This window comes from Equus caballus, chromosome 21 (assembly GCF_041296265.1).
Source record: "Equus caballus isolate H_3958 breed thoroughbred chromosome 21, TB-T2T, whole genome shotgun sequence".
NCBI lineage: Eukaryota > Metazoa > Chordata > Mammalia > Perissodactyla > Equidae > Equus > Equus caballus.
This window is the reverse complement of record NC_091704.1, coordinates 14,273,192-14,398,878: the sequence shown is the minus strand read 5'-3', so window position 1 is coordinate 14,398,878 and position 125,687 is coordinate 14,273,192. Positions and strand designations below refer to the sequence as shown.

Genomic DNA, 125,687 nt, shown 5'->3' with positions numbered 1-125,687 from the left:
TGATTCCAGAGCTTGACCCTCTTGTCCCCACAGGTCACTGAGGGCTGTCTTGAGACAGAATTTCTGCTCTATGTGATGGAGATTTTTGTCAGGTAGTGACCTCCTTGTCATTAGAGGCATGCAAGGAGAGTCTGGATAATTGCAGCAGAAGAGACTCTTACAGTGAGTGTATATTGAGGAGGTTTCCTTTCCAATCTCCCCCTTTAAGATGCCCAAGAAGGGCTGACTTATTCCTGGAGGAAGCTTGTGTTCATACATGAGGGGCCCTTTCTCCACACGACGACTAACAGTTGTTACTCAATCAGCCTGGTTGGGACTTCTCCCTCTAAAAAGCGTTCTCTCACTCTGGAAAATTCCTCTGACTTGCTTAGGTCCCCACACATGGCTTCCTAGGATCGTCCTAAAAAGCCCCCCTCACGGCCTGTCAGGGAGCCGTGTCACCACCTGTCCGCAGTTTTTACAAGACATTTGCCATTCGGGTCATAGATTGAAAATGTTCCTCACAAGTGGTGTCGGCGTACTGTGCGTTCGGACAGGAACCTCTTCATCTCCACCCTTAGCTCCCTCTGTCCAACCAGACTTACTAAACCTCATTAAGAACAATAAAATAATTTACTAAGAGAAAAATAATCCCTCTAAGAAATTTTATTTATTCTACTTATAAAAATTCCCTCTCGATGTAGAAAAATTGGGACATACCAAAAAGAATAGAGAACATATGCGTATGCAGCAACTCAGTTAGAATCTTATTGTCTTGTTTCCCACAGAATACATACATGAGATTTCTTGCGTCATCAATGGTTCTTGAGACATGACTGAAACAATGGCTCCTATTGTTTTTACCCTTCATCTTCATTTCTATCAGTCTTAGGGTTTTTTCCCCTTAATGGTTTGTAATGGCATTCTATTGAACACTTAGGCTGTTTCCTTTCCTTTTAAACTTTAAATAATGTTACTATGAACATCCTTGTATGTGTAGTCAGATAATTTCTTTAGGAGAAAAACCTAGAAGCAGAATTATAGATGCAGAGTAGGACATCAGATAGATACGGACACACTGTGTGCTCCTCCAACCAGTGATGCAGAGAGGGTAGCAGAGAGCTCAGCTCAGCTCATGCTCACAGCACACAGCGTTCATTTTCCTCTTTTTTTTTTTTTTTTAATACTTTTTGTGGGGAAGATTGGCCCTGAGCTAACATCTGTTGCCAATCCTCCATTTTTCTTTCTGTTTTTTCCTCTCCCAAACCCCAGTACACAGTTGTACGTTCTAGTTCTTCCACGTGGGGCGTGGCCTCAGCAGAGCTTGACGAGCAGTGCTGGGTCCATGCTTGGGATCTGAACTGGCGAACCCCAGGCCGCCGAAGTGGAATGCGTGAACTTAACCACTATGCAACCAGGTCAGCCCACATTTTCCTTTTTGATCTTTGTCAATTTGATATTTTTATAAACGCTATCTTTTTAAAAATTGGGGTAGAATTCACCTAACAGATAAATGACGCGCTTTAAGGTTCACAGTTCAGTGGCATTTAGTGCAGTCCATCACACTATTGGGCCATGCTGGTCACTCTGCGTTCCCTCGTCCAGCCCATGGCGACCGCCAGTCTGCTTTTTATCTGTGTGGATTCAGCGTTTTGGACGTTTCACATGAACGGAGTCACACAATGTGTGGCTTTGAGCCGCCTCCCTCACTCAGCACGATGTTTTCAACGTTCACCCACGTTGCAGCGTGTGTCCCGTCGTGTGGATGGACCACATTTTGCTCATCCCTCTTCTGTTGGTGGGCGTTTCGGGTGTCTCCCCTTTTGGGGGTTGTGAACATGCGTGGGCACAGCCGTGTTTGGATCCCTGTCTCCACGTTCTGGGTGTGCCCCTAGGAGTGGGAGTGCTGGGCCTGTGGTAACTCTATGGTTAATTTTGAGGAACTGACTGTCTTGTTTTAACGTGCGTTTCTTTAATTCCCACAGGATTAAAATGCCCTCCATATGGATATGGGACCGCTGCACTTTCCATCTGCTCGTATGTCTACTGGGGTGTTAGAGATCCACTGTTATCCCTGGGAAGACAATCTTCTACCCTGTATTGACACTTCTGAGGACTCTACTCTGACCCTCTTCTGTCCCACTCCATCCAAGGGGCGAACTGTCCACAAAGCCAAGAGAACATGTTGACCTTAAACTGATAGCCTCATTGCAGACAACGGTCTATGACATCCCAGAACCCCTGCCCAGGTGTCTCCAAGCCACTAGCAGGGCCTGAGAGTGTCCCCCTTCTCTGGACCCATCCCTGCCTGACGTGGACCTTGCTGCTGGGCTGCGTTCCCCTGGGTGTGGCCCAGGAGTAGCTGCGGGTGGGGGCGTGGGTGCAGCTTGCACTTGCTCAGTTGGGGCGTCCACACAGGTGCACATGAGGCCATGGAAGTGCTGGATGGAGCCTGGGTGGGAGAAGGGAAGAGTCCAGGGTCAGGGGCAGGGCCAGGCACTCCACATACCACATTCCAATGTGGAACTCTACAGGGCCCAGGAATTCTGAATCCAAACCTGGCTCCCTGCTTCCTGGTTTTTCTTTCCTCAGGAAAAAATGGGCATGCCTCCCTCATTGTCTCTTTGCTCCTGTTCAGTTCTTTGATGAGTCTGACTTGTCTTTTCTTCGTAACCAGAATATCTCTGGTTACTTCACCAAGCACATTTTTGTTTTTCTCTTCTTTATGTATTTTCAGAACTCAAATCTAAAATTTATTTTTCCCAGTTAATACTGCAGCAAACTTCTAAAACATTCGGATGGTCATTCTCAATTCCTCCCATCCTGCGGCTGTGGGTGAGTGCTTGCAGGGCACTGCTGTTTGTTTTTTCTCTTCCTGTAGGGTCACTGGCTTGCAAGTCACCCCAAGTGCCACCAGGCGGCACATGAGTCAGGACTCTCCTCCCCACCCACCCTGCCCTCCAGGTCTCTGAGTTAGTGTCTGAGGATCTCAGAGGCTGAACATGGCTTGTCTCTAAACCAGTTAACTCTTGATAAGCAGGGAAAGATTGCTTTAGGACCCTTTTCCTGAAAACAAAGCCCCGTGTTCCAAGTGAGAGCAAAATACTTCCAAAACATTCTGATAGAGGTATATCTTTTCTGAGACGGTAGGTTAATTGATTATAAAATGATAAAACCATGGTCAATCTAGGATTTCTACTGAAGCCTTATTGTTTGAATGAAAATGGTCAGTCATTTCAGAGTTAGTTTCCATTTAATTAACACAGATGTGTCCATTAGTCATGGCGACTGGGGCCCCCAAAAATACTGGGGGGGCCTATGAAGTGGTTTAAATTTCTTTCAAGATCAGAGGAAATAAATGAACTTTTAGGATTGAAGATTGTATTCTTCGTTACAAAAACACAGTCCTAAAATAGAAAATTTAAAAATTTTTAGAAAATTTAAATACATTTAAATCAAATTGAAATCAGATTTAATTTATTTCATAAATTTAAAAAAATTTTAGTGGTGACAACAAAAGTGCCTGTGGCCCTTGGGAGCCCTGATGGAGCCCGGGGTGTCAGGATTTCTAAAGGTGTCATTTTGCTCATTTCAGGAGTCAGTGTTACAGGCTTTGTCTTTCTCTGGTATTCGGACTGGGGCTGACGCTGTAAATTCCTGGACATCCCGCTGGCCTTCATTATTTCCTTTCTCACCAGCCAGACCTTGAATTCCCTGTGCATGTGGCCAGTCTGAGCTCCTGGAAGACCAATGGGCCCCGTGGGAACTCTCAAGCAACAACTAACGGGGATTGACAGACAAACACCCAGTCTCCTCACTGCCCCTCAGGGTTCCCCAGGTGGGGTTAAATTCCAGGTGTGCACAGAGGTGTGCACCTTGATGTTATCTGTCTTTCTTCCCTGCCTGCTTCCCCACTCCCCACCCCTGTGTGGGGATCTGGTCCCAGATAAACTGTTTGCTCTTGAATCCTTGCCTCAGGATCTGTTTCTGGGGAAACTCAAGGTAAGCCCCTGATGCTCTCACCGTCTCTCCCCACCTTAAATATGGTAGCTATTCCTTATACGGTGCCTCTGATTTTCTTTTCTTTTTTATTGAAATGCATTTGACATATAACATTGTGTGAGTTTAATGTGGACAACATCTGGATTTGACACATTTATATTTTGTAACATGATTGCCCTGGTAGGGACAGTTAGCACCTCTATCATGTCACGGAATTATTATTTGTTTTTTTTGTGGTGGGAATAATTAAGATCTAGTCTCTCAGCAAGTTTGACGATTACAACGATATTGTTGTCTGTATTCACTCCACTGTGCATTAGATACACAGAATTTGCTTATCCACTAGTTGCAAGTTTGTCCCCTTAAACAGCATCTCTCCTATTGCCCCACCTCCAGCCCCTGGGAACCACTGTTCCACACCCTGTTTTACGAGTTTGGCTCTTTTAGATTCCACCTATGAGTGAGGTCATTCAGTATTTGTCTTTCTCTGTCTGACTTAGCTCACTCAGCAGAATGCCCTCCAGGTCCATCCATGTTGTCACAAATTGCAGGGTGCCCTTATTTCTCATGGCTGAACAATATTCTGCTGTGTACATATACCACATCTTCTTTATTCGTTCATCCGTGGATGGGCACTTAGGTTGTTTCCTTACCTGTGATTTTCTTTCTTCTGTTTTCTTTTAAAGGTTGGCACCTGAGCTAACAACTGTTGCCAATCTTTTTTTTTTTTTTTAACTCTTCTCCCCAAAGCCCCCCAGTACATACTCATATATTCTAGTTGTGAGTGTCTCGGTTTGTCCTATGTGGGACACCGACTCAGCACGGCCTGATGAACAGTGCCATGTACGTGCCTGGGATCCGAACCGGCGAAACCCCGGGCCGCCAAAGTGGAGTGTGGGAACTCAACCACTAGGCCAGAGCTGGCCCCTGATTTTCTTGTCTATTGAAGAGATACTTGCTAGCTGGGTGATAGTCGGAAAACAGTGACTTCATTTCTGAGTTGCTCTTTCTTTTTTTGTAAAACAGGGATGACGGCCCTTCTCCACCAGTACCTGCTGCATGGCAGAGCCTTAGTAATTTTTCTGTTTCATTTACTGTCTCCTCTCTGCTCAGGCTCTTGAGAAGCAATGGGAAAATGCCACCTGGCTGGTGGTAGAGTTTGTGCTCGTGGGTTTCTCCAACCTCCCAGACCTGAGGACCACCCTCTTTGCCCTGTTCCTCCTCGCGTACCTGGTCACCCTCAGTGGCAACCTCACCATCATCACCGTCATCCCCGTGGATAGGACCCTGCACACTCCCATGTGCCGCTTCCTGCCGGTGCTGTCCCTCTCTGAGACCTGCTACACACTGGTCACCATCCCCAATATGCTGGCTCACCTGCTCGTGGAGAGCCAGGCCATCTCCATCGCTGGCTGTCGTGCTCAGATGTTCTTCTTCCTGGGCCTGGGGTGCAGTAACTGCTTCCTCCTCACCCTGATGGGTTACGACTGCTATGTGGCCATCTGCCACCCCCTGCGGTACTCCGTGATCATGAGACCCACCGTTTGCCTGTCCCTGGGAGCCCTGGTTTTCTGCTCCGGGGTCTCGGTGGCCTTGCTGGAGACCAGCATGATCTTCTCCGCGCCCTTCTGCCGCAGCGACCACATGGAGCACTTCTTCTGTGACATTGCCCCAGTCCTGAAGCTCAGCTGTGCACAGAGTGCCGGCATAGCGCTGGCCATCTTCTTCCTGAGCATCCTCGTCGTGCTGGCCTCCTTCCTCCTCATCCTCTCTCCTACGCCTTCATTGTGGCCGCCATCGTGAGGATCCCCTCGGCAGCCGGCCGGCACGAGGCCTTCTCCACCCGCGCGGCCCACCTCACCGTGGTCATTGTGCCTTTTGGCTGCATCTCCATCATCTACCTGCGGCCTGAGTCCAGAGGAAACCCCGACCAGGACCGCCTGGTGGCTGTGTTCTACATGGTGGTGACACCGCTGCTGAACCCCGTGGTGTACACCCTGCGGAACCAGGACCTGCGGGTGGCTCTGAGGAGGACCCTGGCACAAAGCCGCGGGGTTTTTAAGTAGATACTTGCTCTGCATTCCCCCTCCAGACTTTTCATGAATGTGCGCTCCGCCTGACGCTCCGATTCCTCACCTGGAAAACAGAGGCCACTCCCAGAACCTCACATGGACTAGCCCATTCCAGGAGGCAGTTATCAAACAGTGCTGAGACCTGGCTGACTCTGCAAAGGCTGCCTTTTCGCTTGGTCTAAAGTCCTTGACTTTGCTGGGATGCGCCGCTGTCTGCAGTGCAGGACGGTCCCCAGCGGAGGGCGCCGTGGACCCTGCCCCGGGCTGGCGGGCAGTGCTTAGCCAGCAGTGCTTAACCAGCAGAGAACAGGGATGGGCACCGGGTCCAGCATCCCTTTATTTGTCTCACTCACAAGTTTTTTCTCTCTTCTTTGGAAGGGGGGCTCTTCCCGTCACCAACCCGAGGCTGCCTTTGTTTATTTTTCCTGTCGGAATGGCACACTTGAACGCAGTTGTCTTCGTGATTATTCTGTAGCTGTCTGTCCTTGTTTGGTCCCTCATCTCTTTGGTGTATGATGGGACCAAAAGAAAGAAGGGGGAATTAAAAAAAGTTATTGTGGTAAAATATATATAACATAAGTTTTGCCGTTTTAACCATTTTTAAGTGTATCATTCAGTGGCACTAATTAGATTCACAATTTTGTGCAACCAACACCACCATCTATTTCTGTAACGTTTTCATCATCCCACATGGAAACTCTGTGCCCATTAGGCAGTGGCTCCCTGTTCTCCCCGCGCAGCCCCTGGTGAGCTCTAGTCTCCTTTCCGTCACTAGGAGTTTGCCTATTCTAGGAATTTCACATGAGAGGAATCATATAGTATTTGTTCTTTTGTGTCTGGCTTATTTCACTAGTATAATGTTGTGAAGGTTCATCCATGTTGTAGCACGTGTCACAACTTCACTCCTTTTTATGGCTGCACAATATTCCACTGTGTGGCTGGACCACATTTTGTTTATCCATTCATCTCTCGATGGACAGTTGGGCTGTTTCCACTTTTGGCTACTGTGACTAGTGCTGCTATGCACTTGTGTGTATAAGTGTCTGTTTGAGTCCCTGTTTCCAATCCCTTGGGTGTGCACATAGGGGTAGGATTGCTGGATCATACGGTGGCTCTATGTTTAACTATTTGAAGAATCCCCAAATTGTTTTCCATCGTGGCTGCACCATTTTGCATTCCCAGCGGCAATGTATGAGGGTTCCAATTTCTCCACAACCTTGCCAACACGTGTTATTTTCCATTTTTCAAAATCATAGCCATCCTAGTAGACATGAAGTGGTGTCTCAGTGTGTTTAGTAGTTCGCTTTCGTTTAACTGAACACTGACGATGGAGTGAAATCATTCAAAATATAGTAGTCCCTTCTTATCTGTGGGCAACACCTTCCAAGACCTCCAGTGGATGCCTGAAAACTCACGTGTGTGGAACCCTATATATACTGTGTTTTTTCCTGTACATACACACATATGGTAAAACTTAATTCATAGATTAGGCACAGTAAGAGAGCAACAACAATCACGAATAATATAACAGAACAATTATAAGAATATACTGTAATGAAAGTTACCATAGCTCTTAGTAACTTCAGCATATGATTTTTTTTCTCTTCTTATTAACTTGAGGACTTTCACCTTTTCACTTAAAGCAAGCACTTTATGGCTTCTGTTTACCATATCCAAATTGCCAGCATCATCATTCTTGCACTTTGGGGTTATTATTCAGTAAAATAACGGTTACTTGAACATAAGCACTGCGATACCATGACAGTCAATCTGATAAGGAAGATGGCGACTAAGTGACTAATGGGCGGGTAGAGTGTAGAGCGTGGATAAGCTGGACAAAGAGAGGATTCTCTTCCTGGGCAACATGGAGCAAGATAATGGCCAATAAAAGTGGAAGGGAAGTCAGTGGAGGGGGACTCTGTAGTTTCCTTGCATTTAAAAAAGTTGTGAGAAGAGTCATTTTGGTTTTTTCCTCTATCTGAGCCTGTGTGAGAAGGTGATCTCTGGAGCTTCTGCAACCATTTTGTGACACAACATCTGAGGATGGCAGAGTAGAAACGAAGGAAAAAAAAAATCTGTATTCTTGATGACACTTCTTGTCAAGTGAAATAATAAATTGTCCATATCATTTAAATCCACTTACCTTTGGGGTTTCTGGTACTTGCGGCCCAAAGCCTGTTCCTGAAACCAAAACTGACGTTTGAAGTGATGTTTTACTCTCCAACCACTCCCACTGCTACCACGCAGAGGCCAAGGACTGAGGGGCAAGACTCGAAAAGACATAGGAGTGAAGATGGCCTATTTCTTTCCGTATCTGGTTTTGTCCTCGGGAGGCTCCCACTGTCCTCTGTCCACAGGCACCAGTGAAGTTTCTCAGCTCATTTCCTGCTGGTACAACTTTGGGGTTTGGGGGCTTGTTCTAGAAACAAATTAGTCACAGATAGTACGTGAATGTCAGGTTGACAACGTGGATCGCAGTGTTTCTTCAGTGCGACTGGGCTGCCCTCAGCCCTCTCTGGGAAATCGGGGTTGGATGCGTGTGTTTGGGGCGGGATTTGGCTTCCATCCTGTCTCTTCTCTGAGGGAAGCGCTGGCAAAACGAAGAAAGAATGACTCTTGGCAAAATGATGAATGAAAAGGTATGCTATCACATCCGTTAGGACGGTTAGTATAGAAAACCCATAAAATGACAGGTGTTGGCAAGAACGTGGAGAAATTGGAATCCTGGAGCACTATTGGTGGGAGTGAAACGGGGTGGCTGCCGTGGAAAACACTGCGGAAGTTCCTCAAAAAATTAAAAGTAGAATTATCATATGATCTAGCAACTCAACTTCTGGGTATGTATCTAAAAGAACAGAAAGTAGGGCCTCAAAGAGATGTCTGTACACCCATCTTCATAGCAGCAATGATCACAGTGGCCAAAAGGTGGAAGCAACCCAACTGTCCATGACAGATGATGGATAAACAAAATTCGGTGTATGCAATATTATTCAGCCTTAAAAAGGAAGGGAACTCTGATGCGTGCTGCAAGGGATGAACCCTGAGGACATTATGTTACTTCTGATAAGCCAGTCACAAAAAGACGAACACCGCGTGATTCTACTCATATAAGGTATCTAGAGTGGTCAAATTTATAGAGACAAAAAGTAGACTGGTGGTTTCAAGGGCCTGGGGGGAGAGGGAATGGAGAGTGATTTTTTAAAGATTTTATTTTTTTCCTTTTTCTCCCCAAAGCCCCCCAGTACATAGTTGTATATTCTTAGTTGTGGGTCCTTCCAGTTGTGGCATGTGGGATGCTGCCTCAGTGTGGTTTGATGAGCAGTGCCATGTCTGCACCCAGGATTCGAACTGATGAAACACTGGGCCGCCTACAGCAGAGCACGTGAACTTAACCACTCGGCCACGGGGCCAGCCCCTGGAGAGTCATTTTTCAATGGGGACAGAGTTTCAGTTTTGCATGATGAAAAGTTCTGCAGGTGGATGGCACCTGTGACGGCTGTGCAGCAATGCGAATACACTTAACACTACTGAACTGTGCATTTAAAAATGGTTACGACGGTAAATTTCTTTCATGTTATGTGTATTTTACCGTGAGTAAAATTAAAAAAGTAATGCTATGAGAGGCAGTCAGTCTCAGCGCGAGAAGGGCTTCTTTGTCTTGCAGACATCTTGGCTCTGAAAGGTCTGAAGGCCCCTCCCAGACAAGCAGAACCAAAAGCGCTGGTGCGGCCGCACCCAGTTTCACACAGCGTCTTCCCCACCTCCTCTGGCCTACGGCAGCCTCTCCAAGAACCTGGCCCATGAGTCATCCTGTCACTGCATCCCGTCACAGTATAAGATCTGTTCCTCAAGTCCTGAGATGGCTTCTCATGGCCTGGTGACCTACAAACTTACAGGATTTTCTAATCTACATGCAAAATAAACGTTAGAATGAAACTTAGCAATTTTAAAGTTCTGTCCGGCAGGAATTGTGAAGCCTCCTGCCCGTCCCGTGGGTAAGTTCTCTGTCCGCTGTCCTTCGTGGTCCTTGGCTGTGCCTACTGGGGGCTCCTCACTGTCCTCTGTCCCCCATGGCTGCTACCAAACCGTCTCGTCTCATCTCCTGCTAGTGCAGCCTGGGGGCCTTGTGGTGCAGCCTGGGGGCCTTGTTTTAGGGCCAGTCACAGTCTTTTCCAGTTCAGGCTCATGTTTTTCTCTCTAAAATTTAGTAGGTGTTCCATCTTTTTGTCCCCAGGCAGCTCCTTGTGCAAGCAACTGCAGCCAAAGAGTCCCTCTGACACAATTCTTTTCTTTCCTATTTTTCTATTCTGGTAAAATACACCTGACATAAAATTGACCATCTTAACCCTTTTTAAGTGTACTGTTTCAGCGGCATTAAACTCATTCAGAATGTTGTCCAACTGTTACCACCGTGCATCTCCAGAACTTTTCTCATCTTCTAAAAGTGAGACCCTGTCCCCAGTAAACACTAACTCCCCGTCCCCCCCCACCCCCCGCCCCGGGCCCCGGCAAACACATCTGCTGTCTGTCTGCGTGACTTAAACGCTCTGAGTGCCTCATGCAGCCGGCCCTGGTGGTCTAGTGGTCAAGACTCGGGCTCTTGCTGCTGTGGCCTGGGCTCAGGGAAACAAACAGGCTTTGTCCTTATTTCACTTTGCATCACGTCCTCAAGCTTCATCCATCTATCTGACTTAGTTCTGAAACCTGAACGTGGCCCTCCTTTGTCTCCTGGCCTCCACTCTTGGACCTTGGCATTCTCTGGAGGCTGCTGAAAAAGGGCTGATCTCTTACTGTAATTGCCTCCTTGTGGCCACCTTGTATCACGCCTTCCCTGTGAGCCCTGAATCACCAGACCCAGGCAATTTGAATTAGAGCCTGCACGGAGAGAGCCTGCCTTAGTATCGTTATGGGTCCTTCCATTTCTGCTTGCCGCCCTTTTTATTAACAGTGGCAAGAAGTAGCAAACACGCACAAATAATCCGGCTTCTCCCAACCATTTTCCAGAGGGCTGCAGACTCAACAGGCACACAGTCTGTCATGCAAAACGTCACAGCTCTGCTGAATGGTCTGCCACAACATGGATCCCTGGCTTTCCACCGCGTATACGTGTCCTCGTGACCTACTGCCTGATTGTGGAGTTAATGCTTCACAGTTTAGATTTTTATTATAGCAGAACCTCACATCTGGCATTAACTTCTATGTAACTCATTGTACAGTATGAGCTGCTACAGCAAAGAGACCCCAAAAGACAGTAGTTGACCCTGGATAGAAGTTACGACTTGCTCACGTAACAATCTAGAGGTGGTGATTGATTCAGGGCTGTAAACTGATTCTGCTTTCCTTAAATCATGGCTTCCATCTCTGGGCCCAAAGTAACTTCTCTGGCTCCACCACTGCATCTAGATCCCAGGCTACAGGAAAGGGCATAAGGCTCCAAAGAGCACACAGCCCTTCCTTTTAAGGGCACACTGTGGATGTGGTGGTCATCACTCCCATTTAGATCCCATTGGCCAAAACTATGACACATGCTACAGCTGGCAGCAAGGGTGTCCGGACACATGGATTTAGGTGGATTACCATGTGTTGCATTTTTAAAGGAGGAAGGAGAGAGTGAATTCTGGTGGACAAGCAGCAACACATTACTTGCATCATCCCCATGAAGGAAGGTTGTCATCTCCATCTTATTGATGAGAAACACTGAGGCTAATAGAGTTTAAGAAACTTGCCCAATATCACACAGCTACTGAAAAGCTAAGCTGGGATTCAGTACGTGGTGCTCTGAGCTATTAGTCTTAACCAGTTCCCTGGGGGCAGGGACCCCGTGGGCAGAACCAAGAGACTTAAAACCGTCCAAAGGAAAATGGATGAGAAGAGGAAGGAAGATTAAAGTGAAGAAATTCCCGGATTTCTATCCCAGGTGAACTGACGGGAGACTTGAGAGAAAAATAAAGTCTGAACCAATTTCTAGATCCTGTGTATTCATGATTATTTAATGTTAAAACTTTCTGGGAATGGAACGTTCCATTATTCCCTTCAGCCACTGGGCATGACTAAAGAGACAGATATTTTGGGTAACCTGTGTTTTCCAGAACACTTTTCTCTTTGCCTTCCATTTTGTAATATATAATATAAGAGAAAATATCATTATATAATGTTATTATATTATGGTCGATGTGTAATATAATATATATTATGTAATAAATATATATCATATATAACAAATATATATGATGTAATAAATATGTAATATGTAATAAATTATAATAAACACTAAATAAATGTATAACATTATTATATATCATTTATATATATATTCTCTCCCTACAACGACTGCCTGCTCCGTTGGTGAGAGGGTTCCGTGGTGTGGATGGACCACAGTTTAACATTTACCTATTGAGGGGAATTCCGTTTTTTCCAATTTTTGAGTATTACAAATAAAGCTGATTGTAGGATGTTTGATTTCAATTCCTATTTTAAGGGTCATATTAAGCACATTAACATTTTTGTGGGCTGCCTCCATTTTTTTTTTTAAGTTCGGGGAATTAGGTGATATATAAATTACTAACAACTCCTTTAGTAATGTTTTAGTGGTTTCTGTGGACTTCTAATTTTTTCCGGTTGTCAGGACTGATGGGTTTTCATTTCTCTGGGGAGGCGGATGGGAATGTGGGCTCCGCCCTCGCTGTTGGGCGTCACCTCATGCAGGGGTGGGGCCAGGTGTGACGGGCACGTCCTCAGGGTGGTTGGGGGCCTGGGTGGTGTTGCCTTTCGATCAAGGAGAAGGAAGCAAGGATTCGGAGCTTCGTCCCAGGTGCCTGGGGCTCCATCGCGAAGGCTGTGTGAGCCCTCAGAAGCACAGGTCCCTTCACGCCCACTGCACCGGGGTCTGGAGAGCTGGGTGCCAGTGTAGCGCTGGACCGCTCGCCGAGAGCGGGAAGGCCCCTGCCTGTCTCCGTGTCTGAGGTCGCTAAACGGAGGACCTGGCACCGACGATCTCTTCCCTCCTTGACATTTGTGGATCCTAGGCTTTCTCTGAACATGAACATGAGGATTACTGAGGATATGAAGGTCTGATAAGTTTACTGTTTCCCTAAGTGTGAAGCACTGAAGAGTAGCGTTTTCTGCACGTGGCGTTAAAGGGACCTTCGAATTACACAGGCAGAACTTTATTCCATCTCCCAATTCTCTTTCAAGGCTACTGCTTACTTCAAGGAAAAATTTCATTTTGGTGCTAGTGTATCTTTAAAATACATATATTTATTTACATACTGTGTGTATAATATCTGTATAATTTTATTTTTCAAGTATTATACGGGAAAATGGTTTTTTTTAGTGTACAGTTCAATGAATTTTAACACATGCCACCACCACCATAATCTGGAGTTAGAATGGCTCCAGGACCCAAAAAACCCCCTTTATCCTTCCCTAACCCCCGACAGCCACTGATGTCCCCTCACTATGGTTTTGTCCTTTGGAAAACATCAGATCCAATGGAATCATATACTATGTAACCTTGTGAGATGGGGTTCTTCTGCTCAGCATAATCTTTTTTTCAGCTTGTGGGTAGAGAAGACTTTTTTCCAGTTTTATTGAGATATAATTGACATGTAACACTGTATAAGTTTAAGGCATTCAACATAATGATTCAATATGCATATATACCACAATAACTCTAGTTAGCATCCATCGCCTCACATAGTTATAATTTTCTTCTTGTGATGAGAACTTTTAAGATCTACTCTCTTAGCCACTTTCAAATAGACAATACAGTCTTGTAACTGCAGTCTCCACGGTGTACGTTACAGCCCCAGAGTAAATAACTGGAAGTTTGTCCCTTTTGGCCACCTCCACCCATTTCCCCTCCAGCAGCTGCCTCCTCCCAGCCTTGCCCAGCCTCTGGCAACCACCAATCTGTTCTCTGAGCAGTTGTTTTTAAAGCCTCTTTTAAAAAAAATTTATTTATTTTAATTTTTTTCCTGAGGAAGATTCACCCTGAGCTGACATGTGCGAATCTTCCTCTGTTTTGTATGTGGGTCACTCCCACAGTGTGGTGCCTGGGAACCCATTGGGACTGCAGAAGCAGAGTGGACGAACTCAACCACTAGGCCACCGGGCTGGTCCCCTGAGCGCAGCTACTTTGACATTCATGCAAGTTGTTGCATGTTTCAATAGTTTGTCCTATTTATCTCTGAGTAGTGTTCCATGGTATGGATGGGCCACAGTCTGTTTCACCATTCACCTATTGAGAAACACTTTGATTTTCCCGTTTTTGGCTATCACAAATAAAGTCCCTATGAACAACTGTGTGCAGGTTTTATGTGACTTCCCTTGTCCAAAATCCACTCTGGCTTCCCAACTCACTTAGAATAAAATCAGCGGTAAGCGCAGGTGGGGCTCTGGGTGGGCCCCAAAGGCCTCGCACTGCGATAGGCTTGAGGAAGCCACGTGGGTGAAGCTCAGTACCCATGCTCCGGGTGCTCCCAGGCTGGGAGCCCGGGCAGCACCGCCTGAGTTCACAATCTGCCTCTATCACTTACAAGCTGTGTGACCTTGGGAAAGTTCCTGAACCTCTCCGTGCTTCAGTTTCCTCATCCGTCAAATGGGATAATGATAACCACGAGCCTTACAGGGCTGTTGTGAGGATTAAATGAATTAATATATCAAAAGTGCATGGAACAGCCCCTTGCAGACAGTAAGTGCTTGACAAAAACTCACGATCACTATTTCATTCCTGGCTCTGGGAGTTTAATGGGCATGGGATGCCCTTCTAGGAGGTTTGCGTTTTATTCTCTTAATTATAGGCAGGGAGAGTGAGGTTGAACCAGTAGGTGAGAGTCACGAGGCAGCGGGCCCGGCTTGGAGACTATCGGAATAATCCAGCACAGCCCGCCCAGAGCGGCGGCGAAGAGCCTGTTCGGAGGCGGTAAAGAGGCAATAGGAGGAGGGCTCATAGAGTCAGCAAGGATAACCCATCGGAGGAATTTGCTAAAAAGAGGAGTAAAGGGACAGAGACAAGCGGAGATGAGGTTTCTTTTTTTAATGGGCGAAATTAAGACCCAGGAGTGATTCAACAGAAGATAAAATTAATGGTGGGCTGGAATCCTCAGAGGGAAATCCCAGCAGCTGACTGGGATGGGATGGGATGGGAGCCAAAGTTACAATGGCAGAGTCTGTCTTGGACAGACGCACGGCGCTTGGTAGCCGTATTACTCCCCTTCACTGATGGAGAGATCATTTCCCAGAGGCCGGATGGCCGGAGGGCTGGGGAGCGCGCGCTGGAACCAGGACCCAGCCTGCTTCGAGGCGTCTATCCCTCCGCGTTCGCAGCGGAGAAACCCCGAGACAGCCGGGAGGGGGCGCGGGTCTAGCGGGGAGGCAGGGCTACGGCCGAGGGGCCGGGCCTCTGCCTCGGCCGGGTCGCGGCGGGGTGGGAGGCGGGGCCGGGGCTCGTTGGGATGAGTGCCCGGATGGTGGCCTCCAGGGAGCGGGTCCGTGGCCGTCCGCGCCGGCCAACGTGGGGGTGGGGGGGCGCTCACGGTACGGCTGGTGTGGAACGCGGGCCGCGCCTGAAGGCCCGAACCTGCAAGCCTGCGGTGCGCCAGCAGAAGGCCGCGCAAGGCCGGCTCCCGAGCATCGGGCTCCGGGAAGACGCGGAGGGGCCTGACCCCTGGCAAGGCCGCGGGAGAGGGCCTGCAGTGCCAGCCAATGAAAGGCGAGGGGAGGCGGGGCCTGGCGCGGGCGGCCAGCGGGCACCGGCGCTGGAGGAGTCGCCGCGGCCGCAGCGCGGTGGTCGTGTGCTTGCGCATCTGGACGGCCGGGGCACCGCCCACCGCGGGTGGGAGGGGCGTGGCCGTGTGCCGGGCAAGTGACGCGAGGAGCTCGGCGTTCCTGAGTCGCCCTGCAGTGCGTGCAAGGTGAGAGGGTCTTGGGGATCGGAGGACCCTCCGGGTGTGCTGTGACCTCGACTCGCGGCCTGGGGTTGGGGGTCGGGCTTGGGCGCGGACGCTCGCTGGGGCAGGGGTCTGGCCGTGACGTCCGGATCCTGGCACTGCCTTTTCCCTCCTAGGCCGCCTCATGGAGGCCTCCGCGGGCGCCTTCTCCTCCGTCCTGCTGCTGGCCTTCGGCGCGCTCGTGATCGCCGTGCTGGGCGCGGCGCAGCGCCTGGGGCTCTTGTCTCGGCTGGTGCACACGGTGAGGCGCGCCCGTTCTGCCGGCGAGGAAAGTGGGACTAACCCAAGGCGCCCGAGAGGAACGGTCTGCTCACGGTCCTGTCCCCATTGCCCCGGGGCCTGCACTTTGCCACCACCAAGACATAATCCGGAAGCTGCGCTAGCTGGGCACGAACGCCCGCGCACACTCCTTCCCCGGGGCCCTTTCTACAGGCTCTCGAAACCCGGTGGGGTCAGAGCGCGTGAAAGGCAGGCGCGGGACGGGCGGCCGTGCAGGGACAGTTTTCATGTATCGCTCAATGCGTGCCTGAATAGGTGCTCTTGTTTCCTTTTCCACGAGAGGAAACAGGCTCAAGAGGTTGAGCGGTAGCTTACCGTAGGTTTGGGGAAGATCTGACCCCACGGGTGTCGCTCTGAACTACTTGGTCCTGTCTCAGAAATTTACCGCTTCCCCAGACCCTCTCCCGAGTCTTTCGTCTCCGAGCCTGGAGCAGCCCTTCCTCTCCTATCCAGAAGTAAGGCCACTAGCCTTGGGGACTTAGGGAGATCGACGCCAAAGGCCTCTGCTGTGTGGGGCTGTGTAGAAGCTGGGGCTGGGAGGCCCAGCACTTCCTGTGCCAGCAGGCCGGCTCCATGCCAGGCACCTGGTGGCTGGCAGCTTGTCAGCTGGACCTTGCCCAGGGCCTGGGAGGGAGTCTGGTAGGCTGCAGTCAGCGGTGAGGCTACCGGCCCTGACACTGCAGGGGATGTAGTTCTGGAGTCCCAACAGATGGTCCCTGCCCCGTGCCCTTGGCCAAACTCCCCTGGGTTCTGTAGATCCACCTTCCCTCCCCTCTCTCCTTGATTGTCCTCCCTTCCCGGAGCTGGAACAGAGTGGGGCGCTTAAGAGCGTGGATTCTATGGGACTTTGAATCTTGCTTGGTCTCCTTAGCTGTAAGAAGATTAATGACAAGAGGATCTGATAAGAGGACCTGTATATAGCACGATATGTGCCTAACCAACACCGAGGTTCCTGTGACCTCTGACGTGCTCCGCCCTCCTTCCTGGGGGAGGAGGATTGCCTCTCCTCACCTGGCCCAGCTCCTTGACCATCTTGTTCCTCCCCCTGCTTGGGTTCAGGTGGACACGGCAAGCATCCAGCATGGTGGGGAGAGTGTGGCGGCCGTGCTGAGGGCCCACGGTGTAAGGTTCCTCTTCACGCTGGTTGGTGGGCACATTTCCCCACTGCTGGTGGCCTGTGAGAAGCTGGGCATCCGTGTGGTGGACACGCGCCACGAAGTCACGGCCGTCTTTGCTGCCGATGCTGTGGCCCGCCTGACTGGTGAGGGCAGAGTAGAGAGGGCTGGGGGCTGCTGAGACTGGGATGGGGGTGTCTTTGAGGGGCAGGGGTTTTTCAGAAGTGGTCAAGAGAGTGGGCGCGGCTGTGACGAGGTCTGTGTTCCAGGGACGCTGGGTGTGGCGGCGGTGACGGCAGGCCCTGGCCTCACCAACACGGTGACTGCGGTGAAGAATGCCCAGATAGCTCAGTCCCCAGTCCTGCTTCTGGGGGGCGCTGCCGGCACCCTGCTGCAGGTGCCCTGTCCTTGGGGGGCGGTGGGGGCCCCAGGGAGGCTCAAAGGGCCTCACGTCTTGACTCCCCGGACTCCTGTCTCCACTAGAACCGGGGTGCCCTCCAAGCCATTGATCAGATGTCCCTGTTCCGGCCACTCTGCAAGTTCTGTGCTTCCGTGCAGAGGGTGCGGGACATCGTGCCCACCCTGAGGGCTGCGGCGGCTGCTGCTCAGTCAGGCACCCCGGGTAGGTGGGGTTGGCTGGGCAGCGGTCAGGCCTTAGGGCCTGGGGTCTAGGGAGGCTTGGCAAGCTCAGCGTCCTTCCTGCCCCTGCAGGCCCAGTATTTGTGGAGCTACCCATTGACGTGCTGTACCCCTACTTCATCGTCCGGAAGGAGGTGGTGCCAGCCATGCCACCCAAGGGCCTCATGGGTCGAGTGGTTTCCTGGTGAGTAGCCCCATGCCTGCCGTGCCCTCCCCCATGCTCTGCCCTCCCCTGTAACCTCCTGCCAGCATCTCTCATTCACTCATTCATTGATTTGCACATAATTTGAGAGGGGCCAGCCGCAGGTAGAGCATTCCAGGTAGAGGGAATAGCATATGCAGAGGTCCTGAGGCACGGACAGACTTGATGGGTTGGGAACAAAGGTGGCTCCTGTGGCAGCAGGTGAGCAAAGGGGTAAGGGGCAGGGCTGAGCTCAGAGCTGCCAGCAGGGGCCCCGGGGATGGCCTGGGCTTTTTTGTTTAATCTGAGATCCACTGAGAAGTACTGCAGGGCCTTGAGCAGAGGTGGGGGGCCCTGACTCAGTTTGTTATTACGTTCCCTCTGGCTGCTGCTGGAGAATGGACAGTGGGGTCGGGTGGAAGCCGGGGAGCCAGGGAGGAGGTGTGGCGGTCAGCAGGATGACAGGTGATGGTGGCCTCCATCTGGGTGGTGGCTGTGGGATGCGGAGGTGTGGATGGGTCACGTATCAGTGTCTGGACCTCCATCAGGCCAGAATAAGGGGACAGTGGGTTACAGGCCGGTGACATGGGCACAGCTCACTCTGGGGCCTCTGGAGGATTTTGAGTGGTTACTGGCAGGATCTTGGAGAGAGCAGGGCAGCAGGGCTGGCGTGGGACAAGCTTGAATGTTTTCCTGGAAAAGATGCAAGTTTGAGGGGGGCATCTTTCAGTTGAGAGGATAGAAGGGGCTCCAGGTAGGGACATAGCTCCAGGAGAGGTATGCGGAAGGCATCCGTTTTTCGTCACCACTGAGGTGGCCTGGCTGAAATGGCATAGGAGGGAGACTCGCTCTCCTCCTCGTCCTTCTCCTGTCCCTTCCCTGTGCCTGTTCTCGCCCCTCCACCTTCCACTCCTCCTCCAAATATTTTAGTGGTGCTGCTCTGTGCTAGAGTCCAGGATGGGCATGAACCACACAGGCCGGTCCCTGCATGAAGCTCAGGGAGTAGAGGTTTCGCTCACCTGTCTTCTGTAACAAGCCTTTCTTAAGACAGTGAGGTATTACGCCCTTTTCATATGTTAGGTAACTGACACCCAAGGAGGCCGAATGACTTGCATCCGTCCTGTTAATGGCTCACCTGGGGCGCCTTCAGTGCATCACCTGCAGAGCTACGTGATGTCTGTGATGAGTGAAATGGAAGTCCAGAGACATGGGTTCAAATCCCAGGACTGCCGCCAACTAGCTGTGTTAACCTAAGCAATGGATTAAACCTTTCTTTCCTTTTCTTTCTTTCCAGTTTTTTTGAGATATAATTGACATGTAGCACTGTCTAAATTTAAGGTATACAGCATAATGATTTGACTTACATATATTGTGATTAAACCTTTCTTGACTTCAGCTTCCTTATCTGTAAAATGGGTGAATGTTGCCTGCTTTTCTCTTTAGACCAAGATTTTATGAAATATAAAATTAGATCATTTGGAGAGTGCAAAATGCTGAAGTGCAAAAGAATTGACCATTACTGTCTTAAATAAGAACAGGGCTGAGTCCAGTCTCATATCAGATGCAAGGCAGGGTGTCTCCCATACTTCCTCCAACATGGGTAGGGAACCAGAAATAAAGAGGGGGATTCAGGGGTCCTGCACATACAGGAAGTGGTTGGTGACCGTGTCAGGTCGGCTGAATTTTTAAGCGGATCTGTTCTGTGGCTGTGACAGTCTCTTTGCTCCCTGGCCTGTTGGTTCCGCCCCACTCCATTCCCCACCTCACCCCTCTCTCGGCTGCCCCTCCTCAGCCCCCTGCAAGGGGACTTTTGTTTCTTTTCATGTTAGGCTTCCCCACGGTTCTATCCTTGGCCTGTTATCATTGTCTGCAACCTTGACAGAAGCTTTGGCTCCTACTGCTAGACACGCCCATGTGTCTGTATCTGACTGCATTAGATGCCCCTTGAGGGCGAGGCTGAGCAGAATTTACCCTTGTCTCTCCAGGGCCCTGCACAGGGCCTCATGGAATGTTGGGCCCTGTGACCCAATGAGTAAGGAGACAGAGAAGGAGATGTCTGAAGCTGGAGAAGAGGCAAGAATACTGACGATGTTAATAACTCCCATTGACTGATGGTTTGCAAAGTGCTTTATATCCTGAATGTATAGATCACTGAACCTGAGGAGGGATAGGTTCCTTTTACATTTTACAGAGGAGGAAGCTCAGAAAGGTTAAGTCACTTCCCAAAGTCACACAGCTGGGAAGAGGCACAGCTAGGACTTGAGCCCATGCCTCTGACCTGCAGCCATGGTCCTTGATCCTGGCACTCCATGCCTGTGTCACTTGTTTCTGAGGGTCTGTGTCCAGTTGGGGTGGTCATCAGAAGCTTCTGAGGGAAGCAGGCCGCTGGAGACCTGGCCATGGGCTTCGTCTGCCCCTGGGTGGTTGCTCATCTAGCCCTGCGCCTGTCCTGCTCCCCTACCTGCCTCTTTCCTGGTCCCTGTCCTCCTTCAGCTCCTAGAGCCCTGGGGATTCCTCCTGGTAACCGCCCCTTCCTCTCTCCTTTGCAGGTATTTAGAGAATCACCTGGCCAACCTCTTTGCAGGAGCCTGGGAGCCTCAGCCCGAGGGGCCTCTGCCTCTGGACATCCCCCAGGCATCCGCCCAGCAGGTGACTGTCTCTCCTCCCTGGCCAGGCACCCCCACCTGGCAGGATGGCCTCTCCCTGAGTCAGTACTGGGGCTGTAGTCTTAGGGGGCTGATGGTGACTCAGGGTTGGCCCTTTGAGCCCCATCTCTCGCCCTAGGTTCAGCGCTGTGTGGAGATCTTGAGTCGGGCCAAAAGGCCCCTTATTTTGCTGGGGAGCCAGGCCCTGCTGCCCCCGATACCTGCCGACAAGCTTCGGTGAGAAGCCTCAGCCTGCCCTTCTTATCATGTTCCTGGTCCCTGGTCCCCTGAGGCCCTGTGGGGACGTGCAGGCCTTTGGCCACACTTGCTTCTGTTCTTCCTGGACCCCCAGGGCTGCCGTGGAGACCCTGGGTGTCCCCTGCTTTCTTGGGGGGATGGCACGGGGGCTGCTGGGCCGCAACCACCCCCTCCACATCCGGCAGAACCGCAGCGCCGCCCTGAAGAAGGCAGACGTCGTCCTGCTGGCAGGTAGGCCTCAGCCTACCCTGCACCCCGCCCCCCTCCAGACACCCCTCACTCTGTGACCCTGCCTCTTCTAGTCAGTTACTCGCTGGCACTCCACCCTCATAATCACCCACCCTCTTACCTCTGGCCCCACATTCCCCTGTGAAGGGTTTTGAACACCCTGGACCTGAAATTCAGATGAACTCTCGCCAGGCTGCAGTTGTGTGCTGTGATCTGGCTCTACACAGAGGAGGGTGCACAGACAGCAGGCAGCTGCTGAGCTCATGTACAGCATTTCAACAGCGTGTCCACAGACAGCATTAACAGTTTCACATCAAGTGCTTTCAATCATTAGCTCTTGCTGTGTAATAACCATCCCCAAACTCAATGGCTTAAAATGCAATTATTATTTCTCAAGACCCACCTACAGGTTAGGTGGTAGTTCTTCTGGTTTTCACTGGGCTCGCTCCTCAGTCTGCAGTTGGGGAGGCTGGAAGGCAGCCATGCTGATCCAGGCTGGGCCGGCTCACACGCCTGGGGTTGGCCTCAGCTGCCATCACCGAGTTCTCCCCTCCACCCTCCTTCCTCAGTGTTTCACATCATCCAGCAGGCTGGCCTGGGCTTGTTCACTTGGTGGAGGACGAGAAACATGCAGGGCTCGGGGAGTGTGGTTATTTAAGAGACAGAGAGTGGAAGCTGCGAGGCTTCCTGAAGCCTGGTCTCCTGAAGGTTGTGCCATCACTTCTGCCACATTCTGTTTGCCAAAGCACATCCGAGGCCAGTCCAGATGCGCAGGGTGGGGAGCTGCAAAGTCTGCAGACGGTGCGAGTACAGGGAGAGGTCAAGAGCAGGCACCTCTTGGCATTGTCTACCACGGTGGGTTAAGTGAGGTAGCGGGTGCTCCCCAGGACGCTGGCCCTCCATCCACTGAGACCCTGTCCCCACCCCAGGAATCATCTGTGATTTCCGCCTCTCCTATGGCCGTGTCCTCAGCCGCAGCAGCAAGATCATCATTGTCAACCGTAACCGGAAAGACATGTTGATCAACTCAGACATCTTCTGGAAGCCCCAGGAGGCTGTGCAGGGTGAGCCCCCAGACGCCCCCACACATCCGTGCTCTTCCTCGTCCCTCTCTTCCTGGCCTCTCCTGCAGCTGGCTTGAGCTGGGTGCTGGTGATAAGGCCCGGACCCTGCCCCAGGGGCACCCAGTCAGCCAGAGACATGGATGAACAAATGGGGTGTGTGTCAGAGGGAAGGCCTTGGACTGTGCGTGTGATCCTGTCCCCTGCCTCCCATGCTGCCCACTGCCCTTAGGACACAGAGCTCACTTCTTGGCTGCTGAGGCCTCTCTTTTCTGTCATGCCCCTCCACCCTGTTCAGTCCCCTGTGACAGCCTTTCCATGCTGCTTTGCCTCTCATTCCAAGGATGCTAATTCCACGCTGCAGTGCAGCGACAGGGGACGCTCGTGTCAAACAGAGAGGTGGCACTGTTGCATTTGTAACAGCTGGTGGGCACTGAGTTGGAGGAGCCAGGCAGAGGCAAGGGGCTGTTAAACAGGCCTGGATAGAAATGAGGAGGCCTGGAGTGGGATGGCTGGGGACAAGAAACTCTACTTCTCTGAGCCTCTGCGTGGTCATTTCTCAAATGGGAATGGCAAGAAGGATGCCACTGGCTCGTCTGCTTGTTCACTCATACACGTGCTTGGCAGAGGCAGGGGTTTTCAGTGACGTGGTTCAGAGGCAGAATTTGCAGGATGGCGTGATCTGGGATGTGAGGGGCAGGCAGGTGACGAGGCTGGCTTGGGTTTCTAACCTTTGTGCTTCCTAAACCTCTTTCTCTGGCTTTGCTTTCCCTTTCACCGCTGGTTCTGGCAGGCTCTGGGGTGTGTTTGACCCATTTTGCCCCAGGAACACCCCTGGCCTGCCTCCTGGCCGCCTGCTCGAATGCCGCTGTCAGCTTCCTGCTGTCCTTGGGCCTCTGCTGCTGGCAGGGCAGGAGGCGGCCCCCTCCCTGCAGCCACACCCTCCTCTTTCTCCAGGAGATGTGGGCTCCTTCATGGTGAAGCTGGTGGAAGGCCTTGAGGGCCAGACGTGGGCCTCTGACTGGGCAGAGGAGCTTCGGGAAGCCGACCGGCAGAAGGAACAGACCTTTCGGTGGGGGCTGGCTGGAGTGGACGGGGGGGTGGGGTTGTGGGTTCCCGGCAGGCTCTGCCGCGGGCCCTGCTGACCTGTGCCGCTGCGCTGCAGGGAGAAGGCGTTGATGCCTGCAGCCCAGCACCTGAACCCGGTACGGGTGTTGCAGCTGGTGGAGGAAACTCTGCCTGACAACTCAATTCTGGTGGTCGACGGTGGGGACTTCGTGGGCACTGCTGCCCACCTGGTGCAGCCCCGTGGCCCCCTGCGCTGGCTCGATCCTGGTAAGGAAGGTCTTGTGCCTGGGGCAGCTTGCACTGTCCTGGCCCCTTCACACCCACCTGCTCTTGGTTCTCCTAGGGGCCTTCGGGACGCTGGGGGTTGGTGCAGGATTTGCACTTGGAGCCAAACTGTGCCGGCCAGATGCCGAGGTGAGTCAGGGTGCGGACGGCAGGGGGCTTGCTGCTTTCTGGGCTGTGAACCACCCCAGCCATCCTCGATCCCGCCCCAGGTCTGGTGCCTCTTTGGGGATGGAGCATTTGGCTACAGCCTCATCGAATTTGACACCTTCGTCAGACACAAGGTGACTGGGCTGCCCCAGGGGAAGCTCAGAGCTTGGGGTTCTGGGAGATGTCATCAGGGGTGGGGGGGGGCTGGGGAGGGAGCTGCTTCTGTCTGGCAGAGATCCTGGCCCTGTTTTTGTCCTCTGGCCAAGCCTTGGGACTGAAGGCTGTGGCATGTGCTCTCCCTGCAGATCCCAGTGATGGCCTTGATAGGGAATGATGCTGGTTGGACCCAGATTTCACGGGAGCAAGTGCCCTGTCTGGGCAGCAATGTGGCCTGTGGCTTGGCTTACACTGGTGAGTGGCCTGGGCAGGGTAGGGACGGGGGAAGCTGTTTCAGTCTGTGCTGGGCGTGTGTTTCTCTCTTGGACTGGCTGCATGGTGGGCTGGGCCCCTGCCACCATCTGACTTGACCTCCCCTTTTAGATTATCACAAGGCAGCCATGGGACTAGGGGCCCAGGGCTTGCTGCTCTCACGGCAGAATGAGGATCAGGTGGTCAAGGTGCTGCGTGATGCCCAGCAGCAGTGCCGAGATGGCCACCCAGTTGTGGTCAACATCCTCATCGGGAGGACGGACTTCCGAGACGGCTCCATTGCTGTGTAGGGCCTTGTGGGTCAGTACCCTTGGCTCCCTTCCCACCCTGGGACTGTGCCTAGCTGGTTTGGAGTCTCATCTTTGCCTGCCCTAGGCCTATTCCATGAGGCCCAGTGATGCTACAACCCTCTCTGAGGACAGCGAGGGGCTGGAGGGGTCAGAGCTAAAAGAGGCTCCCTGACAGCACAGGACAGCTCTTGGGCCTTTTTCTCTGTGGGCCCAACTCTGCACCTTTTCTCTCCCTCTCTTATGCACTGAATAAACCACCTTTGATCCACTTGGGCCCAAGTACTCATCCAGAACCTGTGCATATTGATTTATTGTCCACAAGATGGAAGTGAGGGAAAGAGGGGAGACAGGAGGGGACCCTACTCTCCCAATGGAACTCTGAGTGGCCACAACTGAGGCACCATTACTGGGGATTTCAGGGTGCCTGGACACTGAACTTTTTGCCCACCTCTGTGGTCCCTGAAAGAGCCCCATACACCTGCTCCAGACATGTCCATGCATACTAATCCTCACACAGACACACACGCACGGAGGAAATAAATATGTTCCGTACCAAAATGCCCCCAGCCTGACACTTCAAGTGGGGCCCCTCCAAAAGGGAGGTCTTATAAGTGCTCAATTTCTTCAGAAATGGGGAGCAAGAATAGGGGAGGGGAAGGGCCAGACTCTGCTATCTCCATTTGCTGGTTTGAGGCAATCATGGGGTTTTCCCTGGAAAAGAGGGTGGGGGAACCACCTGTTTTTCTATAACCCCAGGCTGCCCTTGTCCAGCTGGAGCCCAGGACAGGGGCTTCCCCCAACTCTGCCCCAAATGGCACCTCCTGATAGTCCTTGGGCTCTTAGAGGCAGGGAGAAGCAGAGTGCAATGCTCAAAGCTAATACTGATTTGGTTGGCAGCAGCAAGAGGACTGACTGGGGGGGTGTCTTACCATCCCAGGGTGATGCTCACAGTAACTGGTGTTTCCCCGGCCAAGGGGAGGCAAGAGGCCAGCCCAGCAAGCGGGAGAACTGCCTTGTGGCAGTCCGGGGGAGAAGCCCTTGGTACTCAGAAAAGACGGCCACAACAGCTGGTCCCGGAAATCCCCAGTCTCCGGCCTCCGCAACCAGCGTCCAAGTACTGAGCGCTGGAGAGAGGAGTGATGCTCAGCCGGGGGCTGGTTGGTCGCTAGGCAACGCCGGCAGCCAGAGCCCGGCCCCGAGCAGCAGGTGCGCTCCCCGCCGTTGTCGGGGCGCCCGACCGCCCGCTCAGAGGCACACGTTGATCTGCTTGGAGAGCTCTCGCTCCAGGTCCAGGATGAGTGCGTCAAAGTCTTTGAGGTTCAGGTGCGCGTTGAAAGGCGCCTCAAAGTCGTCCTCGAAGTCGGCGGGGCCCGCCCGCTCGCCGGCCTCCTCGTCCTCCTCCTCGCTGTCGCTCCCCGTCACCTGGTCGTAGTCCGGCCCGGACAGGAAGTCCCGCCCACAGGGCAGGAAGTCCCGCCCGCAAACGCTCCAGTCGCCGGCGTAGCGGTTGCTCGGAGGGCTCTCGGGGCCGCCTCGGCCGCGGGGCCGAGTCACTACTTCGGGGCCCGCCAAGGGCAAGTTCAGCGGCGGCTGGCGTTTGGGCCGCAGGTACGGGGCGAGGTCCGGAGCGTCTGGGGTCCTGCGGGGATCTACGGGAGGAGAGGGAGCATTCGTGATGGCGTCACGCACAGCGGCGGCAACCAGGCCTCTGATTGGCTGCTTAGGCAGCCAGGTCCCTGATTGGTCTGCCGAAAGGCAAGGCCTTCGACCGGATCAGGGTTTCACTGGCTGAGCTAGAACCGGTTGCCTAGGCAACCGGCCGTCTAATTGGCAGGTAAGAGGGAGGGCCTCTGACCGCGTCAAGCGTGGACTGGTGGAATCTGAAATAGTTGCTGAGGCAACCAGGTACCGGTTTACTCAGGCGAGGGGACGTGGCCGTCCTGAAGTCCGAGACTCTAATTGGCCGCCCGAGAAAGCGTCGCCGCGGCGGCCTGGCCCGGATTGGCCGCGCGGGCCGGGGGCGGGCTCACCTGGCCAGGCCTGCAGCAGGTAGTGCAGCACCTCGATGTGGCGCTTGAAGTCCACCGCGTTGGTGAGGCCCGGGCCGGAGCTGCGGATGCGGGGCCTGGCGGGTGCCTGGCGAGCCGGCAGCAGCACGGGACCGAAGCACACGGCCAGGTTCTGCGGGGTCATGCGGTTGTGGGCGTGGAAGGAGGAGACAAGGCGCAGGTGGTCCAGGAGAAGCGTCAGCGTGGCCTGAGAGGAGAGGGTTGGGCGGGCATGAGGGGAGCAAAACCGGTCCCCTCTCGCATCTGAGGGAGACTAAGGCGGCTCCGAATGGGGGAACTGAGGTTCAAGGTCTCATAGCTGGGAGATGACTGAGCAAAGACTTAACCATTAGGTATTGGTATTAGGATCCCATTTTGCTGGAAGGGAGACTGAGGCCAAAGGTAACTTAGCTTTGGAATGGCAGAGTGTGGACTTGAACCCACTCTTTTGTGTGTTAGGCAGATTCTGTGTGTTTAGGCTCATTTTATAGATGAGGATATTGAGGCACAGAGAGGGTCTGGGTTTGTCCAGGACCCCACAGCCAGGAACCTCCTTTGTAGTAGGTTGACAGACCTGTGTTCAGAATCTGTGTTTTTGATACATCCTGTCTGTGCAATCTTGGGTAGCTCACTCAACTGCTCTGGGCCTTGGTTTCCATATCTGTGAAGTGGGGATACTAACAGAACCTACTTTTTTAGGGTTGTGATGATGCAACAAGCTCACAGCTATCACCAGACCAGGCATGGGTGAAGTGCTCTACTGATGTCAGCCCATTCCCTGTCCCACCCGCTCCTGCCGGGCCCAACTCACCCTTTCCACATCTGGCAGGCAGCTGAGGAGCCCACGGGTGCCCTCAGTGCTGGGGGGAGTCCTGCTTGGAGGCCCCTGGGCCATGGCCTCCAGCACCACCTGATAGAGGGGCTGGGTGATGAGTGGGGTGGGCAGCTCCCGAAGATAATCCTTGAGGATGCCTGCAGACACAGGGCCCACTCTGGTCAGGGCACCCCTGGCTTTCGAGGCTGGAGGGGTCAGCTGGGGCTGGGATGGGGGAAGAGGAGGAGGACAGGTGCCGGAAAGTGAAAAGACAGAAGGGGTGAGGTCCCAGAGGGACCACAGGGACTGCTTTGAAGTGAGGGTTAGGTGGGGAGCAGGCAGGGGAGAGAAGGGGCATGCTGACCAGTGATAACATTGATATCGGGGTACAGGTCCTCAGAGAGGCAGACAGCTGCACTGTCCCGCTCAAAGGCATCCCGCAATTCTTTCTTCATGGCTGCCGAGCCGCACAGACGGTACAGCCCCACTACCTGGGGGTGGGAGCACAGACGGGATATCTTCTTGGCAGGGCCACACACTGATCAGGGCCCAGGGGGGTGGGAGCTGGAGGTCTGGGCCAGGGTGGCAGGGGGCTGATAGGTTGGGGGCTGGCTGTAGCCTCACTGGCTGCCTTCTGGCTCCTCTGACACCCCTTCACCCCATCCCAGCTGGCCCCCAGACCTCAGACCCACTCCCCAGGACACCCAGTGTACAGAGGCCAGACCTTCCTTCCCACCCCACTTGGGATATTCCTAGCTCCTATCTCAGTCCAGACAAAGGCAGGAGGCTCCCCCCAGATCATAGCACCCAGCCCAGAACCCATGGGTCATCCATCCATTTAGTAACACAGGATCCCAGCCCTTCTGAAGCTCGGAGTCTGATGGGGGAAAGACAGGACTCCAATAACTCACAAACCTAAAACTGTGGCTGGGATAAGAGGGAAGAAGCTGGGAGAACTTAAAGCAGGACCTGACCTACTCATTGGGGTAGTCAGGGAAGGCTTCCTGGAGGAGGTGACAAGTGAGCTGAGGAGGAGTCAGAGTTTCCTGAGTCCAAAGAGGTAGGTGCCTGAACAAGTGATCCACGAGGGGCTCACCCGCAGTCCTCGGCGTTCAATCTGCCCAACACACTTCTGGATGATGAGGGGCACTTGGCCTGGGGGCTGCTCCCGCTCCACCAGCAGCGGCAGGGGCAGCCCGAAGACACGAGGCTCAGCTGTGCCCGGTGCTTCCTGCTGCTCTGACAGGGTCAGCTTGGCATACAGCAGCCCCTGGGGCTCCAGGCGCACAGCCAGCTGCTGGGCTTGGCATCCTGACGACACAAGGGGACCTGAGTGGGATCTGTCCCCTAAGCTCCTGGGTCCTGGGCCCCTACTCCAAGCCACACCACCACCCTGGCTTAGTCCCCTGGGGCGCTCTGGGGACAAGGGCAGCCGTGAGCTGAGTCCCATGCCCTACGGTTTCTCCCCTGTAGTTGCGCGCGCATCCTACCTCGGAAGACCGTGGGCAGCAGCACAGTGCCCTGGGCGCAGGGCCGGTGCCGCCGTACGCCGGGGTCCCACGCCAGCACCAGGGCCCGCAGCAGCCGGGCAGCCTCGAGTTCCAGGTGGAAGGTGTGGTCCAGCCGCAGGAAGTCCGGCCCCGCGCGCAGGGGCCCTGTTCGGGCCCGGGCCACCCCATCCACCTGCAGCAGGCAGCAGAGGTCTCTCGGGGTGGCCCCGGGCGCCGGCCGCAGCCCCCCCAGCCCGTACAGGTGCAGGCTGAGGCGGCCCCAGAGCGCGGCCGGGGGCCCCCGGGCCAAGGGGCCCACCTCATAGGGACGGAAGGCAGTGGGCGACGGGGGCCCCACTGGGCGCTCCGGTGAGTCGCCATCACTGAGGTAACCAGCCCGTGGGCCCCGCAGGCCCCCGGCCACCGCCGCGCGCCCGGGGGTCCCCACGCTGCTGTCCAGGTGGTAGCGGCTGATGACGGAGCCCGCGGGGGCGGCCCTCTCGCGCTCCCGGCCGGCCCGGCTGCCCCGCAGGCTCAGGCGGCGCCGCAGCTCCGGCAGCTTCTTCATCTTCATGGAGAGGCGCCGGGCCGGGCCCGGGGACTTCGTGCGCGAGGCTTTGGTGGGGGGGCTGGCGGGGGCTGCGCCTGTGGGAACGGCAGACCTCAGGGTCCAGAAGCCTGCAACTGGGACGGGGGTGATGCCGCGGTCATCTGGGGGGCCGGGGCCTTGAGGCTTGAGCTCACCTTGGGAGGCCAGGCCCTCTGGCTCAGCCGAGCCTGGCTGTGGCCCCAGGGGCTCCGGTGCCGGGGCTCTGGGATCTTCCTCAGGGATAGGGTTGTACCAGATCTCTCCGGCGGGCTCCCCGCTGCCAGGTGCCCCGGGCCCCAAAGCAGCGTCCTCTGGTGGCTTGGCCCCGCCCAGCACCCATCGGCGGCTGCTGGGCTCCAGGCTCTGCAGGTAGGCTCCCCGCGCGGGGCTGCGAGGTGCCTCAGGGCTGGGGGGCCCCTCTGCTCCCGCCTGGGGCCCTTCAGCAGCCTGGGGCTCTGACTCTGGAGGGCTGGGCTCCGGGTGCTGGGCTGGGCGGCCTGGTAGAGCACACAGGTAATGAGACCCAGACCCTACCCTCTGGCTGCCCCCCGGAGCAGCCCCAGCCAGAGCTCTTCCCCAGCAGGGGCAGGGGCTGGGTGCTCTCAGCGCGGCCCTCACACCACTCGCTTATTTGGAAAGGGCGGCCTCAGGCCAGCAGTCTCATCGGTGGCTAGCTTAGAGCCCGCCCGATGTCAGTCCCTGGCTCCCGAATGGGACTGACCCTCTGCCATCCAGCCTCAGGGGTGCGGTGGGCCCTGCGTTCCTCTCTCTGCTTCCCCAGCCCCCTCACGCACCCTGGCGTGGAGCCCTGCCCCTGTGCCTTCTCACTGGGTGGCTTTGGGCAACTCGCTTCCCATCTCTGAGCTGAGTGTCCTCTCATGAAATGCAGGCTTTGATGGCCCCCTCCAGGGGAGCTTCAGGGAGTTGGGTGTGGGGGCTGCTTCCCCATCCCTGGCATCAGGGTAAAGCACACGGCCCACAGTGGACGCTGGCTTGCTTGCTTGGAAGACAGGAGCAGGCATGACAGCGAGCACCCGGTTCTCCCTTCCCTGCAGCATGTCACCCCCACCCCCTAAGCCTGTCTTCCAAACTCTGCCCCCATCCTGGAGTGGGCCCTGTCTCTCAGCCCAGGCCAGATCCTCCTGGTCAGCGCCTGGTGGCCACCCCTTTGCTCCATCCTCCCCTCTCTGACATCCGGGGCTGTTTCCTTTGTTTTTGTGCGTGGGCACCCCTGTCCCTTCTCTCTGCTCTGGGAACCTTGGGAATATTTGGGAAGGGCTGGGGGAGAGGTCAGATCCGTGGAGCCATCTGGCCTCCCTCCTTTAACTCCTTCCTTCTGGAGACTTCCTGTCCCATGCAGCTCCCATTTTTTAGGTCTTGTCTTGTTTGCCTGTTGACTCCCTCCTCTGGTCACCTCCGATTTCCACCCCCCAGTACTCTGTCTCAGCAGGTCTCTGTTAGTAGTATAGACCAAAGAGCTGTATAAGTCACTTCACTGGCTCTGGGCAAATTACTCAACTGCTCTGTGCCTCAGTTTCCCCATCTGTATAAAAGGGACACTTTCCTGGGGCTGCCTAAGGTGGAAGCAGCTACCCAGTCACTGGTTAATAGGGAGGAAGGGAATGGGGGTATCTACCATGATTGACATACCGCCTCTCTCCTTCCTCTGAAGGAGTAGCCCCTCATCTCCCATCCTGGGTCTCCAGGGCTCAGGGTGTCCTCTGCCTGGCTTGACCGGGCCCCAGTTTCCCGGCCTTCCAGCTCCTCCTCCCCTCTCTCCAGGCGCTCCGTCTCGGCCCCATTTCCTGCCAGGGGCGAGGCCCCCTCCCGGGCCTCCCAAGGAGCCCGCAGTGCTGGCATCCCAGGCCAGGCGCACATAACGGTCCGCGCCCCCTCTGCCCCCAGCCCCTTCCTTCCAGGACCCCTGCCCGCCCCCGGCCCCCCCGCCCCGGCCCGCAGGGGGCTCCGCAGGACTACCCCTATACCCCACGCCCTCCCTTCTTGGGGCCCCGGGACACCCTCCCAGGCCGGGAGGGGTTCGGTGCCCCCCGCCTCCGCCACCTCCCCGGCTCACCGCGCTCCTTCGCGTCCGACTTTTTCCGGGGAAGTTTCTCCCGGCCCCGCAGGCGGGAGAAGGTCTTCCTGAGCAGCGGCTCGGCCATGCTGGGGCCCGGGCCGGGCGAGTGCGCGCCCCGGGCTCCGGCCGCGCCGCCCCCGCCCTCCCCGCCCCGCCCGGGCCTCCGCGCCAGCCCCCCGCCCCGCGCCAGCAGGAAGAGCATTCCGGGAATACTTGGCCCAAACTTTTTTTTTTCCCCTTCCCGCGGCCTGAGCGAGTGATGCCGGGAGATGTAGTCGCCCGGGCCGGGAGGGGAGGGGAGGGGAGGGGGCTCCAGCTCTGAACATCGTGGCGCTCGCCGGGCCCTGGCTTCCCTCTTATCCACCCTCCCTTGGTGATCTGCATACAGCAAGTTCTCTTGGGTTTAACTCCAAAACGCATCCTGCACCTACGCTCTCTCTTTCCCGCGTCCTCTCCGGCCTGGTGCAGGCGCGGGCATCACTCTGTTCCATGAGCCCCCGACCCCTTCCCCCTTAGGGATGGTGGTTTAAGAAACCATTCCAAACCTTAGTGGTGTAAAACAACCATTTTATGGTGCTCACAGACGCTCTGAGTCAGGAATTTGGGCAGGGCAGAGCTGACATTGTTTCTACTCAGTTGGAAAGACTGAGGTTTAGGGGTGACTCAACAAATGGGGGGCTGGAATCATCTGGAGGCGTGTCCACTTGCAGGTCTTGTGGTTGATGCCAGCTGTGGGCTGGGTTTCGCAGGGGCTGTGGACAAGAGCCCCTGTACGGCCTCTGGGTGCAGCTTGGGCTTCCTCCCAGCAGGGCAGAAGTCAGGGTGCTGGGCTCCTTACACAGCCTCCCAGGGCTCCTTAGTGAACAAGGCAGAAGTGTGTTGCCTTCCCTGACCCAGCCTCGGGTGTCATGCCCTGTCACTTCTGGTGCTAGATTCAAGGGGAGGGACACAGACCCCACCTCTCTCAGCGGGTGGTGTGTCAAGGTGACCTTGTGCAAGAGGATGTGGAATGGGAGATACTATTGCTGCCGTCTTGGAAAACGTAACCCACCTCACTCCTGCGTTCCATTCTTTATGCAGGGCCTGGAGTAGACTAAAGCTGAAATCAGATCATTGCATGCCCCTGCTGAGCAGTCTTCCCATGACTGCTCACCCCACCTAGAATAAAATCCGAACTCCCATGAATAACATCCAGGCCTAACAAGACTTCTGACCTCATCTCCTTTGTTGTCCCCATTGCTCACGGTGGTCTCCTCTCTGGTCCTCCTTCACATCAAACTGTTACTGCTCTAGGCCCTTGGTACATGCAGTTCCTTCTGTTTGGGAAGCCCTGGTTCTTTGGAAGCTGCCTCTTTCTCATCCTTTCATTCCAACAGCGCCTCCCTGGGAGGCCTCCTTGAGCACACCGATGTCTGGTCATTGTTACATCACCGTGTTTGATTTCTTTGAACACTTGCCACAGCTTGAACTTAACAGCTCCAGTAGATTGTTCTAGTTTATCTGCTTCCTTGTCTAGACTGGGGCTCACCAGATGCCTGTCTGTCTTGTTCACTGCTGAATGGCCAGGTGCCAGGTGATGAGGCCTGGACAGGAGCAGCTGGCCAAGAGGCCTGCACAGAGGAGGTTGTGTGTGTTTGCTGTTAAAGCGTCTTCATGTAGATCTCTGTGTTTATCCTACTTTGAGTTCATTGAACTTCTTGGATGTAGATTCATTTCTTTCATCAACTCTGGGAAGTTTTTTGGCGATTATTTCTTCAACTATTCTTTCTGCCCCTTTTTTCTTCTTTCCTTCTGGGACTCCCATTACGTGTATGTTGGTATGCTTGACAGTGTCCACAAATCTCTTAGATTCTGTTCATTTTGCTTGGAAGTGTGTGTTTGGGAGGAGTCGGGCTGGAGAAGGGTGGGGTGCACCCCATTTAGATCCCCGCTGGATGTTTCTGAGGCAGCTTCTGGCAGTAGACAGAGAGGTCAGGGGCCAAGAAAACACCTCTTCACAAGTCCAAGGCAGGGAGTGCAGGACTAGGGTCCTACTGGGGTTCTCTAGAACCTCAGAGGAGCCGGAGGCTGACATAGGCGTGAGAGCGCTCCTTGGCCTCACCCATGTCACACCAAATGATTAAAAAACACTCACATGACACATCAGTATTTATTATTTTCTTGGCAAACCCTTTTGACAGGGTTTCTGTATTTTTCTTGTTGCATTTATTTGGCTACATATAGCTCATTTAATTCATAGTTTGCTATGATTCTTTCTCAGTAATCAGAAATTCTTGATAAGTGAGAACAAGTAATCTACAAACTGTATGTAATGAAATGGTTATGAATGGTAAATTTCACACTTGGTGAAGTTTGCACAATTATTCATCTGGATTTTGGTAGTTGCTCTTCAGATTTTGGAGCCTGTGTGTATGTGTATTTTCTTTCCCCAAATGTTGTCACTGGCTGCAGGCCTGATGTGCTGTGCTTATGGTGCCTGATAGATAAATCAGCCCCCAGCATATATGCGGATGTGTTGGAAGAAGAAATGCAGGTGGAGGGGGCTGGTTAGGTTTGAGCAGAGGTGCAGAGCCAACAGTGGGGGTTGGTGGATAAATAACCCAGCTCCCTCGCCCCTTGTGTGGAGTGACTGAGGGGTGTGCTCTGCACTGACCCCCTGAGATCCCCGTGGGATTGAGCTCCGGCTGCCCACAGTGGAAACTTGCACGTCAACGCGCTCTTACCAACTTCCTTCCTTTCCCTGTCTCACTTCTCCACCACCTTTGCAGCGTTTCCTGGGTCACTCCCAAATAAAACACTTGCACATGAATCCTTATCTCAGGGTTGGCTTCTGGAGGACTCCAAGCATAGACAGTCTCTCTATGCCTCAGTTTCCTCATTAATCCAAAGCAATCCCCCTGCTGTCAAGGCTGTAGGAGTGGGCCGTAATAGGGGAGGGACATGTGTCTGTGGGCTAGGTCCATTGTTTGCCACCTCCTTAGGGTCCTTAATTCCTGGGAAATGGAATATGGAAAAGGTTATGGGGAGCAGGCCCCCAGCTTCCTTTACTCCCTATTGTCATTCCCAGTTGTCCCTGCACCTGAGGCTCACCTGCATCTGGCATCTTCCAGGGTCCACTGGGGCAGCGTTGAGGAGCTGGAGGGAGTGAAGGCAGTCAAGTACTTGTGAGGCAGCTTCCTGAGACAGGATGTGGTGTCAGCTGGGAGGCAGTAAGCAGAGCAGCATATGTTGGCCAGAGCCTCCCACTGGCCCTTGGAAAAGCCCAGCCAGGCAGCTGTGGGGCTGAAGCTGAGGTGCAGCAGGGCCCCTGTCATCCTTGCAGTGCCCTCCTTTTATCAGCTGCAGGCCTGCTGGGCTCTCCTGCTGACCAGGCCCCAGGATACCTTCAGCCACTGGCCATCTGGGCGTGCCAAGCCCTGCCCTCGTGCCCAGCTTACAGGGCCTAAGGGGGCCAGCCTGGCCACCGAAGCCTCATAGATGCTGGTTGTCCCAGAGGAAGGGGAAGCAGCCTAGAGAGAGGTGGCTGGTCAGGTGGGGACAAGTGCCCTGGGGTGGGCAGGGCCAGGCAGAGACCCTAGGTCATTCCTTAGCTCCTCCTTCATGCCTCCCAGGTCTCTGAGTTCTTCTGCAGATTCCAAAGAAAGGTCTGGCCCTTGACCGGCTTCTGGGAGGTAGCCTCGAAGCCCTTGGAGTAGCCTACCTGATCAGAACCTCTGTACGCCTGGGGGCATGCCGGACAGTTTATGATGACAGTGTGATTTATGGGGAGGGCCTTGGGCCACACTCTGTCAGCCTGACCTCGGGAGGGGCTGGAGACTGAGTGACTAAGTTCAGCCACATGTGTGGTCAACCATGTCTATGTTGCTAATCTGGGCTGAATTATATCCCCCCAAATTTGCGTGTTGAAGTCCTAATCCGCTGCCTCCCAGGTACCTCAGAATGTGACTGTATTTGGAAATAGGGTCTTTAAACAGGTGATTAAATCAAAACGAAGTCATTAGGGTGGGCTCTAATCCAGTGTGACGGATGTCCTTATAAGATGGGGAAGTTTGGACACAGACCTCTGTGCCCATAGAGGGAAGACGATGTGAAGACACAGGGAGAAGACGGCATCTGCAAGCCAAGGAGAGAGGCCTCAGAGGGAGCCAAGCATGCTGACATCTTATCTCCAGATCTCCTCCAGAACTGGGGGAAAATAAATTTCTGTTGTTTAAGCCACTCAGTCTGTGGTGTTTTGTCATGGCGGCCCTGGGAAACTAATACAGTGTCTGACCTCCGATGAAAACCCTGGACACCAAGACTCGGTGAGCTGCTCTGGTTGGCAGCACACCATGTGTGTTGTCACACATCGTTGCTGGAGAATTAAGTGGTGTCCACATGACTTCACGGGAGGGACACCGGAAGCTTGCGCCTGGTCTCTTCTGGACCGTGCACCCTGTGCCTTTTGCCTCTGCTGGTTTCCGTCTGTGTCCTTTCCCTTTAATAAACCATGAGCATGGCAACTTTGCTGAGTTCTGTGAGTCCTTCTAGTCAATCGCTGAACCAGAGGGCGGTCTCAGGGACCTCCCACCACTCAGGTTCACAGAGACGGAAGCGACTCCCCAGATCCGTGGCAAATGTACATTTGAGAGTAGGAGCTCCCCGTCCAGGACGTCGGCCTCAAGCCTTCCCGAGTCCTTTGCACGCCTTGCTGGAAGCGGCTTGCCAGCCTCTCCCAGCAGCTCTCCACCTGCGGTCCCCACAGCCCCGCCTGGGGCAGGGCTTGAGCTGTTCCCAGCTGCAGCATGACCTTGGGCAAGCCACCCCCTGGGAGGACATCCAGCGTCATGGTGGAAGGAGCGGTCAGGTTTTGGGGTCACACTAGGCTGGATTGGAGTCCCCCCTCTGCCCTGCTCCAGCATGGGGCCTTAGGACAGTCACTTTCCCTCTCTGAGCCTGTGTCTGGGTCTCTAAAATTGCTTTGATTCATCCAGTAAAATCCTGTACAGAAAGAAGTGTTGCTGTGCTTTAGACCAGCTAGGGGCACTCTGCTCCTTCAGATCTGGATGAGGTGACTCAAACCCCTTCCAATGCCCTCGCCCGATTTTGGAGAATTCTTGCATGGTTATTTTTTCGTGGTCTCCTGCTATTGCTCACTTAAGGAGTGCCACTGAGCTCACAATTCCTGGTCTATGGGGCGGGGCTCCAGCTTCTGTCCTCAGTTTCCCTAAGGCTCCTGTGTGTGGGGTAGCTTTGCTGAAGGCTGAGGGAGTGGCGGGGGGCGGGGGGTGGACATCATGTACCGCAGCCACTTAACCTTGACTGTTAGACGGTTTGGTTTCAACCGAGCCAGCTCAGTTACCTCATCTGGCATCCTAGAGTCTTGCCATCACACTGCTTCCTATTCATTCATTCATTCATACATTCATTCATCCTGTCAACAAATACATTTGGAGTGGCTGATGAATTAATCATGTGGGTATGGAGTTGGGCAAGATAAACAAGAGAATGCAGTCTCAGCTCGCAGTCAAGTGGCAAAATGGACATTCATCAAAGAATCACACAAACGGGTATAAAATCCCTGGTAGGATGAGGGGAATGAGGAGGAAGAGAGTGTACTAGGGCCCCTGATGTGGCTGGCATGGTGGGGGGGGCGCTTCTCTGAGCAAGTGGGGTTTGTGTTGAAATCTCACAGCTGAAGAGACATGAGCTCTGGCAAGAGGTGGGGAGGAAGGAGTGAGTGGCACGTGCAGTGATCCTGTGGCACCATCCCCGTCCGTCTCTGCCTTTTCTGATGCTGGGATTCAGCCCGCCTCGCTTCTCATTTTTCAGTCCATTTTGGCCTCCCTGCCTTTGTCACTCCTGTTCATCTACACCAGGGTTGGCAAACTATGGACATGGGCCAACTGCGGTCCTCAAGCCACAAATGTTTTTAAATTTTTAAAACAGTTGGAAACAAATCAAAAGACTACATTTCATGAACCATATTTCATGCAACTTTTGATAACTGTGTTTGATAATTAAAAATTTCAAACCTAGTGTCCAAGAGGGCAGCCTCTGTGGTACCATAGGATTAATGTGTCCAGTAGTAGGTAGTTTGAGAAGGCCCACACTGGATGGCAGATTTTAGACAGGATTTTCTGGGTCCCAAATTAATTAGGGTTTTTCAGCAATCCTGTAGACTGGCCTTTGACGCGGAAGACGGAGCCTTCCTTCTGATGTCCTGTCTGTGGGTGACGGTGGAGGTATTTGGGGACCCCGGTGGCCAGGTAGCCAAATTAGAAGAGGCGAGCCCTGGTGGGGTTTCTGGGGGGAGGAAAGGACTGAACACATACCAGTCACTAACACTCAAACAGCCAGACCCGTTTTTGCAATACAGTTTACTTTCTTAAAAAAGAGAGCTGCAAGTTATATTTTATCCCGACAGTTTGGGGAAGAGGAGCACGCAGAAGGTGGGTATTAGTTGGGAATCTTTCTGAATCATTTTCATGACCTCAACACATCTTTTAGTGCTACAGTAAAAAAAGAAAGGCCATATTTCATGACATGTAAAATGACACGAAACTCAAGTTTCAGTGTCCATAAGAGAGGGCCACGGGTGCTCAGCCGCGCCGTTCTTGATGTCCCGTCTGTGGTGGCTTCCACGCTGTGACAGCAGGGTCGAGTCACGTGGCAGGCGCTGCGTGACCCATAAGGCCGGTAGTATTTACTCTCTGGCCCTTTACGGAAAGTTTTCTGCCCTAACGCAGTTCAGGCTCGCCCGTGGCTTCGCCCGCGCGCAGGCCCTCCTCCCGCCCCCGCTTGGCCCTCATCGCGGTCCCTGCACCCTGGGGACCGGCCGCGGCAGGCTCCCTCCTGCGGGCCGGGGACGCGGGGCCCGTCTTTTCCGAGCAGCCCCGCCTCGCCCCCCGCGGGGCCTCCGCACACGCCGCTCCCTCCCGGGGCGGGCGGTTCACGGCCGGCTAAGTGCCTCCAAAGAAAGCCGCTTTAGAACCGCCTTGGGGGGCGGCGCCGCCGGCCGGTGGCCGCTCCTCGGGCCCCGCCCAGCCCGCCCAGGACCGCGCCGCGCAGGCCCGAGGCGTCCCCGACCCGGCGGGCCTGCGTCTCTGCGCTGCAGGCCCGTTCGGTCCCAAATCTCGACACCCCGCCCCCTGCCCCCCACGGATCCCAGGGATCCTCAAACTTGAAGGCTCGCGTACACCCGCTGGGCTGTTGAAACTACACCTCGGTGGTCTGGAACGGCGTCTGCGTCTTCATTGCTGGTGGACCCCCCGTGATGGTGGGACTTCTGATTCAGGAGCCACTTTGAGTATCACGCTGTACTTTTTCCATAGTAAACAGGCAGCAAACTCCTTCTGTAAAGGGCCGGATAGCAAATATTTTAGACTCTGTCAAGACTACTCGACTCTGCTGTGCAGCTTGAAAGCAGCCGGAGATGATACACAAACCAGCGGGCTGGGCTGTGTTCCGGTCAAACGCTGTTTCTGGGCGCTGAAGTTAGCATTTTCTGTAATTTTAATCTGTCACACAATCGTCTTATTTTGCTTTTTTCTGACCATTTAAAAACGTAAACACTGTTCTTAGTTTGCGGGCTGTACCAAAGCAGGCCTCAGGCTGGATTTGGCCCACGGGCCACAGTTTGCAAACCCCACTCTAGACACCGAGTCCTACAAAGTATCATATGCCCTTCAGACCTGGGTCTCGGGGATGGGTCCTCTGCTTGAACCTCGGTGGCCACCATCAGCAGCTTCCCTTTTCAGGCTTCAGTTTCCTCATCTGTAAAATAAGGAATTCTACTACTCACCTCGTGAGGGTTGTTTAAAATTTAATGAGTAACGCATGGAAAGGGCTGAGCCCTGTGTGGACGCAGTAAATCTCAGCTGTTGGCGTCATTCGGTGTCACCCTAAGACCTAGAAGATGAAGCCATGCGGTTCAGACCCTTCATCTTCTTCTCCAGCTGGAGCACAGACTCCCTTAACCAGAACACACAGCAGGTCTTGGACTTGAGAGCATGCCTCAGGGCGTGGCCCTCACAGCGTATCAGCTCGTCCTAAACTGACTATATGAGTTTGCTGGGGCCGCCGTAACAGCACACAACAGAAATGTACTCTCTGCAGACTGGAGGCCAGAGTCCAAGGTCAGGGTGCTGGCAGGGTGGCTCCTTCTGGGCGCTCTGGGGGAGGACCTGCTCCATGCCGATTCCCAAGCTTCTGGCGGTTGCTGGCAACCTCTGGCATTCCTTGGCTTGTAGAAGCATCACTTCCATCTCCACCTTCATCTTCATGTGGCCTTCTCCCTGTGTGTGTGACTGTATCCAAATTCTCCCTTTTTATAAGGACACCAGTGATACTGGATTAGGACCCACCCTAATGACCTCATTTCAACTTGATTGCCTTTGTAAAGACCCTATTTTCAGAGAAGGTCACATTCTCTGGTATTGGGGGATAAACTTTGACGTATTGTTTTTGGAGGACACAGTTCAACCGCTAACACTAACTCTCCATGCATTCCAGGCCGCCCGACCTGCTTGTTGCCGATGGCACCTGTAGAATCATGTTCGGCTTGGGTCCAGGTGAGTGACATCAAAGGAAACGCATGGGCTCCGGAGCTAGTCCAGGGCCTGTGTCCTCAAAATGTGGTCTGTGGACTCCCCACATTAGCCACCTGGAAAGCTTGTAAAAGCAGATTCAGGGGTCCAGTGCCAGCCCATTGATTCACAGTCCCCATGAGCCCAGTGCCCGCAACTCCTGTGATCCAGTGTGGGGTAGGGGGTGGGGGTGGGGTGCTGATGACAACAATCCTCTCCTGAAGTCTTGGCCACAAGGTCCCCAGTGAGACAAAGGCTGGTGGGTGAAGCAAAGAGCAAGTGAGCTAATCTTAGCAGATGCTTCCAAACTCCTTCCCCAAGTCACTTAGGAAGCACAGTGACGTAGCTGGCTAATACGCATTGTCTTTATCAATATTAAAATAAGAGTAGCCAACCTTTTATTTGACTAGTATTATCCACATAGCAATCCTATAAACCTAATCCCCAGAGGGGCTAATTTAAGGCCACTTCCGAGCCTTCCCTGGTACTCTGATCTTCACTGGAAAGATAAATTGTGGAGAAAATGTGCACCTCCCGCTTTGGGTTCCTGTAGCACTTCATTCATCTGTTTGTGACACATTTACCACATTGCACTGTAGTGATTTATTTATACGCCTCTATCCCCCACTAGACTCTGAAAGCCTCGAGGGCAGGGATGGCATGCATCTCTGTGGCCTGGCACCCAGCAGTGGTCCTGCGACACTGTAGGTGCTCCACACTATTTGCCCTAGGACCGAGGAGGGGCTGCTTTGCCGACAAGCTTCCTCAAGGCCACTTTCATGTCCTTGTTCCTTAGGCTGTAGATAAAGGGGTTCAGCGTGGGGATGACCACCCCACACATCAGGGTGGCTGCCTTGTTCTTCTGGGAGGAGGCGGCAGATGTGGGCTGCAAGTACACAGCGAAGATGGTGCCATAGAACAGTGACACCACAGTGAGGTGCGAGCCACAAATGGAGAATGCTTTCCACTTGCCCTGAGCAGAAGGGATCTTGAAGACCGCTCGGAAAATGCAGGTGTAAGAGAAGAGGATGCACGAGAGCGGGCTGATGCCCATGATGATGCCAAAAGCAAAGATCACCAGCTCATTGGTGTGTGTGTCTGAGCAGGAGAGCTTCAGCAGGGGCATGAGGTCACAGAAGAAGTGAGGGATTTCAGAGCCGCCACAGAAGGTGAGTTGAGCCATGAGGCAGGTGTGCACAAGCGACTGGAAGTTGGTGATCAGCCACAGCCCTCCCACAAGCAGCACACAGACACGAGGGCTCATGATGACCGAGTAGCGCAGAGGGTGGACTATGGCTATGAATCGGTCAATGGCCATCACGGCCAGGAGAAAGCTGTCCATGGTCCCAAACAGGTGGAAGGCATACATCTGAGTGAGGCAGCCTGCAAAGGGGATGGCTCGACTCTGGGTCCAGAGGTTCACCAGCATCTTGGGGACGGTGGTAGAAGAGAAGAAGATGTCGACTAGGGACAAGTTGGAGAGGAAGAAGTACATGGGTGTGTGGAGATGGGAGTCTGTGATGATGGCCAGGATGATGAGCAGGTTTCCAAAGACGGTGACCAGGTACATGGACAGGAACAGCCCAAAGAGGAGAGTCTGATGCTCTGGCTTTTCTGTGAGTCCCAGGAGGAAGAATTCTGAGCCTACTGTTTGGTTTTCTGGTTCCATGGACAGCCTGTGTCTACTGCAAAAGAAAGAAGGGGAGAGGGAAGCAACATCGAGCTGGGAGTTGGAGACGGAGTTCTGGTCCCAGCTCCCCACTGAGGTCGGTAGGGGTCTGTGTAAATCCACGGGATCCTTACAGCAAATCTCTTTGTGTCACACTCTCTTCAGTAGATTTCTCTTTCTCTAAATGAAACCATCCTTGCCTGAGATACTCTGTGTGTCAAAGGCCTAACTTGGTTGTTTAGACGTAAGTTGAATATTATTAATAAACATCGTTATTTCTCTTTGGTGGCGATGCAAAGCTTCATAGAAACAAAATTGAGCGGAATCAAACCTAAGCCGAAACCTGGCATGATAAAACGAAACCTGACCATCCTCCTTTCTCCCTTTCCCATTATCTTTCTCTCTCGTCTCTCCTCCCTCCCTTTCATCCCTGCATCAACAAGATATAATTTTAGCGTCAATTTTGTGTTAAAGACTAGGGATGTGAAGACGAATAGCACTCCTTCTCTGCTTCCAGTGAACCCCAAATTTACTTGGGGGCACTTTATGACCTGCTACCACATGACCACTACAGTAGACACTCTCTTTTGTCATGATGAGGACCAGTGTTGGAAAAGCTTGCAAAGGGTGGGAACGTAAATGTGCACAAACTTGCCTTCCACGTCTTAACTTAAGTATGTAAATTTATTCAGTGGGCTTTGATGGGGAGCAAGGTCTCTTCTCTGAGCATGTGATGCATTGGTGGCGGATCTGTATCAACGTTCTTGCCTCAGCCTATCTTGGCTTCTATCTATGCTCCAGTTTGTTTCATTACGGTGGAACAAGAAACTAGGGATCCTTGCAAAACAATCTGTTGCAGAATCCTTTCAGAGTTTTACAAATTTACACCCAAATTGTGTTTGGTTATCTTGCTCACATCTAATTTGATGGCAATTTCTTTTTTAGTGATTCCTTTTTATTAAGCCTTTCCAAAACATTCAGTTTGGATTTCACAAAACCACATTTCCTCTTCCCTCTCTCTCCCCTTCTTCCTTCCTGCTTTCATTCTGTCCATCCTTCCTTCCTTCCCTCCTTCTTTCTCCTGTGGTTCTTTCATTTACCTAGCATTCAGTTGAGTGATACAATTGCAGCAGCAACTCTGTCAGGCTTGGGATGACTTCAAACAACTCAACTCAACTGATGAGAGCAGAAATGCTTCGGCGAGCAGGTGAGTAGCCGTCTGGCGATGAGCACTCAGCATGCCAGGACAGCAATCAGTATATCTTCAGGGGAGATAGAAGCCATGGATGAACCCAGAAAGCTGCTTAAGTGGAATTTTTAAAGAGAGTGTTCACAGTAATAAAAGGAAAACACGTGGAGCTTTAAAGCTAATGGTATTTTGGAGGTATTTTTTGCCATCAGCAGTAGCTTTGTGGGACAAAAAAATTTGTGTTTTCTTATGTTCTAGACAGACTGTCACTGCCAATTGAAACAGTTTTGCACCCTCAGTAAAACATACCTTGTTATATCACTTGAAACAGCTGTTAAAAAAGTTTATTCAAAATAAAACTTCCAGACGCATCCTGGACTGTTCAAAGATAAGCTGTTTTCATAAAAGCGACAAAAGTGTGCTCGAATGCCTCCTTGATGGAAAGATAGGTGTGCACTGTGCTTATTCCTGTGGTCACTATGATCCAAGAAAAGCGAGTTTATGAAATAACATTCTTATGTGAACAAATATTAAAATTGCAACTAAAGTGGTGAATACGTGAGAGCAAGATTTAAAGAAATGCAAACTCTTAGGCACGTTCCAATAATATTCTCATTCATCCATTTTAAATTGCTAATGAGTATGACCCTGGTTTTGTTTCCCCATCTATTTAGCAAGGAAGTTGGAGTTCATCTGAGGGCGTTTTAATGTGTAGAGTTACAGGCAAGTTTTGAACTCCTCTCTGCTTTGGCATCAGCAGTTTGGGACCTAGGAGCAGCTTCGTGTCAAAAGCAGACCTTTATCCCATCCATACAAGACCACCGAAGCCTGGCTGCATTTGCCTTTCTAAGTCTCCATTTCCCAGTGGGCGTATTTATCCTTTATTTCACTTAATGAACATTAATGAAGAATGTGTTGGGTGTCGGGCACTATCTGTTCCTCTTATAAGACATGGATGAAATAGAAAAAAACCCCAGCATGGCATGACTCACCAAGTCCTTGTAAAACCTCAATATTGTCTCTTTCCAGCAAAGAGAGAATTTTCCTTTGCTTAACTCATTTCTTCCCTGGTTAGGTCCCTGTGTCTTATAATCAATAGCCAGTAACAACACATCAGGGGAGTTTAGTGACAATATCTGTAAAGTATTGAGCCTTCTTAGGAATCACAAGTTCTTTACGTGTAGGTCTCACAACCCTGAGAAGGAGTTGGTGTTGGCCACAACTTATGATGAGAAGATGGGAGGTGCTGAGAGAGATGCTAGCTTGCAAGTGCTTGATCTCTCGTTTGAACTGAGATTTATTTTCACCCTCTCATGCCCCATTGCCTCTCCGAATGTGGCCACTCACACTTCATTATGGGTGGAGGTGTTTCAAGGCTAAACTCTGTGCTGTCAACACATGCTGGGGAAAACTATTCAATTGTAGGTGTTTTAAATTTTTGTCTTCCTGTCTCCCAAGGAACATTAGTCTCCAGAAAGAGTTAAGGTTTTCGGAGTGGGATCAAGATGTAAATGGGAAAACATAGCACATAGATGGGTCTGTGTAAGAAAGGCTATGGGTGACTCCAAGGTGTTGCAAGAACAAGGGAGAGATGCAAATACCTGCCAAGAGGAGTAGGACCCTTGGAGGTGGAAGAGGTGTCAAAAGGGAGCTTTTAGGAAGGTTAGAAGCATAATCTCCTCTGGTAACCTCAAGAGATCTCCAGCAAAGCCTTATATTACTTTTCAAGGTTTTTTAGAGTTGAGTTTGAGGTTTTTGCAAGGTGACGCTCAGCTTTCTCTTGGCTGCATATGCTACTGTGGGACCCCTCCCAGCAACGTCTTTGCAATAGTCCTCGGTTGTTGACATGAAGTCCTTGGTTGCACCAGAGCAGTGGTTCTCAACCCTTGAGTGTGCATCAGCATACCATAGGGAGAGGGCTGGATAAAATACAGGTAGCTGGGCCCACTCCTTGGAGTGTCCGGGGTGGAGCTCAAGAATTAGCACTTCTAGGAGATTCCCTGGGGATGCGGCTGCTGCTGGCCTGAGACCACACCTGGGGAACCACTGCATTGGAGAAAGCTGTTTTTTAGCATCTCACCCATTTGTGCAGGTGTCCCCCAACCACAGACCATAGATGCTTTTCCTCCACATGATCAGCCACGGAGGGTCTGCCCTCTGTACCTTTTGTCCATTCAGAGGGTATAGAGTTAGTCTCAGTCACTTCTCTCTCTTCTTTCTCTCTCTCTCCAGGAAGGAAGGAAAGAGATTTCTCTTCTCTGATCCCATCCAGCTCACTCTTCTTCTCCACCCCTCATTGACTTACCAGGATGGTTTCACCAAGAGGGTGGTCTTGGCAAACCTTCTTCTCCACTGATTGCCGTGGGATCCTGAGATCAGCACTAAGCCCCCAGGAAGGGTGTGGGGAGTCCAGTCAGCTATGATGGCTGGGACAAGTCTGGTATCTATGGGGGGAAATCATGTGTTTCCCCTGCCCAGCCTGGGGCAGATGAGCGGGGGGCCAGGGACACAATAGGATATTTACAGTTTGGGGGCTCTTGGGGACTCCATTCCCATGGCTCCTTGTTAAGGGGTAGATGCTAATTATTTTGTTTCTACTCTTGCCACTTGTGGCCTATTCTCTCGGGTCTGTGCACTTTGGGATGATGGAGTGTGTGAGGAGATGAAGAAGTCACTAGGCATTCACTCTCACAAGGACACCCCCCACATGGCAGTTCCCAGGCAGGGTGGTCTGGAGGTCCAAGTCCTTCACAGGGCACTCAGATGCCTGAATCAAAGATGTCCTTTCACTTATTCCATCATGATGGAAACTCCATGAGGGGAGGGAATTTATACTGTTGGGTTCACCAAGGAAAGTTCCTGGGAAGAAATAGTCAATAAATGTACATCAAATGGATGAATTTGTCAAACACTTACCGGTCACCTGCCATAGGTCAGGAGCTGTGCTTGGCACTGGGGTTTCAAAACACATGCTTGCTGAAGATGCCTCCCAACAGCCAGAGGAAGGGCTCAGTCTTCATTAACCTGTTTTAGTCCCTACCAAGCCCTCTCTGGATGAGGATTAGGGAATCTCTCTTCTACTCTTGCTCATCAACAATTTTGGTGGGCTTTGTTCTTTTCTGTTGGGGCGCCCACACCATGACCCCCATTTATGTTTCCCCAGGGAGCCGCTCTATCTCCCAGGACCCTTCTAATTTTACCTTCTCCCCCACTGGCTTTTTTATGATTTTAAAAAATTTATCTTTTTAAATGTGAAATATTAATTCGGTTAAGAAAGTAGTCATGCAATGAAATAATGAAGTGCCGTCCCCAAATCCAGGTCCCCATCCCTCCAATTCTTAACAAGCACCCTCAGTGGATAAGCTGTTAATGGTTTCTTGTATAACCTTCCAGAGTCTCTTTACACATACACACACACATATATTCTCCTTCCATTTTGTACATAAAAATAACATACTATAATTCTGTTCTGCACCTCGTATTTATCACTCCATTTATTTTTGTGATCTTTTCATATTCTTATTTTTTTTACAGCCCCTTATTTTCCATTGCACAGATGGTGCTGTAATCTGTATAACTAATTTTCTATTGATGGTGCCATAATTTATGTAACCAGTTTTCTATTGATGGATGTTTCCAGTCTTTGCTAAAATGAATACTTGATATACATCATCATTTCATAGTTTACCTTTGTCACTTCCAAAATGTTATATTAATGGAATCACACAGCATGTAGCCTTTAGACAAAGCCTGGCTTTTTACCCTCAGCATAACATTCTTAAGATCCATCCGAGTTGTGTGTATCTAGTTCATTCCTTTTTATGGCTGAGCAGTGTCCATGGTATGGATGAACCATAGTGTGTTTATCCAGTCATTCATTGAAGGTTGTTTCCAGTTCTGGCTACTACACATAAAGTTGCTGTGAACATTCCTGTGCAGGTTTTACTGTGGACATACATTTTCATATCTTTAGGAGTATGAGTGCTGGGTTGTATGTTAAGTGTATGTTTAACTATAAAAACTATATATATATATATATGAATATATGTAAATCTTATATATTTATAGGAAACTGTATATATAAAACTATAGATATTTAATCTATCTATTTATCTGTCTCTCTATCTATCCAGCACCTAAAGTCGCTTTATCATTCCTCCACTTTCTTACTCCATCTTTTCTCCCCAAAGATAACTACTTTCCTGATTTCTAACACCATAGATTAGTTGTGCCTTTTCTTGAGCTTTATTTAAACTCAGTCATATAGTATGTACACTTTTTTTCCTGTTCTATTTTACTTAACATTATATTTGTGAGATTCATCCCAGTTGTATATGGAAGTAGTCCATCTCTTCTCACTGCTGTAGTATGAGTTGATTAAGATATTTTGAGTTGTGTTCCTTTTACTTGGAAAGAAGGATCCCTAAAACTGATATCCAGTATTTGAATGAGCATCACAAATAAAATACTCCAAAAGCCTGAGGACCTACATCATAGGTACTCCGTAAGCGTTATGTGAGAGGTTGGCTCAGAGTCACTCAGCTGAAGATGGTGGAGTCTGAACTTGAGCCCAGTCCGTTGGAACTGTTTCCGTGGCACTGTGCACCATCTTCTGTACACGTCTGCTGGTCTTCGGGAACGTTGGGAGGCAGGAGTGTGACGGTTAAACTCAGACAAGCCTTAGCACTCCACTTGGCAGCTGTGAGATCCTTGGGAAGTGATTGAAATACCACTGAGGCTTCCTTTCCTTACTGATATAAGAGGATGGTACTACCTATCACTCACCTTGCAGGCAGGTTGTGAGGCTTAAATGGCACAATATATGTAAAGTGCATAGGGAAGCTATTGTATACAGTCAACACTTAATAAAAGTTCCTGTGATTATTTCACTGTAGCTCCTTTGAATGAGGATTTCTGGAGCTCAGCAGGTTTGCATGTATTTCCAGCAGCCAAGATATTCCCCTAGAGCTAAACTGACAGTATTGAACTCTCAAAGTCATATCCTTTAGTCAGATCTAGGCAAGAAGGAGTAAAGTCTAAGTAGGGGGGAAAGGGAAGAGAAAGGCTATTCTGACCAGGCTGACTGACTGTGGCCAGTTATATAGTCAGTGAGGAATTGATTCATTTGAGGCAAAAGTAGAAAGTTTCAGACTGTGCCTCTCCTTAATTTTGGTTGTTGCTGTTGATCAACATGTGCCCATGGGAAGAAGTGTCATGGTTGTAAGGAGAAGTGCTGAACAATGCTGTTCTCTGGCTCTCCTGCAGGCAACAGGCCCAACTTGCTGGGCAAAGCTGACCAATCACCATGTGCCTCTGACTTTGTTCTTTTGTACCTCTGGGCTTCTAGGAGCTGATGCCTGTGGGGGCCAGGGAGGCGAATATGCTGGACCATTTCAGCACCATGGACACAGATCGTTAAGGCTTTGTTGCTGTAATTGGGCATCTCTAGGATTTTCCACTGACAGCAGTGGGCTGGATGGGGAGAGCTCTGGCTTTGCAAGCAGATTGCAGAATATCATCCCCATTTCTTACTTGTTTTGGGAATGTAAACAAGTGATGTCACCTCTTGGGTCTCAGTTTCTGTATCTGTCAAAAGGAGTTGACATTCATCACTGCCTGTCTCTCATGACGGTTTCTGTGCACCCTCCTACCTCCTGAGTCTCAATCCTCTGCCTTGAATGGGTATCCAGTACACCCTAAGTGCATCCTTCTCAGGGCAGCCCAGCCCTGCAGTGAACCTGCTTCCAGAATCTTCCATCTTCCTTGGTCAGTGCACCAACCTTTGTCTGGAGTTGATGGACAACTCCTGGGGCATGAAAGACCTGGGACAAGAAAGTGCAGGCTGGGCTTGTGGAGAGTTTTGGGAAATCCTGAAAAGGGAGAAGAAATATTTAGGAGCAGCTGTGGGGAGTAAAGATATATCTTCCTCTCTCTCTCTTTCAGCAGATTTCAACCCAAAGTGTACATAATTGGATTGGGTTGATCAATTTTACTCTTCATTTCATGGTTCACCTTCTCTATCAGTCCCGGAGTGACCTCTATTTTTCAGTCTCTATTTAATTTCCCTTCACTCCTAGTCATACGTGCTCATATTGTGTGTTCATTCAATTGACCATCCAAATCTCTACATACATTTTTGTATATCCATGAAAAATATAGTTTTGTTTAATTTTGTTTTTTGAAAAATACATAAATGATATTGTACACATATTTCCTTTTGTCTCCTGCTTTTTTATCTCAAAGTTAGATTTTCAAGATCTATCAACATCTACATATGTAGAATTCATTCATTCATTTTAACATGTGTATATTGTTGCATTGTATATAGGTATCACATTTATTTTTCATGCCACTCTGGATGGGCATTTTGGTTGTTTCCATCTCTTTGTTATAATGAACATCCTCGAACACACCACTTCATGTTTCAGAGTTTCTCTGGAGGTTTGTACTTGGTGTAGGAATTGCTGAATCTTTAGGCATGCAGAAAATGAATAGGAAATGGATTTTAGGACGTTTTCCTATGCAGGATCCCTTTTGAAATTCTTTTAGGGGCTTTAGTAAGCATTAGAATGGCATTTCCTGGTAATGTTGGCCATTGGACTATATATCTTGGAGTGCAGCTCTGGGCAGGTTGGCTTCAAATCAAGAACAAGGCAGCCTGGCTTTACATTGGATACACAGAGACACAAATTGATGCTGGGACCTCGTTGCTGTTCTTTTTTTAAAGAGATGTCGTAGTAGTTTACAACATTGTGAAATTTCAGTTGTACACTGTTATTTATCAGTCACCATACGTATGTGCCCCTTTACCCCTTATGCCCACCTCGCAACCCCCACCCCTCTGGTAACCACTAATCTGTTCTCTTTGTCTGTGTATTTGTTAATCTTCCAAATATGAGTGAAATTATATGGTGTTTGTCTTTCTCCATCTGGCTTATCTAGCTTAACAGAATACCCTCAAGGGTCTATCCATGTTGTTGCAAATGGGATGGTTTTGTCTTTTTCATGGCTGAGTAGTATTCCATGGTGTGTGTGTGTGAGTGTGTGTGTGTGTGTGTGTGTGTGTGTATACCACATTGTCTTTATCCATTCATCAGTCAGTGGGCACTTGGGTTGCTTCCATGACTTGGCTATTATGAATAATGCTGCCATGAACATAGGGATGTATAAATCTTTTTCAATTGTTGATTTCATATTCTTTGGATAAATACCCAGTAGTGGAATAGCTGGGTCATATGGTATTTCGATTTTTAATTTTTTTTTTTTAAAGATTTTATTTTTTCCTTTTTCTCCCCAAAGCCCCCCGGTACATAGTTGTGTATTCTTCGTTGTGGGTTCTTCTAGTTGTGGCATGTGGGACGCTGCCTCAGCGTGGTCTGATGAGCAGTGCCATGTCCGCGCCCAGGATTCGAACTAACAAAACACTGGACCGCCTGCAGCGGAGCGCGCGAACTTAACCACTCGGCCACGGGGCCAGCCCCTCGATTTTTAATTTTTTGAGAAATCTCTACATTGTTTTCCATAGTGGCTGTTACCAGTTTGCATTCCTACCAGCAGTGTGTGAGGGTTCCCTTTTCTCCACACCCTCTGCAACATTTAGGAGTTGGTTTTTGTCTTGGTAATTATAGCCATTCTATCAGGTGTAAGGTGATATCTCATTGTAGTTTTGATTTGCATTTCCCTGATCATTACTGCTGTTGAACATCTTTTCATGTGCCTGTTGGCCATCCTTGTATCTTCTTTGGAAAAACGTCTGTTCATATCCTCTGCCCATTTTTTGATCAGGTTGTTTGTTTTTTTGTTGTTGAGTTGTATGAGTTCTTCATATATTTTTTTTTTTTTTTTTTTTTTTTTAAAGATTTTATTTTTTCCTTTTTCTCCCCAAAGCCCCCCGGTACATAGTTGTGTATTCTTCGTTGTGGGTTCCTCTAGCTGTGGCATGTGGGACGCCGCCTCAGCGTGGTCTGACGAGCAGTGCCATGTCCGCGCCCAGGATTCGAACCGACGAAACACTGGGCCGCCTGCAGCGGAGCGCGCGAACTTAACCACTCGGCCACGGGGCCAGCCCCAGTTCTTCATATATTTTTGAGATCAACCCCTTATCAGATATATGATTTGCAAATATTTTCTCCCAGTTAGTGGGTTATCTTTTTGTTTTGTTCATGGTTTCCTTTGCCTTGCAGAAGCTCTTTAGCCTGAAGAAGCCCCATTTGTTAATTTTTTGTTTTGTTTCCTCTGCCTGAGTAGATATGGTATTCGAAAATATCCTTCTAAGACCAATGTCAAAGAGTGTACTGCCTATATTTTCTTCTAGGAGTTTTATGATTTCACCTCTTACCTTCAAGTCTTTAATACATTTTGAGTTAATTTTTCTGTATGGTGAAAGATAATAGTCTACTTTCATTCTTTTGCATGTAGCTGTCCAGTTTTCCCAACACCATTTATTGAAGAGAATTTCCTTTCTCCATTGTATGTTCTTGGCTCCTTTGTCAAAGATTAGCTGTCTGTAGATGTGTGGTTTTATTTCTGGGCTTTCAATTCTGTTCCATTGAGCTGTGTGTCTGTTTTTGTACCAGTACCATGCTGTTTTGATTGCTATAGCTTTGTAGTATATTTTGAAGTCAGAGATTGTGATGCCTCCAACTTTGTTCTTTTTTCTCAGGATTTCTTTAACTATTTGGGGTCTTTTGTTGCTGAATGTGAATTTTAGGATTCTTTGTTCTATTTCCATAAAGAATGTCATTGGGATTCTGATCAGGATTGCCTTGAATCTGTGGATTGCTTTAGGTAGTATGGACATTTCAACTATCTTTATTCTTCCAACCCACAAACATGGAATATCTTTCCATCTGTTTATGTCTTCTTCAATTTCTTTCAATAATATCTTATAGTTTTCATTGTATAGGTCTTTCACCTCCTTGGTTAAATTTATTCCTACATATTTTGTTCTTTTTGTTGCAGTTGTAAATGGGATTGTACTCTTGAGTTCTCTTTCTGTTAGTTCATTATTAGGATATAGAGATGCAACTGATTTTTGTAAGTTGATTTTGTACCGTACAACTTTGCTGTAGTTGTTGATTCTTTCTTTCTTTCTTTTTTTTTTGGTGAGGAAGATTGACCCCAAGCTAACATCTGTTGCCAATCTTTCTCTTTTTGCTTGAGGAAGATTGTCACTGAGCCAACATCTGTGTCGATCTTCCTCTATGTTACGTGGGATGCCACCACAGTGTGGTTCGACAAGTGGTACTAGGTCTGTGCCTGGGATTCAAACCTGCAAATCCCGGGACACCAAAGTGAAGCATGTGAACTTTAACTGCTACGCTACCAGGCTGGCCCCTGTTGATTATTTCTAATAGTTTTCTGATGGATTCTTTAGAATTTTCTATAAATAAAATCATATCATCTGCAAACAGGAGGATTTCACTTTCTCCTTGCCAATTTGTATATCTTCTGTTTCTTTTTCTTGTCTAATTGCTCTTGCCCAAACCTCCAGAACTATTTTGAATAGGAGTGGCCAGAGTGGGCACCCTTGTCTTGTTCCTATTCTCAGAGCGGTGACTTTCAGTTTTTCCCTAGTAAGTATGATGTTGGCTGTGGGTCACATATGGCCTTTATTATATTGAGGTACTTTCCTTCCATACCCATTTTATTGAGAATTTTTATCATAAATGGATGTTGGATCTTGTCAAATGCTTTCTCAGCATCTAGTGAGATGATTATGTGGTTTTTATTCTTCATTTTGTCAATGTGGTCTATCACGTTGATTGATTTGTGAATGCTGAACCATCCCTGCATCCCTGGTATAAATCCCACTCGATCTTCATGTATGATCCTTTTAATGTATTGCTGTATTTACCTTGCCAATATTTTGTTGAGGCTTTTTGCATCTATGTTCATCAGCGATATTGGTCTGTAATTTTCCTTCTTTGTGTTGTCCTGGTCTGGTTTTGTTATCAGGGTAATGTTGGTCTCATAGAATGTGTTCGGAGGAATTCTGTCTTCTTCAATTTCTTGGAGTAGTTTGAGGAGGATAAGTATTAAGTCTTCTTTGAATGTTTGGTGGAATTCTCCAGAGAAGCCATCTAGTCCTCGACTTTTATTTTTTGGGAGTTTTTTGATTATTGTTTCAATCTCTTGTAATTGGTCTGTTCAGATTCTCTATTTCTTCTTGGTTCAGATTTGGGAGGTTGTATGAGTCTGAGAATTCATCCATCTCTTCTAGGTTACCGAATTTGTAGGCATATAGTTTTCATAGTATTCTCTTATAACCCTTTGTATTTTCATGGTATCTGTTGTGATTTCTCCTCTTTTATTTCTAATTTTATTTATTTGAGCCTTCTTTCTTTTTTTCTTAGTGAGTCTGGCTAAGGGTTTGTCGATTTTGTTTATCTTCTCAAAGAACCAGCTCTTAGTTTCATTGATCCTTTCTACTGTTTTTGTTTTTTTGGTTTAGATTTCATTTATTCCTGCTCCAATTTTTACTATTTCCCTCCTTCTGCTGTCTTTGAGCTTTGTTTTTATTTTTCTAGTTCTGTTAGGTGTAGTTTAAGATCGCTTATTTTGAGATTTTTCTGGTTTGTTGAGGTAGGCCTGTATTGGTATGACTTTCCCTCTTAGGACTGCTTTTGCTACGTCCTATACGAGTTTGTATGTTGTATTTTCATTTTCACTTGTCTCCAGATATTCTTTGATTTCTCCTTTAATTTCTCCAATGATCCATTGGTTGTTCAGTAGCATGTTGCTTAGTCTCCACATGTTTGTCACTTTCCCAGCATTTTTCTTGTAGTTGATTTCTAGTTTCATAGCATTATATTTGGAAAAGATGCTTGAGATGATTTCAATCTTCTTAAATTTATTGAGGCTTGCCTTGTTTCCCAGCATATGGTCTCTCCTTGAGAATGTTCCATGTGCTCTTGAGAAGAATGTGTATTCTGCTGATTTTGGATGGAGTGTTCTATATATATCTATGAAATCCATCTGGGCTAGTTTTTTGTTTCGTTCCACTGTTTCCTTGTTGACTTTCTGTCTGGGGGATCTATCCATTGATGACAGTGGAGTGTTAAGATCCCCTATTATTATGGTGTTTCTGTTAATGCCTCCCTTTAGGTCAGTTAATAGTTGCTCTATGTACTTTGGTGCTCCTGTGTTAGGTGCACATATATTTATAAGTGCTATGTCCTCTTGGTGGAGTGTCCCTTTTATCATTATGTACTGCCCTTCTTTGTCTCTCATTGTCTTTTTTACCTTGAAGTCTACTTTGTCTGATATAAGTATGGCAACACCTGCTTTCTTTTGTTTACCATTAGCATGGAGTATCATCTTTCATCCCTTTACTCTGAACCTGTGTTTGTCTTTAGAGCTGAGATGTGTTGCCTGGAGGCAGCAAATTGTTGGATCTTGTTTTTTAATCCATCCAGCCACTTTGTGTCTTTTGATTGGGGAATTCAATCTATTTACATTTAGAGTGATTATTGATATATGAGGGCTTAGTGCTGCCATTCTATCACTTGTTTTCCTGTTTTGTATCTCCCTTGTTTCTCATCCCATGTATTTCGGACTGCCAACTCAGTTTGGTGGCTCCCTATGATGGTTTTCTCATTATTTATCACATGTGTCTCTGTTCTGATTTTTTGTTTAGTGGTTACTGTGAGGTGTGTATAAAAGATCTCGTCGATGAGATAGTCCATTCTCAGCCTCTTATTTTCTTAGACTAAGGTGATTCCATCCCTTTCCTCTTCCCCTTCTGAGTTGTTGTTGTCACAACTTATTCTCTTATGTGTTGTGAATTTGTGGTTAAAATGATTATATTTATTTTTGACGTCTTTCTTCCCTTTATATTTGGAGTTATAATTAAGTGTTTGCTAATCTGTTGTGATAGAGAGTTGCAATTTTATGATTTTGTCTGCCTATTTATCTCCTTGCTCAAGGCTTTGTAAACCATTTCTTTCTTTCTTTTTTTTCAGATATGAGGGCCTTCTTGATCAAATCTTGTAGAGGGGCTCTTATGGTGCTAAACTCCCTGAGCTTTTGTTTATCTGGGAAAATTTTTATTTCTCCATCATATGTGATGGATATTTTCACTGGATAGAGTATTATTTGCTGAAAGTTTTTGTATTTCAGAATTTTAAATATATCATTCCACTCTCGCCTAGCCTGTAAGGTTTCTGCTGAGAAATCCACTGAAAATGATAGGGATTCCTTTGTAGGTTATTTTCTTCTGCCTTGCTGCTGTTAATATTTTTCTGTCATTGACTTTTGCCAGTTTTACTAATATGTGCCTTGGAGAAGGTCTTTTTACATTGATGTAATTAGGAATTCTGTTTGCTTCTTTTACTTGTAATTCTAGCTCCTTCCCCGAGTTTGGGAAGTTCTCAAGCTCTCTGCTCCGTTCTCCTTCTCTTCTCCCTCTGGGATACCTATAATCCTATGTTGCATTTCCTAATTGAGTTGGATATTTCCTGGAGAATTTCTTCATTTCTTTTTAGTCTTAGATCTCTCTTCTCCTCCATCTGAAGCATTTCTATATTCCTATCCTCTAGACTGCTAATTCTGTCCTCTGTAATATGAGCTGTGTTATTTAAGGACTCTAGATTTTTCTTTATCTCATCCATTGTGTTTTTCATCTCCAGTGTTTCTGATTGGTTTTTCTTTATAGTTTTGATCTCTTTTGTGAAGAATTCCCTCTGTTCATTAATTTTGTTCCTGATTTCATTGAACTGTCTTTCTGAATTCTCTTGTAACTCAGTGAGATTTTTATGATGGCTGTTTTGAATTCTCTGTGATTTAGATTGTAGACTTCTGTGCCTTCAGGATTGATTTCTGGGTGTTTGTCTTTTTCCTTCTTGTCTGGAGTCTTAACATATTTCTTCATACTATTTGATGGAGTGGATTTGTGCTGTTGCATAGTGATAGTATCTGGTCACAGGTTCCACTCGTCACCACGGGGCAGGGGGAGGGCAGGGGCTGTGTAATCTGAGCCTGCTGTTATCCCTGTCAGCTGTGCCTGACCAAGCCTGGCCTCTCTTTGGGACTGCAGTGGCCCTGTGGGGTCTCCCACCAGATGGGAAAGCAATCACATGGGGCTCAGGGCTGCTGCCTCCCACTCCCTCAGTCCTGCCGAGATGTGCTCCCCACTTTGGGGCCTCAGTGGTTCTATGGGCCTTTGTGGCAGCCAGGAGTTTGTTCGCTTTGGCTTGCAGCTCCACCACCATCTGCTCCTAGGTCACACCAGCCGTTGTGCTTGTTGGGTGGGGTCTCCCCACTGGGTCCTAGCCAGAGCCACTCCCTGGGACCACAGTGGGACTGTGGACTCTCCCACTGGATGAGAGTGTGATCACGCAGGAGCTCAGGACTGCTGCCACCTGGTCCCACATTCCCACTGTCATGCTCCCCACTTTGGGGCCACATCATTGCTCTCAGTTTAAAACCAAAGCTAGAGGGAAACCCAACTAAAAAGCCAGGAGAAGGACCACACATTTATTATTGTCCAGGGTCCTGAAGAAGTATTTCACCCAAAGCCACGGTAGGACATTTGTGTCTCTCATTCAAATTCTCCTACGAGTTCTGAAACCAGCTATAGAAGGAGTAGTGGGAGAAGGGAGACACAGGAGATAAATAGGAACAAGTACCAGCCAGAGGTATTTTCAGGAAGGAAAAAGAGCCTTTTGTTTTGATATAATTTTATCAAAAATGTTATCGTGTTATCAGAAAATAATACTTTGCCCCCTGAGAAATTGATGTGAAATGAGATTACTCCAACACTCACTTCCAGAACCCAATTTTCTAGTCTGTGTTGGTTTGTAGTCCAGTGGCTGACTGGGTTGGGAGCGTCTCACAGTCTTTATGTGGCACCAGGCCTGGTGCTGTTCTGCTTCATGCTATCCTCTCTATGACCAAGGTCCAAACGTCTCTCAGAGTCTTGGACTCCAGACACACTCCACCCATTTGTACAACCACAAATGTTTTCTATCCAATAACTAAAGGTTTTTTATGCATCCCCTGGTTTTCTTCCTTGATTAGAATCTAGAAGAATTAGGGGTTATTTAATTCTTGGGGTGGGCTCCTGGTGTGTCAGGGACCAAGTGGAACTGAGAGTCTTGATTTGGGCTCAAAGTAGGCTCTAATAAAGACTTGAGTGCAGGTGCTTTATTGGGCAGTTGGTCCCAGGAGAGGGGAATGTGAAGCAGGGAAGGGAGTGTGTTAACAAACAGATTCCTTGTGTGGGCAACAAGGCTCAGTCCTGCTGGGCACCTTCTGAGGTATCACGTAGAACATGCTCTCAGAATTATTCCACTGAAGGAAGAGTCCCTGGGTATTTACCATTGACTCCCATCCCTCATTTGTTGAGGGTGGTCCCTGGGGGTGTTAAATCCCCTGCCATCTGGACTGCTGCACACACTGGCCAAGCAAACTCCCGTGGTACTGGAGAAGGTCTCTAGGCAGAGAAGAGAGTCACAGAGGCTTGCATCCTCTGCTGTTGTAAGGTGAACTCAGGGGTGAGCCAAGGGGCTGTGGGGTGGGGCATCTGCAGCATCTGCTGGACCTACTCTCAGCTGTGGAAAGAAGCCATTTCTTCCTTCTTTCTTTCTTTCGTTCCTTCCTTCCTTCATTTCTTTCTTCCCTCTTTCCTTCCTTGCTTCCTTGCTTCCTCCCTCCCGCCCTTTTACCCTCCCCCCACCTCTCCATGTGGTAAGAATGCAACATGAGATCTGCCCTCTTAAAATTTTTGGTGTGCAATACAGTATTGTCAACTATAGGCACAATGTTGTACAGCATATCTCTAGAACTCATTTATCTTGTATAATAGAAACTTAATACCGATTGAACAGGATCTTCCTATTTCTCTCTCCCCTAGCCCCGGCAACCATTCTGTTATTTCCTCCTATGAGTTTGACTATGTTAGATCCCTAAATGGAATCATGCAGTATTTGTCCTTCTGTGACTGGCACATTTCACTTAACATGATGTCCTCCAGGTTCATCCATGTTGTCATATATTGCAGTTTCTTTCTTTTTTAAAGTCTGAATAATATTTCATTGTACATATACCACATTTTTTTATCCATTCATCCATCAATGGAAATTTAAGTTATTTCTATATCTTGGTTTTTGCAAATAATGCTGCAGTGAAAATGAGAGTGCAGATATTTCTTTGAGATCCTGATTTTAATTTTCTTGGATATATACTACTCAGAAGTGCCTTGGGCAATATTCTAGTTTTGTCTGTGCTCAGACGATTATGGAGAGTGCTTGTTTTCGTTCTGTCCCATCACAGTCAGAGTGGCCTTGTCTGATGTTGGTGTTCATGGAATTGATTATCATGAGGCCCAGCTGTGAGATGTCAAGGCTGCTATTTCTTTTCAGGGCTCACCCTTGAAATTAAAACATGGTGTCTCTGGGAGAGAAAGCCAGAGTGACATTGACCCAGTTTCAAAGTCATTCCGATGACTAGCTTCTCTGAGAATTGCACACAAACGCCTCAAAGGGGGAAATTCAACACATTCTTGCTTTTCCAACAAGCCCCTTGATGCTTGCAAACATGTGGACAAGGGACCCAACCCTTCTTTGACACAGTGGCATTGTTTAATGACAACAATGTAACCTGGGATCACACATTCAGGCCAGGTCCCAGGCTTTGATGAGGATGTAGGCTGGGGTGTGTGTTTTCTTTGTGACTAACCCAGTCTCACCACAGCAGTCGCACATCCACCCAAACCAGAGCCAGTTCCTGCTTGTCGAGAATGATAAGTCACCACCCTGGAGGGCCCACAAGTGAGGAGCAACTTGAGAAATGCTTCCAAGGTTGAAGGCTGAAGATGGTGTGTTGACAGAAAGTTCCCAAAGGTTCTTATGACGTAATTTTCAGCAGCAGCAGACGTGCTGTCTGGAGAAGGGGAAGGTGAGGGTGAGCACTGTGAGGGGAGAGGGAAAAAGAGGCAGAATGGAGGGGTCAAGCAGGACACCATTTGAGACTTAGCCCCACCACTTACTCACATGTGATTCTGTTCATCCTCATTGCTAATAAGAGGTGCCATTGATTGAGTGATCAGTGTACCAGGCACACTTCAGGCTTTGCTGCTAAGTCTCGTGACTATTCTCCAAAGTAGCTATTTCTACTCTCATTTTGCAAACAGAGAAACATAGGCTTAGTGAGATAAAGTGATTTGTCAAAGGACACATGGCTGGTAATTGGAGGAGCCAAGATATGAACCCAATGTCTGTCTAACTCCTGTCTTTGCTCTTTCCATTGAGTCTTATTCTTTAACCTCATTTCCTCATCTATAAAATGGGATCCATAATAATGCCTACCTAATAAGACTGTGGGAATGATCAAATGAGGTAAAGAAATTATAAGGAAAAAAGGTTCTGTAACAAACAAGTATCATGGCCATTATAGTACATGGTGTATATTGTATTGCGGTGTTATCTGACTCTTTTTATAGCTAGGTGGAATGGTTTAAACTGTGTTGTTCAATTTACAAAGCAGTGGTTTTTATTTATTTATTTTATTTTACAGTATGATTTTCCTTGTGTAAAAAAGTATGCACACATATGTATAGAGCATTGGTTCTCAACCAGGGACTATTTTTCCCCCAGGGGACACTTGCAGCGTCTAGAGACATTGTAGTTGTTGCAACCAGGGATGCTGCTCAACATCCTGCAGTGCACCAGACAGACCCCACCGCAACAAACAACTATCCAGCCTCAAATAGTGCTGAGGTTGGGAAACCCAGGAATAGAGCAGGAATAGGAGGATACACAGGAAAATTTTTCCTGCTGTTTATCTCTGGCATCTGGGAATGGGGGATAATTTTGATTTTTATTCTTCATGTGGCTCCAGATTTTTCTAAATTTTAAAAGTCAATAAATCTGTATTTGTTTATAACTAGTTAAGATACTATAATACCATAAGAGCTACTTATGGACAGAAGCATGACTGATACTCATGCAAGATATCATGATGCCAGGTGGAGAACTGCAGGTTTTGCAAAAGCAGGTGCAGGATTTAGTTGTTCAGCAAACTAACAGGTGTTCAGTTTAGGAGTAGGCTAGAGTCTGAATTTTTACTGAGAGTGCTGGATAGAGAGAAATATTAATGATAAGCATTCAATACGTATTGTTATTATTCCAGGGTGCCAACACTTGCACCATCTAAGTTGTCCTAACAACAACCCCTTGGGGATAATTTATATAACTGGAGCTATGGACAAAATGTAAGTAAGTATAGTGATGTTCACTGAATTGCTTTTGAAATGGTGAGGAACTGGAAGTCATTTACATGTCCACTGAAAGACTGGTTAAATATGGCATGAAACACCAACAGAGTATTATCATGTTGTCATAAGGGATGGCTTGAAATAGTTTTTTAATGATTTGAATATATTCTTAAAAAATGAAAATTATTTAATTGCCAACAACGTTTTAAATAACAATTCAAGACAAAAATTATTCAATAGTGCAAGTTCATGTGCATAGTCAGTTTCAGAATATGAGCAGTAACATCACAGTACTGTATGTTCCACGCTTTCAGTCAACAGCATGCACAAATATTTACTACTTTGATGCTATTTGTTTTTCCTTCTTATTTCTCTTTGCCCTGCTCTACACCTCCCTTTAGGTGATTAGTATTAACAGCACGATGTATCCTGGTGTTTTCTTCCTACCTGAGATCATACAGTATATTTCTCTAAAATTAGCTCTTTATTTTATTTTTTAATTTGGCAGTACATAAGTCGTGGAATTCCTCCAGGTGAGTAGATAGCTGTCTAACTCATTATTTTTAATAGCTGCCTAACATCCCATGTTGTGAGTGTATTCTGATTATTCAGCCATTCCACCTTTGAGGGCACGAGGTTATTTCCAGGTTTTTTTTTGTTGTCACTAAAAACAATTCTTTGGTAAACGTGTTTCTATAAGGTGGAGTCCCAGATATGGGATTTCAAATAGGTATTGTCATATTAACTTTCTAAAATTGCAGTAATAAGTCGTATTCCCACTAACAATATACAGGAGTGCCTTTTCAACACATCTTTGTAAGCACAGGGTCTTAATAATTTTTTAAAATTATTGCTCATCTGATGAGTGAAAAGTAAGAAGACATTGATACTTTTATTTTCATTTTCCTGACTGCTAGTGAAGTCGAACTTCTTTTCATTTGTTTATTTCATTTTATTTTAAAGATTTCCTCTTTTGTGCTTGCCCAGTTCAAATATAATTTACATATTTGGGCACATTTGGGTTGTATTTTATTTGCAAGAGCTCTTTGTATGTCATAAATATTTATCTTTTATTTGTTACAAGTGTTATGTGGCCCCAGAACTGTGCATGATAACATTAACCCTGACACATTTACCTGCTTTAAGTGGATTCTAGACGCCCGACTGTCTCAGCCCTGGATGCTCATGGGAATCACCTGCGGAGCTTTGACTCCCGATGCCTGGGCCCCAACCCCAGAGACCTGGGTTTGGGTGGTTGGCACGGGTCCCAGGAATCAGGAATTTTTTTTATTGTGGTAAAGTTCACATGTTAACCAGCCCTGGTGGTCTAGTGGTTAAGATTTGGTGCTCTCAGCGCTGGGCCTGGGTTCATTTCCTGGTCAGGGAACCACAACACACCATGTGTCTGTCAGTTGTCATACTGTAGTGGCGGTGTGTTGCTGTGATGCTGAAAACCATGCCTCCAGTATTTCACATACCAGCAGGGTCACCCATGGTGGACAGGTTTCAGTTGAGATTCCAGACTAAGACAGATAAGGTGGAAGGACCACTTCCAACAAATTGGCCATGAAAACCCTATGATTAGCAGTGCAGCATTGTCTGATATAGTGCCAAAAGGTGAGACGATGGCACAGAAAGACAAGGCAGGGTTCCACTCTGCTGTGCACAGGGTCACCAGGAGTTGGAACTGACTTGATGGCACTAACAACAACAAAACATTCACATAATATAAAAGTCACCATTTAAACCATTTGAAAGTGAACAATTCAGCGGCATTTAGTGCACTCACATGTTGTGCAACCACCACCTCTGTCTAGTTCCAGAACATTTTCCTCATTCCAAAAAGAAACACCATACCCATTAGCAGTCACTCTCCATTCCCTGTCCCCTAGACTTTGGCTGCCACTAATCTACTTTCTTTGCCTATGGATTTATCTATTCTGGATATTTTATATAAATGGAATCCTATAATATGTGGCCTTTTGTGTTTGGCTTCTTTCACTCAGCATAACGATTTTGAGGTTCGTCCATGGTGTAGCGTGTATCAGTGCTTCTCTCCTTGTTATGGTTGAATAACATCTGTTGCATGGACCTACCACATTCTGCTTATCCACTGATCTGTTGGTGAACATTTGGGCTGTTTCCACCTTGTAGCTGTTGTGAATAGTGCTGCTATGAAAATTCATGTACAAACTTTTGTTTGAACACCTATATTTGATTCTTTTGGGGTATTCCTAGGAGAAGAATTTCAGGGTCATATGGTAATTCTGTGTTTCACTTATTGAGGAATTGCCAATTGTCTTCCACAGCAGCTGCACCCTTTTATTCTTCCATGACTTCAGGAGGTTTCAGGAGGCACTGGATTAAGACTTTAGTTTCTTGGGACATTGTTTTAAACCTCCTGAAGTGATTCCAACATGTAGTCAAGGCTGAGAACTTTTGTCTTGGTAAGTCTGTAATGATTTTCCAATCTCTATCACAGCAATTACACCAGTCATTCTTGGGTCAACTTCGCTCAATTATATTTTGTTAGGAAATCACTTATTTTCTATACATTTTCAAATGACTTATTTTCTATACATTTTGACATATAGTTGTGAACTTAACCACTCGGCCACGGAGCTGGCCCCAGACATTTAATTTCTTCATTTTAATGTTTCTTATTTAATAACAGACATTTAAGTTTATAGGTTTTCTTCTAAGAACAGTTTTAACAGTGGCTCATCTATTTGGTATGAAGTGTTCTCCTTTTCATTTTTTTGATAGTTTGTAAGATTTTAAATATTTTCTTTTTCTGAGAGTTATGCAAGAGACTTTTGAAGATCTTCTAGCATGTTCATTAAGCATGTTTGAGTCATGTGAGTTATACCAAGATTTCACAGCAAGTCCTTTGTCCTAAGAAGGTGCAGCGGCTCTGGATTTACTTAGCATGCACGCAACAGTTGTATCAAGAAATGCACACATTTCCTGGTCCCAGGAGGAGTCTTGGGAATGCTGGGGTTAGTTTTCACATTTGGTCCCGGTGGAATTTTCTAGATTGGAATTTGATTGCACCCCTACAGCCTCTTCTCTAGCCCACAGCAAGAAGAACTTACATTTGAAAACCAGAATGAGCCGTCCAAGGGCTTCAAGTTCATCTTCTGATTTGCCAAAGACCTTGTCATCCAATTATCGTTCACTTCTGAACATCCTCTTCTCAGTTGATTTTGAACTTAGGCTTCCACCAACAGTCATTAGTTGACGTCAAGGACAAATCCCAGTGTTAGTGCTGTATCCTTGTGACACTGATGTGGCCATCTCAATTAGCTAGATCTTCATACCTGAGCACATAGGTGTAGTCTCATTCAGTCTTGCATGAGACTCCAACCCTTTGGCTTTGCTGTCTAGTATTAAAATCACTGCCACCATGATTTTAAAGAGAATCACAAAGTCTCAGTTTAATTGGCATGGAGCTAGAGAGAGGAGCTAAATTTTTTTAGTGTCTCCTGTCTACACTATGTGAATCCATGTCAGCTAACTGCTGACTGTGATTCAGTGATACATGGCACTGGATTAAGACTTTAGTTTCTTGGGACATTGTTCACAGATGAACAAAATGGGTTACTTAAGCAGCATTTAGCTCTTTGTTGGGATTTTATAAACAGAATTTTATTTGGGGATGTTTCGAGGAAGCTTATCACAATGTTACTCAATTTTCAAATAGTAACAATTTGATATCATGGCCACCTTATTTATTTTTTTACTCATTTATTCATTTTTATTTTCACTGGAGTATGATCGGAGAATATGTATGGCCTATATGGATGAGGAAACCTGGGAAGGAACCATAGAGCTCCAATCAGTGTACTCAAAACTAAAAAGTATTTAACTTAAAAATTATGAGTCTAAGAATACAATAAAATACATTCAATACAGAATTCTCTGATCATATGCTATTTTTTGATGATAAAAAGTATATTCACAGAACTTTGGTATCATCATAACAATAACTTATTGTACAATATTTTGGAAAACATCTGATTATTTGTATCCTCTCAACTGAGTTCTGTGTAAGTAGAAATTTACTATAAGGAATATTATTTTTTGGTGAGGAAGATTGTCCCTGAGCTAACATCTGTGCCAATCTTCCTCTATTTTGTATGTGGGACACTGCCACAGCATGGCCTGATGAGTGGTGTGTAGGTCTGTGCCCAGGATCTGAATCTGTGAACTCCAGGCCACTGAAGTGGTGCGCAAGAACTTAACCACTACACCACCGGGCCAGCCCTAAGGACTATTTTCTTGGGTACAAAATTTAATCTGATCTGAAAGTGTTTGGAAGAGACTACCTGACATTCTAGAAAAGAGACGTAAAAAATAAAAATTGGGGTTCCTTTAGAGTGTGGGAAGGGGGTCTTCCAGAAGGTACCCATGCTTGAAATACCCTCTTTCCTCCAAACTCAGGGAAGTTACAATGCACTTCCTGTCTAAGAAGGTGAGAGATGGCATTCCCAGGCACATTTGAACAATGGGAGCTGTTGCATCTTCAGCTTTTGTACGGAATGCAAGAATAATGAATTAGAGTTTTAGAAATATCACCGATGAAGTCTGAACTTAAAGCAATTGTGGATGGAGATTCAGAGACTTCTGTTTTTAGGATAATAACAATGTTACTCTTTGTTGAGTACTTTGTGCCATACACTGTCCTAAACACGTTACATATGTTAATTATCTCATTTAATCCTCACAACAGCTCTATGAAGTAGGCATGACCAACTTTGGTTTACATATGATGAGACAAGTGTCAGGGAGCTGAACTTGATTATTTAATATTGCACAGGTAGGAAGTGGCAGAGCTGAGATTTGAACCAGCATTTGAGTCTTAATTTTGTGCTTTCAGCCTTCTGGGGATTAGTATGGAATATAGCTTTTCTTGGGAGGGAATAAATAGTAGTATTGGGTTCTATTTATTGAGAACATATTTGCACCAGGCGTTTTACACACATTATCTATAATTTCACCAACCCTGCACTTCAGATATTATCATTCCATTTTATTTTTATTTCGTTTATTTTTTATTTTAGGCATATCTTTTATCGATAGCTTATGTTTGCATTTATTTATTTTTTAAACATATCTGAAAGTATTTTCTTTTTTAAAAAATTATTTTATTGAGATCATAATGGTTTATAACATTGTGTAATTTCAGGTGTACATTATTGTTTATCAATTTCTGTATAGACTGCATCATACTCACCACTGGTAGTCTAATTTTTATCCGTCACCATACATATATGCCCCTTTATGCCTTTTGCCCACCCCCTAGCCCCTTTCCCCTCTGGTAACCACTTATCTGTTCTCTTTATCCATGTTTTCATTTATCTGCCATGTATCAGTGAAATCATGCGGTATTTGTCTTTCTCTGTCTGGCTTATTTCACTTAACATAGTACCCTCAAGGGTCCATCCATGTGCTTGCAAATAGAACAATTTTTTTTTTATAGTTTAGTAGTATTCCATTGTGTATATATACACCACATCTTCTTTATCCATTCATCCATAGAAGGGTACTTGGGTTGCTTCTATGTCTTGGCTATTGTGAATAATGCTGCAATGAACATAGGGGTACATAAGTCTCTTTAGATTGTTGATTTCAAGTTCTTTGGACAAGTACCCAGTAGAGGGATAGCTGGATCATACAGTATTTCTATTTTTAGTTTTTTGAGAAATCTCTGTACTGTTATCCATAGTGGCTGCACCAGTTTGCACTCCCACCAGAAGTGTACGAGGGTTCCCCTCTCTCCACATACTCTCCAACATTTATTGTTTTTTGTCTTGGTGATTATAGCCATTCTGACAGGTGTAAGGTGATATCTCATTGTAGTTTTGAATTGCATTTCTCTAACAATTAGTAATGTTGGATATCTTTTCATTTGTTTGTTGGCCATCTGTACATCTTGTTTGGAAAAATGTCTGTTCATATACTCTGCCCATTTTTTGATCAGGTTGTTTGTTTTTTTGTTGTTGAGTTGTATGAGTTCTTTATATATTTTGGAAATTAACCCCTTGTGGATATACGATTTGCAAATATTTTTCCCAGTTGGCAGGTTGTCTTTTCATTTTGTTCGTGTTTTCCTTTGCCTTGCAGAAGCTTTTTAGTCTGATGTAGTCCCATTTAACTTTTTCTTTTGTTTCCCTTGCCTGAGTGAAGATGGCATTTGAAAAGATGCTGCTACGATCGATGTCAAAGAGTGTACTGCCTATATTTTCTTCTAGGAAATTTATGGTTTCACGTCTTACTTTCAAGTCTTTAATCCATTTTGAGTTAATTTTTGTGTGTGGTGCAGGATAACGGTCTACTTTCATTCTTTTGCATATGCCTGTCGAGTTTTCCCAACGATATTTATTGAAGAGACTTTCTTTTCTCCCTTGTATGTTCTTGGCTCCTGTGCCGAAGATTAGCTGTCCATAGAGGCATAATTTCATCTCTGGGTTTTCAGTTCTGTTGCATTGATCTGTGTGTTTGTTTTTGTGCCAGTACCATGCTGTTTGGATTACTATAGCTTTGTAGTATATTTTGAAGTCAGAGATTGTGATGCCTCCAGCTTTATTCTTTTTTTTTCAGAATTCCTTTGGCTATTTGAGGTCTTTTGTTGTTCCATATGAATTTTAGGATTTTTTTGTTCTATTTCTGTGAAAAATATCATTGGGATTCTGATCGAGATTACATTGAATCTGTAGATTGCTTTAGGTAATATGGACATTTTAACTATGTTTATTCTTCCAGTCCATGAGCATGGAATATCTTTCCATCTCTTCATGTCTTCTTCAGTTTCTTTCAATAATGTCTTATAGTTTTCAGTGTATAGGTCTTTCACCTCTTTGGTTAAATTTATTCCTAGATATTTTGTTCTTTTTGTTGTGATTATAAATGGGATTGTATTCTGACTTCTCTTTCTACTAGTTTGTTATTACTGTATAAAATACCACTAATTTTTGTCAGTTGAACTTGTACCCTGCAAATTTGCTTTAGTTGTTATTTCTAATAGTTTTTTGATGGATTCTTTAGGGTTTTCTATATATAGAATCATGTCATCTGCAAACACTGAGCTTTGTTTCTTCTTTCCCAATTTGGATACCTTTTTTTTTCTTTTTCTTGCCTAATCGCTCTGGCCAAAACCTCTGGTACAATGTTGAATAGGAGTGGCAAGAGTGGGCATCCTTGTCTTGTTCCTGTTCTCAGAGGGATGGCTTTCAGTTTTTCACTTTTAAGTATGATGCTGGCTGTGGGTTTGTCATATATGTCCTTTATTATGGTGAGGTACTTTTCTTCTATACCCATTTTATTGAGAGTTTTGTTTGTAAATAGATAGTGGATCTTGTCGAATGCTTTCTCTGCATCTATTGGGATGATCACATGGTTTTTATTCCTCATTTTGTTAATGTGGTGTATCATATTGATTGATTTGTGGATGTTGAACTATCCTTGTGTCCCTGGGATAAATCCCACTTGTTCATCGTGTATAATCCTTTTAATGTATTGCTGTATTTGGTTTGCCAATATCTTGTTGAGGATTTTTGCATCTATATTCATCAGCAATATTTTCTTTCTTTGTGTTGTCCTTGTCTGGTTTTGGCATCATGGTAATGTTGGTCTCATAGAATGTGTCAGGAAGCATTCTATCTTCTTCAATTTTTTGGAGTTGTTTGAGGAGGATAGGTATTAAATCTTCTTTCAATGTTTGGTAGAATTCTCCAGAGAAGCCACCTGGTCCTGGACTTTTGTTCTTTGGGAGGTTTTTGATTACTGTTTCAATTTGTTTACTTGTGATTGGTCTATTCAGATTCTCTATTTTTTATTGATTCTGTTCTGGGAGGTTATATGAGTCTAAGAATTTATCCAATTCTTCTAGGTTATCCAACTTGTTGGCATATAGTTTTTCATAGTATTTTCTTATAATCCTTTGTATTTCTGCGGTGTTCATTGTAATTTCTCCTTCATTTATAATTTTATGTATTTGAGCCTTCTCTTTTTTTCTTGGTGAGCCTGGCTAAGAGTTGTCAATTTGATTTGTCTTCTTTTTTATTCCTGCTTTTTTCTCTCCAAATACCCCCAGTACATAGTTATATATTTTAGTTGTGGGTCCTTCTAGTTGTGGCATGTGGGACGCCGCCTCAACATGGCCTAGTGAGCAGTACCAAGTCTGTGCCCAGGATCCGAACCTGGGCCGCTGAAGCGGAGTGCAGGAACTTAACCACTCGGCCATGGGGCCAGCCCCTTTATTTATTTATTTTTAAAATTTTCCGAGCTTTATTGAGATATAATTGACATATAACATTGTGTAAGTTTAAGGAATACAACATGATGGTTTGATATATGTATATATTGTGAAATGATTATTACCACAAAATATGGGTAGTTAACACCTCTATCATCTCACATAGTTACAAGATGTATGTTTGAGAACTTTCAAGATCTACTCTCTTAGCAACTTTCACTATCACCATGCTGTTTATTACATCCCCAGACCTTATTCTTGTAACTTGAAAAACCTTTTTTTCCCAGTTACAGGTAATTTTGTTTGTTTGTTTATTTATTTATTTATTTATATTTTTAATTGCAGTAACATTGGATTATAACTTAATATAGCTTTTGGATGTACATCATAATATATTCCGAATTCTGTGTAGATTACATCATCTTCACCACCCAAAAACTAATTATAGTCCATCCCCTCACATGTGAGCCTCATCACCCCTTTTGCCCTTCCCCTACTTCCCCCATGGTAACCACCAATCCATTCTCTGTTGCTATGTGTTTGTTTGTCATTGTTTTTATCTTCTACTTGTGAGTGAGATCATGTGGTATTTGACTTTCTGTCTCTGACTTATTTCACTCAGCATAATGCCCTCAAGGTCCATCCATGTTGTCACAAATGGCCAGATTTCATCATTTCTTATGGTTGAGTAGTATTCCATAGTGTATAAATACCACATCTTCTTTATCCATTCGTCCCTGATGGGCGCCTAGATTGCTTCCAAGTCTTGGCTATTGTGAATAATGCTGCGATGAACATAGGGGTGCATGTATCTTTATGCTTTTGTGTTTTCAAGATCTTTGGATAAATACCCAGCAGTGGAATAGCTGGATCATATGGTAGATCTATCCTTAATTTTCTGAGGAAACTCCATACTGCTTTCCATAGTGGCTGTACCAGTTTGCACTCCCACGAGCAGTGTATGAGGGTTCCCATCTCTCCACATCCTCTACAAAATTTGTTGTTTCCTGTCTTGTTAATTATAGCCGTTCAGACCGGAGCGAGGTGATACCTCATTGTAGTTTTGATTTGCATTTCCCTGATAGCTAATGATGTTGAGCATCTTTTCACATGCATGTTGGCCATCCGTATGTCTTCTCTGGAGAAATCTCTGTTCAGATCTTTTGCCCATTTTTTAATTGGGTTGTTGAGCTATATGAGTTCTTTGTATATTTTGAATATTAACTCCTTATCTGATATATGGTTTGCAAATATCTTCTCCCAATTGTTAGGTTGTCTTTTCGTTTTGTTGATGGTTTCCTTTGCTGTGCAGAAGCTTTTTAGTTTGATGTAGTCCCATTTGTTCATTTTTTCTTTCATTTCCCTTGCCTGGTTAGACATGGTACTTGAAAATATGCTGCTAAGAACGCTGTCAAAGAGCGTACTGCCTATGTTTTCTTATAGAAGTTTCATGGTTTCAGGTCTTACATCCAAATCTTTAATCCATTTTGAGTTGATTTTTGTGCATGGTGTAAGGGAATGGTCTATTTTCATTCTTTTGCATGTGGCTGTCCAGTTTTCCCAAGACCATTTATTGAAGAGACTCTCCTTTCTCCATCGTATGCTCTTGGCTCCCTTGTTGAATATTAGCTGACCATAAATGTGTGGGTTTATTTCTGGGCTCTCAATTCTGTTCTATTGATCTGTGTGTCTGTTTTTGTCCGGCCCCTTTATTTATCTTCTAAAAGAACCAGCTCTTAGTTTCATTGATCCTTTCTACTGGTTTTTCTTTTTAGTCTCTATTTCATTTATTTCTGCTCTAATTTTTATTATTTTCCTCATTCTACTGACTTTGAGCTTTGTTTGTTCTTCTTCTTCTAGTTCTGTTAGATGTAGTTTAAGATCACTTGAGGTTTTTTTTTTTTGAGGAAGTTTAGCCCTGAGCTAACATCTGCTGCCAATCCTCCTCTTTTTGCTCAGGAAGAGTGGCCCTGAGCTAACATCCGTGCCCTTCTTCCTCTACTTTATATGTGGGATGCCTGCCACTGCGTGGCTTGCCAAGTGGTGCCATGTCTGCACCTGGGATCCAAACTGGCGAACCCCAGGCTGCTGAAGCAGAATGTGCAAACCTAACCACTGCACCACCAGGCCGGCCCATGAGATTTTTCTTGTTTGTAGAGGTGGCCTGTGTTGCTATCTATTTCCCTCTTATAACCACTTTTGTTGCATCTCATTAGAGTTGACATGTTGTTTTCATTTTCATTTGTCTCCAGGTATTTTTTTCTTTTCTCCTTTGGTTTATTCATTCATCCAATGGTTGTTCAGTAGCATGTTGTTTAGTCTCCACATGTTTGTGACTTTTCTAGTTTTTCTTTTTGTAGTTGATTTCTAGTTTCATAGCCTTGTGGTTGGAAAAGATGCTTGAGATGATTTCAATTCTTCTTAAATTTGTTGAGGCTTGCCTTGTTTCCCAACATATCGTCTATCTTTGAGAATGATCTTTGTGTACTTGGGAAGAATGTATATTCTGCTATTTTGGGATAGAATGTTTTATGCATGTCTATTAAGTCCATCTGATCAAGTGTTTCATTTAAATCCACCATTTTCTTGTTGACTTTCTGTCTGAATGATCTGTCTATTGATGTAGGAGGGTGGTGAGGTCCCCTATTGTTATTGTGTTGCTGTTTATTTCTCTCTTAAGGTCTGTTAATAGTTGCTTTATATACTTTGGTGCCCCTGTGTTAGGTGCATATATATTAATAAGTGTCATGTCCTCTTGGTGGAATGTCCCTTTTATCATTATATACTGCACCTCTTTGTCTCTCATTGTCTTTTTTATCTTGAAGTCTGCTTTGTCTTATATAAGTATGGCAACACCTGCTTTCTTTTGTTTACCATTAGCTTGGAGTATTGTCTTCCATCCCTTCACTCTGAGCCTATGTTTGTCTTTAGAGCTGAGATGTGTTTCCCGAAAGCAACATATTATTGGGTCCTATTTTTTTTTTTTTTTGAGTAAGATCGGCCCTGAGCTAACATCTGTTGCCAATCTTCCTCTTTTTCCTTGAGGAAAATTGTCACTGAGCTAATATCTGTGCCAATCTTCGCATACTTTATGTGGGATGCTACCACATTGTGGCCTGACAAGTAGTGATATGTCCATGCCCAGGGTCCGGGCCTGCAAAGTGGAGTGCGTGAACTTAACCACAACACCACCGGGCTGGTCCCTGGATCTTGTTTTTTATTTCATCCAGTTACTCTGTGTCTTTTGATTGGAGAATTCAATCCATTTACATTTAGAGTAGCTATTGATATATGAGGGCTAAATACTGCCATTTTCTCTCTTGTTTTCCAGTTCTGTATCTCCATTGTTTCTCTTCCTTTCTATTTCTGACTGCCTTTACAGTTTTGTCATTTTCTCCTTTTTTTATGAATTGTGACTCTGCTCTGTTTTTTTTTTAGTGGTAATGTGAAATTTGTATAAAGATCTCGTAGATGAGATAGTCCATTTTCTGATAGCCTCTTATCTCCATTTGCCTATGGAAGTTCCATCCCTTTCCTCTTCTCCTTCTGAGTTATTGTCACAAATTATTCTGTTTTTTGTTGTGAGTTTGTGACTAAGTTAAGTGCTTATAGTTACTTTTGATGCTTTCCTTCCCTTTATCTTTTAATTTATAACTACGTATTTGCTCTCCTGTTCTGAAAGAGAGCTGCAGTTTTCTAATTGTCTGTCTGCTTATCTCCTTGATCAAAGCTTTGTAAACCTTTACCTTTTGTTTCAGGTAGGAGGGCATTTTGATCACTTCTTGTAAGGCAGGTCTAGTGGCAAGGAACTCCCTCAGCTTTTGTTTATCTGGGAAAGATTCTATTTCTCCATCATATCTGAAGGATAGTTTCACTAGATAGAATATTCTTGACTGAAAGTTTTTGTCATTCAGCATTTTGAATATATAATTCCACTCTCTCCTAGCCTGTAATGTTTTTGCCAAGAAATCTGCTGAAAGCCTGATAGGGGTTCTTTTGTAGGTTGTTTTCTTCTGCCTTGCTGCCCATACTGTTGTTTCTTTGTCATTGACTTTTGCCGGTTTTAATAGTATACGTCTTGGAGAAGGTCTTTTTGCACTGATGTAATTAGGAGTTATATTGGCTTCATGTATTGTAAGTCAAGTTCCTTCCCCAGGTTTAGGAAGTTCTCAGCTATTATTTCTTTGAACAAGATCTCTGCCCCTTTCTCCTTCCCTTCTCCATCTGGGGTACCTATAATATTTATGTTGCTTTTCCTAATTAAGTTGGATATTTCTGAAAGAATTTCTTCATTTTTAAAAAATCTTAGTTCTCTCTTCTCCTCCACTGGAAGCATTTGTACATTCCTGTCTGCTGAATCACTAATTCTTTCCTCCATAATGTCTGCTCTATTTTTTAAGGATTCTAGATTTTTTAAATCTCATTAATTGTGTTCTTCATATCCAGAATTTCTACTTGTTTTTTTTCATAGTTTAATCTCTTTCGTGAAGTATTCCTTCTTTTCATTAATTTTATTCCTGAGTTCATTGAACTGTCTTTCTGAGTTTTATTGCAACTCATTGAGTTTATTTATGACAACTATTTTGAATTCTCTGTCATTTAGATTGTAAATTTCTGTGACTTCAGGGTTGGTTTCTGGAGACTTGTCATTCTCCTTCTGCTCTGAATTTCTGCTGTAGTTTCTCATGGTGTTTGGTGAACTAATCCTTTTCTGGTGCATTTGAGGTAGTATCAGGTTGAAGAGTCCGTCTGCTACTGCTGGGGGTAAGCAGGAGCTGTGTTTCTGATCTCACTCCATCTGCCAGAAGTTGTGGGGATACAGTGGGCTCTCCCACCAGCCAGGAAAGTGTTTGTGTGTGGGCCCGGGGCTGCCACCACCTCTTCTTATAGTCGCAACAAGGTGTGCTCCCATGTGTGGGGCTGCAGCATTGCTATGGGCACTCTCACTTGCTGGGAAGTGCTCACGTGTGTGTAGATCTGCTGCCATCTCTTCTTACGGTTGCGCCAGCCACTGTATTTGGTAGGCAGGGCTTCTTCACAGAGTCCGAGTCTGGACCACTGGTTGGGACCACATCAGCATGGTGGGCTCTCCCACTGACTGGTAAAGTGTTTGTGTGTGGGCTTAGGGCTGCTGCTGCCTCCTCTTACAGTTTTGCTGAGGTGCATTCCCACTTGCGGGACTGCAGAGGTACTGTGGGTGCTCTCGCTGCCTGGGAAAGTGTTCACATGCATGCACGAGGCTGCTGGGGAAGGATAGAGGTGGGCTCACCTATCTCCACTACTTCCTGGGGGCCCAGTCCGCCCACCTTCAGATGTACAGCTGTGTGGGTCTCTCAGGCGTCCTGCTGTGCTGTGTGGTGTCCTCCATTGGTCAATGAATATCCATTTAGGTGTAGTTCAAAGTGGGAGAGAGATAAAGGAACAGCTCACTCTGCTACATTGCTGACATCTCTCTCTAGATTATTTTTTATCTCATTAATTGTGTTCTTCATATACTGAATTTCTGTTTTTTTTTTTTAGAGCTTCAGTCTCTTTGGTGAAGTATTCCTTCTGCTCATTAATTTTATTCCTGAGCTCATTGAACTGTCTTTCTGAGTTTTCTTTTAACTCATTGAGTTTCTTTATGATAACTATTTTGAATTCTCTGTCGTTTAGATTGTAACTTTCTGTGAGTTCAGGATTGGTTTCTGGAGACTTGTCATTTTCCTTTTGCTCTGGAGTGTTAATGTAGCTCTTCATGGTGTTTGATGAACTGATCCTTTCATGATGCATTTGTGGTAGTTTCAGGTCACAGATTCCACCTGCCACTGCTGGTTGTGTGTTATGTGTTGGTTGTGTGTTCTGATCCTGCCCCTTCTGCTAGAAGTTGTGCCAGTAGACGTGCTCTGCATTTCTTTGCTGGCTGAAGCCACTTGGTGGGTCATGTATGCACACACAGGCAGGGCCTCTGTGCTCTGACAGTGGACCACTGTCATGCAGGTGGGACAACTGCACTTTGGTGGGGGGGGGGACTGGCTGAGCTGCTGTGCTAGGTGAGGGGGGGTCCCTTCACAAAGGCTGATCTGCTGCCACTCTGTGGGGAGTGTCATGGGCCAGGCTGCCATTGCATGGTGGGTGCTCCTGTGGGCCAGGCTACCACTCTGAAAGCATTTGTTCTCAGGTTGGCTGCCCTCACCTCCTCTTATAGTTGGGCCAGCCATTGTGTGAGGACCTATGACCTGGATCGCTGTTGTCCTGGAGGGGGAAGGGCTCCCTCACCTAGTTTCATGACTTCCTGGAGATCCAATACACCCACCTTCAGATGTACGGCTGTGTGGATCTCTCAAGTGTCCTATTGTGTTGTGTAGGGAGTCCTCTGTTGTTTAATGGATGTCTGTGTAGTTGTAACTTAGAATGGAGAGCAAAAGGGAACAACTCACTCCACCATGATGCTGCTGTCACTCCTCTGAAAGTCTCACTCCATTTTATTGATGAGGCAACTGAGTCTCAGGCTGGTCATGTGATTTTCCCAGTCTCACTCATAGAGTGAGTGACAGCACCAGATTTTCAAATCCATATACTTGCTTCCATATTGGATAAAGCATGCTCTTGGGGTGGGAGTAAGTTCCCAATCAATCCCTTGTTTTGGCTTCTCACAATTCCAAGTAAAGGAGACAACTGGGTTTGGCTTGATGGTAACAGCATCCCACCTTCCAGGGAAAGGTGGGTTCACAGACTCCACTCCTGTCTGGATGTTTGGCCTCTGCAAGCTATAAACACTATTTTGTAGGTGTCAATTAGCAGAAGGACACAAACCCAAGTGGCATGTTAACATCATCTGGGGAGTTTTAAAAAATGTCATTGCCAAGTCTTTTCAACAAATGGTGCTGGGAAAACTGGAAAGCCACATGTAAAAGAATGAAAATTGACCATTCTTTTTCACCATTCACAAAAATAAACTCAAAATGGATCAAAGACCTAAAGGTGAGACCTGAAACCATAAGGCTTCTGGAAGAAAACGTAGGCAGTACACTCTTTGACATCAGTATTAAAAGGATCTTTTCGGACACCATGCCTTCTCAGAGAAGGGAAACAATAGAAAGAATAAACAAATGGGACTTCATCAGATTAAAGAGCTTCTTCAAGGCAAATGAAAACAGGATTGAAACAAAAAAACAACCCACTAACTGGGAAAAAATATTTGCAAGTCATATATCTGACAAAGGCTTAATATCCATAATATATAAAGAACTCTCGCAACTCAACAACAAAACATCAAACAACCCAATCAAAAAATGGACTGGAGACATGAACAGACATTTCTCCAAAGAAGATATACTGATGGCCAATAGGCACATGAAAAGATGCTCATCATCGCTGATCATCAGGGAAATGCAAATCAAAACTACACTAAGATATCACCTTACACCCGTTAGAATGACAAAAATATCTAAAACTAATAGCAACAAATGTTGGAGAGGTTGCGGAGAAAAAGGAACCCTCATACACTGCTGGTGGGATTGCAAACTGGTGCAGCCACTATGGAAAACAGTATGGAGATTCCTCAAAAAATTAAAAATAGAACTACCGTACGATCCAGCCATCCCACTACTGGGTATTTATCCAAAGAGCTTGAAGTCAGCAATCCCAAAAGTCCTATGCACCCCAATGTTTATTGCAGCACTGTTTACAATAACCAAGACGTGGAAGCAACCTAAGTGTCCAGCAACAGACGAATGGATAAAGAAGATGTGGTACATATATACAATGGAATACTACTCAGCTGCAAAACAGAACAAAATCATTCCATTTGCAAGAACATGGATGGACCTTGAGAGAATTATGTTAAGTGAAATAAGCCAGCGAGAGAAGGATAATCTGTGTATGACTCCACTCATATGAGGAATTTAAAATTATGGACTAAGAACAGTTTAGTGGATACCAGGGGAAAGGTGGGGTGGGGGGTGGGCACAAAGGGTGAAGGGGTGCACCTACAACATGACTGACAAACATTAATGTACAACTGAAATTTCACAAGATTGTAACCTATCAATAACTCAATAAAAAAAATGTAATTGCCTGGGATTTACTTCAGGCTTATTGAATCAGAACTGTTGGGTTTGGGAGTGTGAGGTACAGCCAGGGTCAAGGACCATGGAGCTAAGGACTTCTCTGCCTGCTATTGTCTGAGAATATCTAGGTGACTATAAATACAGTCATGGGTCATGTGACGACAGGGACACGTTCTGAGAAATGTGTTGTTAGGCAGTTTCATCATAGTGTAAACATCATAGGGGGTACTTACACAAACCTGGATGGTATAGCTTACTACACACCTAGGCTATATGGTGCAGCCTATTGCTCTGAGGCTACAAACTTATACAGCATGTTACTGTATTAAATCCTATAGGCAATTGTAACTCAGTGGCAAGTATTTGTGTATGTAAACATAGAAAGGTACAGTAAAAATAGGGTATAAAAGATAAAAATTGTACACCTCTATAGGACACTTACTGTGAATGACGCTTGCAGGACTGGAAGTTGCTCTGGGTGAGTGAGTGAGTGAGTGGTGAGTGAATGTGATGGCCTAGGACATCACTGGACACTGCTGTCGACTTTATAACACTGTACGCTTAGGGTACACTAAATTTATAGAAAAATATTTTTCTTTCTTCAATAATAAATTAACCTTTGCTTACTGCAAATTTTTACTATATAAACTTTTTAATTTTTTAAAACTTTTTGACTAATTTGTAATAACCCTTAGCTTGAAACACAAAACACATTGTACAGCTGTACAAAACTACTTTCTTTCTTTATAGCCTTATTCTATAAGCTTTTCTCAATCTTTTTTTTACTTTTTAAACTTTTTTTGTTAAAAGCTAAGATACAAACACATACATTAGCCTAGGCCTACACAGGGTCAGGGTCATCAATACCACTGCACCTCCACATCTTGTCCTGCTGGAAGGTCTTCAGGGCAGGAACAAGCGTAGAGCTGTCATCTCCTGTGATAACAACGCCTTCTTCTGCAACACCTCCTGAAGGACCTGCCTGAGGCTCTTCTTGAGGAGGTGTCACTCCTTTAAGAAATATGTCGTTGGTGGTTTGCTTGGTTTGTTTCTTTTTTTCATCATAGATTTACTTGTAAGCAGATAGCGCACCGTGAACATTCCTCTCTATTAATGAAAACCTTTTGGTGTTGGGGGTCTATGTTTTCAAACCTTTTAAGGAGCTTGTTGAGGTCTGCAGAAGCTTCTGCTCAGCCCTTCACTGTGAAATTTCTCTGGAATTCTTCTTCCTTTTCTTCTGCTGTTTCCTTTTCTCTTGCGTCTTCTTCAGCTATACGTTCCTGTTCCAGCTCCAACGACTCCTCATTGGTCAAGTCCTCAGGAGCCACCTCCAGCAGTTCCTCAGTGTCATCCCCATCCACACCCAGGTTAAAGCTGTTTGCCATCCCAACCACAGCCTTGTGGATGTTTGCAACCTCCTCATCCTTGGCAAGTCCTTTGAAGTCATGGATGAGCCTCTTGAGTGTCTTCTTCCAGATGCCATTCATACACTTCTTGGCGACATCACCCCAAGCCAAGCCAAGTTCTTGATGCAGTCACAGATGTTGTAATCCTTCCAGAATTGCATCAGTGTCTTCTCAGCATCTTCTTTAGTTGCAGCAATAGCCTGGGCAAATGTTCTCTTCAGGTAGAAGGCCTTAAAAGCTTCTGTAACTCCTTGATTCATTGGTTGGGTAGAAGAAGTGGTGTTTGGAGGGAGAAACACTGCTTTAGTATTGGGATAAAGATCACCAATAAAAAGAGGATATCCATGAACATTATCAACGATAAGCAAAATCTTGAGAGGTATGTTATTCTCCAAACAGTACTTCTCCTTTTTGCTGGCACAGCATTACAGGGGGGCATCTTGGAAGAGGAGCTGGATCATCCATGACTTCTTACTGCTCCTGTAGTACACTGGCAGTGTGTGCTTATTGATAGACTTGAAGGCCCTGGGGTTTTCACTGTGCCAGATCACAAAGGCTTTCAATTTGTGGCCTGTGACAGTGCCCCCAAGCAAGACTGTTATCCTGTCCTGAAAAGCCTGGAAGTCTGGCATTGACTTGGCCTTCTTATGGATGGAAGCCTTTCAAGCATCCGTTTCCAGAGATTTCCTTCATAATCAGCATATCTAGAGTTTCCCAAATTCTTCAGATGCCTTCACATCAGCACTTGCAGACTCACCACTCACCCTCACATTATGTAATGAATAACACCTCCTGGGTTGTTTAAACCACCCAGAGCTAGCAGCAAATTCCACTTTGTAGTCAAGTCCAGCCTTTTCTTTCAACATCACAAACTTTTTGCTTTGGCCGTGATTGTCATGGTGCTGAAAGGGATATGCTTCTGCGTCTGGTCTTCAGTCCAGGTCATCAGAAGTTTCTCCATGTCTGATACAGGCCCTTCTTGTTGCCTTCAATGAAGCAGATCCTTTAACAGCTTCCATCACTTTGTTTTTGTTCTTCAAGATTGTAGCTATAGTGGAATGGAATGTGCCTAAGTGGTGAGCAATAACCGTCACTGATTTTCAACCTTTGCAGTCCTTAATCACTTTTAATTTCAACATAGCTTGTTACTGGCAACACTAGCAGTGGATTTTTACACTTAGGGACCATGGTGAGCAAAGCAATCTGTTGCCAATCTTCCTCTTCTTTTTTCCCTCCCCAAAGCCCCAGTGCATAGTTGTATATTCTACTTGTAAGTCCTTCTGGTTCTTGTTTGTGAGCCACCACCACAGCATGGCTACTGACAGACGAGTGGCATGGTTCTGTGCCTGGGAATTGAACCCGGGCTGCTGAAGTGGTGAGAGCACCGAACTTAACCACTAGGCCATCAGGGCTGGCTCATTAAACTTTTTTCTAAGTAGAAAAATCACACTTTAAAATAATAAGAAAAAGTGTAGTATAGTAAATACATAAGCCAGTAACATACTTGTTTATTATCAAGTATTATGTACTGCACGTAATTATATGTACTATACTTTTATACAGCTGGCAGTGCAGTAGGTTTGTTTACACCAGCATCACAACAAACAGGTGATAATGCATCGTGTTATGACGTTACGATGTCTATGACATCACTAGGTGATAGGAATTTTTCAGCTCCATTTTGGTCTTATAGGGCCACTGTCATATATACAGTCTGTCATTGACTGAAACGTTGTTATGCTGCACATGACTGTATTTGTGAGGAATCTCTGAGGCTCAGCCCCCTCCCATTTAGGCTTTATCAGCAGAAGGAAGGTGAGGTAAAGCATATTGCTTTAGCTATGATACCCTGATGACTAGCAGGCTTGCGAGCAGGGCATGGTGGGCCACCCCCCAGATTTGGAAAGTCAAGCTCTTTCCCAACAGCTAGAATAAGGTTCTGATATCGAACCTGAAGTGAGTTCACTCACCCGTTGCACAGCAAGTCAATTTCAAGACACATATGGTCTTGCTGGTCAGAGCTTTCCCACCAGCCTGTCTTTGACCTTGAGACGACTTGCAGAGAGGAGGGAGCCTGCGACCTCACTGGCCGGCAGCTTTCCCACCAGCCTGTATCTCTTTGTGGGGAGGAGATAATGAGTCCAGGTGCTTATCCCTGGCTGTGTCTGTTTCCATGGAGGATAGTAGATTCTGGAGCCAGGAAGCCAGGGAGTAAGCAGGGAATGAGTGTTTTGGTTTTAACCCCATATATGCTGGGTTTAATGTAGGGAAACTGATGTCAGGGTTGGTATCAGTTTTACCACACCCTGACACTGGCCTCAGGTCTCTCCCTCTCCATCTCCTTTGTTCCTGACTCACAGTGGCTCAGAGGTTTGCTCTGGAGTCTCTGTTCCTGTCCTGGGTCTGAAGCATGATCAATATTGGTGCCCTTTTAAGGAAACTAAATGTGGGAAGAGTTCAGAGCACAGATGGAATTGGCTTGTGTCACTTACTGGCTTGTGATACTCTCATCTCTCAAAGCTTTAATCTCTTCTCTGAAGACAGAGATTGGCGGTAGCCACGTCTTGTGCAGGCTCCTTGTGACAGGAAGTTAAATGAGGGGTGCATGTGAAGAACATACAGGTTCACAGTGATGTCACTTCCTTTCCCTTTAAGAGAATGTGTCTGCCTGTTTCTTCCTCTTATTTTCTCTCCTGACCAGTCAAGCAGCAACTTGGAGTAGGAAAAAAAGGAGAAATGACTTATCCGTAGCTCCAGGGAGCCCCTAAAATGGTCTTAGAGAAACAAGAATGAGTGTTAGAGTTGTGTAGCTCAGAGGTTGGCAAACTTTTTCTAGAAAGGGCCAGAGAGAAATATATTCGCTTTGTGAGCCATACCATCTCTGCTGCAATTACCCATCTCTACCTTTGTAGTTCAAAAGAAGCCATAGGCAACAAGTGAAAGAATTGTAGTGAATTTGTGCCAATAAAACTCTGTTTTACAAAACAGGCATTGGACAAGATTTGGTGGGCCGTGATATGTTGACCCCTGTTCTAGGTTGATATCCCACCCAAAGCAGGAATCTTTTCTGCAATACTATGACAGATAGAGATACTGAGTAGGCACAGAACTTCTTCCTTCCAAAATTGAAAGCATACGCATGCACACACGCACACACACACAGACACCACCTCTCCTTGAAAGAACATGTAACAGAAACCAACTTCTTCCCAAATTAAAAAAATGGAAACAGAAGGATAGTAGATACTGTCAGGGACTTGTGACCTGTCCACCTCAGAGGTCACCTTCAGGTTTGGGGGACAGATCCTGCATATGTTGATGGCTTCTTGCCTCCAACATTTGCATCTTTCTGCCTGACCAGATTCATCAGATGCCTAAGCGTGCTTGGTCCTACATGAGAAGGACTGCACATGTCAAGGGAATTAAAACCCACAGAAGCAACCCCAAGCCAATCAGATGATGGATAAATACCCATATCCTTTGCCACTCAGTGGGACAATTATGAGGCATGTTCTGTTCCGTCTCCCATAGGCCTCCAGCAGAATTGAGGCTCAATTCATTAACTCTCTCTTTACTGGCTTGCCTCCCTGCTCCATCTCACTTCTCAGCTCCTTCATCATTATTCCTGGAGTCATCTTGCACCTAAAGACTTGTCTTAGCAGTTGCTTTTAGGGGAATCCAAGTTATCAAATCAAGAAACCCAGATTCCACCAACCTAAGACAATTCTTTATTTGGCAAATTTATCCATCTATCTACCTATGAGGTCAACAGAAATCTATTAAGTCTCTTCTCTACAGATACAAGTATTATTTGCTAGATATCCTATGAGTTCATAGTCTGAGGTAGAAGGTAGGCATATAAACAAAAACTCCAACTCAATGAGATACATATTATAATTGAGTGTGAGTGCCAGGGAGAAGAGATTGGGTCTGGTCACTGCTGTATTACCAGCTCTTGGAGGAATGTGAGTGCTCAACAGATATTTGTGGGATGAAAGAATGAATAAACTGGTTAGATAATAGAAGAAAAAGGAACTCATGAAAGGGCCAGGGAATGCAATCAGAGAAGTAGTGAGGTGAGCCAGGTCTTAAAGGAGAAGGGAGTGTTTGTGTATGTGTATTGTGTGGACATATGTCTATGTGTACATATGAGTGTATACATGTGTGCGTATGAATGTGTACATATGTGTGTATGTGTACTGTATGGGCATATGTGTGGGCATATGAGTGTCTATGTGTGTGTGCAAATGTGTACATATGTGTGTGTGTACTGGGTGGGCATATGAGTGTCTACGCGTGTGTGCGAATGTGTATATGTGTGTGTATGTGTACTGTGTGGGCATATGTGTGTGTATATGAGTGTCTGTGTATGAAAATGTGTACATATGTGTATACGTGTATTATGTGAGCATGTGTGTATATGAGTGTCTACATGTGTGTGCGAATGTGTACATATGTGTGTATATGAGTGTCTACGTGTGTGAATGTGTACATATGTGTATGTGTACTGTGTGGGCATATGTGTGTATATGAATGTCTACATGTGTGTGAATGTGTACACATGCGTGTATATGTACTGTGTGGGCACATGTGTATGCATACGAGTATCTACGTGTGTATGCAAATGTGTACATATGTGTATATGTGTATTGTGTGGGCATGTGTGTGTGTATATGAATATATACGTGTGTATGTCTATTGTGTAGGCATAGGTTTGTGTGCGTATTAGCTTCCTAAGGCTGCCATTAAAAAATATCAGACAATGGGTGTCTTGAACAACAGAAATTAATTTTCTGAAAGTTCTGGAGGCTGGAAGTATCAGGTCAAGGCATCGACCTGGTTGATTTATTCAAGGCCTCTCTCTTTGACTGTTAGCTGGTGATCTTCTCTCTGTCTTCACATCGTCTTCCCTAACTGTTTGTGTCCTGATCTCCTCTTCTCATAAGGACATCAGTCATATTGGATTAGGGCCCACCCTAATGACTCCATTTGACCTTAATCACCTGTTTAAACACCTTGTCTCCAAATACAGTCACACTCTGAGGTCCTGGGGGTTAGGACTTTAACATATAAATTTTGGGGGACACAATTCAGCCCATAACATGAGTTATGTTATGCACGAGTACATATGTGTGTATGTGAATGTGTACTTATGTATCTGTATGCGTATTGTGTGGACATATGTGCATGGGTATATGTGAGTGTATATGTGTGCATGTGAATGTGTGCATTTGTGTGTGTCTATATGTTTGAGAACATTCCAGGCAGAGGAAATAGCACATGCAAAAAGTAATGCTGTATTTAGAGAATCTCGCCCCGTTTAGTTTCCGTCCACTCTAGGCCCATCTGCGTGTGTATTTGCACTTGGTTGGAACAGCACAGGACATATCATTTTCTCCTGCGCTTTCCCCTACCTAATGTTCCATGATCACTCTCCTCTCTATTGCCATGTGTCTTCATGATTACCACTTCGATGGCTGCTTAATATCCCGTGGAGTGCATAAATAAAGATTCACTTAACCTTCTTGTTACTTTTTAGAATTGTAGATAAGGCTGAGATAACCACTTACAATTTTTTCTTCTTCTTTTTTTCTTGAGGAAGATTATCCCTGAGCTAACATCTGCTGCCAATCCTCCTCTTTTTGCTGAGGAAGCCTGGCCCTGAGCTAACATCCATGCCCATCTTCCTCTACTTTATATGTGGGACGCCTGCCACAGCATGGCTTGACAAGCTGTGTGTAGGTCTGCACCCAGGATCCGAACCAGTGAACCCCAGGCCACCAAAGCAGAATGTGTGAACTTAACTGCTGTGCCACTGGGCTGGCCCCTAAATGTTTTCTTCTTTTGTTGAATTATTTCTTTATGTCAACTTTCCCGAAGTGGAATTACTGGATCAAAAGAAGAGAACATTTTTATAGGTTTTGACAAAGTCAGTACTTCCCAAAGCTTCTAACAATTTATACTGCCACCAGGAGTTTTACTGCTAGCTCATAAAACTCTGAGCTAATTGGTTAGGGTTTTAACAGCTCCCTGCAGGGCTGGTGGAATTTGCATTTCTTTGCCTGCCAGTGCAGAATAACTCCTATGTGCTGGCCTGGGGTTTGCAGAGTCTGTTTTGGGGCTTGTTGTGGGTGAGCTCTGCTTAAACAGCTTCAGAGGTGCTGAGCAGGGAGGTCTTGAAATTCAGAGCTGGGCAGTTTCAATGGGGGTAGTTTACAGGGCTAGAAGGTTCTTCCTCAGGTTAAGCTAAAATCTGCTTACTCAACATTTCTGCCTGTTGGTCCTTGCTTCACCTGAAGCCAGAAAGAGTGGCCTCTCCTTTAAGAGCATAATGTTTTCAAGGTTTATCTATGTTATAACATGCATCAGTACTTCATTTTTTTAATTGCCAAATAATATTCCATTGTATGGACAACAGTTTGCCTTTAAGTGGTAAAAGAAAGAATCAGTTTAAAGAGAAATATAAGCAAACTAACAGTACAGGGGTATGTAGACACAGCATGCCAAAGACCAAAGTCTGGGAAACTGTGACATAAAAACCCCACTTGGATATTTGCACAATCAATGTGAACAACCAGGGGCGTGTCTTCTGGGTTTGCAAACCTTCTTTAATTCTGTGGTTTGGATGGGAGGATCATTCGTTCAGTCTTCCCATCAACGCTAGCTTCACCATATTCTAGAGAACAATCGGTGGGAAAATGTTGGGTGTGGCCAGGAAATGCTCAATACGAGTTCCCTAGTCTCCTCCAGCCGTCCCCTCACCAAGAATCTGTCCAAAGGAATAGATACGTTGCCTTAAAGGGTTAAACCCACCCAGGATGGTGTTGAGCGGTTGAATGATAATTCATTTTGGTACCGTAGTGTTCTAACCCCAGAACCAGGTGCAAAATCTAAATTTTTCTCGAGTCAAGTATAATGTCAAAATTTAACATGATCTCACTTATATGTGGAATCTAAAAAAGAAAAAACCCAAAACCAAACTCATAGAAAAAGAGATCAGATTTGTGGTTACCAAAAGTGGGTGTGGGAAGAGGGGGAATAGGATGAATGTGGTCAAAAGGCACAAACTTCCAGTTGTAAGATAGATAAGTCCTAGGGACGTCATGTACAACCTGATGACTATAGCTAACACTGCTGGATGGTGATTTGAAAGTTGTTAAGAGAGTGGATCCTAAGAGTTCTCATCACAAGGAAAAAACCGTTTTTTTATTTTTCCTTTTTTGGTATCTATATGAGTTGATGTATTTAACTAAACTTATTGTGGTAATCATTTCACAAAATGTGTAAGTCAAGTCATTATGCTGTACACCTTAAACTTATACAGTGCTGTATGTCAATTATATCTCAATAAAACTGGAAAAAATGTTAAAATGCTAAAAAATTATCATTGCACAAATGTCTAGTAAAAAAATTGTACACTTTGCCAATCTTTTATCATGCCTCAGAAATTACATTCTATTCTAATAGCAACAGATTAAAACTGGTGAATTCACTTACATAGATTACATACTGTAGGTCCATTTCTACTACTTTATAATCACTGATAATTACACCCTGTAGCAATCAGAGTTGTCAGGGAAACGAAAACTACCCCAGTTGTTATTTTCATTTATTTTTAATAAATTCTTCATTTTGGAATACATTTAGTTGCAAAAATAATACAGGGAGTTCCTGTTCTATTCTTTTAATGTTAACATCTTATGTAACCAGGGTACATTCATTAAAACTAACATTGACACAGTTCTGTCTGAACTCCAGACTTTATTCAGAGTTCGCCAGTTTCCTTACGAATGTCCTTTTTCTGTTGCAGGATCCAGTGCAGGATACCACGTTGCATTTAGCGATCTTGTTTCTTTATTCTCCTCTGATCCATGACAGTTTCTCTGCCTTTTCCTGTTTTTCATGAACTTGATGGTTTTAAAGAGTAGTGATAAGGTATTAGAATGCCCTTCAATTTAGGTTTACCTGAAGTTTTCTCATTGTTAGCATGGGGTTATGGAATTTTGGGAAGAGAACGCCCCATTTATTTATTTCTCAAAAACTAAACTCTAGACTTTATTAAGGTTTTATGAATTTTTCCATTCTTGCCCTCTTTCTGTCCCAAGCTCCAGTCCAGGTTACCACATTGTGTTTGTCTATCTCCCCAGTCTCCTTCAGTTGGTGATAGTTACTCAGTCTCTCCTTATTCTTTATGAACTTGACAGTCTTGAGGAGGACTGGCCAGCTATCCTTTAGTTGTCAACCAGTCTGAATTTGTCTGATGCTTTTCTCATGATTAGATGGGGTTGTGGGTTTATGGAAAGAATACCCCAGAGGTGAAATGCTCTTTAATTACATCGTATCAGAGGGTACACAAAATCCATATGAATCCCTGTTGATGTTAACCTTCTTCATTTGGTTAAGGTAGTTTTCTTCACTTTAAAGGACTCAAGAAAATTTTTAAACAAGTTTATTGAAATATAATTTGCATACCATACAATTTACCCACTTAAAGTGTATAATTCATCATTTTTTGTATATTACATTATTATTTTTCTCCCAGTTTTATTGAGAAATAATTGACATGCATCACTGTGTAAGTTTAAGGGGTACAGCATGATGGTTTGATTTACATATATTGTGAAATAATTACCACAGTGGGTTTAGTTAACATCCATTGTCTCGTGTAGATAGCACCACCTCCTCTTATACCTTAAATTACATTTCCTCAGTAAAAACTTGCCTTCCCATCCAAAGTTAATCATGCTCTCTATTCAAAAAGCACTCTGTTAGTAATGTGCAAGGGCACTAACTCTATTTTTCTTTGGGTGAGCAGTTATTTACATTATTAATTTTTAAAAATTGCAGTAAAATATATATAATGTAAAATTTGCCATTTTAATCTTTTTTTTTTTTTTTGGTGAGGAAGATTCTGCCTGAGCTAACATCTGTGCCGATCTTCCTGTATTCTTTTTTTCAGTCTTCCTGTATTTTGCATGTGGGGTGCCTACACGGTGTGGCTGATGAGTGGAGTAGGTCTGCGCCCAGGATCCGAACCCGTGAACCTTGGCCGCCAAAGCAGAGCATGTGGAACTTTAACCACTCAGCCACAGGGCCAGCCCCCCATTTTAACCATTTTTAAGTGTAAAGTTCAGTGGAATGAATTATATTCATGATATTGTGCAACCAACAGGGCTATGTACTTCCAAAACGTTTTCATCACCACAAACAGAAACTCTGTAATCATTAAACAAGAGCTCCTCATTCCCCCTGCCTCCAGCCCCTGGTAACCTCGAATATACTTTCTGTCTCTATGAATTTGCCTATTCTGGATACCTCAGATAAGTGGAATCATGCAATATATGTGCTTTTGTGTCTGGCTTATTTCACTTAGCACATTTTCAAGATTCATTCATGTTGTAGAAGCACTCAAGGTATTTTTTTAAGTTAATTTTTATTGAGTTTATGATAGTTTACAATCTTGTGAAATTTCAGTTGTACATTATTGTTTGTCAGTCCTGTTGTAGGTGCACCCCTTCACCCTTTGTGCCCACCCCCTCTTCCCCTGGTAGCCACTAATCTGTTCTCTTTGGCTGCATTTTTAAATTCCTCATGTGAGTGGAGTCATACAGAGATTGTCTTTCTCTATCTGGCTTATTTCACTTAACATAATTCCCTCAAGGTCCATCCATGTTGTTGTGAATGGGATGATTTTATTCTTTTTAATAGCTGAGTAGTATTTCATTGCATACATATACCATATCTTCTTTGCTCAGTCATCAGTTGATGGGCACTTAGGTTGCTTACACATCTTGGATATTGTAAATAATGCTTCAATGAACATACGGGTGCATGGGACTTTTGGAAGCACTCAAGATATTTTAAGAGAGGGCATTGAATGTGTGGATTCTGGATGACCAGAAAGATAAGAAAGCCCTACTAGAGTTGAAACAGGGAGGGTTTCTGTGGAATCAACTGAGCAGCCTAGGCCTGAAAAAGAAGGGAATAGCTGTGGTTACCGGACCCTACAAGCTTAGATGAGGGAATGGAGGATACCATGTGGATCTGGCACCCATTCCTCTGAGGAGGCGTTGCTCACCAGCTGGTCCTGGTATATTTGAGGGGGCACAGTGATGCTTGTTTTGCACGTGGGCCAAGAAAGTTGAATAATGGAATGACCTGATGCTGCTGGTCACCAACATGGGAAGAGCCAAGTCGTGTGTCCCTCTTCCTTCTTCCTGTCTCCCTCTTGTATCTGATATTGTTAGAACATAACAAGAAGCCACCTGGGCATAAGGAGCTCACCTTGAGGCCATAGTGTGGACTGTGGGCAAGGAGCTACACAGGAGGGCGATTGGTTTAATTAATCGGCCGAGATAAGGGTGACTTCATTTCCTATAACTGATCATCTGGAAGAGCAACTTCATAAGCAGCCGAAATGTTTTACCCTCTAAATAACTCAGCCAGTCAGAAAGAAGGCAGACCGGTTTGTATTCCCAGTTCTCAAAGCTGGATGTCCGCGCCCTTTCCTGTCTTGGGCTGAACTGAGGCCTTTAGATGGCTTAGGCCATCAGTTCCTTGTGCCTCCTTTGTTAGTGGATATACTTTAAAAATTAAAAAAAACTTGGTGATTAAGAATTTTCCCAGCTTTATTGAGATAGTATTGACATGTAACATTGTGGAAGTTTAAGGTGTGCAATGTGATGATTTGATACGTGCGTATAATGCAAAATGCTTAAGTGGATAAACTTTTAACGTGGCTCAGCATAAACTACTCATAAATATAGGAAATAGATTTGTTTTTATCTCATGGAGGCTTTGAATTTCCTGTTTGGCTGCTGGGGACCTTGGAGCATCTTTCATTGTAATGTGTACTTCTTAGACCTGGCTCCTCCACTTTAGGCTGCAGTTTTGCTTGTCATATCAGTCAGCGTAGGTTAGGTTATGCTGTAGTAACAAATCGTCCCCTGAAGCTCACTGGCTTATGGCAACAGAAATCTAGTCTTGAAGCCTTTAAATGGAGGAGCTAGATTATAAATAAATAATCACAAAACTAAAGACATAATTTTAAAGCATGACTTGTGGTTGGAAGAAAAAGCCCACAGAGAACTGTAAGTGTTGGTCTCGTCTGGGGTGATGAACAAGGAGACTCCCTGAAGAAATGATACTGGAGCTTTAAAATGGAGGATGAAGAGGTGGTTGGGTGGAATGATCTAGGCAGAGGTACCTGAGGTGGGAAAAAAAGAAGGCCAAAGTGGCCGGGACAAAAAAAGTGAAGGGTTAGAGATGAGAACCTAGAAGTCAAATTAAGACTTTTTACTCATCCAAAGAAGAGTGGGAAACCACCGAAAGACTCTAAAAAGTCATGCAGCAGGTCGGATTTCCATTTCAAAATAACTATTCTGGCTGCTGTTGGAAAATGACCCGGAGAACAGAGGTGGACAGAGGTGGACTTGCTGTGAAGTGAACACAGCATGAACAGCAGGACTCTCACTTTACGGACCCTCCAAGGCCCTGGAGAGACTGAGAATCTGCTTATGTGGCTGTACTAACTCCGTGTTGGTATTCTCGTATTTTTCTTAAGGAGGAACTCCTCCCGCACCAATCATACAGGTCCTGCAAAACCTGGATCTGCCTTGGATGCTCAGTAATAAACTTCCAGGATGAACTTTTCAGTCCTCACTTGGGGGAAATCCTTAATCAGGGGTCTTGAAGAACTAAGCCATGGATTTCAGTGCTGTGTCACCTGTTGTGTCAGGTGTGGTTCTTGGTGGTGACCAACTCCGGCTGACTTCAGCAAAATGGGAATTTGTTGGAAGGATATTAAGGCAGGAGTTGGCACACTTTTTCTGTAAAGGGCCAGGCAGTAAATGTTTTTGGCTTTGCAGGCCGTGTGCTGTCTGTTGTAACTACTCAAGTCTGCTGTTGCAGGGCAAAGGTAGAAATTGACAATATGTAATGAATGAGCTTGACTGTGTGCCAATAAAGCTTTATTTGTGAAAACAGGCTGCAGGCTGGATTTGGTGAGTCGGCCATCATTTGCTGACCCCTGTATTCAGAGACTCCAGAATCATGGGGTGTTTGGACCACAGGTTTATACATGGTGGGTGTATAAGACTGAGTATATGCATCATCCAAGATCTACTTGGCCCTGTGTACTCACGCCTGTCTCAGCCACTTGCTCTGCTATTCCCTTGGATAAAGCCCCAGCTGCTGCCATGGCTGATACCGTAGAATGAGGAGCCCTGGTTTTACTACTTAAGAACTTGGTGACCCTAGAGAAGTCACTCCCCAGTGAAGGGGTTCAACAGGATCAGGCCTGACGTACCTATGCTTCCTGTGGGCTGAGAGGAGAAAGACTTTGAGGCCACACCCGAGTTCCACAGGAAAGAAGATGTGTTCGATTAGTCATGTCTGCCATGGACACCTGGATAGAGAGAGATGGCACACTTGCTAAATATTTGTGATCCTGTAACTAGCTGATCTCCAAGGTCCTCTAGGGTTCTGAGAAGCTACAGTTCTGTGTCTGGAGGCTTCCTTTGGAGGATTCTGGAGATGGAACAATCATGCAAAATATAGCCACTTGGCATGGAAACGTGGCTTGTAACTTTACAAAATCCCAAGATATCTGCTTTTATGAAAGAGAAGGGAGGAGGCTCTGGATTCTCTGGGAACAATAGACACACCTGGGAGGTAGCTGACCATTGGGAAAAAGAAGTCAAACCCATAACACCTTTCACATCAGCCCACCAGCTTAAGCACAGAGGCAAGATTCCAACACATATTTTTAAACTTTGACAACTGTTTATTGAACACCCATTATGTTCATCAAAGACTTGCCCCCTGCCCTTAAGAAACTGCAATCGTCAGTGTCTCATCCTGGGCCAGAGAGTGGAATCAACTAGAAAGAATATTGGGAGTGGCTCTCCGGAATAAGTAGAGGTGGGACGTAGTGGAAAGGGGTGAAGGGAGACAGAAGGCACTCTAGCTTGGCAAAGGGAGGATGAGTATGAGGACATTATTTCTGTTGGAAGAGTGAATTCACGGAGCGGAAGATGGGGAATGAATTTAGCTGATGGCTGGTAGGAGATGGAATTGTAAGGGTGTGAGAAATCAGGATGTGAAGTTTGACCTTGGTCTGTAAATAGTGGGGTGCTGCTGTGTCTTCCTGAGTGTTCTAGGAAGATCGAGACTTGTTGATGGTGTGGAGAGCAGATGAGGGATGAGATGGGCAGAGAGGCAAGGAAGGCAGCAGGTGCAAAGACCCAGACGTGAGAGGATGGGACTTGAGCCTGAAGAGCGACGTGTAAGAGATGAGAAGACAGATATGAAAACTGTTTCAAAGTCAGACTGGGCTGGTTGTGGTGGTTAGTGGCATATGAAGATGGAAGAAGAGGAAAGTCATAGAAAACTACGAAATTCTGAACCTAGGGTCTGAGGTCCAGAGTGTCAGGGAACACTTGGAGGAGGGGCCTGCAAGGAAGGACTCCTCTTTAGCCATGAATTTTCAATGATGGCAGATATGCCCACAGGCTATTTGACTGGGAAAGGTCAGGGCTGGAGATGGGGAGACGTGCATCAGAGACTCGGAAGGCAGTGCATCTGCTCCAAATTCCAGCCCAGTGCCGAAATCCCAGCGAGGCAACCTTGACTGCTGGTTATCACAGATCCTTAAGAGTCTTCCAGGGACCTTCTACCTCTAAGGTAGGGAGAACTTTTATCAGGCAGTTCCTCTAATCAGAAAAGTTGTCTGATGGGTCAAGGCTTAGCTGGCAGGGGCAAGGGAGCTGGATTGGAAGCCAGACCTGGACCCTCCCAGTGACTCACTGTATGGCGTTTGACAAGCCATTTAACCTCTCTGGGCCTCTATCACACTGTCTGAAATATAGCAGGTGACACTAGGGGATTTGCCATAGCTCCAATGTACTCTGATTCGGTGGTTGAAAGTTGAAACCGTGAGAACGAATGAGCAGATGGATTTTCTTGGAGAGAGAGCAGAGTGCAGTGTGTGTGTGTGTGTGCATGGCATTAATTGGGAGGGAGAGACCCAGAAATGGAGGAGGCAGCTCCGTTAGCCAGAGAAAGCTCATGAGCTAGAAGGAGAATTGTGTCAAGGCACCAGCGTGCTAAGCCAAGGAAGAAGGATCTTGGCGAGAGAACAATTTTTGTCTTACTGAATTTCCAGGGTTGGAAGGGAGTCTCTGGGAGAGGGGGATGGATGTGGTTCTCAGGAGGACATTACAACTCCGGGTGAGACTCAGGAGCCAGCCAGGGTTTGGTTGGGGTGGGAGGTGGTGAGTGGGCATTGGTTTATCGATGGAAAGTCTTGAGCCTTGTGCAGTTACATTTGCATAGGTATGATTCATGGGAGAAAGCAGAGGTTGTCAGCTGAAAATAGGAGCAGAAATTAGGGTAAGTGAATAGGCTCTTAGGTTGCATTGATAGAGGTAGAGATTCCAGCCTGAGGGAGGTGCTGTTAATGTTACCACCATGCCTTGTGCTCAGTTTTACCTGGCTTGTTCTGAGAAGGACAGGAATGGATTGGAGGAGGGCCTGCATGAGGGATGTGATGAAAGAGGGGCTGGTGCCATTTGGCCTTGGGGAAAGAAAACTTTGGGAAAGTGGTGAAGCCGCCTCTAAATATCTGTGGGGCAGAGAGAGGACCTGAAAGAGAGCCCCTGCTACCCTTTCTACTTCTACTGCAGATAAAGCCGTTTCCGAAGGGTGCTTTGGATTTCGGGGTTCACTTTCCTCGTTCTTCCTTCCTGAACCAGCTCTGCCTCAGCCATCCGCCGGGTCACCTGCAGCAACAGAGGTGGTCAGCTTGGGCCTGGGTCACTGCGGGGGCTGGGGTAATGGGCTTACGAGGAGAAGGTTAGAGAACAGGGCGGGCGGGTCTCCATGTCCTAAGATGGGAGACCTTTATTGTCTCATCTTGAATTATAATCTCTATGGAATCACTGGTTGCACATTCTTGTTATGTTTTTTCCCTAATCCACCATAAAAGCACATAACCATTGGAAGAAAAAAGTGCTCAAACATTGGTTAAACCTGAGGATTTTGTTCACAGAAATTTGCGCGTGTTTCGTCTAAATCATGGCACACACCGTGGGCTTTGACATTCCCTGCTTTAGGGAAAGTCGTTGCTGGGAGATGAGCATCCTAGTTCCTGTGTTGGGACTCAGATTGGATTTGGGGCTGCGGCGGGGGAGGGGGAAAAGCAGGAAGGTGTGAAGAGGCTCAGCCCACTGTTGTTGCTCCCTGCTCAGGCTGGGTAGGGGTTCCAGGTACCTCGTTCCAACTCACCTCCGTCAGCAGCTCCAGGATGGGGCCTCTCCTCTCTGTGAACACATCAACCAGTGTCTGGATGAAGCAGGAGCCCTCCTTGTCATGTCTGTAGGCGATGTACCCTGGGGATTTCAGAAAAGCGGGCTCAGGGGAGCTCCCACAGGGGGCAGGCGGGTGGGGGGGTGTGTGGTGCAGGAGGCCCTGAAAGAGGGTGGGTCCTGGAAGAGCGTCTCGGGGGTCAGGAGCGGTGGGTGAGGCCTAGGAGCAGAAGGCCACCCCGTCAGCTGGGAGTCATACCCTCCACGGTGGAGTAGATGTGGAGTGTGTCCGTGTACGTTGGGATGGTTTCGGGACTGTCTTTTGCGATCATCATGATGTCATCTGAGCCTACTGTTTCACCAGGGTCCCTTTGTTCTGAAGCATCGAGGAGAGGAAGAGGCCAAGTCAGAAAGAAGATAGGAAAAGGGGAAGGCCACAAGACAGATTGGCGATGAAGGCTCAGCCGGGGCACCGGATCTAGGATGGGGCTGGACCAGGAGCACAAGCTCTGTGGTCCTGGCTCTGTCCCCACCTCCTCGACAGGCCTGCACGATGTACACCTTGGGCCTGGCTTTCAGGGCTTGGCAATTCTTGTTGTTCAGAACCTCGAAGAGGCTCTCCAGCTCAACCATCTGCTCGTCCTCCCCTTTGAGACGACCTTCCACCCCGTGTGCCATGAGCACCACAAAAGCACAGCTCACGAGGTCTTCCCGGGCATCCATGGCCTGCTGGAATTTTTCCAATTCTTCCTGGAATTGCTGGAGTGAGAGGAATGGCCAGACTCAGGTGTGGCCCCAGAGCCCACTTTTCTGGTCCAGCCCCTCCCCGCTGGCCTGGGGCTGGTTGCACGATACCTGGGCGGTGGGGTCCCTCTTCGTGGTGCTCTCAAACCCCAGCTGCTGGAACATGCGCTCCAGGGCATCCAGGTCCGCCTCTGAACCTTCCCGGGCTTTGGTGACGCACAGCGTCAGGGCCAAGCGGGCGCCTGACATGTCGTATGCCTCCTGGGCCAAGAGATGACAAAAATCCTCAGATGAGGAGGGAGGTCAAGGAGAAGCAGGTGGTGTGTTCCAAAGAGGCTTGGGGTTGGGGTTGCCGGGTTAAATATGGGATGGTCAGTTATACTCAAATTTCAGATTAAAAAATTTAAGTTTTTTAGCATAAGTAAAACCCATATATTTCATGGGATATACTTTTACTACAAATTATTTGTTATTGATCTGAAATTCAGATTTGACTGGGCATCCATTATTTTTATTTGCCGAATCTGGCGACTCAACCTGGGTTCTGGCTCTGTTTTATCCGTGTGTGAACTTGGGCAAGTCACTGCTCCTAGCTGAGCCTCAGTTTCCAAATATGGACCATGGGTGTGTGTGTGTGTGATTTTAAAGTCCTTTCCAGTTGTCACACTTGGTGGCTTTGTCTCTCTTCATTCTTCCCAAAAGCGTTCCGAGCGTTACTTTCTCGCTTGTAGAGGTCTTAGAATTTCTGAAGCTAATACTGAGACCCTATCTCATGCTGTCTGAGGAAGAAGGATATGGGGGTCAAAATTCTTTTTCAGAAGAGGAGTAGGATCCTGGGCAGCGCAGTGATGAGAATTTGATCGCTGAAACAGATGTCTCAGGGTTCCCCCAGACTTGGGTTCCATCTCTGAGTGATTTTCTCTGTCTGAATGATCACATAGCACCCTATAGCTCTGAATCCAGGTCATGACTTTTCACCCCCTCCACTGTCTCTGAAGCATTATGCTCCTCACGTCCCTCCACAGATGCTCCCGCCCGTCACCCCCAACCCGCACCCAGCCCACCTCTTCCAAGGGCCGAGGATTGCTCATGTTTCCTCTGACTCTGAGTGGCTTTCAGCACCGTTGGCTGATCCTGGGGGGTGAAGAGAAGATAGATTGAAGGTCTCCAAAGGAAGGAAGAGGGGCGCATGGGACAGACTAGTTTGTTTGTCTGAATTTTGAGGCTATATAAGATGCCAGTGGTGGGGACTTGGTTTATGGTCAGACCTGGGGAAGAGATGACAGTCCACAAAGTGTGTCCTCCTTAATGTGACACTCCAATGGTGTCTTCCATCCCTGGATGTCCAGAGCCCCTGCTAGGCCTGCCCCACAATGCCACCTATGTGAGACTTTCCCTACCCTTCCCTCCAGACACTCGCCAGCCTGTGACAGACTGGACATCCCCCTGAAGACCCTGGACTGATGAGGGGCCAGTGGCCCCGTGGGCTCCCCTCTGCCAACCAGGAGTGGCTGTCTGGGGAGACATCAACAAGGAGATGCTTTGGGGTTGGGTTTAAAATGAGAATGTCATCAAAGTGGTAACACTACTTTGAAACTGTCCCAGTGGGTCTCTGATCCGAACAAGTTAATCCAGCTCCCTCTGTCTGCCTCGAGCCTGAACATCTGTCCAATTTCTTCATTCTAATCTCTGAGTCCTATTCTACTCTCTGGCTGAACAGAATGACTTCTGCCGTATTCTTGGGGTTTTCTCATCTCCTTGTTTTTTCTTACACTTCCTCCTCAGCTTGGAATGCTTCTTTACCAATTTGGGTGGCATAATGTCTGCTATGCCTTCCCCCACCGTTCACTCATCCATCGATCGATCCATCCATCCATCCACCTTATCCATCCAACCACTCATACATCTATCTATCCAGAAAATATTTTCTGGGAGCCTACTATGTGCTAGACACTGGGAATACACTCTGTAAGACAGACATGCTCCCTGCCCTCATGTAGCTCTAGTTTATGACAGAAATGAACATCCTCTCTGTCTCTCTTTTTCTCTTACACACACACACACACATGCACACGTGCAATGGAGCCAGTGCTGTGAGGACAGAGGAACCAAATACTGTGAGAGAGAGTGGAAGGAGCATGGACTCTGGAGCCAGACACACCAGGATGGAGTCCTGCCTCTGGCCCCTGCCCAGCTAGGGAACTTGAGCATCGGACTCTCCTCTCTGAGTCTTGGTTTTTCCATCTGAAAAGGACCTTGAAAGAGTGCTAGATGCCTTTCAACAATCTAGCAAGGTAGATTTTATGATCCCTGTTAACTCACTGGAAGTTACTTCTCCCTTTTTCCAGACTCTTTATGCTTGCATTACAGCAGAGCTTTTGGTTGAGTAAACAAATAAAAAACAAATGAACAAATGAAAGGAAGGATGAATGGATGCAAATTTCTTAAGTTCTCCCCAAACTGGCCAGAGCATCCATTCGTGAAGGGAGAGGGGGAGAATGAGAAGGAGAGAGAGATTGAGATTGAGATTGAGAGAGAGAAGGACTGATATCTGCCAAGTCACTTACCGGCTCCAGAACCAGCTGCTCCCTAAAGCCAGGCCGAGTCTTGTCACTCTCCTCGTTGCCAACAGCCACTGAGGAGGGGTCAGGCCCACCTGCTGACCTCAGAGAAGAGGCTGACAGTGCGGGACCATCCCAGGTTTCCCCTGAGAGGCCTGTCTATGAATTGGGCAGCACAGCCATCTGGCCCTTTATTTCCAGCAAGTTTTCTGTCACTTGAGAAACCTCATGATGGGAGGGACACACCCTTGGCACAGACTTTGTGAAGAAATGGAGCCAAACGCCCGCGGAATGAGTCACGGCAAAGCTCAGCCAACATCCCCTGGGTAAGAAGGCTGAGACAGAGTACTCAAATCGGCCAGGGCTTTTATGCCAGCCTAACCACAAAGCACTCCCCAGGTCCAGTTCATCCGGCTATCATCAATCCATCATTTCCGCCATGATGTCCACTTCCATCCCTTCCACATTCAACTGTGAGATAGCACCAGTTTCACTTTTTATTAACTCATCGAGTGTTCAACAGCCCCAAGATATCAGCATCGTTGCTCCCATTTTTCAGAAGAGGCAACTGAGATTCACAGAGGTGAAATGACTGCCGAGGTCACTCCACCAGTAATCGGCATAGTTGGCATTCAGATCCAGGAGGGTCCAGCCCCACACGGTCCAATCCAACTGCCTTAACTGATGCTTTACAGCTCCTCGGCCTCTGTCTTCTCTTCCTCGTGACCTTCCTCCTGTATTCCTTTTCAACCTTTATTTCACTTCACTTCAATTCATTTTATATTAACAGCTTTGAAGAGATATAATTCACATACCATACAATTCACCCATTTAAGGTATGCAATTCAATCCTTTTTACTATATTTTCAGTTGCAACCATCACCACAGTCAGTTTTAGACCATTTTCACCACCTCAAAAATAAACCCTCTACCCTTTAGTGATTGCCCCCATACCTCCCAGCCCCTGGCAACCACCAATCTACCTTCTGTCTCTATAGATTTCCCTATTAGGGACGTTTCACATGAATGGAATCATATATGTGGTCTTTTGTGTTTGGCTTCTCTCACTTAGCATGACGTTTTTAAGGTTCATCCATGTTGAGGCATATATCACTACATCATTTTTTAAAATAGCTGAATAATATTCCATTCTATGGATATACCTCATTTTGTTTATCCGTCCATCCATTAATGGATATTTGGGTTATTTCCACCTTCTGGCTATTATGAATGATGTTGCTATAAACATTAGCATGTAAGTCTTTCTGTGGATTTGTTTTCATTTCTCTTGGACTTACACCTAGAAGTGGAATATTCAAACAATACTGAAATATATTCAGAAAAACTAGAACATTCCCACAAAATGCTACAACCAGCTGTTGAAAACAGTATGGTGGTTCCTCAAAAATTAAATCTAGAATTACCATTTGATACAGCAATTTTCACTTTGGAGTATATACACAAAGGAATTAAAAAGAGGGACTCGAAGAGATATTGGTACACCAGTGTTCACAGCAGCATTATTCACAGCAGCCAAAAGGTGGAGACAACCCAAATGTCCACTGACAGAGAAATGGATAAACAAAATGTGGCGTATACATACAATGGGATATTTTTCAGCCTTAACAAGGAAGGGAATTCTGACACACGCCACAACATAGATGAATCTTGAGGACATTAGGCTGAGTGAAATAAGCCAGACACAAAAAAACAAATACTGTGTGATCCCACTCATATGAGGTGCCTAGAGGAGTCAGATTCATAGAGACAGAAAGTAGGATGGTGGGGCCAGGGGCTGGGGGAGGGGCATGGGGAGTTAGTGTGTCCTGAGGACAGAGTTTCAGTTTTGCAGGACGAAAACTTCTGGAGGTGGATGGTGGTGATGACTGCATGACAATGTGAATGTACTTAATGCCACTGAACTGTACACTTAAAAATGGTCAAAATGGTAAATTTCATGTTTGTACATTTTGCCACTGAACAAAATTTAAAAAACTGGAACATTCTCATTCCCCTAATTCTTCCTTTTGTTTCAAACTAACTCAGGCACCAGCCTGGGCAGTGTTTCTCCAAATCCCCATCTTTGCATTGACTTTCGCATTTATAGCTGTTTGTTACATACATTGGCTCATTCTACTGAATTGTTCTGTTACTTGCTTTGTTCACTTAATTACATGCCTGGGTCATCTTTCCATGTTGGTACATATGGAACAAACTCATTTTTTGTCTTCTTCTTAAAAACCTTTTATTGAAGAGTCACCTCCATGCAGAAAACAGCACAAATCTTAAGCATGTAGCTTGATGAATTTTCACACACTGAACACATCTGTGCAGCCAGGACCTGATTAAGGAAAAGAATGTGACCAGCTCCCTGCCCCTGGATTTCCTCTTCTGCTTCCTTTCTTGTCACTACCCTTCCCCTGACTTCCCCAAACACTACCTTGATATGGAACACACTAGACATGAACTTTTCTTGCTTTTGGTACTTTACATAAATGGAGTCATAGAGTATGTTGTCTTTTGTGTCTGGCTTCATTCACTCAACACTATGTTTGCGGGATTCAATCTTTTTGCACACATGTCTGTAGATCTTCAGTCTTGTTTCTTAATAGCAGTATTTCTCAATCTTTTTTTTCACTTTTGCCCCCCAACAACCCGTTTTAGACATTTTCCATAATTACTTCCATGAAATTTAATACCACAGATATACTGTATATCTCTATCCATCATCCATCTATCATCTATACCTATCTATCTGTCTGTCTATCCTCTATCTCTATTTATATCTCTATATTGTATGTATATATGTATATTTTTTACTCCCCCCAAACCAATTTTTGCCCCTGTGGAGGTAGAATGTTGCTCTCATTGAGGACACGTGCTTTATAGTATTCCATTTTGTGAATATACTGAAACTTATTTATCCAATCTATTATTGATGGGCATTTGGGTAGTTTCTAGTTTTGTGGAGATCACAAGCCATGGAGTGATGCACATTCTAGTACATGACTTTCAATAAATATATGTACACATTTCTGTTGGGTATATACTTGAGTGGAGCCGCTCAATAATAGGGAATGCACATGTGTACCTTAAGTAGTTATTGTCAAAGCATTTTCCAAAGGGTTGTACCACTTTAACCGTCCCACCAGCAGTGCATGAAGGTTCCAGGTCCATGCCAACACTTGGTACTCCCCATCTTTTTCATTTAAGCCATTCCAGTGCATTTGCTACATCATTGGTTTTATAAACTGCACAATATTCCACAGAATGGACATATGGTAACTTGTTTAGTCATTGTCCTGCTGATGGATGTTTCAGGCGTTTCCAGTTTTCACCAGGACAATGCTGCCGTGAACAACCTTGTACATTCCTCCTTAGGCACAAGATTGAGCTTCTTCCAGAGGAGGGGTTCCTAGAGGTGGAATTATTGGTTCAAAGGGCATAGGCATCAAAAATCTTGATAAATTCTGACTGCCAACTTACCTTCCCCAAAGGCTTTAGCAATTTGCCTTCCATCTCAAACAATATATGACAGAGGGCCCACTTCCCTGAATCCTCAACAACACAGAATATTCCCACTGAGCCTCAGTTTACTCATGTGAGAAAGAAGACCTACCTTCTGGGGCTGCAGGGGGGATTCAGAAAAGTATGCTGTATGTAAAGCACCTGGCCGTGCTTGTTCTTGGCAGAGGAGAATGCTATGTTTTCTTCTTTTCCATCTCTTCCTTTTCCTCCTCCTAGTTCTCCTCCTTCTTCGTTCAATTTATTCCACAAATATTTACTGAGCACTATGTCTGATGCTGGGTCAACATTAGTAAATAAAACTGATGTAGTCTATCTTTGTGCCAATTACAATCTCATGTCATCTTCTCTTTCTCTTCCTCCTCCTCCATCTTCATTGTCACCAAGAGCACCCATAGATCTTGCAAAGTTCGTTATTATCCCTAGCACCGTGACAAGTATTAATTATAGATCATGTCCCAAACATAAGTTTTCTGTGCAGGGGTACAGCTTGCAGGTTGTCAGGCTGTGAATGCGAAGCATGTTGGGAAGCATCCTTTCTTATGTTTCTTCAAATTGACCCAGGGAAGGTCTGACCATTTCAGGAGAGGATAGACCAATACCCCTGGGAGTGCATGGAGTCATCTTCAGAGGTTGGGAGACATGCTGTCGCCTTGGTCTGTGATGGTATAGAAAGCACACATCATTCATTGGAAGAGAAACAAAAACCAGAGAAGGACCCAGTCAAGCTGGATCCAACATTGCATGCCAAACATTTTAGCTAAACTCTGCTTCTGCGACCTTCTCCCTTTTTGAAATCTCATTCTTTCATAGAGCCTGGTCAGCTAAGAAGCCTGGATCTTAGAAGAAGGAATCGGGGATGTGAATGTTTGCAACGATGTGCTGGAAAACATTTAACAACCGGCTTGCTGTAAACGAAGAAGCAAACAACAAAAAGCAAAAGAAGTCCTGATTTGTAGTGTGTGCCAACATCCATGGTGTAAATACTCCCAGGGTGGCTGATGCCACTTTCATGGCATCACTGAAGGTGGAGTTGGGAAGAGCTGGCTGCAGCACACCACTGAGTGTCTCAGAGGGAGTCCTAAGAGGGTCCAACCCCATGTGCCCAGCACTGAAAAGGGTATTTCCCGAGGCAGCCTTTCTTCGGGAAAGCAGGTGGGTCCAGACAGTCCAGTCCCTGGGGGCGAGGGCCAGCTTTGAACATTTCACTCAAAGCCATAGTAGGTGTACAAGAAGGAAGAGCTGGGTGGATGAATGCACTGCCGTGATGGCAGAGATGGTTCCTCATCAGTTCCTCCTTTAATCCATCAATGACGAGACTTCAGAATGTCCTGGCTCCTCTGATGAGACACATATTTACACAGTGTCAGTGTGTGAGAGAAGGATGTGTCACTACACATTTTTTGGACCAACTATTTGCTAATTAATTAACTCACGAGTTAAATTAATTATATTCATCAGAGCTATCTGACAATTAGTTAGCTGGAGAAGGACAATCTGGTGTGAAGGCTCCATGGAGGGATCCATGTCTAAGATGATAAGGTTGCAGGTTGGCTTCCCAGAGGAGCTGGTGTTTCATTTGAGACCTGAGGAATGAGGAGGGGCTTTCCAGGTGGGCACGTGGGGAAGGCAGCCCATGTAGAGGAATCCCAGTGTGGGCAATAGCAGAGGTGAAGGAGAGAGCTTGGTGCCTTCAAGGTACCATGCCTGCTGCCGTGTAGCTGGAAAATAAAGTGTAAGGGATGGTGGTGGTGAGAGGTGAGCCCAGGTAGTGAAAGGTGAGTCTAGGAAGGGGTCAGATCATGAAGGGACTTGAAGCTACTGTACGAGTCTGGGTTTGGCTGGGTTGTAGGGAGAACGACCATTCTGATTTTCCTAGGGCTGATGGATTTCCCAAGATGCAGAAATTTCAGTGCCAAAAAACCAGGAGAAGTCTCAGGTAAAGCAAAATGAGTTGGTCCTCTATCCAATAGGAAATGGGGAGCCACTGAGGAATTCTGAGCTAGGGAGTGATACGATAACCATTGGTTGTTAGAAGATAATCGGATCTCAGGTAAAATGAAGATCCTGCAGGAAGCCGTCTCTGAACTCTCCCTGGACCAGGTCAGATCCCAATTTCCAGGGCTCCCTGCAGTTCTCTTGGGCAATCACGTTGCTCTTATAATGCTGGTTTGATGTCTGCCTTCCCCAAAGGACAGCTAGCTGGTGAGACCATGAGCCACACATGTTGTGTTTACCTAGCACACAGCATGGCTCATGGAAAATGTTCAATAAAGGTCTGTGGATGGGGAGCAAATGCCTGGCATTGTCAGAATTGATACTCGTGCTCCCTAATTTTTCAAGTATAAACTGGGAATAATGCCACCTTCCCCATCGAGACTATAGTATGAAATCATCTGACACAGGACTTGGGGCGGGGAGCTGAAGAATAAATGCTCAAGACGTATTAGTGGAGCACAAGCCAGAAGGGTAAGGCAGAAAAGGATGAGCAATCACTAGTTAATTAGTCACCTAATTAAGTTGATGAATTACATTTATTATTACTATTATGTACTATTATTACATTTATTATTATTACTAATTCAATAGTCGTCTAATCTTCACTTTATTGTTTTATTTTCTGATGGTGAACTCTCCTCCTGGAGCTCTTTTGGGGGGATCCAGAGAGCCCGTAGACAGAGGTTAGAGTGACCAGTGCTGAGATGGGGATACAGGAGGCCGTGGAGCTGGGAGGAGACCCCTGACCCAGCCCGGCACAGAAAGCAAGCTGGGCTATCCCTTGACTCGTTCCTGTTCTGGTGTGGCTGCAGGCTGGCCACCTAACCTTTCTGAGCCAGAATTGCCTCACTTGTTAAAACCTACTTGAGAACTGTTCTGAGGATGAAATGAAGTAATTTCTGTGAAGTGACCCAGCATCACCTGGCAGTTTGGCAGGCTCTGGGTCTGACCCCGTTCTTGGAGCTGCAGACACAGTTTTGGCAGGCTCACATTACAAGGTAGCACTTCTCCTCCACGGCTGCATGTTGCAATTACCTGGGGAGCTCTTAAAAATACAGATTCTTGGGTTCTCCCCCAGGAGTTTCTGATTTAAGCGATCAAGGTGGGGTCCCAACATTCGTATTTTTAAAAAGGGGCCCATGTGATTGGTTTTGTGGGAGGGGACAGATAATAAGCGAGCAAGTGGATGAACCAGATAATGCAGATGGTGATGTGCGTTTAAAAAGGAGACAGCCCGGATGAGGTGACAGGGAAGGACCAGATGTGCTGACAGGACGGTTGGCATGGGCCTCAGAGGAAACAGCACCTGCCCAGGGAAATGTGGGGGCTCGATTCACGTGGCTTCTTCCCCCTCCCTTACACCACTGTTCCCCAACTTGGCTGAACGTTGGTATTACTGAAGGAGTTTTAAGGAACTGTAATGCAGGCTTCCACTCTCAGAGATCTGGTTTAGTTGGGGCCCAGGACAAATATAACTTAAAATTTACCATTGCAACCATTTTAAAGTGAAGAACTCAGTGGCATTGAGCACACTCACAATGTTGCGCAACCATCACCTCTATCTAGTTCCACAATGTTTTCATCACCCCAAATGGAAACCCTGCCCCATTGAGAAACTACTGTCCATCCTCCCCTTCTCTCAGCCCTTACAACCATTAATCTGGGTTAGTCACTGTCTCTATGGATTTACTTATTCTTATTCACAATGGCCAAAAGGTGGAAGCAACTCAAACATCCGTTGGTGAATGACTCCATGAACAAAATCTGGATTCATACAGTGGGATATTACTCAGATGTCAAAAAGAACGAAGCACTGATACATGCCTCAGTGTATCAGTGATACATGCCTCAGGATGAACCTTCAATGCTGTATGCTCAGCGAAAGGAGGCAGACACAAAAGGCCACATAGTACATGGTGCCGCGGGATTTTTAAAAGGTCCAGATGACTGTGAGGTGCAGCAAAGCTTGTGAACCACCATCTTATACCATATTGGATTTTGATCAATAACAGATTGACGGGGCTAGCCCACTGGTGTAGTGGTTAAGTTTGCAAGCTCTGCTTCAGTGGCCCAGGGTTCACTGGTTGGAATTCTGAGCGTGGACCTACACCTGCTCATCAAGCCATGCTGTGGTGGCATCCCACATAGAAGAACTAGAAGGACTCCCAACTAGGATATACAACTATGTACTGGGGCTTTGGGGAGAAAAAAACAAAAAAGAGGAAGATTGGGAACTGGTGTTAGCTCAGGGCCAATCTTCCTCACCAAAACAAAACAAAACAAAACAAAAATCCCACATTGATGCCCAGGCGTGTGTTGACATTGTTTACCATCACAGTCAGCAATGACATCCCAGGCCTGAAACGGTCTTATTTTCCAAGCAAATTTGGGTAAGGGTGCCAGTCCCTAAGCTGCCCAGTCTCTCGGGCTGTTTTGCAGAAGAATGAGGGAAGATGCTTCAATAAACACTCATGCCCTTCCCAGGCACCACTTTCCTGTGAGTTCACAGGCATGGTGGCTGTGTCCTGCCTTCACCCACTGCCAGAGAATGGCCATGTACCCAAAGAGCTCACGCTCAGCCCATGGGCACATCCCTGAATTCCTCTTTGCAAAAACAGAACCCTTTCTCTGCTTGATGTCTTTATTCTCACCTGTGTCACCATCCTGTTGTTCCCTTCAACCTCAGGTCCTGACCTCTGGGTTCTCTTCGCCTGTGTCCGGAGCTGCCGTGAGGTCTCATTGTGATGAAGGGAGGTGGTGTTGCTCAAAGACTTGGCAACTTGTCATCATCATCCCTGGCTCCTTGGGGGTAAACAACCCATAGGCAACCAACAAGAGGAGGCTAAGGCGGCGTCTCGTCAGGCAGGATTTTGTCTGCCACAGTTGGGGAGACACCCCTGTGCCTCCGGCGCTCTTTCCCTCCCTGAACGTCTCAAAGTTTTGCAAGTTGCTGAGCTCACAGTACGACGGGGAGGACACGGATGCAGCTATGGCTCCTCAGAGCATGTGAAAAATGGGAGCTCGAATCCTGACAGGGACTGTGAAATTGCACGGAGAAAACAGATTTACAAACGTTAAGTAAGGCGGCTCAGAAGTGGCACAGCTGGGCTCAGAGGGTAGCTGTTTCAGACTCCTGAATCCTCTTATTTCCCTTCCTTCATAGCCCAAGGGTCAGATCAGTGAAAAAGAAGTCAAAGCAGGGCTCGGCTCCTCTCCCAAGTCCAGCTGGAGGAGGTCCCACGAGCTCAGCAGAACAACGAGCCAGCCCAGGCTGCTCAGCGTGGCCTGAAGCAGATCTGGCAACCAAGGCAGTGCTCTCTCTCGCTGTGACTGGGTGCACCCATGCTGCACAGCCGCGTTCTCTGGCCTGGCCCACCCCTTGGGCATCTACACGTCTCAGTTGCTTCCATTCCTGCCAATCTACTGTAGACATGAGTGTGTGTGTAGGGGGCGGTTCAGGTGGAAGGATGCAAATAAGTGGGCGGTCTTCACTCTGTAGCAAGCAGATAGTTGAGCAGAAGGCACAATAGCATAATGGCAAAGATGGAGGCTTCGGGATCAGACTCTTAGGATGCCCAGCCCCAGTGGCTCCATGTCCTCGTCCATAAAGAATGCCCACTGTGCTTGAGTGTTGCGAGGAGTTAATATATCCAAAGCACTTAGAAAAGCATTTGTTATTTAGAAAGCACTCTATTTCACTTCCTAAATACCTCTTGGATTCATCCTTTTCTCTCCAGCATCACTTCCTAGTTGATTGAGATGGCTAACATCCATGACCTGGATGGCAGCTGCAGACTCCTAATTGATCTCTGCCAGCTGGTTGTGTGCCCTGGACAAGCCCCTGCTGCACCCCGGGACACCGGCTTCTTCAGTACACACAAGGAACTTGGCTCTGGTCCGCGGGTTGTGTTGTGGAAGCTGCATGGTGTGTGCACTGTGCGTCTTCTTCATGGCGAGGGTGGAGGAAAGGGGAAGGGAAGGAGGGGGCCGTACACTGACACTATCCGTAGACTGAGCCAAGCCTCCTGGGGAGGAAGCTGGTTCACATCGCTGTGGGATGCAGTCACTTAAAAGCTGTTAATGGTGACTACAATGATTGTGCTACTAATGAGGCACAAGATGAAGAGAAAAGAATAGTTGTAGTGTGTTAGTGCCACAAACAAGCAGAAATGGCACTTGTGGTTGCTCTTGCAGTGAACAGACACAAACATGTTTTTGTGTTCAAAAATGGGTGAGGAAACAGACAAATGAGTGAGAGGGAACCCCAGCAAGTATGTGAGAGGGTGCTTGGGCGGAAAGTCACTGCTGGAAAAGGGGCCGCAGTAGAACTGACCGCACAAGGCCATTCTCCAAAGACGGATGGAGCTGGAGCCCCAATGCTGTCAGCTGCACATCAACTAGGAAGACATCTTGAACCTCAGCGGTATCTATTGATGACAGATCGAGGCCTTCTGGGGCCTTTCCACCAGAAATGGAAAGTGTCTGTGTGAAATCAGATCTTCCAGGCTGACCTCATGAAGCTCTCCTGATTGTGGGCAAGATGTGGAGCTGCTTCTGCTGGGGGACGCTTAACGATGTTACACAAAAAGGGCCATTTTCCACATTGAGGGCAATGTTTTTAGGTAAGACTTCCTTTCTTTTCCTTCCCTCCGTTCCGTCCTTCCCTTCCTCCCTCCCTGTCTCCGTCTCTCTTTCCTGCTATCTTTATTAGCTGCCTACTAGATCCCAGGCATGGTAAATATATTGGAGAAAAATTAGATATGGTCCATGCTGTCAAGGACTTTACACTTACTGGGTGGAGACAGTCATTAGTGAAACAACCACATTCATGAATACATAGTCAGAAGCTGAGAAAATTACACTGAAGGTAGAAGTAGGCGGCTATGAGAATGTAAAGAGACCAGCTGAGGCTACTAAGAGGTCTGGGAAGAGCTACCTGGAGAAGAGACAGACTTGAGTGGGGATCTTCTGGGCAGAGATGTGTTGGGGGTGTGGAGAGAGAAAGAGTGGCCCAGGTAGAGAATCAATGGGGACAAAAGGCCCTGGGGCTGGTGAAGAAGCCAACGAGAGGGATGATGGGGGAGTGGTCTGAGATGTGATGGAGAGAGAGAAGCAGAAGCTGGCCCTGCAGACTTGTGTCCTAAAATGACTCTTTCCTCCAAACGGAATGGAATCAGATCTCCCTACATTGACATCCAATTGCTGCAGCTGGCAGAGTCAGGACTCAAGAGATAGACGTAGCTCCAAGATCAATCAAATCAAACCCTGAAAAGCCTTTTCCCAATTTTTAAGGCATTAGGCCAGGTGCTTTGTAAGTGTCCTGGAGGGAGTGAACCTCTTTAGGAATCTGTTCATAAAGATTGGGTACTCGGAGTGGCTGATCCCAACAGTGCTTGAACCCTCCAGTATACTGATGGAGTGCAGAAATTTCCATCAATGCTAATGAATTCCTGATGGAAGAAAGCGACTTTCCAAGAGACCAGTGTGAGGAAAACAATGAGCGATGTGCAGAAGAAGAGGGGGAGTCCCAAATTAAATGAATACAAGGGAAGAAGCACCTGGACCACATCCAAACAGGAATCTGATCTGCAAAATTGGGCCCCTGGCCACCTTTCCAGCCTCATCCACTGCCATCCTGAAAATAGTTTTCAGCTTCTCAGATGTGTCAGTTGCTTTTTCTCTTGCCCTGGAATCTTTGCCCAGGCTGTTCCCCCTTCCTAAAACACTCTTCTCCACTCCCCTCACCCCTCCTTTTTTTTTTTTTTAACCTAACTGGTTCCTGTTCATATTTCAAGTGACAGTTTTTTTTTTTTTTTAAAGATTGTCACCTCAACTACCATCTGTTACCAATCTTCTATTTTTTTTTCCTTCTTCTTCTCCCTAAAGCCCCCCAGTACATAGTTGTATATTCTAGCTGTGAGTGCCTCTGGTTGTGCTATGTGGGACGCCGCCTCAGCATGGCCTGATGAGCGGCGCCATGTCTGCGTCCAGGATCCGAACTGGGAAGACCCCAGGCTGCTGAAGGATTAGAGTGTGTGAATTTAACCACTCGGCCACGGGGCCGGCCCCCAGGTGACAGCTTTAATATCAACTTCTTTAGGGCAGCATTTCCTGACCTGCCTTTTCTCTGTTAGATAACATCTCCCTAGTTTCATGCATCTGTCACACCTTACTCTTCTCCTTTATGACATTTCTAATTACTCAGGTTGAAATTTGTCCTGTTTATGGAGTGCTCACTGTGCGCCAGGCACTATCATAAGCACTTTAAATGTATCATCTCATTTAATGCTCATAGCTGAGATGTAAGAACTGCTATTATGACCATTTTATATGTTGGGGAAACTGAGGCATGGCAAGATTAAATAAGTTGGCCAAAGTCTCTCAACTAATACTTGGCAGCACCCGAGTTTGAACTGCTATCTGACTCCGGCATCCATGTTATTCACTACTTCTTGTAGCACAGAAGGAAGAGGTGTGAGCCTGGAGACTTATGCAGGGGCTTCTCAGAGCAAGAGAATAGCGAGACGGGCCTGCTACTTCCAGGCCACCCTGGCACTCAGAGCTTATCCCAGAAAACAGGGACCATTAACCCCACGCTGGTTCTCACCAGAGGGATATGATGATTTGCAGGGGTGTGTGAGGGCTGAGTCAGTGGGTGACTCAGGTGATGAACTGCGGAAAGTGGGGCAGACAGCTGCTGAGTGGTGCAAGATTACGTCCCCAGAGGAAGGAGACAAAGCAGGCCCTGAATTTCTCCTGCTAACACAAGGTGGGAACCAAAAGGAATCATATTTAAAAAAATATATTATTTAGAAAATAACTTTGGTGGTTGTAACTGGCTTAAGATATAGAAAGTCATTTTTCATTTCATGTAAAAATGGAGATAGGTGGTTCAGAGCTGGAATGAAAGCTCAGCCATCACCAGGTAGCTACACTCCCTCTATTTTGTTGCTCGGCTCCCATCAGTATACAGCTTTCATCTTGTGGCCCCAGATGGCTGCTCCAGCTCCCACCATCATAGCCTACATTCCCGTTAGCAGAAAAGAGGAAAGGGGAGGGGAAGTACATGTTCCCTTCCTTTAAGAGAATGACTAGCATACTGCACATGTAGCTTCGACTCACATCTCATAGGCCAGAATATACTTCCAGAGCCACACCTAGCATGCCTGGATTCTCCATGCCCTCCCAACCCATCCTCAGCTCGGATCTTCCTTAGCAAAGATCCAGTGGTGTCCTGATACCCTCATGTCAAAGCCACAAGCCTCAGGGTTGCTTCCTCAGACAGCAGCCCTAGAGACTGACCAGGGTTGTGGAGGGAGCTCTGAGCAGGGAGTCAGGAGACCTCAATTCCAGCCCTAACCTGGTACAAGCTTGATGTGAGACCTAAATAGAATTGCTTCTCCTTCCTGGGTCTCAGGATCTCCATTTGTAAAATGAGGTAACTGCACCATTTCCCACCTATTCTCTCATCTCCTTCCAGGTTCTAGAAAGTTCCTCACCATCTTCTGCAGAATTCCAGGGACTAACACCTTTGTTAGGACTGAGAAGCTTGCTCCTACTCCACCAATGGTTATTCTGAGCCCCAGATTGCTCAACTTTCCATTCCATCTTTCAAGCATTACCTCAAAGCCTGAAGCCTCAGCTAAACCTTTGTTGATGGATGGAGGGTGTCACAAAAACTTCAAGTTTTCCCCCAAGTCCATGCTCCATATTACGCAGAGTAATATAAGCCTGAGCTGGGAATGTGGCTGCCAAGCTAAAGATTACATCTCCCAGGCTCCTTTGCAGCTAAGGGTGGTCGTGTGACCAAGAGGAAGTGGGCAGAACTTGTGTATACAACTTCCAGGTCCCTCCCTTAAAGGGGAGGAGCATGTCCTTTCCTTCTTCCTTCCCACTTCCTGCTGGTCACTGGTGTGAGGAGGGGCACTGGGGCAGCGGTCGTGGAAGACGAGGCAGAAGACATCACAAGAGAGTCATGGAGCCCCCATCCTCACTCCAGGCCAGCACTGCCCACCCAGAACTTTCCCTTGCTGCTCCATAATACTGGATCTCCGTGTTTAAAAAAACAAATCTGTATCCTAACTAACACGGAATTTGGTACCAGGAGAAACAGGCTGCCTCAACAGAACCCCAAATATATGACATTGGTTTAGTATAGTCATTCTCAATCAGGGGCAGTCTGCCCCTCCCCCCAGGACATTTGGCAAAATCAGGAAACATTTTAGGTTATCTTGAATTGGAAGGAGATGTTACTGACATCTAGTGGGCCAAGGATGCAGCTGAATATCCTACAAGACACAGGACAGGCCCCCAGTGCAAAGGATGATCTAGCCCAAAGTGTCAACAGTGTCAACAGTGTCACAGTTGAGAAACTGGGGCTTAGCAGGAAGTGGTGAGGACACGTGTAGGGATGCTGGGAAGCTGACCACTCACACTTTGCTCTGATGAAACCCCTGGTAAGTCTGTCAATCACAATGTGAGCAAGGCTGCAGCTCTAGAGAAAATGGTTTACAAATTTAGGATGTTGGAATGTGTTGACTGCTTCTTGCTGCTGTCAGCAAAGTCCTATAAAAGCAAAAGATGGACTCCAAGTGGAACCAGCCAGTGTGCAAACAGAAACAGAAGGAGAAGACATTACGCTGAGTGAAAGAAGCCAGGCACAAAGGTCACATATTGTGATTCCTTTTGTGTGAAATGTCTAGGACAGGCAAACCCATAGGGACGGAAAGTAGGTTTGTGGTTGCCAGGGGCTGGGGGAGGAGTGATGGGGAGCAACTGCTTAATGGGTATGGCGTTTTATTTTGGGGTGACTAAAATGTTTTAGAACTAGATAGTGGTGATGGTTGCACAACATTGTGAACGTAGGAGATTTTTTAGGCATATTAAGTGTGTGTAGATGAACTTGTTGGGTATAGTGACTCCTCACAGATGGATGTGATTGGATATCAAGAGACTGGAAGTCTACTAACTTTTTGGGAGAATTTTATTGTTGAAGAAATTATACGTGTGGCTTGTGTCAAAAAGCCTATGGTTGTTCAAACTCCAAAACATCTCTGGCTCTAAGTCGATACCAGCAGGAGGTGAAGTTTGAAATCTACAGGCTTCCTTCCCAAGTTTCCGTCTCTTATGCCCACTTAAAACCTACTTTTGGAGAAAGATGGACAAGAAGACACCTACAGAGAAAAAGCAAGGAGTCCCGGAGGACAAAACAAGGAAATTTCTCCAAAAGAGAAGAATGAAGCTGGCAAGTGATCCTTTCATTTTACCCTTAGCTTATCCAAATTCCCCTTGTGGCTGAGCACGCGCACTGTATCACAGTCAGAAAAACACTGTGCATCCTCAGAAAACCACCCCCAAATTGCACCTTGTCTCTTCTCAAATCTCTAAATAGTTTTGCTTAGCACTAAACCCCAGATATGTTAAATATTGGGCCCTGTGATGGACAGCTTTTGACATTGCTCCCAATGGTCCCCATGTCCTTCCTTCCTTTGTGTAACTTGCTCGCCTTCAGTGTAGTTTGGACCTAGTGCCTCACTTCTCGTGAATGGAACACGGCAAAGGTGATGGGCCGGCACCTCTGAGACTGGGTTACAGAGAGCCCACGACTCCGGTCTTGTTCTCTCTCTCTGGCTTGTCTTGCTTCCCTTGGTTTTCACACTTCGATGACGTGAGCCGCCATGTTGGAGAGGCCGCCGTGGCCAGAGCCTGTGAGGAGCTGAATCTGCCCACAGCCCTGCGAGCAAGGCTGGAGACATAGCCTCCTCAGCAGAGCCTCCTGATGAGACCACAGCCCCGGCTGGCATCTTGACTTCAGCCTGGTGAGAGACCTTCAGATACGTGACTGAGAGATAACACGTGTCTTTGTTTAAAGCCATTGAGTTTTGGGCAATTTGTTACATAGAAATAGATAACTAATGCAACCATATATTGCTGACTCCTTAAAAGAAAACAACGTATTGCTGATTTTTTTGCAACGCTGACCCCTTCATGTAACCACAGTGAAGAACTACCGTTTTATCCCACCAATTAGAATATTAAACAAAAACAGCCACGTTTTTATTTATTTTTTGAGGTCATATTGGCTTATAACATTATATACATTTCAGGTGTACTTCATTATATTTCAACCGCTGTATCGATCACATCGTGTTCACCACCAAAAGTCTAGTTGCCACCCATCACCACATGCATGTGCCCCTTCCATTTACTGATATAATACCGTGGGAGAGAAATTTCTAAGCAGAGGGAGTAACATCTGCAGATGCTCTGAGGCCAAAGAAAGTTTGACGTGTGGAAGAAACTGTGGTAACCTGAATAGTGATCCCTCCTCCCTCCAAATTGTCCATGTTCAAATACTTGGAATCTGTGAATATGTTACCCTACATGGTAAAAGGGACATTGCACCCGTGATTAAGGATCTTGAGATGAGGAGATTGTCCTGGATTATTGGAGCGGACCCAGTGAAGTCACAGGACTCCTTACAGGAGGCAGGCAAGAGGGCCAGAGTCAGAAGAAGGACATGTGATGACGGAAGCAAAGAGTGAGAGTCAGACAGGGATTTAGAGATGCTGCTGCTGGCTTTGAAGGTGGTGGGAGGGGCCAGGAGCCAAGCACTGCAGGCAGCCTCTAGAAGCGGGAAAAGGCAAGCAGATGGGTTTTCCCCCAGAGCCTCTGGAGGAACTGTGGCTCTGTGGACACACTGATTTCAGCTCAGTTTGGACTTCTGAGTTCCAGAACTGTAAGGTCTAAATTTGCATTGTTTTGAGCCACTAATTTGGTGATAGTTTGTTACATCAGCAATAGGAAATTCACACAAAAATGAAAATGCCTGAAGCTCAAAGTCTTGGAAGGGGCGGGGGAGAGCTGTCTGAGATGATGGGGGGCAGGAGAGGGAGTCCGCAGTGAGGTCAGATGGCTATGGTTTGAATGTTTGTGCTCGCCCCCCCCCCCCATTCATATGTTGAAACCTAACTCCCAAAGATGATGGTATTAGGAGGTGGGGCCTTTGGGAGGCAATTAGGTCCTGAGAGTGGAGCCCCCATGAATGGGATTAATGTCCTTATAAAAGAGACCCCACAGAGCTCTCTGGCCCCTTCCACCATGTGAGGACATAGTGACAAGACACCGGCTGTGAGCTGGGAAGAAAGTCCTCACCAGAATGTGACCAGGCTGACACCTTGAGCTTGGACTTCCCAGCCTCCAGAATTGTGAGCAAAAAATTTCTGTTGTATATAAGCCACCCAGTCTGTAGTATTTTGTTATCGCAGCCTGAATGGACTAAGACAGGAGGACCATGTTCCAGGGGCAGTGGGTGCTGCTGGTGGTGGTGGCAGGGCAGTGACCTGCTCTGTGGACTGAAATGCCTGTGCTGGCTGAGACGTGTTTGCACATTACAGGGAAAGACAGCAGCAGGAAGGCCAGTTAGGAGGCTGTAGGACCACCCAGGCAAGAGCTGATGGTGGCCTGGACCAGAAGGTGGAGGAAAAGAGACAGATTTAAAGTCATTAGGAGTAATATCAACAGGGCACTTGATTGCAAAAACTCTTCTCTTAGTGCTCAGCATAGTGGCTGGCTTCAGTTGATGCCACCAAATGATGTTGATCGAGTGACTAAATGAATGAGTTGGGTGTGCCCAATATCTAAGGGAGAATTTGTAGGACCAAATTATGACTTTCATGGGCCGGAGACACTTTCCCCTTCCTGGGCCCCTTCCTCCATAAACAAATATTAAAAATGTATTTAAAACCTGCAGTGGTATAACATATATGAGTCCCTCGAGTGCTCAGAATCATTTTTCAGAAAGTAGGTCGGTGGGCACCAGGGGCTGGGGGAGGGGCTGGGGAGTCAGTGTTCAGTGGAGACACAGTTTGTTTTGCAAGGTGAAAAGAGTTCTGGAGGTGGACGGCGGGGACGGCTGCACAACAATGTGGATGTGCTTAATGCTACTAAACATACACTGGAAAATAGCTAAGATGGTAAATTTTATATTATATGTATTTTACCACAATTTAAAAAAATGGAAAAAAACACTGCATTGGCATAAAGATGAAAATAATCCAGGCTGGATTTATTATTTAATAATTTTAATTTTTATATTATATAATATGACATATATACTATAGAGTATAAATATATAGTATAGATAATATGCAATATGACATATCTACTTTTATATATTCCTATGTTTCCTCTGACTTTAAAAGAAATTAAAATTAAAGCGTTTTTGTAGGACATCCCTCAGTGTTGGCTGTGGCCAGTGCAGAAATTGGCAGCAGGGAGGGAATGCATCTCGGACACTGGCGTGCGTGAGACTCCCCAGGGAAGCTCACTAGAAATGCATATTCCTAGGCCCTGCTCCCTGAGATTCAGATTCTGTAGGTCTGGAGTGTGGCCCAGGAATCTGTGTCACTGACAGGCACTGTAGGTGTTCTCATGCAAAGGGTACCTGGACCATTCTTTGGGGGCAGTGGTGTATCCCCATGTGGGAACATCCCCACACAATTTAAGTCCAGACTTAACCCCTCCCTTGCTGGGTGGCATTTTAAGTATTGCCACTGCTCTGAGCCTATTTCTTCATTGCTAACTTGGGGATGATGACACCCACCTTGGGGTGTCATTGAGAGGCTCGCCCAGTGCCCACGACTTGACCTGGGGCAGCAGCTGAAAGCTCAGCTCTGAGGCAACTGAGGGAATTGTGCAAACGCTGTAGAGGAACATCGAGTGAGCTGAGGTGGCAAACGGGCTGTGCCAGCAAGGACGGGGATGGCAGGTTGCAACCCAGAGGGCACGGCATTGTATGTGCGGGGAGTATTTGCATCCCAGGCAAGGATTATGGGCATGATGGATGAACAAAGATGCAGGTAAAGGGACAATCCCTGACCCTGGGGAGGATCAGCAAGAGGCTCAAAGTCGGCAGGATGATGGGGGCTCTGGGCCCTGGGAGGATATATGGACTGCACCAAGGGGCTCCTTTTCTCTTTGGCTTTGACCAGTAGGGAACATGGGCCAACGAAGGGAGGAGGAGGAGAAGCTTTTATTCCCCCAGCATCTACACGGCAGCATTGCAAGTCTGGCTGCCTCTCACTAACTTGTCCCTTCAGATTTAGGGGTGGCAAAGGTGGCTCCCCACAATAGCTAGCACTCAGGTCTTGTGCTACCCTTTGAGGGTGCCCTCCACCCTGCCTACACCTTTGAAAATTCAGTCCATTCTCATTACCCGTGGTAGTTGTGTTCTATAAGGTCTCTGAGTAGTGAACCATGGCTTCCCGGGGAGATTTACAAGGGCAGGTCCTTGTGAGCCTCTGGTCACAACATTTTTGTCAACTGATCAATACCTGACCTTGTTTTGTGTGTGTTTCTGTTTAAAGACACTTCTTTACTATACATTGATGATTCATTAGCACTGAACTCACAGCCAACAGCACTATAACTCGTGCCCGAACAACGCTTGTCAAACACATGCTTCTCTGTAAGTCACTTCCCAGCCTTCTTGCACTTGGGAGCACTAGACAGCACTTCAGCACTATCCTTAGGGGACGTTGTAAACAGAACAGTCACCAACAAAACTCACAAAAGCAGGAAAAAATGTGGCACTGAGTAGACTGTGGAAAGGACATGTGTAGGTATGAGAGCTGAAACAGGAAGGGAGAGTGTCACCTTGTTGGACCTTGGCTGGGAACGTGTACTCTGGGCCCGGCCACTAAAATCTTTTACTGCTCTGTGCACATCTGCAAATCACTGTGAAAGTGCCACAGTGCTGATTTTTGGGGTTATGAATAAATTTTAGTGATTTAGGTGAATTCACAAATATGGAATCTGCAAATAATGGGGATCGACTGACATCTCTGTTAAACTTCCTTCAAGTTGGATGTGCTCCCTTCTTCCTGTGGCATCCTGATTGGTACAAGGAAGAAGTGCATGAAGAACATTCCCAGGGAAGACTGAGCCCAGGGAGCATCCGGTGACCCCTGGGCTGTGAAGTTCCCCTTGAGATAAGGGAACTGGCTGGGATGCCCAAAGGTTCTGAGAGAGATACAGCTGGTTTGATGCCCCTCCACCCCCTCTCCAGCTCTACTCCTTCTCAACTCCGTGATCCTTGGCAGGCAGTTCCCTTTTCCTCTGTATTTCTCTGTCAGATGGGCATAATTTACCCCATCTCCACTCAGTTGTCATGGGGACCAATGAAGATGATGGTGAGACCATGGTTGATGCTTGCAGTGCGGAGCAAAGGAGAGAGCATGGATTCAGACCCGGGTGTAAATCCTTGTTTGTCCCTTGCTGGCTGTGTGACCTTGGGCAAAGGAGTTCACTTTCTTGAGCTGCATTTCCTTCTCTGTAAAATGTCAGCTGGACTACTTGTGTCATGTGACTGGTTGGCTTTGCCAAAAAGCTAATGTTCATGAGGGCCATCCTCGGCATATGCATGATCAGTTCCAAGGGGGAGGAATGTCTGCTTTGGTCTTTGCCATTTCCCCTAACAGCCTCTGGCACAGAGCAGGTGTTTGGGAAGTATTTGTGGCTTGAATGAACCCCCTATTGTATGTATGCCACACCCTGGAGTCTCCCCCTGGAGAGAAGATAATTCTCATAGCTTGTTGTGAGGAGCTCTGTGATGGGACAGTGTCCAGAAGGCTGTGAGAAGACAGAGGAGAAACTGAGCTATGCCTGGATGGGCAGATGCAGCCAGGTGGGCTTCCTATAGGAGGCCACACTAGATCTGCATCCAAAAGGACCATTTTGGCTGCACCTGATCAGCTTGTGGGCTCCCTGAGAGCAGAGACCAGTCAGCTCCACTCACTGCTGCACTCTGTGCCTGGCTCAGAACCTCACACTTGTAGGGTCTCAATAAACCAATGAAGGATGCTGTGAATCTTGAAGGAGCAGTTTCCCCTCCACCCCAGAGGTAAATAGAGAAGAGGGCAATGGGACTATCGCACCTCCCCACCTGAGCTGCCTGGGGTCTGGGAGAATGAACAGCCTCTGCTAGAGAGGGCTACTGGGGAAGCTGCATCCTAGTGTGTGTGTGTGTGTGTGTGTGTGTTATCAACAAAGGCAGAAAGCAGGGGGAACCCATGTCTGTCTAAAGAGAGGAGGACAGAGGGGAGCCCCAAGTTCTGCCTAGAGTGCAGGCTCTAGAGTCGAGGACTAAAATTCCAGCTCTTCTACTTGCTAGCTGTGTGATCTTGGGCATCCGCTTAGTCTCACTGTGCCTCAGTGTCCTCAACTGTAACACGGGGATGATAAATCATGGTGCATTGCAGCCACCATGCTACAGGCCTTACACACATGAACCTATCTATGCTTACAACAAGCCTTTGAGGTGGGTGCTGTAGTTCTTCCTGTTTTACCAGTGGAGAGACTGAGGCCAGAGGGGGACTGTGACTTGCCCAAGGCCACACAGCTTGAAATTGGGGATCCTGGATTTGAACCCCAGAAATCTGGTGTCCAAATGCATCCTGTTAACTTCCAGGATACCCCCCTATAGCGTGTTGCAGAGTAAACGATAGATACACAGTAGGTGCCTAACAAATGATAATTATTGTTATTTTTGATTGCTATAACTCTGCTGGAGGGCGCTCCGAGGGAGTGTGGGTGGCAGGAGGCAGGGCCGTTGGGCCGAGGCCCCGCTCCCAGGCCTGGCCGGGGAGGCTGTCACTGGGTGGCGGGGGACTCGGCGCGCGGCGGCGGCGTGCGCGGGTCCCAGTCGCTGACCAGGCGCTGCGCCTGCTCGTAGCACACGTGCGGGTGCTGCTGGCGGAGGCGCAGGCGCACCACGTTGTAGTCCACGTCACGCCCGATCTTCTTGCAGTTGAGGCTCCAGGTGAGGTCCTTGCGCTTGGCGAGCAGCTCCTTCAGGTTCTTTTCCATGTGCGAGATGTGGCGCTGCACCTTGTCAGTGCCCTGCAGAGGGGGCGAGGGGGCGGGCCGGGCTGGGGGACAGAGAGCCGGAGCGGAGGGCGACACCCTGTCTGGGGTGGGCGGACACACCTGGGCCAGGGGTGCGTGTGAAGGGAGCACAGCTGAAGAGAGGGCGGGCCTCGGATGGGGAGGGACACACCTGGGCCAGGTTTGCTTGGAAGAGAACCCGCGAGAGGGCAGGGCTGAGGAACGAGGTGGACCTGGGATGTGAGAGAACATCTGGGCAAGGCGTGCATGAAGGGGGAGCCTCCTCAGGGGCGGCCTGAACTAGGGGCTGTGTCATGAGAGGGTGGGGATGAGGCGGACAGGGTGGGGATCGAGGGGACTTATTTGGGACAGGTGTGGGTGTCGGAGGGCCTCCTCTTGAGCAGGAGCTGAAGGACAGACTTGGATGAGGGGGTCTTCCCTGGGCCAAGTGCGCTTGAGGAAGGACTCTTACCAGGGCGGGGCGCCCTAGAGAGCGCGGAGAGGCGCGGAAGGGGGACGGAGAGGGGCGTACCTGGGCGAGGCGCGTGGCCTCGGGGAGTTGGGTGCCCACGTGTCTCTGGTACACGCGAACCAGGGGTCTATCCAGCTTTTCTCGAGTCTCCAGGTGACTTTTTGACAGAGGACCCTGGCAGAGTGCGGTGTGCGGAGCAGTGAGGCCCAGCCTACGGGGCACCCCTGGCCTCGCCCCCGCAGGCCCTTTCCCCAAACCATACCTTGATGAGGTCGCGGGTGATGTACATCTCCTGGTTGAATTTCGTGCACCGGTGGATAGTTCCCCTCATTAGTCCTAAGGTCATGTTCATTCTTTCCTGGGTGGGTGGCAGCCCAGGGGCTCACACCGGGTTCTCGTCCCCTCTCCTCCCGCGTCCCCCGCCTCCCTCCGCAGTACTCTCCCACCCTGGCCCCCAGCGGCCAGCTAGGAGCCGAGCCCGCCGCGCCCACCATCAGCTCCGAGGTCTCGCGCGTCTTCTTTGCTATCGAGGCGCACACGCGATCGCCGATCTGCTGTTGTTGCTCCTGGATGTCCTCCTCGTTCTTTGCCATTTCTAGCAAGGTGTCCTTGGACTCCAGCAACAGTCGCTTGGCTTCGTACAGCGCTGCGGCACACTCTGTGGGCGGGCGGGACGCGCGTGGGGCGCCGAGGCCCTTTCCCCCACCCTGGCTTTCTGCGTGCCCCTCTCCGTTCTAGGTGGTGGTGGGCCCTGGGCGAGGGGGCTTTATCGGGGGACTGGCAGAAAGCCCAGGGGAGGGGCTGTGAGTGGGTTAGTGTGAGCAGCGTCTGGGAGTGCCTGGGCGAGTGTTGGCACGCAGGCATGAGTGTGGGAAGCAGGATTGCGCAGAGGGAATAGCTAATCAAGGACGTGGGCTTGGCTGGAGACTGGCTTTCAGGTCTCTCATTTGCTCTAGGGGGAAAATTCCCCAGGGAAAGGGGCAGCTGAGAAGTAGGGGAGGGCTGGGCACCAAGGGCATCCACTATAGTGGGCTCCTTTCTGTGGGGGCCTACCTGGGGTATAGGTGCCCACAGGGTCTGGAGGTGGCGTTTTCAGGCCCTGAGTGCGGGGAGAGGGGACACGGGAGAGGTTCACCCATGAGTGGCGGCCGGCCTGCTCCAGAACCTTGTCCAGGGGCTGGTTCATGAGGTCTACAGCTTGGAGCCTCTCCTTACAGCAGAAGACCAGAGTGTCTCGGCAGGAGGCCAGGGTCTGGAGGCAAGGAAGGAGAGAGAGGCAGGGAAGAAGGCAGAATGTGAGCTGGGAGGGTGGAGGTGGGGGTGGGGGTGGCTGGAAGTGATTTGTCTCCTGAGGACTGCAGAGTGAATCTGGGTCCAAACTGACCCTCTCCAGCTCTTGTTTTGACGGGACAGGAGCAATTTCAAAGTGTTGAAACTCAGACATCCCACCTTCTCACCCTCTGTCCGGAAGCCTTCAGTAACCCTGGTGGTGGTGGTGGTGGGGGGAAGCAGTAGGGGCTGGTGGCAGCTTCCCTGTCTTGGGTGTCAGTCGGTTGGGTTCTGTGCCTGGCCCCCAGAGAGAGCCCTTCCCCCATCCATTTCTGCGTCTGTGAGGTGGAGAGGAGCGTGGGCTACACCTGCGCCTCGGTCTCCCTGTGCCATCCCTCCACTCCTCACCTGCATTCAGGGCTTACCCCACCCTCACTCCTAGCCTCAGGGTCTCCCTTCCTCTTCTCCAATTAGTGTCAGGAGCCCTTGCTGTCCTCAGAGTCCCTTCCCGCAGGATCTGTTGCATCTGGAACCCCCACCCCCATCCAAATCCTACTTACACCATTAAAAAATAAAGCACATTGCATTTCTTTGATACTTGCAATTATTTGAAAGTTATATTAAAACAGAAGTCTTTCTGCATATGTATATACCCATATAAACACCGCCCTCATCAAAATATAGAATATTTCCATCAGCCTAGAAATTTCCCTGGGGCCCTTTCCCCCTTCCTGCTAAGCTAGCTGCCTTGTAGATTCGTTTTGCCTGTTCTTTGAGGGGTTGGTAAACTACAGCCTATGGACTGGCCGGCTGCTTTTTGTAAATAAAACCATATGGAACACGGCCACACTCATTCCTGGACGTATCCTCTCTGGCTGTTTCTGTGCCTCACTGGTGGAATTGACTATTGTGACAGAGACTGTGTGGTGCGTGAAACTCAAAGTACTTGCTATCTGACTCTTTAAGAAAAGCTTTTGAAATCTAGAACTTCATATAAATGAAGCACACAGTGTGTACTCTTTAGGTTCAGCTTCTTTTGCTGAATAACATATCTTTGGGATTCATCCATTTGGGTGAAAAAATGGATTTAAAAAGTCTCCTGTTCATTAATTCGAATGCCCATCGAGCCCCTCCCGTATGGCAGGCTGTGTGCCAGGCAGTGGGGCTGTGGTGGGGAAACTGACCCAGCACCTGCCCAAAAGAAATGAGGTCAGCACGTGCACACGTGACTGGACAGTGAGTGTGTCCGAGGAACGAGGGTTATCTGGAGGGCGCATGGGATCAAAAGAGGTGTTTTTTTTTTTTTATTGTGGTAAAATAGATGTAACAAAATTTTTCCATTTTAAGTATACATTTCAGTGGCATTAATGCTGTGCAACCATCACTATTGTCCATTTCCAGAACTGTTTCAACATCCCAGACAGATCTGTACCCATTAAAGAATAACTCCCCGCTTGTTCACTGGTGAGAATGACACAATAAAGAAGGAAATCCTGGTGATGCAGGAGAAGGGGGAGAAGGCGGGTGCAGAGGTAGGCGGGATTATAAGACTGGCAGAAGGAAAATGGGAGAGGTGCCTTTCCTTAGCTTCCATGCATTGGGGGTCATTTATTGTGAGGAAAGTACAGGAAGGTGAAGAGGTTTGAGGAAGAGAAGGTATGAATGAACTTGCACAGTGGGACAGCGAGCCTTCTGGAGACACACGGGGAGATCCCTGGGGAAGTTCTGAGTGTCAGTTTGAGGTCTGAATTCATGATTTTAAGTTGAAACATGTTTACTTGGTGGTGAGCATTTTTTTTTCCAGAAATATTCACCCCAAGCCTCCCCAGTGGCCCTTTCTGGGTTCTATATATGTCTGTCTTTTCTCACCTTCCTATTTCCCTTTCTCTTTTTCAATCCCTCAGAGTCTTCTCCCTTGTCGGTTTCAAACTGCCTTGAAGGATTTTTCAGGAATCGCCAGATTTAAAGGAATATGACTGGGGTGGGATGACTGCAATTACGATTCAGCACCAGGGACAGTGGTGCACCAGCCCATAATTCCCCTCCCTCCACCCCACCCCTTCCCCCGCCAATCCTTCTTTGAATGCCCCTATAACTGAACTCTGCAAGGGCAAGGCCAGTTCTGCCCTTGTTCAATACTTCTTCCCAATGCTAAGTACAGTGCCTGGGACGCCAGGGGGCTGGATTAATATTTATTAAATGGATGAGTCAAAAGCACATACAGGTTACCAGCTAACCCAAACCAGTCCCAAAAGCTCCGTGAGACCCAGCTACTCTCCTGTCTCCATTAGAGCCCTCGAGAAGAATTTCCTGTTGCAAGAGTGAAGGGTGCAGCGAGAGGTGATCTCTGCATGGAGCCAATAAAGACAGAGCACGTATGACAGTGTAAAGAGCTAGGTTCAAGACACGCAAGCTGAAGCACAAGGCAGCTCTCCCACTTCTGAGTGCATATCCAAGGGCAGTCAGGGTCACACTCCCATGCTCATTTCAGCATTATGCACAATAGCCTGTTATGGAAACAATCTAAATGTCCATTGACGGATGAATGGATAAAGAAAATGTATATAGATAATGGAATATTATTCAGCCTTAAAAAGGAGAAAATTCTGCTATTTGTGACAATGTGGATGAACCTGGAGGACATTATGCTGAGTGAAATAAGCCAGATGCAGAAGGACAAACACTGCATGGTCTCACTTACATGTGGAATCTAAAATAATCAAACTTGTAGAAGCAGAGGGTAGACTGGTTGTTGCTGGGAGGAGAGAGAAATGGGGACGTGTGTGAAGGAGTAAAAATTTTCAGTTATGCAAGATGATTAAGTTCTGAAGGTCTAATGTACAACAATGTCACTACAGTTAACCATACTGTATTTTGTAATTGAAATTCACTGAGGGTAGATCTTAAGTGTTTTCACCACATCCACACAAAAAGGTAACTATGTGAGGTGATGGATATGTAAATTACCTTGATTATGGTGATTATTTCACAATCTACATATATCAAATCATCAAGCTGTATATTTTAAATAAATATACAATTTAAAATCATTAATTGTACCTCCATAAAGCTGAGAAAAAAGACACCTGAGCGGAAACCACGGCTCTGCCCCTGGCTAGCTCTGTGCTTTGGGCAAGGCTGTCTCTCTCTGGGCCTCGATTTCCCCGTCTCTAGTGAGGGGATCACTGGAGTGTTTTAAGAAGTTAACTCAGCGACTGCACGGGGCTTAGCACAGAGAGGATGCTCACTGTTACCTTGAGGCCCAACTCCACCTCCCAGAGCCCCAGTTTTCCATTTCGAAAAGGGGAAATTCAGTGAGCGGCAGGTCAGGGTGGGCGGGGCGTGGGTTGAGAGTTTGCTGTGGCTGTAGTCCCCAAGGGCAGAGCGGTTTGCCGGTGAGGCAGACAGGCAGCCAGCCCCTCCAGCCCCCTGAATGTGGCTTCGTGTGTTTCCAACCTTGAGCAGGGCCTCTGATTTTTCCATGTCTTTCTCCATCTTCCTCTTCATGCTCTTGAGCTTCTCTTTCTCCCAGGTAAGCATACTGTCAGCTCTGTCAGGGAGCTGGAAAACAAGGAGAGACCTTCTCACACCTCAGGAGAGGGCTGGACGCAGGTCGCTCCTTCCAGGGTAGTAGAGGGATTGCCAACTTCATAAACTGTGGGTTTGGGGAATGGAGCTGGGGGCACCCTCACCCCTTGGGGGTCTCACTCTCTGAGAAGGCTTTATCCTTTCAGGGGGCTCTCACCTGAGGCAGGTCTTACCGTCTCGAGAGTGGGGCTGGGGGCTTTTACAGTTAGGAGCGCAGTGAGCCAGAATGGAGATGACCTAACTTGGGGGAAGGTTGCTATCACTCTGGAGCTGGGGGTCCCGCTTCCTTGGAGATGCTCTTATCCCCCCTCCCTGGTGAGAAGTGGTGGGATCTCATCATAGGGATGATAAAGTTTGCCTTTTTGGGGTCTTAGTATCTGGACTGGGGGGCTGGGAGTAAGAATCCTTCTCTGTGGGTGGGGGTCTCATCTCTCTCCAGCGAGGCTGGAGTGTTCCCCCCTTTTGGAGTGGGCGTCTGGGGTTTCCCTTTAAGGAGAGTATTTCACCAAGGCTGGGACTAGGGGGCTCCCCCTTCCCCTCCCCGGCTGGGGGCTCAGCTCTCAGGTGTGGGGCTGGGAGTCTGTGAGTCTCCACCTGTGGGCAGGACCTGTTTCGTTCTCCTGGGTGAGGTCTGGGCAGGTGTTCTCCTCCCCTGAGGCTGGAAGTGGGAGGGCTGGGTTTTCGAAAAGAACGTTTGAGGAGAGTTTCATCTGGGTTGAGACCAGGCATCACCTGCTACCTCAGCTGGGGACTTCCATGTGCTTTCAAGGGGATTGGGGCATTGAGGGTCTCATGCCCGGGGTAGGGGAGGGGCTCTCACCCTCTGGGACTGGGGGCTGGGTGGGTGACTCCATGCCTGGGCCACGGGCTGTGGGTTTTCGCCTTTGGGAAGAACTTCATCTAGTTTGACTCAGGGGTCCCACCCTCTCTTCCTGGCCAGGGGACTGGGATAGACTCCTCTCTGGGGCAAAGGGCCTGAGGATCTCATCCCCTTGGAGGGGGTCTCACCCTCTGGGGCTGGGAACCCACGCACCTCATCTTGGGGGTGTCCTTATCTTCTTGTGCCCTTACTCACTGGATCTGGGGCCTGGGGGAGTGGGGAGTGTTCTCTCTGTGGGGCGGGGTTTTCCCTGGCTGAGCATTAGGGAGCAGAGGCCTCAGTCTTTGCGACTGGGCTTGCCGGGTGGTCTCACCTTCTCTGACTTGGGCCGGTAGCCCCGCAGCTTGACGCTCTGCTGGTTGATAAGCAGGCCCTTCCGCACCTCGCTGAGCCTGTGGTCGGTGGCCTCCCTCTGGCGCTGCAGCAGCCGCACCTGCCCATTGATCTGGTGCTGCGCGCGGCAAAGGCGGGCGGCGGTGAGGCGCGCCCCGCGAGCGTGGGCGTGCGCCACCTCCGCAGTCTGCAGGGCCAGCGCATCGCGGTGCATGGGCAGCGGCAGGCGGGCGTGCCAAGCGGGTGGCTTCATCTTGTCCTTCCACAGCGTGACGCCCTCGCCCGGCGGCGGCTTCTCCAGGGTGCCGCCGCCTTTGAGCATCTCCACGTGGAAGCGCCAGGGCAGGACGTAGGCGGCCCGGCACAGGTGGCGCTCCATGCTCGGATCCTGCACGCTGTCCTTGGGTTGCCACACGGTCACCGCCTCCTGCCTGCAGCGATCGGTCAGCTGGTGCGCCTTCCGCGTCGTGGCCTTGGCAGCCTCGCGCCATGCTGGAGCCCCAACGCGCAGGTCTCGGCTGTGCTCCGTCGGGGGTATCAACACCGGCATGGTCCCTGCTTGGTGCCCTGGCCTGGGACGAGACCCCCACGAAGAGAGTCAGGGACCCCCAACGACACGCAGCTCCTTCCTGGCTGAAGAGTGAGCGAAACAGAGCGCCCGTCACCATGACGCCGGTGGCAACGGCGCAGACGGAGTTCCAGCTGTGGGGGAGGGGGAAGGGCGACAGGGGGCGTTGGAAGGGGTCGTTGCTTTGGAGCTCTGTGGAGGTGGCTTGGAATTGGGCTCTTTGCGAAAGCTGACCTCATCTACCCCCGCAGTGCCGGCCTCCTTCCAGCTCTCAGGACTCGCTGGTCTGTGTCCGCTTCGCAGCTTTGCATTTGCCGTTCCCTCTGCGTGGCAAACTCCTTTCCATGTCTTTCCCATGGCTGGCTCCTTTTCAATCTTCAGAACCCAGCCTAAATACCACCAACTTAAAAGAGTCTTTCCTTAGCACTCGGTCTAAGCCCCACTCTCCCCTATCATTCAGGAATTTTAGTGCAAGCCACAGAAACGGAAAAGATGGTCTCGCAGCCAGAATCATAGCCAAATGGTACAAAGACGTGCAGTGGCCCCTGAGGACACATGG

The 125,687-nt window shown here is 47.4% G+C and overlaps 5 protein-coding genes, 2 long non-coding RNA genes and 1 pseudogene across 9 annotated transcripts; 4 read left to right on the top strand and 4 right to left on the bottom strand.

Annotated features, from left to right (window-relative positions):
• Window positions 5,128–6,047, top strand: OR10B1P (olfactory receptor family 10 subfamily B member 1, pseudogene; annotated as a pseudogene).
• Window positions 15,473–24,896, top strand: ILVBL (ilvB acetolactate synthase like). 2 transcript variants are annotated; one of them, XM_005604086.4, is made up of 16 exons: window positions 15,473–15,967; window positions 16,120–16,244; window positions 17,342–17,543; window positions 17,667–17,794; window positions 17,881–18,019; window positions 18,109–18,220; window positions 20,767–20,866; window positions 21,002–21,099; window positions 21,215–21,351; window positions 22,278–22,412; window positions 23,367–23,481; window positions 23,575–23,744; window positions 23,821–23,891; window positions 23,972–24,043; window positions 24,215–24,320; window positions 24,450–24,896. In XM_005604086.4, exons 2-16 carry the CDS (start codon window positions 16,128–16,130, stop codon window positions 24,626–24,628), a joined length of 1,881 nt encoding a protein of 626 aa, XP_005604143.2. In that variant the 5' UTR covers window positions 15,473–15,967; window positions 16,120–16,127; the 3' UTR covers window positions 24,629–24,896. The 2 variants fall into 2 exon arrangements, with proteins under 2 accessions (XP_005604143.2, XP_023481086.1); XM_023625318.2 differs by lacking the exons at window positions 15,473–15,967; window positions 16,120–16,244 and having other exon boundaries at window positions 17,061–17,543.
• Window positions 24,897–24,919: 23 nt separating this feature from the next.
• On the bottom strand, window positions 24,920–31,814 carry SYDE1 (synapse defective Rho GTPase homolog 1). Its single transcript, XM_023625311.2, has 8 exons — window positions 31,644–31,814; window positions 29,725–30,066; window positions 28,981–29,625; window positions 28,587–28,801; window positions 27,855–27,981; window positions 27,488–27,648; window positions 26,659–26,884; window positions 24,920–26,277 (listed from the first exon to the last, which is right to left on the bottom strand). The coding sequence occupies exons 1-8, from the start codon at window positions 31,729–31,731 to the stop codon at window positions 25,874–25,876; spliced, it is 2,208 nt and encodes a 735-aa protein (XP_023481079.2). The 5' UTR covers window positions 31,732–31,814; the 3' UTR covers window positions 24,920–25,873.
• On the top strand, window positions 26,106–112,195 carry LOC111769623 (uncharacterized). Its single transcript, XR_002802404.2, has 4 exons — window positions 26,106–26,236; window positions 40,140–40,198; window positions 100,949–101,290; window positions 104,820–112,195. It is a non-coding gene; the product is annotated as an uncharacterized lncRNA (long non-coding RNA).
• LOC111769622 (uncharacterized) lies at window positions 26,666–35,864 on the top strand. The gene is made up of 2 exons (XR_002802403.2): window positions 26,666–26,806; window positions 35,722–35,864. It is a non-coding gene; the product is annotated as an uncharacterized lncRNA (long non-coding RNA).
• Window positions 40,941–41,882, bottom strand: OR1I5 (olfactory receptor family 1 subfamily I member 5). The gene has a single exon (NM_001391175.1). It carries the CDS (start codon window positions 41,880–41,882, stop codon window positions 40,941–40,943), a length of 942 nt encoding a protein of 313 aa, NP_001378104.1.
• CASP14 (caspase 14) lies at window positions 90,764–97,117 on the bottom strand. Of its 2 annotated transcripts, XM_001499141.5 has the most exons (7): window positions 96,617–97,117; window positions 95,114–95,183; window positions 94,161–94,310; window positions 93,839–94,064; window positions 93,565–93,681; window positions 93,286–93,389; window positions 90,764–92,780 (listed from the first exon to the last, which is right to left on the bottom strand). In XM_001499141.5, exons 2-7 carry the CDS (start codon window positions 95,138–95,140, stop codon window positions 92,676–92,678), a joined length of 729 nt encoding a protein of 242 aa, XP_001499191.1. In that variant the 5' UTR covers window positions 95,141–95,183; window positions 96,617–97,117; the 3' UTR covers window positions 90,764–92,675. The 2 variants fall into 2 exon arrangements, with proteins under 2 accessions (XP_001499191.1, XP_070102597.1); XM_070246496.1 differs by lacking the exon at window positions 95,114–95,183 and having other exon boundaries at window positions 96,617–96,952.
• Window positions 112,196–117,651: 5,456 nt separating the features above from the next.
• On the bottom strand, window positions 117,652–125,592 carry CCDC105 (coiled-coil domain containing 105). The gene is made up of 7 exons (XM_001494285.5): window positions 124,541–125,592; window positions 123,216–123,320; window positions 119,544–119,742; window positions 118,982–119,148; window positions 118,753–118,848; window positions 118,551–118,664; window positions 117,652–118,033 (listed from the first exon to the last, which is right to left on the bottom strand). The coding sequence occupies exons 1-7, from the start codon at window positions 125,108–125,110 to the stop codon at window positions 117,785–117,787; spliced, it is 1,500 nt and encodes a 499-aa protein (XP_001494335.1). The 5' UTR covers window positions 125,111–125,592; the 3' UTR covers window positions 117,652–117,784.
• Between the last annotated feature and the right edge of the window lie 95 nt (window positions 125,593–125,687).

Bases quoted from the DNA above. Each gene is read 5' to 3' on its own strand.
- ILVBL (XM_023625318.2), top strand. From the start codon at position 17,210: ATGTGCCTAACCAACACCGAGGTTCCTGTGACCTCTGACGTGCTCCGC. The intron at 21,352-22,277 runs GTAGGCCTCAGC...TCCCCACCCCAG, and splicing joins AGACGTCGTCCTGCTGGCAG to GAATCATCTGTGATTTCCGC. The intron at 24,321-24,449 runs GTGAGTGGCCTG...CTCCCCTTTTAG, and splicing joins CTGTGGCTTGGCTTACACTG to ATTATCACAAGGCAGCCATG.
- SYDE1 (XM_023625311.2), bottom strand. From the start codon at position 31,731: ATGGCCGAGCCGCTGCTCAGGAAGACCTTCTCCCGCCTGCGGGGCCGG. The intron at 29,626-29,724 runs GTGAGCTCAAGC...CCGTTCCCACAG, and splicing joins AGAGGGCCTGGCCTCCCAAG to GCGCAGCCCCCGCCAGCCCC. The intron at 26,278-26,658 runs GTGAGCCCGCCC...CTCCTCCCGTAG, and splicing joins CCTGCTGCAGGCCTGGCCAG to ATCCCCGCAGGACCCCAGAC.
- OR1I5 (NM_001391175.1), bottom strand. From the start codon at position 41,882: ATGGAACCAGAAAACCAAACAGTAGGCTCAGAATTCTTCCTCCTGGGA.
- CASP14 (XM_001499141.5), bottom strand. From the start codon at position 95,140: ATGAGCAATCCTCGGCCCTTGGAAGAG. The intron at 94,065-94,160 runs GTATCGTGCAAC...CTCTCACTCCAG, and splicing joins AGAGGGACCCCACCGCCCAG to CAATTCCAGGAAGAATTGGA. The intron at 93,390-93,564 runs GTATGACTCCCA...TGAAATCCCCAG, and splicing joins CATCTACTCCACCGTGGAGG to GGTACATCGCCTACAGACAT.
- CCDC105 (XM_001494285.5), bottom strand. From the start codon at position 125,110: ATGCCGGTGTTGATACCCCCGACGGAGCACAGCCGAGACCTGCGCGTT. The intron at 119,149-119,543 runs GTAGGCCCCCAC...GCCCGCCCACAG, and splicing joins TGTGGGCACCTATACCCCAG to AGTGTGCCGCAGCGCTGTAC. The intron at 118,665-118,752 runs GTATGGTTTGGG...GCACTCTGCCAG, and splicing joins TCACCCGCGACCTCATCAAG to GGTCCTCTGTCAAAAAGTCA.